The following is a 107240-nucleotide window of genomic DNA, read 5'->3' as shown; positions in this document are numbered from 1 at the left end:
CAGTCCCTCTCCAGCTCTCCTGGAGCCCCTTTAGGCCCTGCAAGGGGCTCTGAGCTCTCCCTGAATTCTTCTTTCAAATCCTTGTTTTCAAAGAGTGACATTGTCTCTGGAGAGGATTAAAGTGACAGGTTAGAAGTAAAAAAACAGGCAAATATGCTTTCCCTTTAACCAAACCTTCTTACTTCTCTGAATATTTGCCCAATTCTTGAGACTCTGCCTTGGGGTTTGCAGCACTTGGAAATTAATTACTAGTAATTAATTACTATGCTGCTTTGTCACAGGTCATCAAACTACTATCAAAATACCAGGAATGTATCCACTTTTGTGGGAATTCTGATTACATAAATAGCCAAGTAAGAAATTATATTTTCTCTTTTATCACCAAAATGCACGCACCCTCAACAAATCAACTCTTCAACCTGACCTTGGTGGCAGAGTTTCCTTGGGATGAACATGAGGAGGATGAAGAACTGATTTTGGAGCTCCTTTCTAGAAATGTTAATGATCTCAGATAACTGAATGCACACAGGATTTAACAGCTGCCTGGTGATCTTCTTAACTGCAGTGATCATACAAGAAATTCTACCTCAAATGCACACCAGGAGCTGAATATATCACCTCTGTCACTGAGACCGAGTCTTCAGGGGTCTCAATGGATATTTCTGTTCTTTACTGGCATTTTCCCATCACTCACCTGCTGCAGTTTGATGGCTGTGTGCTAGAGGAGAAGTATTTTCTCCATCTCCTGTCACATCTTTTATCTGGGTATAGGATTCTGGCATTACTCTCTGAATACTAAACACAAACCCATTGCAGCTGCACTCAGAGCTTACAGTGAACCTGGATATTTTAACCTTCACCATTTCCAATCTGAGACACAAAGAACATTCTCAGGATGACTAACCATGACAGTAAGAGCAGGAATTTCTCACCAGGATGTATTTTCTCAAGGTGTACATACTTATTCTTTAATAAAATGTTGTCACCCTGTTGAGTAACAGTGACTTTAAAAGCTCCCAGCCACCTTACACCACAATTCAAGACAGGAAGGAAATGCAACATCCATTGAATCTGCAAAGGACTCAAGAAAGAACCAATTGTAAACCCCACGGAGAAATTTAACTGGAGTGCAATTCATTCACATACATGGACAAGGTTTGTCACCACGATGGAAATGTCTTAATTTTAAAGCTTATGGGAAGTAGCAATCATTTACCAAATAATTTCTTATAGCAGATTTTTTTTTTGATTCAATTGTGCACCCAGCTACATTCTCTTGAAGATTATCACCCCTTCCTGGTGCCAGTCAGTCACCTGCCTGTGGTATCATGGGCATTTTCCAAACATAAATAATACTTACATGTGGGTTTTGTTTTTGTTTTTTCCATTTTATCTGCCCCTGCTTATAGTAAGAGTGGGAAGAACAAAATCTGATCTCACTGGAAAAGAAGATTTAATTTATATTTTCAATCTTAATGTATGATTTCATAAGTAAAAGCAAAGTAACATTTTCAGGAATTCACAAAATAATCTAAATGTGTCATCATTTGTCTCAGCATTGAAAACAGTATTTGCATATAGAAAAAAAAGCCTGACTAATACAAAACCCTACATGAAAGCCCATAAATGTATATTTGAAAAATCAGAATAAGGTGATTATGCACAAAATAAACCAGTATGGCATAAGTTCAACAGCCTCATCAAGCATTGTTGAAAAATAATGTTATAAAAAAGATAAAAATCATGATGAATTTATCTGAAATCAAAAGCCTCATACAGCAATTTGTCTTGCAAGGAAAGTGTCAACCTCTCCTACTCAGTCCTGTCAAACAGGATGTACACCCAGCAGGCCTCCAGGTACACTTTCAGAGGCAGTTGTAGTCTGCTTCAGTTTTGTCACCTTCTCTTTCACAAGTTTGCCACTTCTTTCCTCTATTTTTAGCAGTTTGTGAATGAAGAAAACTGGCTTAGTAGCCCAATTCTTAGCTATTCAGGAAGACATCCTTAATAGCATTTAAGTAAAAAATCCTTCATACCATTGCCAGCTGTTTGTTCCTATGAAATTTTCCCTGATTTGTTCTATTCCTTCTCTTTAGAGGAATTATCAGAGCAGCTGGCAGTGGTGGGTTGAATTTATTACTGACATTTGCACCTTTAACCCAACACTGAAGCAATGTCTTCACTAAAAGCTTTGCTTTGTTAAGCAAAAGCTTCTGCTTGAGCACCTGGCTGGCACTCAGCCTCCCCAGTGTCCAACAGGTAATGCTCAAAAGGCACACCTGCATTACCTGTGCACAGGTGGGCTGCAGAGGTGGGTCCATGCCAATCTCCTGAAGTTCACACATACCAAGCACAACTCCTGCACCCAGGTCAGGGCAATTCCAAGCACAAACACAGGACGGGCTGGGAATGGATCAGGAGCAGCCCTGGGGAGGACTTAGGGCTGTTGTTGGGCAAGAAACTCAACCTGCTCTGGCCACAGGCACCAGCCCCTGTGCTGGGCTGAGCCCCCAGCGTGGGCAGCAGGGGAGGGGGGATTCTGCCCCTCTGCCCCTGTGCTCAGGTGAGACCCCACCTGCAGAGCTGCCCCAGCCCTGGGGAACAACAGCAGGAGGACGTGGAGCTGCTGGAGCCAGTCCAGAGGAGGCCACGGAGCTGCTCCAAGGGCTGGAGCCCCTCTGCTCTGGAGCCAGGCTGGGAGAGCTGGGGGTGCTCACCTGGAGAAGAGAAGGCTCCAGGGAGAGCTCAGAGCCCCTTGCAGGGCCTAAAGGGGCTCCAGGAGAGCTGGAGAGGGACTGGGGACAAGGCCTGGAGGGACAGGACACAGGGAATGGCTCCCAGTGCCAGAGGGCAGGGCTGGATGGGATATTGGGAAGGAATTGTTGGCTGGGAGGGTGGGCAGGCCCTGGCACAGGGTGCCCAGAGCAGCTGGGGCTGCCCCTGGATCCCTGGCAGTGCCCAAGGCCAGGCTGGACGGGGCTTGGAGCAGCCTGGGATGGTGGGGGGTGTCCCTGCCCAGGGGTATGGAACAAGTTGAGCTTTAAGATCTCTTCCAACCAAAACCATTCCATGATTCTAAATTTTTCCAATGGTAAGAAGTCTTTCAAAATAAAAGGCAACTCCAGACTCTCCTAGACTCTTTGTGTGCTGCAAATACAAATTTAATTGTAATTATTTCTTTGATGATGGTAGTTAAGCCAGAGAGATTTTAAGCCTTTTATCATGAGCAGACATGATTGTCTCCATGATGCTCCATATCAGATGCTTTCAATACTGTGGAATATTTCTGAATAGGTTATAGTTCACACCACTTTCTCCACCCTTAGCATCCCTTCTCTGTGCAGTTCTGAGGATTAGCTGCTGCTAAACTTCTATTCATGCCCCATTTCCAGCCTCAGCAAAGGACAGTAACTGCTGAGTAACTTCAGATGCTCAGCTGGTCCCACAGACAAACAGACCTGTCACAGCCTCTCTAAGAGTGAGGAGTAACTACTGGCTCCCTGCTGTGAGTACTCTGGGATAGAAGTAGACATTGGGAAAAACTCCAGTAAAGACAACTCTGAATTACCACACTGTGATCACGTGCATGATCTTCCCAGGCCATATGAAAAATTTGACAATTCTTGTGCTCAGACACTTTCAAAGCCATAACTCAGAGAAGACATGAAGTACAGTGTCCAAAGATGAGCGAACACTTGGAGCAAAAGGTTTTTAGAGACATCAACTTGAACAGTCAAAACCAATTGTGAAATAAGTTTTGGGAATATTTGAAGAAATAACACTTGAGGTTTGATTGTGCTCTACTTAAGCTGTTGGATATTTCTGAAGTGTTAACTTTATTTCCCTGTTAACTGTAACATCAGCCTAACTTTCAAGAAAAATGTGACAGAAAATCTTTGTGAAATGATTTGACTTCATAACATAGATGGTAACTTTAACCTGGGAACTTATGGCAAAGCTGAACTACACAGTTCAAGCCGGGTACTCCCAAGAGCTCATTTACTGCTGTGAGCTGACTTCAAGCATATTCTTATATCACAGTTTTTATTTCAGAAATGTTTCTGAAAGAGCTTTTGCTTGATGTACACCCTCCTAAAACATAAACAGGCTCTGTGGTGTTGATAGCCCTACAAATGTGTCCCACCTCCCGAGGCTCCCTGGATTCGTGTGGCACCTGCTCCTGTGAGCCCCAGCGCAGACACCACAGAGCCCACACTGATGTGCTTTGCATCCTGCAGAGCTGCTGTTTCCTCAGCCTCCTGCCCTGCTCAACGAGGCCTTTCTTGTTGCACTTTTGTCATTCTAAGTGCCCCTTGTATGACAGGGGAATATATTCATTTCCCTTTCAATGAAAGTACTGTTTTTCTATTAAACATTGTGTTCTCTGAATATAAATGGAAAAATTTCTTAAACATTCAGATTAAAAACAAAAGAACAGCCTTTGGAGTCACATTCAAACCTGTAATGTATAAAAAGCTCACAAGCATGGGCATTTTGATGGGTTTCTCCTTCCCTGCCTCACATTGCTGGTGTCCCTAAAGCAGGGCTCTGTGACCTCCTGTGCAAGAGCCAGCTCACACACTGAGTCAGGATTCTGGCTTTTATCAGCATTCTGCAGAACTAGGTGCCAGGCCCCTCACAACTCTGGCACACCTGGAAAACAAGCACAGCCTCATATACAAAAAGGTAACACAGAAAAATTACACTGAAATGGGCCATTGGTCACTCACATTTCCATCACATAATTCTTAATGTCCTAATGCATCTGATGTCTTAATCCAGCTCATTACACCCTTATTCATACAGAAAAAATTCCCTGAGGGGCTGTTTTTTATCATTATAATAACCTAAGATAATTTCAGGCTGTATTTTCATCCTATCAGCTACCACCAAGTTAATCTTTAGCCTTACACTTAATTACAGTTTGTGCATGAATCTGTTTGAACAATTATCAACAAAATAGGGATTTCTGGTGTTCTGTTCCTGAGGGCTTTTCCTGGTTTAGGGGAAATCTGGGAGAAAAACCTCTGAATGGGGTCCCTCCAGAAAGCAAATTCAAGAGGCCCCTCCCCCAACTGGTTTGGGAAAAATATTTCCTTGGAGCAAAGTAGAAAAACCTGTTTATTTAACAGAAATGGAATAACATTAAACAATAAAACATCTCACTGTTTGATGAGATGGCAAATCCAGAAAACGTCCTTTTTGTGGGGTGTAGCTCGGTTCACTCAGGTTCTTATCGGTCCCTCTGGCTCTGGAAAGTGCCGAGGCCCAGGCCCTGATGGGCCACAGGCCTGAGCTCCTGGGGTTTGTCTGGGTTTTCAGCCCAGAGTAGGTTTGAACAGATACAAGAAAAAGGAAAAAAAAAACAGTCCAGGGAACTCTCTGTCTCAGCTATGCAACAGCAAAGGAGGTCTCCATCCTGCTGCCTGTCTGTGCTGCAGACACCACAGTCCAGGAGCAGGATGGGGGGGAATGAGGGCTCTTTCTGAACACAAACTGCGGCTTCTTCTTCCCCTCTCTTCACTCTCAGAGCCAGTTTTAATGGTGCAGAACTTAATATGTAAGATAAACAAGGTGACTGGAGATACAAGCATCACAAAGTCACCCCAGGACAGAGCTCCATTGCTCTGCACTCTGTTCTTATGGTGTCAAGTTGCTGTGAACTTTCTGTGAATTTTTCAAACTTCATCTGACATCACTACTGCAAGAGTTCACACAGAACCCATTCATTTTAAGCTTCTTGTACAACCTGACCAGTCTTGGCTGCAAGACCTGTATGTGGCATGGACATAGTGGGTCCCTTCCCAGTCAGCATATCCCAGGAATCTGTGATTCCCCATGTTGAAATGTACCTGTGTCATCAGCTCTTTGCTGCCTGCAGAGCACACCTGAGGTAGCTGGTTTAGATCCAGGTGACAACATCATTGGCACATGCACTTGCTTGGATGCACTGACCTTACCAAGTATGAAGAACTAAAGACCCTTTTGCCCCAACCTGTTTATCATTTAAGTTTTCAGTAAGGGACAGACTGAGCACTACAAGTGTAGAGCAAAGTTCAAAGAGGCCAGGCAGTTACTGGTCCATCATGTACCTTCTCTGAAAAATGTGCAGTTTTACATGCAGTAACTCCTGGGTTAAACACTTGTGAGATTTTGTAGCTCTTTGCAAACAGCCCTTTGAGGAATAGAACTCTTTTGTCCCACCACAACCACCACACTGTCACTCAGGTGGAAAATGAGGACAGTCACACGAGTCAGGGGAAAATCCTCCCTCAAGTTTTTCTCTCTTTTGGCTGAGCTCCACACACCCCTCCAAGGGCTGGCCCTGGTTCCAGGCATCAATGGACACATCAGTAACTAGCTGCTGGACTGAAGGCTTCCCAGAATATGTATTTCCATGTTTTCATACAAATTAAGTTAGGAAAGAGATGTTTAGCACATCAGTATATATTGCTTCTTAAAACAAAAGGAGGTTATTTAACAAAAATCATAAGAATTTAGGTGAAAAAAGAAAAGCTGTGTAACTGTAAGTTCTAAAACAGCACATGATCATTCCATGAAACTACATTTATCATAGAAATATTTTCATTTTACCTGGAGAAGAAAGCTTTTCTCATTACTAAAAATAAATCTCAGAGGAAAAGAGAAATGTGAGCCAGTTTTTAGCACTTCTTGCTTCCTCAACAGGACAAATACAGCAATTTTAGTTACAAATATATTGCTCACTGTCTCCTGTTTTTTCAATATATACACATTGAGGAAGGTATTTTTAGAGTCCCTCAAAGAATGTACCTATTGAAACCTTCCCCTCCCTGCTTACCCCACATCAAAAGCAGTGATGAAGTCAGATAAAATACATCACACTTTAAAAAGGTGAAATGCTAATTCTGTAACAGTTTCATTTCTTAAATTCAGGGCTACAGGAATATCGCCTGTTCTAGCATAATTTCAAGAAATTAATGAAGACTTACAGTTCACAGTTCATCTCATCATATTCTTTCAACAAATAAATATGGAAAGATATTGCTTACGCACTCAAGGTACTTAAAAATTCTGATGGAGACATGATTATCACAGAATGACAGAGTCATGGGATGATTTGAATTGCAAGGGACCTTAAAGTCCATCCAGTTCCCGGTGGGCAGGGTGACCTTCCACTAGACCAGGTTGCTCCAAGTCCTGTCCAGCAGATGTTCTGCAGAACATGGATTAAACACAGCCTATTTATGAGAACTGAATTTCTGACAAGAAGCAGATGTTTGAGTAAGAGGGTTGCAACTTCACACTGAATTTTTTTTTTTTTTCTCTTCATATAGAGAGAAGCTTCTCCAGAAAGAGCCTCTGGGCAGGAAGCTCATCCCCTTTGCAACTGAAGGAAGTTGTTTGAAGTGTCTAATTTGAGAACCAACTACCTGTACCACAAAAACTTTCAGATAAAACATAGAATACAGAAGCCATGGACACTGGATTCCAGCAGTAGTGGCTCACAGATGTTTGTTGTTCATAACTAATTATCCTGTATACAAAATTCCAACAGAAAAACAGAAAAAAGAGGAATTAAGACAACTGTAGTGAAAAAATAGTTGTTTTTATTTGATTGACATGGCAGACAGCAGACAATTAATAAATGCAATTTCTTATTCTGCCTCAAATATTGCATAATTCTTTCTAGAAAAATACCTAAGGACATCTTTGTGCTGTTAGAAGGGAATGGGTGGGGAGCAGGAACAGGAAGAGGGTAATTGTGCTTACTACAGAGGAGCAGGGAAACAGGAGGAATCACTGAGAGCAACTCTGAGCAAGAAGGTAGGTTTAATTCACTCCCATAAGAGGTACATTCCCTTTCCAAACAGTTTCCAGTTTGAGTTAACCCAAAGTTAAATTATGTTGCAAACTTCTAAAAAATAAGATATACCACCTCATTAAAACTTAGACAATTCAATGTTCTTGCCAGCATGACAGGTACCAATTCAAAATAGGTAATTTTGTAATGAGGGGGAAAAAAAAATGATTTTTAAATTTTGATTCTCTAGAAATAATGAGGTCTGGAACACTGGTAAAAAAGAAATACATAATCTCACCATTTAAAGGAAGCAGGTGAGGTGCTGAAGTCTAGAAGCTCTTCTGACATTTACTAGAGAGTCAAAGATGATTCATTAACTCATTATCACTCATTAACTCTGGCAATGCCTAGAGATATTTATTAAGGACTGAAACCCACTGTATTACTGAAAAGTGCTCAGGTTTTGAAAATCCCTCAGAAATGGAGGTCAGAGATCAATCCCATGCACACCAACTCCTTTAGTCACTTCAGTCAAGGGTGGGGATTGTCTCGCTCTGCTCTGCACTGGGGCAGCCTCACCTCCAGTGCTGGGGGCACTTGGGGCACCACAAGATCAGGAGGATCCAAAGCTGTTGGAGAGTGCCCAGAGGAGGGACACGGAGCTGGGGAAGGCTCTGAGGAGCAGCTGAGGGCACTTGGCTCGTTCAGCTGGAGCAGAGGAGACTGAGGGGAGGCTCCTCGGGGGCTGCAGCTCCTCCCGAGGGGAGGCGGAGGGGCAGGGGCTGAGCTCTGCTCTGGGACAGGGCCAGGAGCCCAGGAAGGGCTGGAGCTGTGCCAGGGCTTGGGATGGATCTCAGGGCAAGGTTCTTCCCCCCGAGGCTGCTGGCACTGCCCAGGCTCCCCAGGGAATGGGCCCGGCCCCAAGGCTGCCAGAGCTCCAGGAGCGTTTGGACAGCGCTCTCAGGGATGCTCAGGATGGGCTTGTTGGGGGGTCTGGGCAGGGCCAGGAGTGGGAATGATCCTTGCTGGTCCCTTCCAGCTCAGGAGATCCTGTGGCTCTATGACTCAGGTACCCTGACACCTGATATGGAGCCAGAAGCTTCACACAGGCTGCAGTGCCAAGGCAAAGCAAAGCCCTGGCACCCTGTCTGTTGGCCACCAGCCTGAAAACATCAGTCACCAACAACATCTGTGTGTTCACAGAGGTCTGGGAGCCACAGACACCTGACAGACACCTCGCTGGGGCCACTGCATTCCACTGCCTACACAGGGAATCAAGACTCAATGACACAGTGTTGTAGTAGACACAGATAATGACACCTGTTTCTTCTTCCACCATCGCCCCATCTTTATTGTACACAGCTTATATTTCTAGGGTTATCAGAAGACATCATGTTTAATTCCAATTGGTTAGGAACTCAGCTCACTGGTTCGTAATTGTGAGTGTACGTGTCAATCAAAACTTTTCTCTCTAACAATGCTTACATACTTTTTCTACTGAGTCTCATGGAACAGATCCCTTGTTATTACAGGTAAACTTGTTTTTCTCTCTAAGAACAGTTTTTTATGTTAACGAACTTTTCATTCTTAAGATACTTTTGCATGGGAACTTATAAAGCTAGCTGGTAGCTATACTTAGCCAAAGTAACAAGGTCTGAACCATGATTTTACAGGGCCTTTCTTTTTGTAAGGTTTTACCTATATGTGACAACACAGGAGTCAGTGTGAAAAATGAGGTTCACATTTTTTTATATAAAATTAAAAAATTTAATACAAAGACAATTAGGAGACAGAAATAAAGCAAAATGAACAAATACAGCCGGGTGCCTCAGCATTCAGCCAAGAGCACACCTTACTAACATAGGATTGTCCCTTAAAAACACAAATCTCTTGCATATCCATAAATGCTTATGTATGATTCAAACATTCCTCGTAAGTTTTAGATGTTCCTTTGTTTAGCTTCAACTCCCCCCCCTCCCCCCCAACAGATCAATCTTGGCCCTGTTGAGTCTCACACTCCCTGATAACAGAGGTTCAATAAATTCCTCCCTTGGAGCTCCAGTCACTGCTGTCTTCATCTGGATAAAATAATCTAAGAATGCAGGGGGGTTTCTGACTATCTTTTCAGTCTCTGGGTTATATGAACAAAAGCAGTCTTTATTTTAATACCATGCTACAGCCTAAAAAAATAATTTTATATATATATATATATATATAAAAAACACCATTATTTCTAAGTTTTATCAATAACAGAAATAAAAGAAACTATATTAATACAGAAAAGTTTTCCAACATTATACATATAATATTCATTTCAGTATTTGCAAAAAGCCAATAATATATGTATCTGTAACAGTCAGGAAACTGCAGCAATGCCCACACAGAGGAGAAAATCATACAGTGGTGATAAAGTGACTGTGTGAAGTCTGTCACAGAGGTACTACCTGGCAATAAGCACACTGTTGAAGGTTAGGTTTTTTCCTTTTATTTTTCTTTATCTCAGGGAATTTTCTCTCATTTGTTGCCTGATGGTTAGTGACAATACTTTAGAGGCAAAAGATGTACTGGGAGAAGGAGAAGGGGGACAGGTGCAGTTTGCTACCATCCCTTAGCTGAGGGGCTTTGGAAAGGCAGAGACCCTGCAAGATGTGGGGGCTGAAGAGCTGGGCTCAGCTCCTTGCTCGCTCTCAGGACTAGGGGTGAGCTGTGGCTGTGGGGACAATTCTCTGCCACCGTAGAGTTCTCTTCCTGCTTTCTCCGTACTGTGGGTGAGTTTCTGCTCACAAGAGCAGCTGTTGAACTGGGACCTTTCCAACACCCGACCTCACTGGGAAGGGGACCCTGAACCCCTCGCCCTCAGGAAGGAGCGTCCCTGGCTGCTTGTGGGAGCCTGCTTGCCTCTGCCCAGCCCGGCCGCTTTTACACTGCTTCGGGCCCTTCAGCCACACTTGGCCTCAACACCCCACGGCCGTCTGGATATCCCACAGCTCCTGGCATGGCTCTGGAGTTTTGCTACACTTTGTTTGCCCCTCTGGGTGTGCCTGCCTCTGCTGTTCCAGCCTGCTGCGGTCCATTCAGCTTCCCAAGTGCTGCTGAGACCGCGCTGAAGGTTTGCAAAGGAAGTGGCTTCTCTCTCTCACCCGCCATTGCTGTGTGGAGAGGCGGCCGAGCTCGCGCCACAGCGCCCCCTGCAGCCGCAGGGGAATCATCGCACCTGCCCTGCCCGGCCGGGAGCCAACAGCGCCCCTGCTGGCTGTGAGCGGAACTGCACCAACAGGGAAAGTGGCCGCGAGAAGGCCGGGACCGGGTCTGAGGTTCTGGCTGGGACCGGGTCTGAGGTTCTGGCTGGGACCGGGTCTGAGGTTCTGGCCGGGACCGGGTCTGAGGTTCTGGCTGGGACCGGGTCTGAGGTTCTGGCTGGGACCGGGTCTGAGGTTCTGGCTGGGACCGGGTCTGAGGTTCTGGCTGGGACCGGGTCTGAGGTTCTGGCCGGGACCGGGTCTGAGGTTCTGGCCGGGACCGGGTCTGAGGTTGTGGCTGGGACTGGGTCTGAAGTTCTGTTTGCCTTGTTATACACTTATACATATTGTTAAAAAACTGTTGCTCCTTTTCCCATATCTTTGCCTGAAAACATCATAATGTCAAAGTTATAATAATTTGGAGAGAAGGGGGTCGCATTTTCCATTTCAAGCGAGGTCCCTGTCTTCCTTGGCAAACATCTGTCTTTCAAACCAAGACACACATTCAGGTCTGTCCAGCAGGATATCCTGTCTAAAATGGTGCCTATTAGCAAATACTGAGGAAGGAGGCAGCACAGAATCCCCCCTCACAAGTCACTCTGCTTCAACTGTCAGCTCCCAAGAATAACGCAAGCCTGTCATAATTTGTCCTTTGGTAAAGCTCAGAACATCTCTGAAGTACTTGCTCAGCCTGCTATATTTTTCTTGTTTAACTTTCTGTAGGTGCAACAGCCTCCAGCATCCCACGGATACAGTGCCTATTCCCAGGATCCTCGCCTCCTCCATCTGCGTTGAAGCCATCTCCTCACAGCCTCATTGGTAACCCAAGCTCGTGGAGTACACGAAGAGAGAGCAAACAATCAGTTCCTATTCAGTGACTTTGTGCCACTTCAGATCCAGTATTTGCTTTAAATCATCTCTCCAGGTGGAAGAGTTCCAGCCTGCTCCATTCTTGCAATTGCAGCTCTGCTCTGCTTTTGATTATCAAAAATTTTTTTTGTTATTGTCACCAGCCCGAGGCCCTCCCCACTTCCTACATATCTTCTCCAAGAATCACAGAACTGGTGAGGCTGGAAAAGACACCCTAAGACCATTAAGTCCAACCATCTACCCAGCACCACCACCAAGCTCACCACTAATCCATGTGCTCAGGTGCCACATCCACAAAGTTTTTAACCACTCCAGCGATGGAGACCCTTCCACCTCTGGCCTGGACAGCCTTTGCCAGGGCCTGACAACCCTTTGTGAAGAAATGTCTTGAAGACAAGAGGAATAAAACTGCATGCCATCTGTATCCTGAGCACAGGTGAATCACTATCATTACACTAAATAGCAGCATAATGTTCTCTGTCTTCTATTTTTGTTCTTAATGTCTGACTTTATATAAGCTAATGCTCTGCAACATCATAAACTTCAATATTTTGTTCCTGAGTGGTGATGGCCAACATAGCTTCTCATCTTGTGGAAAAGCCAGGAAAGTTTCCCCCAGGCTTTACTTCTGTATGTTAACTATTCAGTCAGACATGATGGCTTCCTGTAACTCCTCACATCTGCCCTACAGAACTATGGATTGTGTCACCTCCCTTGCTCATCTATTTTTCAGATAATGAATATACTGACCCAGACCTCACTATGTAGTTTAAAACACTGTCACTCATACCACATCATGTCACCAGCATCACTTCCTATAATCTGGCAGAAATAGCTCCTCACACAAGAGGGAGAATTCAACAGAAAACCTACCAGAAACAACCCAGATATCTTAATTTCCAACCAAATCATTCAGAATTTCACTGTGATTCTAACAGACATTAATGCACAGAACCAATTGTGTGCTGGATCTCAGCCACAGCCAAGAAATTAAGATTCAATTAAATTAAAGAGCTGTAAGTGTGTTATACATGTATTCCAAGAACAAAATATGTACAATTCTGTTTTCCTATTGGTCCTTGAAAACTATGGGAGTTGCAGTCTTCAGTCCTAGAAGGGATTTCTCCCTGTATGAACCACACAATTTATTCCAAAAGGTACTCTGGTGGCCCCATGGTTCTCACCCTTCTCTACACTACACCAGGCACAGACAGCATTTCAAACAACATTTCCTAGCTTAGAATCCTTACTGACAATCTTGATTAGGAGCAAGAATAACAAAAGGCCGTTATGTTTGGCACATCAGGTCTACAGCCTTGGGTATCAGTGGCATTAAACATGGACCAGGTAAAGAATTGCCACTGTGGGCAAGGAGGGCTTACCATTGAGAAGTGTGCCTATTATGGAAACTGGATAATGGTCCTGTTCTTCCCTTGTCCTCTGCAGAACAACTCCTGACTGCTGTGACCATAGAGCATCCAACAAAGTTACGAGCATTTTCTGTCACAGCACAAGTATCTCTACCTTTGACCAGAGCTCCTTGACAGCTCACAGGACTCCTTCCTCCTCCAAACATCCCATCCCACACTTAGTAGTAATTTGGTACTTGTCCAAAGAGGTAAATCTTTTGGGTTAAGACAAATATCTAACCTGTATTCCTTTTATTTTACTTCTTGTTATAACTCCACTTTGTGATCTTCATGACAAAAGATGAAGTAGGTCATTAGAAGATATGTCAAATTAGCTCAGAGAAATTAGCCTGGGGAAAAGGAGGCTCAAGGGAGGACCTTGTGGCTCTCCACAACTCCCTGACAGGAGGGTGCAGCCAGGTGGGGTCAGGCTGTGTTCCCAGGGAACAAGGGACAGGAGGAGAGGAACAACTTCCACTTGTTCCAGAGGAGGTTCATGTTGGATATAAGGGGGAAATTCTGCCTGGAAAGGGCTGTCAAGCCCTGACAAGGCTGTGCAATGCATCAGTAGAGTCACAATCCCTGGAAATGTCTGAAAAACGTGAATGTGGTACTTAGGGACACAGACTTGATGATGTTAAAAGTCTTTTCCAACCTAAACTATTCTGTGATTCTAGGAAATGCTAATGACAGAGTGGGTTGGAGATGTCACAGCACCATGTGTACTGGTCAGTCTAGGCAGTATTTTACTCTCCCAAAACTTCACAAACTGCCAATTTTTTCTTCAAGATGTCAAATCTGAAGAAAAAAAATCTACTTCTTTATCAGAGCTCCTGACCTACATCCAGTGCAGACAAACCTCAAGCTTTCAGAAAGAGAACAAAATATTGATGTATCCTTATAGACTAAAAACAGCTGATGAATTTATTCATCCTTTGCCAAAGCAGTGATATTCCTATGAAACTGATCAAAAACATTCTATGAGGTCCATTGTCTGCTGAAGTGTTCTCAGTACATAGATTAAAAGAGCAAATCAAAGCAACTCCCTAGTTAAGCAAACTCTCAACCAGCCCACTAGTTCAAAACCACCAGTCTGAACAAAAGGTCTGTTTTTTTCCTTGGAAAACATTAGCAATGTATGTCTGCAACAAATCACATGAGGTGTAAAGACAGTGACTCACTTCATTATCTTCAAAGTATGAGAACAAAATATTCTGCTGAGACAAAAGTCCCTGAGAAATGCTAATACCTGCTGCACTTTGCTCTCTGGTGGCAGCAAGGAACAATAAAACAATTCCAGTAAACCTCCACAAAAACAGAACTGCAGAGATTATCAGATTTTAGTCTGGATTTCTGTGTTACAAGAACATGCTCATCTTATGAACTCCAGAACGGCTCCCATTGAGGAACAGGCCTGCAAATTATACCAAAAGTCTCAAAACGAAATATGTGCAGAGCTGAAGAGTAAACATGCTGCAGTAAAAGTTCTGGTAGCCAGAGGAAAGGAACCCCGTGGGACAGGATGATAGTTTCTGTGGATAATCACAAGGGTTAGTTCAATACATTCCAAAGCTGACACTTCTACTACAAGCAATAAAAACCTGGAAAATCTTCGTAACTTGACACTATGCCATTCCAGGAAATTTCTAATTGAATTCACACAGATCCCTTACCACCCACAAGCCACATCCCTTCCTTCTTGAAGCTGCCTGAGTACTTATGTTGGACAGGTCTGTTTTATCTGCTCTATCAGGCAGCCACAGGTGACAGGAACCAATTTCTCCTAAAATGATCAAAAATCCTGACTCTAACCCAGGAAATAAACATAGGTGATGAAAGCTCAGAAACACAGCCATGATGTCACAAAGCCCCTGCCCAAGGACACAGTGCTGCTGGTGAGGCATTCCTGTCAGGAGTCCCAGAGAATTATTTGGAATAACCTAGAAGCTGAGATTTATTAATGCTGATGCACTATTACTTCCAGAGTTAAACGAGGAGAAATATGCAGCAGTAAAATTCAAACTGCATTAAACTATGGTGTAGCAAAGGAAGTTACAAAATGGGGTTTTCTTTTCATTATTCCATCATCCAAAATCTACATTGGAAGGCCAGGATGAACTGTGAAGGCATGGAGAGCACTGAAGTTAAAGACAACTAACAGTCTTTTCAAATCACACAAATCAGAGATTTGAAAGCCACACAAATCATAGAGAATCTCAGTCTTTACTGTCTTGACTGTGTAATTGTCATACAAGAAACACTGAGGGGATGGAGTGTGTCCAGACAGGAGAATGGAGCTGGAGCAGGGTCTGGAGCCCCAGGAGCAGCTAAGGCTCCTGGGAAAGGGGCTCAGCCTGGAGAAAAGGAGGCTTGGGGGGCCCTTCTGGCTCTGCACAACTCCCTGACAGGAAGGTGCAGCCAAGGATTTGGCTCTGCTTCCCGGGAATAAGGGACAGGACAAGAAGAAACAGCCCCAAGCTGTGCCAGGAAAGGTTTAGGTTGGACATCAGGAAGAATTTCTGAAGAGTGGTGAAGGGTTAGAACAGGCTGCCCAGGGCAGTGGTGGAGACACCAACCCTGGAAGTGGTCAAAAAATGAGTTGACATGGCACTTGGGGATATGGTTTAGTGGGCTTGGAGGAGATTAGCTTAAAGACTGGACTTGATAGTTCTGAAGGTCTTTTACAGTGCTAATGATTCTATGATAAGCAGATACCATCTGATATCCAGTAATACCATTACTGATTGCTAACTAAAACTGCCCTAGGTGTTAATCCATGTTCCCTTCCTGAATGTTTGCTGTTAGGACAGGCTGGGGAATAAGTTCCTCTGCTGCCAGGCAGGACCACAGCCTGGCCCAATAACCTAGACTAGACAGGGCCAGAAAGGACAGTTCACCTGGGCCAGCAGCCACAGATGCTTACATGTAAATTTTCTCTCTGGTAGAGCTCACTCCACATATTAATTAGGCTTAAACTATACATGACTGAGTGCTTAAAAAAAAACAACAAAAAACAACCAAGAAACCAACAAGTCAAAAAGGTTGTATTTAACTGAGCCAGCTTCCAGGTAGATAATGTAGAGATATACCAGTTTAGCATCACCCTGCAGCAAGGCAGTTTGTAAAGACATACTAATACCAATTAATCCATGATACAACGGTGAGACCACAACTGATTAGACATGGAACTAAGATAAAGTCACACAAATCAGACAGAAAATTCCAAGCAAATAAACAAATGGCTCTTGAATTCCTGACTAGATGGTAATAAAATACAAACTTTTGGTTACATCTTGCATTGCAACACAAGACAGTCTTTAAACCTCAACAGCTTTCCATCCACCCCAGACACAGGATTCTGTCATGTGAAAAGAAATCTGGGTCTACATCATGGTCCTGACTTCAGTTTATTATCAGATTCAGCTCTTCAAATAAATCAAACCTTGAAGTGCAGGTATCTTCTAATGAGCAGAGTAACACCTTCAAAAAATAAAGCAATGTAGAGATGAAGATCTTGTCGTTTTATAAAGAGAAATTATTTAGTCACATTTGCTTTTTACCCTTTTTATGCAGCACTGTTATTAAAAGCTATTTTAAAGGTTTATCTAATATCTAGGTAAGTAGCAAAGATACAAATATCAAATGCATGAGTTTAAACTATAAAGCAAGGAAAAAATATTCTTTATTGCTCTCAGGCAGATCCTGAGGCATTGTGATGTCACAGGAGAGAGTCTTTCTTCAGCAGCCCAGTGCTCACCTGGTTGGAAGTGCATTGCACCTTTTCTCACACCACATCCTCCAGGCAGTAGCAGCGACACTGACATCCAGTGCTGAACTCTGACTGAAACATGAGAGGTCATGTTGGGACACAGCAGACCAATAGTACAGGACAATTAATTACCATATAATTGTCCCATAAGACAGGTTACAGTTACCCACATCACAGACAGCTCAGCAAGCTGCAGAGGAAGGATGGGAAGGGCCTGTCAGCATCAACACTGGAATGTGACACCATCTGAAGGCCATGCTGGAGGTGCCTGGGGCCTTTTGGAATCAGTCTGGGCCACAGCTAGGTGCTCACACATGACAATGGCAGCTGATATGCCTCAGTTCCAACTGGGGATGAATTTTCCCCAGGAGTTCCAGTGCTTTACAGCATCCCCAAGCTGTTCTTGTGAGGGATTTTTGAGAGAATGTGCTTGGCTTCTGTCACGGAATCTTGCAAAATTTTGCCAGAGGAAAAGGTTTTTCCCCCAGCAGGTGGTCAGGCACAGACCACCAGGCTCCCCAGGGAATGGTCACAGGCCCAAGGCTGCCAGAGCTCAAAGAGTATTTGGATAACAATCCCCAGGGGGGGTTTGTTGAGGTGTCCTGTGCAAGGCTGGGAGTTGGACTTGATGATCCTTTTGGTCCCTTCCTACTCAGGAGATTCTATGAATCTATGATACTATGAAATAATATATTCAAACGAGGTTTATTTTGCAAGCCATTTAAAGCAGATAAATCAATTAAGGCTTGCTCAGCCTTTGAATACAAATTAATGATGTCAGATGGAGGTGGTGCTGCCCAACTGACTTGAGAACGCTGAGGATTTTAGAACACTTAGTCCAGATATGAAATCCCTCACACACTGAGGCAAGGGCTCTTGGCCTCCAGGAATTCCCTTGGGCATCCCAACCCACAGGAAGAGTCCTCAACTGCAGACCTACTGTTTGAAGGAGGACTGACCCTACTGACAGCCCTGACAGGGATCCAGCATAGCCCAGTGAGATCTGACCCATGGTCAGGTATGGTCATACTCACCCTCTGTGGTGGGCTGCTGCCCAGCACAGCCACTCTGAAATGTGATGGGGTCCAGCCTGCATAGAGCAGTCAGTGATCCATTCCTGAAGCCATGCCACAGCTCAGGCCAATTGCAGGCACCTGCTGGGGGAGCACCTGCACAGATGCTGAGGACATGCATCTCCTGACTGCTCTAACACCTAGCTCATGACTGGATGACTGGAATTTCTGAAGTTAACCCCTTTGAGGGGTACAACCAATGTGGGTCGTGTGAGCAGACATCTTTCAGACACCTCACCTATTCAGAAAAGTGTTCAACATGTAAACACAAAGCATACTGTTGGAAACAGGAAGAAAATATCCCAACCATCAGCAGTACCACCGGAAAGCCACACACATGTAAAACAGCAACCAGCACAGCCACACACCACCCATACACCACTGACTGACACAACATCCTCCTGCTGTTGTTCCCCAGGGCTGGGGCAGCTCTGCAGGTGGGGTCTCACCTGAGCACAGGGGCAGAGGGGCAGAATCCCCCCTCCCCTGCTGCCCACGCTGGGGGCTCAGCCCAGCACAGGGGGGTTCCTGGGCTCAGTGCCCGTGGCCGGGGCAGGTTGAGCCTCTCACCCACCAACAGCCCAAGTCCTTCTCACCGAGGGATGCTTCTGATCCATTCTCTGGGTTTGTGCTTGGAATGCTTGATCTCAAGACGAACAAACCACTCTCCAATAACATTATTAAAGTACACATCAGGCTCTTTAGAACTGTCTACTGCTAGTTCATGCTTACCACACATAGTACCATACGTAGTACGTTTTGTCAAACATTCAAAAGTACCCAAAAAACAGGTGCTTTCCCCAAGCTGTTGGGGAAACAAAAAAGTGAATTAATCAAGGTGTTTACTGCACATTTTACTACTGCTTAATACCTTCCTGGAAAAGGGGGACTGGAAAATGATGACAAATGTAATTAATATTGTCTAATTGACAGTCTGACAAAGTGTTTTTCACACCAACAGTTCATTGGACAGATACAACTATGCTACAAATTCATTCACAACCAGAATAAAACCACACACAACCACAAGCTTCATAAATTATAAGCTTGGAATAAAGATGACTTCTGACAACCAGGAAAGCTTCTGGCTTGCTTCCTTATATTTTGCTGGATTTTTGCTAAATCTTTTAGCTGCTGATAAAATTTAAAGGAGATGATTTCAGAAACTAGGCTAATAGATGGTGGTTGCTGCACAACAAACATGGAGGGGGGAACATCTGCAGAGGTCATTGATACATAAAGGAAAAGAAAAACCAAAGAAAGAGTGAGGGAAAAATCAGCTTCAATAACAGCTTATATTAACTGTACATTTAAATTGAATTAAAACCTTTCCACATCTATCCACAAATGATTAAGTGTGGCTGGTTTAACTAGAGCAGCTCAGTGCAGAGAAACCTTAGCTGACGATGTGCTGCTGGCCGCAGTGCTGCTTCAGAGCTCACACGGCCACACCTGGCATTTTCTGCATTGACCTCAGAAAATCCAGAAGTTCTCCTACAAATCACTGGGAATCTAAATGGGAATGATCTTTCTGCAGCACAACGAGAGACAAACATGCTCCAGGTGACATAATTCACCTCACAAGTGAAATGACAGCAGAGGCAGAACAAGAACAGCAGCTACAGGTAACCTGAGGGAAGGTGACTCCCATGGGAGTGAAGCTGCTCTCGACAACCTGTACCAGAGCCTCACCACCCTCACAGGGAACAATTTCTTCCCAGTATCCCATCTAACCCTGCCCTCTGGCAGTGGGAAGCCATTCCCTCTTGTCCTGGTGCACCAGGCCCTTGTCCAAAATCCTTCTCCAGCTCTCTTGGAGCCACTTTAGGCACTGGAGGGGTATCTGAGGTGTCCTCTAGGCTGAGCATGCCCAACTGTCACATACTGAACAAGGGTGGGAGGTCAGGGCAGCAGCAGCTGCCCAGGACACTCAGCACCAGAAGCCGCAGAGCCCTATGCCCTGGGGCCAGCAGCCTGTGCAGGGCGGGATGAAGAATGCCCAAAACCCTCCCCGACCCAGCCTGCCGCCGCCATTTCACCCCTCAGAGCGCGGAGGGGGCGGGGCCTGTCACGACCCCGCCCAGGCCCCGTCCCCTCTCGCGTCCCCGGCGCTCCCGGCCGCCATTTCAGAGCCGCGCGGGGCCAGCGGGTTGGGACATCTGGCAGCGGCCGAACGGCACCTCCGGGGGAACTGCGTTGCCTCCGGGGCCTCGCAGAGATCATAAAGCGGCCGGAGCCTGGGACCCCAGGGGCTGCGGAGCCGGCGCTGACCACTGCGAGTGTGTCCGAGGACGGCCGCTCCCAGCTGTGAACCGGGAGAGCGCACCCGAGGTCTGGCCGCTCCTGGAGCCTCCCTGCTGTTCTCTTGTGGCGTCTGCGCCGTTAGGAAGCTCTGCGTCCATCCGTCCATCTCCCTTCTGTAACCCGGACTGCCCAGCTGAGGGCACTTGGCTCGTTCAGCTGGAGCAGAGGAGACTGAGGGGAGGCTCCTCGGGGGCTGCAGCTCCTCCCGAGGGGAGGCGGAGGGGCAGGGGCTGAGCTCTGCTCTGGGACAGGGCCAGGAGCCCAGGAAGGGCTGGAGCTGTGCCAGGGCTTGGGATGGATCTCAGGGCAAGGTTCTTCCCCCCGAGGCTGCTGGCACTGCCCAGGCTCCCCAGGGAATGGGCCCGGCCCCAAGGCTGCCAGAGCTCCAGGAGCGTTTGGACAGCGCTCTCAGGGATGCTCAGGGTGGGGATGTTGGGGGGTCTGGGCAGGGCCAGGAGTTGGGATCAGCGATCCTATGGGTTCCTTCCAATCCAGGACACTGTGATTTTATGATTCCATCTTTATTCACAGCCAGATACAAACATTTGTCTTTGTGCTGCTGCTTCCATCTGTCGATTCCCACTGCACGTGTCTCTCCTATGTCAGAACCACTTTCACCAAGGGCTTCCTGGGTTACCCTCTTTGACTGAGCCTTTTTCATTTTTCAAGGTATCCCAGGAAATGGCATGACAAACCTGTGGCATTCATGTTGCATCATTTTGAGACGATTTCAGACATGACATCTGGCTTTATGTTGCTGAAATTCCACATTCTATTGAAACCTTCGGGCTGATGTTTTCATATTGAATAGAAACACCATCAGTGTTTCTGTTCAATATGAATATTTTCTGTAATAGACCATAAGTACATTTAGTAAAAAGGGATAATTCCTGTAAAAGCCGACACAGTGTTTCACAGGACAACACCTTTTAATTGCCAGCACATCTTAAGTAAGTGTTTATGGTGATAGATGAAATTATGAGTTTGCAAATATATTGTCAAATGATAAAGGCATCAACACTTCAGTGTTGTGCTCATGGCCTCAATTTTTGAAGATTTGAGACCTACCTCATGTTCAAGAATGGGATTGTTAATTAAAACCTGGATGATACATGGAAAACATCGAATGTACAGTAAAAGAAAGTTGCCACTGATGTGAATGACAATATTGTGATTTTGGGGCTGGCAGGATGAGCAAATAACAGATGCACAAACGTCTTTAATGTTTTATGAGTCCTTGAAGGATATTTCCAAACCTGTCAGGCTTGGAATTTTCATGTGAGGATTCCCCATCTGGCATTGTGAGCTATTGTAGAGAGGAGAAGAAAATGACAATATTTTTAACATCGCTCTTAATCTAATATCCTCATTGGACTCTTCATGCAGCTGAACACTGGGATCTCTGTCACACTGTGCCTATTGGATATTGCAGAGGCTGTGCTGTCCCTGACTGTCACATGTGGACGATCAGGACATAGCAGGTTTCTGGGCAGCTAAACCAGAAAACATCAGTGCAATCACGTTGGGAATTTACCAGACAAGGTTTTGCTAGAGGTACATCAGGATAGGCAAAGAAAATATATTTGTACTTTCGTTGTGTAATTTGCCACATATTCCAGTAGACACAGTATTTCCACATGTGTGCACTGAAATGCCAAAGAACCCAAATTCCTGTCTTGCTGCAATTCCCATCCTTCAGGTGAGATCTCACTCTTCTAGACTTGAGAAAGGAGCTAGAGAAGGAGAAATTTGATTTTCAGGTGTGTCACTCAACTAAGTAAAACTCAAATCATGAGTTGTCTGTTAATGAAAAGGAACATCATGTATTGTAATGCAGAAGTATTCTGATTTTTTTCTCCCCTGAAGTTGAGTACCTTAACGCAGGATTTACAGACCTGAAGCTTAGATGTCACACACTAAGCATGCTGCTTTGTACCAGGGTATTGCAGAGCACTGTTGGCAATGACAAAAAGACTTCTTTTTCTGCAGAAAAGGGAATTTTACTCTCACAGATTACTCCTGTGCAGTGGAAATAGGTGCAGATACAAATGGATGCCCTTGGCTATGAAAAGTGAAAACGGAAGAGGGAAAACACTTGCACAGCTGGTCCCTTCAGGGCGCTGCACAATTTCCCTCAGCACAGGGAGGTGCTGGCCACCAGCTTCTTTGACAGATCATCATTTGCATCTCATTTACACAGGAAGCGTTAATCTTTTAACCAGTCACCAGCGTTCCGGTGGGTTGTGCCCGGGGAGATTCCCTGTGCCCGGGTTTCGGCTGACACTGGCCCTCAGACGAGGCTCGGCTCGGCTGCCGCGAGCTCTGCCCGCAGCCGTTGGCCCCAGGGCTGCCGTGCTCCATCTTCCACCCGAGCCTGGCTCCCTGCACAGGGCACCACTCGCGTTGCTTCTCCAAGAGCCCGGACGGCCACAGGAGGCACGTTCTCCTCCGGGCTCCTTTCCACAAGAGCAGCCGGACCTGCGGCCGGAGCGCACCCGCCGTTCCCGAAGCCCCGAACCGTCGCGGGGAGATTTCTGTGGTTCCGCGGAGCGGCCCCGGCCCCGGCCCCACTCCCGCCCAGCTCCGCTCCCCTCCCCCTGGCGCGCGGTATGCTCCGCCCCCGGCCGGAACTTGACGGACGGGCGGAGGAGCCAATAGCTCGCCCGGCACGTGCGCGCGGCAGCCAATGGGTGTCGGCGGGCGGTGCGGGGGCGGGGCCGTGGCGCTGGAGCGGCTCGTTGTGCGCTGCGGACCGATCGCCTCCCGCTGCCCGGGCCCGGCCGCCGCCGCCGCAGGTGAGGCCGCGCGCGGGGCTGCGGGGCCGCGCTCGGGCAGCCTCGGCGGCGCCCGCGGGGCTGGCGTGGGAGGAAGCGGGCGATGGGGCCCGGGCGGCGGGGCCGAGGCCTGGGCCTGGCGGGGTAGCCTGGGCCTGTGGGGGGAGGGGCAGCGCGGGCCCGGGGCGGCGGGGTCGCGGCCTGCGGGGCCCGCGGGGGCCGGATGGGGCACGGGCGGGGAGCGGGTCCCAAAACCACCGCGCTTGCGGCGGGAAGGCCGCGGGTCGCGGGGCCGCGATGTGCTGCGGGTCCCCGCCGCTTCTCAGGGCCTTTCTCCGTCCGATTAATGGCCTCATCTTTCATGTTTATTTTGTCCGTGTCTGTGCGGACACAGCTTTTAAATCTCCCACGTTGGTTTGGACTGGTGCGTCCTCGTTAACTGGCGGTACCCGAGGGTCCGTGCCAGCGAGGTCAGTGCCGGTTGGCATCAGTGCTGGCAGCGGGTCCGGTGATGGTGTGGTGAGTGCTTGGGGCAGCAGGAATCATGGCTAAAGCAGCAGTCGCTGTTGTTTGTACTCGTGGGAGCAATTGGAAGCTGAGCTTTTGCTCTGTTTTAGCGGTTGGAAGAGGCAGGACTGTCCTAGGGGCCGTTTCACGGCAGTACCTGAGGGCTGGGGTGGGACAGTCGTGGGGAGGCGAGTGCTCTTGCCGGATTCTGCACTCCTGGAAGTGAAGGAGCGTTTGTTTGGCTTAGAGTTGTATCCCAGACTTGCTGGGAAAGGAAGCACCATTTGTTGCATGAGGACTTGCACTGGGATCCTGTGATCACTTAATGAGGCATTTGTGGAAAACAAAAGAGGAAAGAGTAATTCCTTTTGTTAACACCTGTTGTTATATTTGATCACTTCTTGAGATCTTTGTATTTTTGTTCAGTTTGCTCCCTGATTGTGGGTGTTGACTGCTCACATTGCTCGGCTCTCACCTCTTTACAAGCTGTTGTTTCCCTGTACTCATGTTTTAACCACGTTTTTTTTTCTGGAGCTGTGTGAACAGTTCTGCGACTTGTGTATTCCCCATTATAACTAGGACGATGCACATTTTCCATAGTCATTATCAAACCTGTAGAGTTGATGTGATTTCTTAGATTCCTGTTGAGTCCTGGGTTATGTTTGTGTGTGCGATGAATAATAAAATCAAGAGTCCTGAACCTGTAAGTCTGTGTTGCGTGAGATATTAGTGTCCTGGTTTTTGCTCTGAAGCAGAGTATGTAAAATTCTTCCAGTGGTTTCTGTGATTCAAGGTGTTCATCTGTCTGGAGGTACAGCTGTGATTGCAGTGGCTCTCCCCTGGCCTGATTGGAATATGAACAGGAGTATCTTAAGCTGGTGTGATTGTTATATGTTGTACAGTGGGTTTATAGCTCTGCTGTGGGTGGTTCTGCAGGACCAGATGAAATCCTTAGGGAGTTGTCTTGTGCTGTACCAAGTTTGTGAAAACAGCAGCAGCAGTAAGCATAGTCTGAATGGAAATGGGAATGTTGTGTGTAGCAGCTTACTTACCTGTATTTGTTGAACAGTGTCTGGTGCTGACATGAACTTAATGTGAAATGTGCTGTATGCTCTGAATTCAAACACTATTTTATTTCTGTTTCTTGCATGCTCTATCACTTTTTTTTTTTTCCTGAAAAAGCCCTCCTTGTCTTGATGTGAGATATGGCATTTTCTTTTCAGCTTTTGTATCAGCCTGCTTTCTCTCCTGAAGCTTGGGCCTCTATCTTGTTTCTTGCTTATTTGTTGTGAGCTCTCTGAATTGATTCCCAAAGTTATTGGCTGTCACTCTGACCACATGTGGATAAGCTGCCTGTGAAGTTGGTAGACTTAGTCATCAACTTTAGAAAGCTCAAACTTGCTATGTTTTCAGACTTCAAGAAGTTTAGAGAAGCTGTTCTTTCTGCACTTCCAGGTACTTTAGAAGCAGCCTTGAAGGCAGTGGCAGGAAAGTCCTGCTAGTTTAAGCATTTAGGGAGAATGACAGAGTTCAGCAAAGGAGAGGTGGTGAATTTTGACTTGTGCTGAAAATGATCAGGAGACTTCTCCTGTCTGATGTGCAGTTCTGTATTCGGGCACCTGCAAGCTCCAAACTGCTGGCCTAAATGATCCATTTGATTATACAACCTCGTTATATGTAGGTGATGTATGCAAAAATAGATTTTAATTTTTTTAATTTTTTTTCTGAGGGGATAAGGTGGAAATAAGCTGTACTGGGAAGGCAGAGACATTCTTCATGTGTGGGTTTGATGCCTTTGGATCTTTTTTTTTTGTTTGTTTTGTTTTTAATATTAGTAGCCGTGGCATAGTCCTACAAAGGTATAATTTTCTTATCTCCTACTGCTTCCGTGGCCTCCATGTGGGAGCACAGCAGCAAAACAGTGTCTCACCAGGCCCTCAGAGATGAATTTGCAGCTAGTTGTTTTGTGCTAGTGAACAAGTCAGATGCTGTCTTTTCCTCCTGTAATTCACTTGCCTTCCTGCCCCATCAGGGTGAAAGTATCTAAAGATGGGTCAGTGTTATCCAAGGTTGGATGAATGTGTGGAGCACCTGTTGTCAGAGAGTGTCTGGAATCTACAGTTCTTAAGTCCACTTCTCATCTGCCCTCTCCCTCAGAAAGGAATCATTCCCTCACAACACAGTTGTCTCCAGATGTCTTTTGTGTTGGTGAAAAAATTGCCAAAGGCAATTTATGGTCAGTCTGACACTGTCTAGAAAAAGGAAGATAATAAACTCTTTCCTTTTTTTAATATCTGCTTATCAGAAGTCTGTTTCTTTTAAAATACCAGTGCAAAGGTGAGATAGTCCAGGCTGCACAAAGTTCTTCACTGTTTCTTTGCTACATAAAATTTGGTGGTGTTAATTGGCAGCATCTTTGACCCAGTGGCAAACAACTGTGGAATCACAGAAACCCAGAATGGCTGGAGTAGGGAGGGACCTTGGAGACCATCTTGTTCCACCCCCTGTCACAGGCAGGGACACTTTCCACTGTCCCAGTGTGCTCCAAGCCCCGTCCAGCCTGGCCTTGGACACTTCCAGGGATCCAGGGGCAGCCCCAGCTGCTCTGGGCACCCTGTGCCAGGGCCTGCCCACCCTCCCAGCCAACAATTCCTTCCCAATATCCCATCCAGCCCTGCCCTCTGGCACTGGGAGCCATTCCCTGTGTCCTGTCCCTCCAGGCCTTGTCCCCAGTCCCTCTCCAGCTCTCCTGGAGCCCCTTTAGGCCCTGCAAGGGGCTCTGAGCTCTCCCTGGAGCCTTCTCTTCTCCAGGTGAGCCCCCCCAGCTCTCCCAGCCTGGCTCCAGGGCAGAGGGGCTCCAGCCCTTGGAGCAGCTCCGTGGCCTCCTCTGGACTGGCTCCAGCAGCTCCACGTCTTTCTTGTGCTTTTAAATGTATTGTGCTGCTTGGATGGTGTTGATGTGAAACTCTGAGCAGAGCCTGGTATCCTCTATCTGTCAGGGCTGGCTGTTAACCTGGGAAGATTGGGAAATCTGGATCTGGCAGCAGATGTTCAGTGTCTCAGCCACAGGTGTCTGACTGCCCTTGTTCCTACTGCTGGAGCTGAGAGGGGCCCCGATCCCTGCCATGTGTTGGACCAGCAGTGATGGTAATTATGGCCAGCCTGTATCTCATTTCTGACAACATCCCAATGATGATTAATTTTGTTCCTAGGAATTGAGTGTAGTTCATCAGTCTGCTAAAGTAAGGTCATTGCTCTGAAGAATGCAGCTTATTTTTTGGCCTTTTTTGTCTCTGAATGGTAATACAAGCATTGACAAAAACACCTTGATGATATTATTATATGGACATGAATAAAAACAACTAAGGGGGATATTTAAAAACCTTCCAGACAAATCTGATTGCTAAGGAACATCTAAAACTGCTTTGCTGAAATATTAAAATTATGACAGTTGAGATTTGTTAGACCAAAAATGTGCTTAAAACTAAGTTAATGCCCAGTGTTTATAAAACAACATTTAAAAAAAAAAGGGCTTAAAATATGCTGTACTGAAATCAGTGATTCAGCATATGGAAATAGAATTTGTGGAAATGTAGCAGCAGATTTTAGTAATGGCAGCTTCTGGTGCTGAGCTATTTTTACTGGCAAAGTGTTGGAATCTTAGGTGCAGTCAAGCTGAGAAGAGCAAGGGTTGTGTCCTCGTTTCAGGTGTGCAAAGGGGAAAATAATCAAAGAGATGAGATCTGTTACTTCTGGAAAACCCAGAGGGTTGGCAAGTAGAAAGGGTTTGTTTGGTTGCCAAATTTACAAACAGAATTTACATATCAGTGTGAAAGGATCATATATGTACAGCATCTGTAGCAACATTAGAGTTTCTGGGTAAAAGAATCTTCCTGTCTAAAGACAGATGTTTTTTTAGTGACCTTCAATAGCATGTGTCAGCAGTGAGTTAGTTTCATTTTTATGGGGAGAGAGAGGAGAGGTAAAATGCCAGTTGAATCAAACTGATTATTTAATTTAAAGTTTTCCTATTTGCTGATTTAAGATACTGTGGCTGCAGAGCAGAGGAATTCAGATGAGCCAGAGAATATTGACCTGATTGATTGCTCTGGGACAGTAGGAGAACTAGGGTTACTAGCTGGGAGAAAGAATTGTGACACCTCTTCTGCCTTTAAATTTTTGTGTGCATCCAACCATCATGTTCATAGTTCAGGAAAATGGCTTTTCCAGTGGAACTTAGGGTTCATTCTCATGAAACACAGCTGCCACTCAGCCTAAGCAAGGAAAGGTGAGACCAAGACTCTTGGATTGTGGTCACAGACTCTTGGAAACAGCATCAGGCACCTCTCAACCATGGCACACTCCCTCATACGTGATTTGGTTTTATTCATAAGAAAAGCATTACCCTCTGCCCTCACAAATGTGCAACAAAATGATCTGTTGGAAGACTCAGACATGTTGCTTGGATCTGAGTTGAGGCTTTGAAGTGTGTGACCTGTACTCGCTGGGATGACCTTTGATTCTCACCTTAATGCTATTTTCCCTCATACACTGTATAAATTCACTGTTCTTGAATTTAAGAGACAATCTGGATTTTGTGATTTCTCCCTCCCCCTCAAATGGCTTTTGATGTTTGGTCAAGATTTAATGGGAATTTGAGGGAATAGTGCATGAATATATGGAGAATCAAATAGCAGTGCAAGCCCTGTACCGTCCTTGTCCTGGTGTCTGTCTGTGTTCATGGACAGGTCTGTCTGTGTGCTTATGTGCTCCTGGGTGCAATATGCAGAGCTGTTGGGGACATGAAAAGTTTGTATAAAGAATAAAAGGTGTTTTTTTGTAGATTATGGGGAAAGGCTCTGTGATGTAGAGAGGTCTGGATTAAGTAATTGAGAGAGATGTGTTCTGACTGTGGAGTGCTAGGAAACTTTTTCTTGGGAGGCAGGTAAGCCTAGGGGAGGGTTTTCTGCTGGTGTGGGTATTGAAGTGAAACCTATTCTGTTCTTCACAATGATTTCAGAAAAGAAAATATGTTGCTTTTTCTTCTGCCAGTGTTTGTCCTTCTGTGTTGTGCTTAAACTCTTACTTCTCAATCCTGGCATTACAGCTGCCTGCAAAGCAAGTTTTTGTGTGACAACACTGTGTTGAATAGTTCTTGAAAACTGTTTTCCTGAAACTGTTTAAATTCATGGAGGCTTTTCAGACCCTTCTACAGGTGTGACATTGGTTTTGGCATGTGTTGCAGCTTGGACATCTCAGCACCTCTGCACCTGCCTTCTGGATTGGTTTGGCACTTGCCTGAATGCAGTAGTGTCCTTTTTGTTCTGTTTCAGGTGTGGTCTCCAAGAAACAGCTCAGCAGCTTAAGACAAGATTGTTGTCTCAGTCAGCCTTGGCTCTGGGTGGTAGGCATGTCAACAGATATCTGTGTGCTGGAGAAACAGAAGGGCTCTAATAGTCTTGAGGTTCTACTTGAAGCACCCCATTTAGATTCTTAAATACACAGGTAGAGCTAAAGAACAAACATATGAGACTGATGTGTGAGTTGACGACACAGCTCACAAGCAGAATTCCCCAGCATCACTGGTTTCAGAATTCCTGTTCCTTTACCAATTACAGCACCAACAAGGAGATTTCACCAGTTCAGGGACTCTGCCAGGAACTGTCCACTGAAGCCCTTCCTGTATAGTGTCCTGGCTGATGCTGACTTGCACTTCACTGCAAAGAAAGATGGAGATTTTGGGTGACTGGTTGGGTCAGCAGCCTCAGTTCTGCTGTGGTCTAAGGACCATGCTGTGCTCACTGTGGCCCATTCCCAGTGCTCCAGTCAAGGTGCCACAGAGCTCATTGGTCCAGGAAGAATTTCCCATCTTAAGTTCTGATCCATCATCCATCCTACCTGAAGAGCCGCCTCCATCTCTGGGGACCCCAGTGCAAGAAAGACATGGACCTGTTGGAATGAAGCCAGAGGATGCCATGGAGATGCTCTGAAGGCTGAAGCCCCTTTGGTCTGGAGCCAGGCTGGGAGAGCTGGGGGTGCTCACCTGGAGAAGAGAAGGCTCCAGGGAGAGCTCAGAGCCCCTTGCAGGGCCTAAAGGGGCTCCAGGAGAGCTGGAGAGGGACTGGGGACAAGGCCTGGAGTGCCAGAACAAGGGAGATGGCTTCCCAGTGCCAGAGGGCAGGGCTGGATGGGATAGTGGGAAGGAATTGTTGGCTGGGAGGGTGGGGCTGGCACAGGGTGCCCAGAGCAGCTGTGGCTGCCCCTGGATCCCTGGAAATGTCCAAGGTTGGGCTGGATGGGGCTTGGAGCAGCCTGGGATAGTGGAAGTTGTACCTGCCTGTGGTAGGGGGTGGAATTAAATGGTCTCTAAGGTTTCTTCCAACCCAGCTATCCTGGGATTCTGCGAGCACCTGTTTAGATGTCTTCGTACTAATTTGTGACACCAGCAGTGGTTTGGTGCCTTTTTAGTCCTGTGAACAAGGTGAAGGTAGACAGAACCTCTTGCCTGATGTTGAAGACAGATAGTTCTTCTTGCCAGTGTTCTCGTTTCACATGATCTCCACAGATCCATACAGGTCTTCCTTCTTAGAAAACTGCAAATCTTGCAGTGAAATAATTAATAGCAATGTTTCTAGAATTCTGAATGAAGATACAGAGTGTCATTCGGAAAAAACTTTGATTGGTCTGTTGCCAGAACCATTAAACCTGTGGGATCTGGTGTGCTTTTGTGAGGTGATTGTCATGGTCAGTGCAAGATTTCTGCACATAATGCCCATGAGAGCTTTTCAATCCATTCCTGAGAGTGCTGGCCTGGCTGAGAGTGCCTGAGCAGTCATTGGCACAGGTGATGAAGTGTTGGGCTGCGTGGATTTGAGCACCTCCAGAATTAGTGGAAGATTCAGGCACAGCACACCTGGTTCCTGTTGTTGCTCTGTGCACTCTTGGCATTGTAAGTTTTAAGCATGTTACCCAAGGAAGAAGGTGGCTGCTGCCCTTTGAAACAAGTTTCTGCAGCATTTGGTTATTTTTTTAAAAATTGTCATTTTAGGAAGTGCAGTGCAGTGGAACCTAGTCTTAAAAGTTTTAGGTTTTGGGGGCATAAAAATGAAGCCCTGTTTTGGAAAGGTTGCAAACTACCAGTCTCTTTTCAGTCAGCTTTCCTAAGTGGAGCTGTTGGGCCTTCTTGCCATCACTGACCTATCCTCTGGGAATATAAATGCGTTCAGTCTTTTGATTTATGTCATTGTGGATTGGCAAACGTCAGTTAATGAAGTTCTAGATGTGAATTAACACATCTAGAACTGGGCAGTGCTGTCTAGAACTGTCTAGGCCTGGTTCTCAAATCTGTAATATTTACTGATAGAAATGGATTGTTATCTCTTTGGTAAAGAAAGATCAGGACATTCTCTCAGCATATTTCAGTAAGAGCAGAATAAAAACTTGTTTTCCAGTGTAGCATTGCTTGATTCATCCATCCTATCTTATAGCTGCTTTTCATTTTGTAAATCTTTTCAGTATGCAGAGGTTACAATTCTTCAGGGGCTCTTTTTAACTTTGCTGGCATGAGAACTTTTCACTTGTTCAGGAATACACCTGGTGGAGGTGGGCAGTGGGAGCGTGACCTGCAGGTTGTTCTGGGTGGGGCTTCTTCAACTCTGACAGACTTGGGGCCATGACCATTTCCCTGGGGAGCCTCTTCCAGAACCTTTTCATAATGCCCAACCTAAACCTCCCCTGACACATTGAGAAGATCCTCGACAGAACATCAGCATCAGGCTGGGCACAGACTGGAAGGGGCACAGCCCAGGGGGGCTTTGTCCAGGGTCTCTCCCCAGGGGCACCAGCTCAAGCTGTTCTGTGTCACTGTACCACAAAGGAACTGGAGTCTGGGACTGTGCTATGGGAAACCTGGGGCCGAGCCGGTGAGAGGAGCTGGTCTGACTGGGAGAGTGTGGGGTGTGCAGGGAGTCACACGGGGCCTGTGGGGTCACTGGAGCCACTGGTGCAAAGGGGCTTTGATCCCAGCAGTACCAGTCTGGGGAGCTGCCAGCGGGACCACCAGAGTGGCATCAGAGCAGTTGAATGTGGGAGTTTCCTTAACACCTCACCAGCAGAGGAAGTGGTTCCCCACTGACTTCCAGGCTTGCTGGACAAGGTTAGTCCTGCAGCAGATTGTGTAAGTGCTCAGCAAGAGATTAGAGAAGGAAAGAAGCATCTTCTCTCTCAGTGCTCCTTTAGCTCTTAACTGTGCCTTTATTGCTCCTGCATGCTTTGTTCCTGGTATCCCATGGAAACGTTTGACAGGCCTGTGTGCAAGGGCTTCTAATTTTTACTTTCTAAAAGCCTGAAGAAGAGCAGGTGTCAGCTGCCTTTCCACCTTCTAATGGCTCTGAATCAGCACTGCCCAGGCACAGGAGTATCTGGAGGTGTAGACTGTGAGTACTGCAGACAGGTTAGAGGATGTGGAACAATGATGGAAAGTCAGTAGCCATGTGCCAAACTCTTGTAAATTCTGCTTTATGCCAAATATAAGTGTGGTAACTTGCCATCATGGTGTGCTGGGAAGGTTTCTCTGCTTGGTATCTGACTGTGGTGCCTCCTCTTCAGGCAGCAGATACACCCTGGAGAATTAAAAAAAAATGCCAAAACACCAATCCTTAAGTGTCTGTTATTGAAATCATTACAATATATAGCAATTTCCTAATCTCAGCAGGAAGGATTTCTATCATAAATAAATTACAATAAAGGGCATATTTGGTTAAAATGAAAGAAATTTTAACTTTTTACTCTTAAAAGTGGAAAAATCTCAATGTTTCTTCCTTTGCTTACTAAATATTCTAGTTGTGCTGTACAACTTGCACTCATCAACATATTGATGTGTTCTGCTAGTAGGGCTTGAATTTTGCAAAGGGCAAAGGCAAGCAAAATTGCCTTCTATTCAGATAATTCTGAAAATGCATGTTACGTGGGTTTGTAACTCTAGACACAGTGACCAGAGGCAGTTCAGCTGTTTGAGTGTTGTTTACCAGAACAGGAAACTTCTCTGAGATTGTGGTCAGAGCCAGGAGGGAATGTGTATTTAATGACAGAATTTGCAGTACAACTGAGATGACCTGGCAGCTTAAAAGTTGTCTGCTGCAGGGAGTCTCTTCTCCTGCTTCCAGCTTTGCAATGCCTCCCCCTGCTCTCCTATCCTGTGGCATTAACTGGTGCTTATCTTGCTGCAAGGAAAGCAGATTAAAACTGCTGACACAACAAAAAGAGCTTCCCTCCTGTGTGGTTTTCCATTGCTTTCACAGTACAGATTGGTTATCCTGTGAGCAGAGGGTGCTGGAATGGGCTTGTGTTGACACTTGAAACACAAAAATGGGGGTAGAACCTGATCTGTGGGTAAAGGGGAGCAAGAGCTGCCAGCTCTTAATGCTTCAACATATTGAAAAGATAAAGATTAATTTAAAATCCATACTGTGTTAAATCTCAAATTAGCATAAGTCTTCTCATGGTTTATTCTATAGTGATGTGCTCAGGTATTTGTTTAAAAATTTGATCTTCACTGTCAGACATGAATTAACAGCAGCTGCTGGTAAAAGGCCTGGAAGTCCCTTCATGCAGGGAGCATATTCTTTCTATACTGAGGATTTCTGGTTTCTGTTTCTGACTTCTTCCATTGTTCAACTCCTGGCTGTTAGCAGCGGTGCAGTCCCTGGAAAGGCTTATTATTTAGCAGATCCAGATCTGTAGATCCTGTTGCAGAAACAGGGTTTAGATATCCCAATTTTGACTGTTTCGAAGTAGTTTAAGTGCTTGAAGAACTAGAGTTCTAGCAAGCCATGAGCAGCTTGAGTCTGGTGTGAGTTTTAGTCAAGTAGGTCAAATAAAACACCAGGATTCAGTCCCTGATGGTGGACTGAGGCAGAGAGTATCTTCCTGTGATAGGAATTCTGGATGTTTTCTCAAGGCTTTCTTTAAAAAGCTGCACAAATAGAAACTCTGTTGAATACTCAATGTGCCCCCAAGTCAGTGTGCAGCACAGACTCACCAGTTTTGTACACACAGTTAAGCAGCACCAAAGGCAGCATTAAACCATTACAGGCCTTGAGGTGTAGGGTATACAACGTTTACAGGGGAAAGTTTTCAGAGAATTAATAGTCCCCAGTTGAAACACTGAACTGTGTCAGATCTTGTGGCTTCTTGTCTGCATGTCTGAAAGAGTTCTGGGCATAAAGTTGGAATTCAGGTTGAGGTGGCAGTTTGGTTGTGGCTGGTCAAGTACCTGGACATGGGGGACCTGATTTTTACCTTGGTTTTTGGGAATACTTTGGTGTTTACACAAATGTCTTCAAAATCTATCTTGATGCTTTTTGTTAATGTAAAAGACTAGAAATCCTGAGGAGCTCTTTAATGGTACATAGTTCTGTAAAATGAACTGTTTGTGCTTTTGAAAGAATGAATTGTTCTGGAATTTTCAACAAACAGCATTTTGTTTTCTGAGCTGGAAAAAAAGCATTGCTGAAGCACTGGCTTGTTCCCAGTTTTTTAAATAAACATTCAAACTTATTTCAGGTGGAGGAAGTTTGGTTTATGGAAATGTGAAGCTCTAAATCTCACTGCGTATTTTTTCACTTTGCAGATATATTGTAAAATGTCCAATGGTTATGAAGATCACATGGCTGAAGACTGCAGGGATGATATTGGTAGGACAAATTTAATTGTGAACTACCTCCCTCAGAATATGACACAGGATGAATTACGGAGTCTGTTCAGCAGCATCGGCGAAGTGGAATCTGCAAAACTTATTCGAGACAAAGTTGCAGGTATGATTTAGTATTTCAGAAATTGTCACTCTGTGTTAGACTGCTCCAGCAAATACTTGATTGAATACAACTTAATGTAGAAATACTAAATATTTGTGTAATCAATCTACTGACAAGTTTGCCTGGAACATCAGTAGTGCCAGGATTGGGTATTAGGAGGAAGGAATGCTCAAGTCTAAAATGACTATTGTGTCATTAAGAATTCTAAAAAGTACAGTTCCAAAATTTGAACATTAATAGACAGGTCTAAAACCAGTTTAGATTTAGTCCCCAGCTGATTAATTCTTCCTATAGTCTGGGTGGTTTTGACTCCACCAGAGCTTTGAATATACAAACAAACCTTTTGTTCTGATTTTGATCAGTAAAATAAAGGTGTGCTGAGGTTCTGAAGTAGCTGTAGGTCTTATCACTGTTGGGGAATTTAACTTGTAAGTTTCTTAAAAAGGATTGGTAATAATAGCAGCTTTAAAATATGAGAAGAATGAATTGTTCTGACTTGTGAAACTTAATGTTTCCTTGAAGCAAAGCAAATGCTGACAGACCAACTGTTTCCATATCTGTTTAGTTGCAGGAGGTTTTAGCTGCTCTCTGAAGAAGTTTTAGTCCTTGCATTGTTAAAATACTTAATTTACAAGTTTTGGTTATTTTTGTTCAGAATTTGCAGAATCTTGGATTCAGTGAGAGCACTTGGTTGTTTCTGGAGGGGGAAAAAAAAAAGTGCTGTTAATTAGCTGTGCACTGGTGTTTGCTCCCAGCCTGCAGCTCACTGCTTATGGAATTCTCTGCTGCACATGCTCAGTGTCTGTTTCAGAATCCAGCAATACTGATCGTTATCTAATTCATAAAAGAACAGGCCTGAGACTGCCCCCCAGTCTGTAAAAGCTGCCTGGGAGCTGATGGAATCCATGAGAGATCTTCGTGCGTCATCTTTAGTGCTTTATTTGCTTGAGAATACCCATGAGAACTGAAGAATTAAAAACTTCAGAATTTCACTTCTGAGTAGCCTCTCCTATTTCCATGTCTCTGGCTTTCCTGCTATCTTACAGATTAAATATCTCATGATGTCTGTCTGAGTCTGTACTTAAGGGATGTATATGTTCAGTCATGATAAAATTACATAAATACATGATTTCTTTGAATGTTTTGGTAGGTGAGTGTTTGTCCCAGATGTTGCCCTGTGCTTTGCAGCACTTAGAAGTGGAGGCTTACTCTGAAGGCTGGTTTTGCAAGGAGTAAGATTCCTTGTTTAGTGATAGCAACTCATAGCTGACCTACACTTTAGACTGTAAAATAAGCACAGAATCACCTGCGTGGGAGGGAAGGATATTTTCAATGGGAAGAGACTTCAGTGCCTGAAGTTGAGAGCCTGCTCCACACTATTACCTGTACACTCTGGTAAAGTTTGGTTAACTTTAACTAGGAATTGACAGTGCTGGGTAATTTAAAGTCCAAAACACACACTTGTGTGCTCAAGGTTGTTCTTAACCTCAAGAATCAAAAGTAAAATTGCTGTTATTGTTGCAGAGAGTCCTTGAGTGCCTGTGGACAGAACACTGGCTTTTCTCTAAAGTGGTTGCAGGTGCTGGATTCTGTATTGCTGCTGTGGTCACACCTCTGAATTTTGTTGCTACCTAATTTTTCATTTGCTTGCAACACTATTAGGAGCCGTTATCAGTCGTCTCCATGCTTACTGATAATTCTGGAATATCAGTGCTGAAGAACTGGCTCCTTCTGAGCATTTTTTCTTCCTCTTGCTTTTGTTTCTGCCCCTCAATGTTCACATTACATTCTCTGTTCTCAAACAGATGAGTGTGCAGCAGTCCCTGAACAGAAAAATCCTATGGCACAGTTCTTCTTTTCTTGTGCCTTCACTTGGCATTTCTCTGACCCTGTGGCAGACAGCAGGAAACTGGAGCTGCAGAAAAACCTGTTCAGCTCCCTGACCTTGGTTTCTGGTCAGATAAGTCATAATATTGGCATGTGTGATAGAGCAGGTTGAGTGGCCTGGACAGGAGGGAGGGCACCTTTTTGCTTTTGTTGGAATTATACTTTTTGGATCAGTTTAATTCTTTTCAATGAAGTCTTAGCTTTTGGTGCTCCTGTAATGTTTTAATAATCAGAGTGTTTTGTCTTTGAAATTCCCTTTATTGTTTGTGTTTGCAGAATTAAAATCAATGTTTAGTTGATAATGCTTGCTTTTTTGTAAAACATTGAATAACATACATTTCTTCTCAATTTGTTGTCTGTTAATGAAACATGGGGCAGAAAATACTTCTGCCTGGAATGTGGTTTTTCATGACTTACTGAACTAGCATAAGAAGCTTTCTGGAGGCCAATTACTGGCATTCAAGAATTGATTTGAAAGCCAAAGCTTGGGTTCGTTTGAGTAAAGTATTTTATTATGATCATTACATATGTTGCTGAGTTTTGCTTCAAGTTCAGCAGAGTATTGAATAATCTGTGTTCCATGTGTTAGGTTGTGGTTATAAAATATAAAGAAAATCCTTGAAGCCTCCAGACTGCTGATCCCTTTATCTCACTACTGATGAGCATTACAGGAAGTTGAAAGTAGCAGCGAACTACAGTATCAGTTCACATTCCTTACCAGGAGCTTTTGGCTTTGTGTACATATGGGTTATAACCATTGATAAAGGTGTCACTGTGTGTCTGGTTTGTTGTTTGAGATGTGACAGCTTTTTTTTCTCCTTTTTTTTCTTTTTTTTTCAGTACCTGTACACAAAAACTTGTGCACAGTAGATGAACATGAGAAGGATGCAGGGCTCCTCCTGATCATATTGGAGGAATAGACTTCTGGGCTTTGCATTTCCCAGTTGCTGTAGTGCATTCCTCAGCACTTCCAGACATGGCTTTGCTTGACTTGTCATGAGTGACTCAGTACTGGGGGTCAGAAGGCAAATACTGGGTTGTTGCAATGTGGCTCACTGTACTTGTGTTTATGGCATGTCTTGGACATCCAGGATTTTCATATGATAATTACAGAATTCATTGGACACTGTTCTTTCTGTCAGGTCTTAATCAAACAGCAGCCACGCCTTGGGGCTTTGAACCCTAAGGAAATGTTAGAAGGCTGATTCCCAATATAGTATGGCACAGTGTCCAACCTGCAATGTAACTTTTTGCTGGGTCATCTCCTGGCCTGTCATGATGATTGCTGATCATTGCCATTGGTCTGATTCCATCAATGAAATCCTCTCGTCCTGTGGCTCTGGCTCATGAGGCTGAAAGCAAGAAGTCTGGGGTTGGTCCAGTTGACCTGCACCAATCAGACAGTAGCCCTGCAGCACTGACTGCCAACACAGCACTGCCAGACTTGTACTCTGCACTCACTCCCTCAGTGGGATGTGTATGGTGTTAAATGTCCATGCCTTGGAGCAACTGCCTTGTGCTAGAGATGATCCAACAGAAGTAATCTGTCTTGTACTGTATTTTGCATGGGGCTGTTTTGACTTTGCTGCAACATCCAGGTTCTGGGGTCTGGGTAAACATTTCTCCTTCAGTACCTGCTAATGCAGGAATGCAGGCCTGTGGGCCCCTCTGGGCTTATTCAGTTTCTTGCAGCACAGATGCTTCTGCTCAATAGCTCTAAATTTTCTAAATTTTTTCATCTTTAACCTGCTGTCCATGCAGCTGTACACAGGCTGTTAGTCCTTCTGGACCAAATGCTGAAGCTGAAATTAGTTGGTCAAGAGTATTCTAGTTTCTCTGTCTTCCCTTACTCTGCTGAAGTATTGGTACTTTCAAATGTGACTGTCCTAAAGCTCTGAAAAGCTTGAGTTAAATTTTTTTGTGGAATTACTAAAAACAAAAAGCTGCCAAACTCACGTGCAATGGTGGCAGCACATAGTAATATTCAAAATAATATTCCTGCTTATTGGAATAATTGTGTGAGCTGTGGGGTGCTCCCACCAGTGATACTGTATGTAACTGTCCTCAGAGTGCAAGGGAAAACAATTCAGCAAAATTACCACAAAGCTGTGTTGGAGGAGTTTAAACTGGATATTAGGAAGAGTTTCTTCCCCCAGAGGGTACTGGGGCACTGCCCAGGCTCCCCAGGGAATGGTCTTGGCCCTAAGGCTGCCAGAGCTCCAGGAGCATTCAGACAATGCTTTCAGGGGTGCTCAGGGTGGGGTTCTTGGGGTGTCTGTGCAGGGCGAGGAGTTGGAAGGGCCCCACAAGGACCATCAGTCCAACTCAGAATATTCTAGGGTTCTATTCTAGGATCTTATGAACCATTTTCCCCATGTGTTTATGGTCTCAGACGTCTGTGGGATCTATTTGTTGTTCCTGACACCGTATCCCTGCTCTGAGTCCCTGGTGACAGGTTGCTGTGTACACCTCGCTCTGTGCGGGTTCCTTCTGACAGTGATTGATTTTGTAAAGGAGGCATCCAACTTCCTGAGGGTTCCTTCCCTCACACCTTTGTACTGCCTGAGCAGGGAATGTTTTCACTCTGGTACTCATGACTTTCTGCTCTAGTAAGTGTAGGATATGATCCTTCACACTGTTCCAAAGGCTGTCTGTACCTGTCAGCTCCCCACACACGGCTCCCCCTGTGCAGAGGCTGGGAGGAAGATGTGGGCTTCCTCTGCACTCTGCATTTGCTTGTGTCAGTGTGAGTTCTGATGGAACTTAGCAAAGGTCAGACTCTCTGATCAGCAACTGTTGAGGGAAAAGGGAATCTCTCCACTGCTGCTGGAAAGCATGGAGCAGAAAGGACAAGGGTGACTTGTTAAGGTTGTATGCAGGAATTTGGGGTCCTTCTCAAACATTGCTATTGTGATGTCTCACACTTTGCAGACATGCCGGGGACACCTTACTTACAGGACCAGAAGAGGTCACTTTCAGGTAGTTGCAATTCTTCAGGAATGGACATAAAGCTTTACCCTTTCCCTGCCTTTTTCTTTTCATGTATTCTCTGGAAGACTCACTCAGAAATTATGCAGCTAAAAAAGAAATGAATGTCCTTGTCCATGTGAGCTTTTCAAGCAGAAAGGGGAGGAGGATTTTACTGCCCAGCTGTCAGGTGCTGTAGGGTGGAGAGTAGCTAGCTCAAGTTCATGTGACAGGGCAACTACTTGTTTCACCAATGCAGTGAACTCAGTCTAGAAAGGTAATTCTGAAGTGTTCTTGTTTGTGGAAAATACTTAAGTATTCTCTTTGGCTGAAATAGATTCCTTTTGCATGCAAAACACCCATGAAATTGTTTATGCAGTTTTGCTGTTAACTGTGGAATTGGAATGCATCATTACCTCTGGAGTTTTTTTCTAGCTCTTTAATCACATTGGGTGGTATGTGATTTCTTTAAATGTGCATTCAAGAATGCCTTGTGGCAATGGTTAACTTAATGAGAAGTGCAAATGGTTTGCAGACAAACTGCCCTTATACTGAAAATATGAACATCAGCTTTGCCAGCTCCATTTAATTCCCTTTGTCATAAAGGTGGCCATATAAACTGCCTTGGAGGTAGTAACTGAGTTCTCTCAAGGGTATAGGAATACAGTTAACCTAAATCAAGAGAATCCTGAAATATCCTGAGTTAGAAGGGACCTATAACAATCATCAGTGCAGCCCCTGGCCCTGCCCAGACCCCCCAACATTCCCACCCTGAGAGCGCTGTCCAAACGCTCCTGGAGCTCTGGCAGCCTTGGGGCCGGGCCCATTCCCTGGGGAGCCTGGGCAGTGCCAGCAGCCTCGGGGGGAAGAACCTTGCCCTGAGATCCATCCCAAGCCCTGGCACAGCTCCAGCCCTTCCTGGGCTCCTGTCCCTGTCCCAGAGCAGAGCTCAGCCCCTGCCCCTCCGCCTCCCCTCGGGAGGAGCTGCAGCCCCCGAGGAGCCTCCCCTCAGTCTCCTCTGCTCCAGCTGAACGAGCCAAGTGCCCTCAGCTGCTCCTCAGAGCCTTCTCCTCCAGACCCTCACCCATCTTTCTAACCCTAAAGGCTGCCTGGGTTCTTTCAGAGGGATCAGAGCACAGCCCGTAGAAGCAACAGCTGTAGCAGCAGTTCTTGTGCTCTGATTCTAAATATTCAGGGCATATCTGGGATTGTCAGTGGATTTCTGGTACCCCTCTTCTGACCCAGAGTGCTGGCTGCTGTCAGGATGGGATGGCAGCAGGACAGCTGGACTTGGGGCAGGTTGCTCTGAGCTTTGTCAGGTGTACTTGACCAAAATGAGATTGGAGTTTTTGTTTTGGTTGATCCCTTCTTGAAGACAGGACTTGTTTAGCTGCCCCTTAGGCCAGGCCTATGTACCAGTCTGGTCCAGAGCAGAGCTTCATGAGCACTGTGAGCAGGCAGGGCAGGGCAGGGACTGGGCATTCTGCTGTGTTCAGCCCATGTGCACTCAGGGCTGCTGCTGATGTGCTTGAACCAGCAGTCTGATGTGGTCTCCAGCAGTCGTGGCAGCACCTGTTCCTGGAACAGCAGAGGCCTTGGCCAGAGAAAAGCTGCCTTGACTGAAAAGGATGGTGGGACTGTGCAGGAGGTGCCTGGGGCCTCTCACTCAGGCTGGGCAGATGGGTTCTTAGTGCTGCAAGTGAGGAGGACCTGTGTCACCAGGTGAAGGGCCTGTGGGTGTGTTGAAAACCAGTCCTTGAGTCTGGGGATCATCAGCACCAGGTGCAGCTGGAGGGGAGTCCCTAGTGAAGTACCCAAAGGTTTGACATCAGGGCCAAATCTGTTAGAAATGTTGGTCACTGAGCTGGCTGATGGTTCTGATGGCACAGTTGGTGTGTGTGCAGTGATGCCAGCCTGGGAACAGTGGCTGGTCACCAGGTCATGGTGCTGCCACTCAGAGGGACCCTGAGAGTGTTCTCTGAAAACTTTGAAGCAGGGCTGGCACAACAGGCAGTGACTCCTTGCTGTTTTGGGGTCATGGGTGTCCTTCCACTCTGTCTGGATACACTGAGAGGGTTAAATATATCCCTCCTTACCACACAAAAGTCATAAAGCCAGACCATTCCATGGCTCTGCTTCCTTTGCTTTTTTTTTCCCTTCATCAAGCTGCACAAATGAGCCATGTAGCACCATCTTTGGTTGTGTTCTAATATTTTTCAGCATGTTTTTAGGGGAAAGTATTGTTCCACATCTTATATTACTTTCATTCTCTTCCAATGAAGAAGTTGTGTTTCTGCCATGTAAAAGTTGGGTTCAGCTCAGCCTGTGATCAGGATGACTGAGCACTTGCTGAGGTTTTTGTACTGTAGTGTTTGCAGGTAAAGTGTTGTTATTTGAAAGTTAAAATTTCTTCCTCAAGAGAAGGAAGAAGTGATTTTTTGAGCCCTCAGCATCTTGAACAGTCAGATTTTTGTTCCAACAACAGGTGAACAAATTCTGTCCTGTTTAAAGAAATGAGATCTTGCAGTAAGTGGCAGGCATTTTCCTCCCAGACTCCCTCCAAAAAACCAGTCTGTGGTATTTCTGCACAGTTTTGGGCTTGGTGCTGTGTTCCCTTTACAAATTCTTTTCACTTCACAGAATCTCAGATGCCGGCAGTTCATCTGGAAAAGGAGTCCTGGAGCAAATGAAATTAAATCTCAATAGAGAAATGCTCTGGAGCTGAGAAAAAGGGAAAAAATAAAAAAGAGAACATATAGAAATTATAATTATACAAAGAGGCTTTGTGAAATAAAATTAATTACTAAAAAACTTCTACCCTTTTATTTTCAGGATTTAACGCTGTTATTCTTATGGTTGAATTTTTGCAATATTGTGGAGATGGTGAGATCCCTGTGAGCTCTCTGACCCAGGGTTGACAACAGACATGTCAAGTTAGCTTTGTAGCTTTTGTTTTTTTCCCAGAGAGGTGTCTGTTTGAGTTGCTTGTATTCATCTGTTTCAAGGCAAATACCACTGATTTTACATAAGAAGAGGAGGCAGCTTTATTTGTAATTTGTAATGTTTTGCTGAGTTGTTTGAAGGTCAGGCTTTGGAAACCAGCTAAATGTGCTTTTGCCCTTAAAACTTCTATAAATGAGACTCCATTGTTTGGTTGTGAAGAGAAAGAGAGTTGTGTCCTAAAGCCAGGGGAAGCAGTGGGGACACATTCTGGTCTGGAAAGACATTATCAATATAATTAGGTATTTTCTTTGTTTCCTTGCTAATTCCTTTCTGTTGCCATCAAGTGTCTGTTCAGTAAGATGTGCTGGTTTGAAGTCTCGAGCAGAAGTGGGAATTGGCTCAGTGAGCAGTCTGGGCCTTAGTCACAGGAACTGCAGCAAAGCTGGTTTCAGGTCCTGTAGAAGGAAGGTCCTGAGCTGCTGCATAAAGGGTGAAACATGGAAATGCTTAAAATATAAACCTAAACTTTCAGTTTTGCACTCTGTGTAGGTGGAGCAAGGTGCAGTAATTGCTGGTGTTTGTGTGACTGACCCAGCCCTACAAAAGCACAGGTGCTTCCCAGGGATCTCTCCAGGTTAGGCACAGCCCTGTTTGGGCTGTTTGGCTGTGCTGAGCTTTGCCCCCAGCCTGACACAGACACAGAACTGTGTGGAGTTTCTGGTGCTGTCTTGGTGGTTCAGGGACTAAATGATAGATTTGGCAGCATTTATGACTTAACTGGAGATAAGGCAGATGAAAGTATTTCAGAATGATTAATTGTTGCTTTGACAAATTCTTTGGGTAAACAAAAAAAATACTTGCTTCAATTTCCCAAAATCTGCATAGGAGAGGCCAGAATATTTTTGGTAGGCAAAATAAAAGTGAAATTTACAATTAACTGCTTCAGTACCTGCACTGAAGCTCCTGTACTCAGTTCTGTCTCCAGTAGTGTGTTTTCTGGAACTCACTGTGGTCACCATAGCACAAATGGTTGTGTCAGAGACACAGCAGCTGTTCAGTGTTACTGCTGGGGTGGATGAGAGGACATTGCTGAATTGTGGGCTAGGGGATTGAGTAAGAGAAAATTTTTGGTTCAAGCTATCTGTATTATCTTCAGCTTCATGTGTTTCCAGAGTAGCTGAGATACATCATCTATACCGTTAATGAAGGATTGAGTGCAAGGCTGGAGCTCCTCTGCTCTGGAGCCAGGCTGGGAGAGCTGGGGGTGCTCACCTGGAGAAGAGAAGGCTCCAGGGAGAGCTCAGAGCCCCTTGCAGGGCCTAAAGGGGCTCCAGGAGAGCTGGAGAGGGACTGGGGACAAGGCCTGGAGGGACAGGACACAGGGAATGGCTCCCAGTGCCAGAGGGCAGGGCTGGATGGGATATTGGGAAGGAATTGTTGGCTGGGAGGGTGGGTATGGATGCTAAATATGAACAAAAGCAGGGAGCACACCGTCTGTAGAAAAGCAGGCCACATAACTTTTTCAGTCTCACCTGAGAAAGTGACCTGGGCAGTCATAAGGAGGAATTAGAACAATCCTCAGAGATAGAAGAAGACAGCCTTGCAGCTGCTGTTTGTCAGATTCTTGTTTTCTTCCAAGAGAAGGTTGAGGGGTGGTGTGCCCCACTGACCAGTGATGGTGATGTGTTAGTTCACTGACCAATAAGAGTTTTACCTTTCTGTACTTTGGCATATTGGTCTATAAAAGAAGATCTGAGGTAATAAACCTCACTCTCCTGTTCAATTCACAAGAGAGTCCGTGCTTCTCGCTCTTCCCAATAGAGTGACAGGAGGGGAGGCCCTGGCACAGGGTGCCCTGAGCTGCTGTGGCTGCCCCTGGATCCCTGGAAGAGTCCAAGGCTGGGTTGTATGGGGCTTGGAATAGCCTGGGATAGTGGAAGGTGTCTCTGCCTTGGTCATGGGGTTGAATGAAATTGTCTCTAAGGTCCCAAACCATTCCATGATTCCATAATTTCCTGTATTTTAAAAAACATGGTATGAATTATATGCTAGAATTTATTCTGTTTATTACTATTACTGTCTATATTGTGATGCTGGAATTTGATCAGCATAGACATGGAATGGAAAATCATGCTATTAACTGTTAGTTTTGAAAATTGGCCATTAAATACTTCAGGTGTTTGTTCCCATCCAAAAATGTGTTTTGACAGAAGTCCTTCATGATGCTGCTTTCTTTTTGATGTAATGACACCTTGCAGTATGAAAACAAAACCTGCTAAGGATGTAACAAATAGCAGGTGCTATTACTGTGCTAATACTGCACAGTCAAGTATTCTGTCTTCTGGCTGTACAGGTTCAAGCTATCTGTATTAGCTTCAGCTTTATGTGTTTCCAGAGTAGCTGAGATACATCATCTATACCATTAATGAAGGATTGAGTGCAAGGCTGGAGCCCCTCTGCTCTGGATGCTGTTATCCTTCTCCCTTGGGGCACTGCTGGCTCATGCTCCACACCCTGATTCCCAGCTCATTTTCTATAGAACAGTCTCCAGCCAGTAAGTGTCCAGTCTGTTGTTGCTAGGGTGTCTTCCTCCCCATGATCAGGACTCTGTGTCTGTCCTTGCTGCATTCCACAAGGTGCTGTTGGCCTGTCCCCTGTAGCAGCCTGACCCTTCAGTATTTGACAGGTTCCTCCCAACCTGGTGATATCTCCAGTCTTGGTGAGAGCACATTCCCATCACCTCCTCTACAACATGGATAATGAGGTAAACTTCAGGTTCCAGTAGAGACCCTGCAAAATCTGCTAGTTCCAGGCATACAGCTAGAGTGTGTGTGAGGGGTGTGTGTGTGTGTTTTTGTGTCCTTTTGAGGATGGATGTGGTGTTTACCTTCCTTGCAATTTCCTAATCATTCAAAGATGAAACAGTTTTGGCAGGGACATGAACCTGATGCCTCATCACCATTACAGAGAGCCTATTTCATCCCCACCATGGGTTTGTCTGGGGGCACTTCACTCAACCAGTCAGTCCCTGGCTCAGTGTTCATCCACTGGCCTTTCTCTGGGAGCTCTTTCCAAAGTGCAGAGTTCCTGTTAAGACTCTGCTGATGAAGTGAGGCTCAGAAAGCATCCTGTGCCCCTCTGCTCAGATCACACGTTAAATCTGCTGCCATTCTTCCAGCCTTGTGCTGCTGGGACAACAATGGAACATTTTCTTGTTACCCTTGATATTATTCTTTAGTTTCATTCCATTGTTTTCAAGAACTGCATTTGAGCTCTGCCATTCCTCAGACACAGGGGACAGTGTTTCCAAATTCCTGCTTTTGTAGCTGTCACTTCTTCTGTCTCCTGTGCTCTCTGTTTCCCTTGGAGCTCTGCCATGGCTCAGCCAGGCTGCTCTGCTCACACATCTGTGTGTTTTCCTGGCTGTTAGGAAGCAGGATGCTGTGTGTGTGCTGTGACTCACTCAGCAGTTAGGGTGCACTCTTTGGATCACCTGCTCTGCCAGTCCTACCTTGCTGCACTTCTGCATTGTCATAAAACTTTTCGGGAAGTTTGATGCAGGATGGTTGTGTTATTTTCTGGGCTAATGTGATTCTGTAGCCCTGGTTATACAACAGTGTAACTGCTGAGGAAGCCCACACAAAGCACATCTGAGCACTTCAATGTGTTCTTATCCTCAGAAACTGTAGCCACTGCTTTGAATTCTGCTGATGCCTGCTATTTGACTTGGTACATGTCAATGCATTCACACATATTTAGGCTCTCTAGTTATCACTCATAGCACAGTTTGTAAAGCCAAACAAAAAATTCAAACCCAGCTCACATCCTCCAAAAACTGATTCCCAGTTCAGAAAACAAGTTCTAAACTAAGTTGCCATCATGCTGAAGTGCACTGACATAACAGGAGCCAGGTTTGATTTTGGGGTTTCTTATGGAGGACAGGATGGGGAGGATCTGAGTTAGCTGCTGTCAGTGAAATGCACTGGTGTGTATCAGACTCCTCAGTGAAGCTAGAATTGTCAGCAGTGGGCTGGGAATAAGGAAGGAGCTGGTGACTGAAGCAGTGTGTCTTGGGAGCTGGAAAAGGAAGCAGGGACATGGACAGAAACCCAAGTGATGCACGGAAAGAAAACCTCTCTCCTGAAAGGGCCTTTTATTATTGAAACAAAACTCGATTCTTTCTGTTGAAGGACTGTAGTATTTTGCTTAAAACTAGGTTTTGTAGTTACTTGGTTAATTATTCGTCCAGATAAGGACCTATTTGTTGCTCTTTTTTAGCTTTGTCTCTTGAGTTAATTTTTATATATGTATATGCAAGCTTTTAAAAATATTTTTTAATTTCTGTCCACTAAAACGTTTTGAAAAGTGTTACAGCACCAATTTTCTTTGCACTGCAGGTTTCTATAGCAGGCTGGGAACGTCAGGAGAAAGCAAAAAAACTTCTCTCCTTGCCTGGGGTAAACACTTGACAGCAGTCATAATGCTGTGTAAATGCCAATTCCTTATATATTTCGTGGCATCCCTAGCAGATAGGTAGATTGTACTGTTTTGGAGTAAAATTCTAAAGCAAAGACCATTCCTGTGCAGGCATCTTGAGGTGGAAAATGTCTCCTGCAGTGACAGGATTGTTCTGTGTTGGCCCAGCCCGGGTAGAGATGAATGCTGGGCACTGAGTGGGAGGAGATGTCTGAGACTGATGCTATTGCGTATTTTAGAGCAAGTTAAGTTAATAAATGCCATCAGTTTTGCATGGGTTGGGTTTTTCTAGCACTTGAGCACTATACAGTCATGTTATACTACTGTAGTTTAAAGGTGGTAAGTGCAGACACAGTCACTGTGGGGGGGTACTTCGGGGACAGACACTTGGAATGGGGAAATGTGTGAAAGATCCAGGAGAGAACTTGTACAGGAACAAGTGGACACACAATATGTACACCTCTGTCCCACTGTAAAAGGAGAGTGTTGGCTGGATGCTGTTGAATGTGCTTTCAGTCAGAGTACCTGGTACAAAAATCAGAACTGCTTCTGTTGTGGGCTTGCATGTGTGTTAGGGCACACTTTCTGATTCCAGGGACTGGACCCCACTCACCTGGTGCCTTTTGCTCCTGGGTGTCCATGAGTGCTGCAACTGTATTTAATTGACTTAAAGTTCCTTGTCATTGATCTCAAATGGTGCCTAAATACATAACCTATGTGATGCTTTGGGAAGAAACAAAGTAGTGTGGGCAGCAGGGGAGAGGGGAATTCTGTCCCTCTGCTGCACTCTGGTGAGACCCCATCTGCAGAACTGTCTCCAGCCCTGGAGACCCCAGCACAAGAAAGACATGGACCTGCTGGAATGACTCCAGGGAAGGCCATGGAGATGATCTGAAGGCTGGAGCCCCTCTGCTCTGGAGCCAGGCTGGGAGAGCTGGGGGTGCTCACCTGGAGAAGAGAAGGCTCCAGGGAGAGCTCAGAGCCCCTGGCAGGGCCTAAAGGGGCTCCAGGAGAGCTGGAGAGGGACTGGGGACAAGGCCTGGAGTGCCAGAACAAGGGAGATGGCTTCCCAGTGCCAGAGGGCAAGATTAGATGGGATATTGGGAAGGAATGTGTTGGCTGGGAGGGTGGGGAGGCCCTGGCACAGCTGTGGCTGCTCCTGGATCCCTGGCAGTGCCCAAGGCCGTTTGTATGGGGCTTGGAGCAGCCTGAAATAGTGGAAGGTGTCTCTGTCTTGGGCACGGCGTTGAATGAAATTGTCTCTAAGGTGCTACCAAACCCAAACCGTTCCATGATCTACAATGCTATGCCTGCTATGTTCTCTGGGAACTTGTTATAAGGAAAGGATACTCAGTGTACTGAAGACAGCATAATAAATTTATGTGAATGGAATCCTGCTCTTCTTCACCTGGCAGGAGAGTAGTCCCCCAGTCCTCCCCAGTGCAGCATCCATCCGGGTAGTGACAGTCCTGACTGCCAGGTGTCACTCTGGGTCACACTTGGAGGGATTAGTCTTGTTTGGAGTATATTTCCCTGGTCTTTAAGGGCCAATTTCCATAAGTTTTAGTAGGACCTGGTTCTGTTTGGTAGTTTGCTGGAGTATTCATGTTTATGTGACTTTTGGGACAGACTGAAAACAGTTGTTGCTCTGAGCCTTCGGAGCAGGCTGGACCTGTGAGGGATGTTGGATCCTTCCCATCCTTGGAAAAGTTATTGCCAATTGTCCACCTTGTATTTTTTCCCTCTTAAACTTACTTTGGTTTTCTTAGTCTGGAGAAATAAGGTAGGGTCCAGGTGTTCAACATTTTTCTAATTGTTCAATTACTCATTTCTTAAAGAGGTAAATAGTCTTGGTAAGTGGGTGTGAACCAACCACATTTGATCTGACTGACCATCTTTGACTAATAAAAAAAAATACTATAAAGAAATCACAAAAGTCATGCTGGGTATGTGTTAGAAACATTGATGAGGATTTTGCAGATGTTATCTGTAGGTCTCCAGTGGATGGAATTAAATCCTACTTGGCTGGCACAGAGGTTTGCTGTTAGTTGTGTGATATGTCTCGTGTCATGAGAGGCTGACTGGAGCTGCTTTAACTCCACGTCTCTTAGGGAACAGGGTGTTGTTTCTGTGCGAGACTTGAACACAGGGGATCTGGATTCTCTGAGAGTTTTAGCAGACAGCAGGAATTACCTGTGGGTGTTTATACAAAGGGTGTATTAGACAACAGGCTCTGACATTGTCTGGGTTCAGCTGAGTTACTGCTGGATTAGGTTTCACAAGCAGGCAGTCAAAGGCAGACGCTGTGCCAGGAGCTGGTGCAGTTCTGCATTTGTTGGCATGAAAACACTGAGGGTTATTTTGGGCTTTCCTTCCATTCCCTTGTGGATTTTATGCTTGCAATCTCCATGTCTCAGCAGACTGGGCATCCTTTTTTTCAGTATCTGAAGTTAATGTGAAATTCTCTTGCAGCCCTTTTCTTCATTTCCTCTGACATTTGTGCCAGGATATCATCATTTGACACCTGTGTCTGTATTTGGTGTTCTGAAATGTCTGGAAAGCATAAGGAAACTTTTGTCAGCCAATACCATTGCAGAGCCAAGCAGTGTGATTAAAAAAGGGCAATTTCACCACAGAATCCTTTACCATTACAATTTGCTTTGTCTTCTAGTGTCCTTAAGCCTAACAATAGAACTTAATAACTTAAAAGTAGTATATTGTTAGAGGAAAACAGCACATTTTCCTGTGCATGCTTACAGTCTCATAGATCTGACAGAGACGAGAAGTTAGCTGAAAAATGTGTGTCTTGGGTTGAATTGCAGTTGTTTTATTGCTCTGAAAATAGTCTTGAAACTATTTTAGTTATTTTTAGACCTACATTGACAAGAGCCTATAATTGTTGGGAAATTACAACCCAAAATGATCTTAGTATGTAATGTTGTAATGGATAGTAGCAATTGCAGAGATTGCAGATAGAAACAGAACAAGTGTCTAGATATATATCCTTTTCCTTAAATATTTTAAGGATTTTTATTATTAATATCAAATTCTTCCTGTAAGAATTAAGAGTAAACTTAAATAAAGTGTACATGAATTATCTACCTTAAAGAAAATTTTTCAGTCTTCACTATGGCTGCTTGTTTGCTGTATTTATGAAGGATTGGAAACTTCTTTTTCCCCTCTTGTCCTTAGGGTTGGGGGTTGGAATAGCCAAAGAAATCACAAGACTCTTCATTTCATACTTGACAGTTCATCTGTTGATGTTTTCTGACTTTCTGCTCTCTATCTACAAGACTTTGTACTGATGAACTTGGTTAAGTGATTGCCTTTCTCCCACATCACACTGTATTGGGAATGGTGAGGTAGTAATGACACAGACTCTCTTGTGGGTTGAACAGCAGAGCAAGGTTTATTACCCCAGATCTTCTTTCATAGACAAGTACACGAAGGTCTGGAAAGGTAAAACCCTTATTGGTCAGTAAACTAAGACATCACCATCATCAGTCAGTCGGGTACACCACCCCTTGACCTTCTCTTTCAGGAAAACAAGAAACTCACAACACCTGCCTGGCTGTCTTCTATCTCGAAGGATTATTTTGATTCCTCTTTATGATTTCTCAGGCTAGTCTGACAAAGTTATGTGACTTGCTTTTCCACAGACACTGTGCTCCCTGCTTGCTGCATTTAGCATCCACACTCCCACACCTATGGAGTTTGCAAGACTGTTCAGAGTTGGTGTTTTAGTTCTAAGTTTCTTGCTGTTGATGGGTGCTCTGTCCAACACCCTCTGTCTAGGAATGCAGGGGGATGTCCAGAGTGGAAGTAAATGACCTCTGAGTTACTCATGATGTGTGCCAGCCTTGGGAAACCATTGACTTACTGAAATATTTGCTGTGTGGATTGTGTATGTTGAGTTCACTTCTTGTTTGCATTTCCTTTCATTTTAATAATGATAATGTTCTTTTGTTAGGATTAATTTCAAAAAATGTTCTTCTGTTTAGGACACAGCTTAGGCTACGGCTTTGTGAACTACGTAACTGCAAAAGATGCTGAAAGAGCAATAAACACACTGAATGGCCTCAGACTTCAGTCAAAAACTATCAAGGTAGGAGCTCTTCAGTCTTCTGTGAAAACAGCATTGTAATAAACTTCAGTCTGATGGTAGAGTCTGTGTGCTGCAGCAAGCATGAGTCTGGGAGGAGAGCAGTGAAGTGTTTTGAAACAGCTTAGAATTTGAAGATTCCCTTTCTTTATATTCCCACCATTTGTACAGCAAGAGAGGGACCATTATAGATGGTTGCCAGGCTTTTTAACTCATGCACATCTTGGATACTTCATAATATTTATTGTAAATCTTGTTAATACACATGCACTTCTTTCCTTATCCAAAACAACAGCCCGTGTTCTGTGTGTATGATTCACTCCTGCCTAGATGATCTATGCAGCTTTCTCCAGTATCAGAAACTCTGACAGAAAACTGCACTCTACTCATGCCATCTTTTTATGAAGCTTTGGAAAATACACTGGCAGGACAAGTTCCTGATGTGAGCTGTGGCAGGTCCAGTGGCTGAGTCAGAACTTGAGAATCTTGACGTGGCAAAAGTGTTTGCCAGGATTGTTGGTATTGGTCTTCTGCCGTCTCCTTACAGCAATGCTTATTTAGTTATTTCTTGGATAAACCCAAAATGAATGGAGTTATGTAGGGACATTCCCTTTTTCCTGGTGTTTGGTTGATTTTCCCTTATTGTCTCCTGGTTCCATTTTTTTGAACTCCAATAAAAATGCATGTGTTGGTAATGGGGGAGTTAATTAAGTTGGCTCATGACAATAAATTGATCTTCCCTGTTAATACCCCAAACATGTATTTTTATTTCTTTTAAAGGTTTCCTATGCCCGCCCAAGTTCTGAAGTTATCAAGGATGCTAATTTATATATCAGTGGCCTGCCCCGGTCAATGACACAGAAGGATGTAGAAGATATGTTTTCCCGCTTTGGGCGCATCATCAACTCACGTGTGCTTGTGGATCAAACCACAGGTGAGTTCTGGGGCCTTGGCTGTGGAAAACTGGAGTGTATGGCATGTGTTTGGTGTTTTTCTGAGACTGGCAGTACCTAAACTTAAGTAAATTAGACTTCCACCAACTAGTCATGGCATCTAGTGCCAACCAGTGATAGAATTTTAATGGGATATCCATGTTCAGTGATTTTTTTTAAACGCAGAATGACCCGTGCTGTCTTTTTGTGAGCTTACAGCCCAAACCTCAGACCATATTAAAATAAGATTATTGTCATTTTTATCAGCTACTAATTTGCCAAATCTACTTTCTTGCATTGACACTTGCTGGTGCTGCAATGCACTGTGTTTCTGGGCTACATGTGTAACCTGGAGTGCTGACCTTACCTTGAATTTACACACATGCAGCTCTTACCCACAGGTCAATTCCAAGCCATAGTTACAGATTTAAAGCAAAACAAAAATGTATTTTGTCTTTTGTACCAGCCTGGAACTCACTCAATTTTCTTGTATTTTAAACCATTTGAGATGTCTTACAGGCCTCTGTGGTTACTGCTAAGCAAAGGAATGAATTTCATGCACTTAGTACTGCCTTGAAAGTTCTAAAGGTATTTTGTGTACTAAAAAAGAGAAAGGGGAGAAGTTATCTAGTTAGGCACTTGGCTCAGAGGAGACCAAAGTTAAGGTTTTCTTTATGATGTTAATTCTGACTCTGTGGTACAGTGTGTTTTCAGAGTTTTAATTTCTTACCCCATTATTTCAGACAACATAAGTAACTGGCTTATCCTGTCACCCAGGTGTTCTGTGGTTTTACTGGTAGTCCATATGTCATGTATTAATGTGGAGAGAGCTTTTACAAATACACTTTTTGATTGATTATGCATCTGCTGTACTGGAATAGAAGACAATCTAATTCCAGCAATTCCACATTTAACATTTATAACTGGGGTGTACATTCATACACATCAGCCTAGAAGCAGCTTTCCTGCTCTAGTTCAGAGTGGGCCACCAGCAGCTCCTGGTGAGCTCAGTCTGAGTGCAGGCTGAGGTCTGCAGGGCTGTGCCCCCATCAGAGCCAGCTCCTGGTGCAGGCACCACTTGCAGGGGTTTGGTCAGATCGTGCTGCAAACAAAGCTGTGCATCAGAGAAACCTGAGGTGACTTGGTGAGATCTGGGGACTGACATGGAAGACACTCCATGTTTGGTAAGGAAAATTCCATCCTGTCTTTCTGGAAGAAAATTACTTGTTTTGCCCAGCTCTGATACCTGCATAGTCCTGTCTCTAGAGCTGATCATCTAGGATGCAGCTGTAATGAGAAGCAAGAAAAAGACTTGTGGAGCACAGTGAACTTAGTAATGTAAGTGTCCAAACTAGTCATCCCTCTCTGGCAGTCCATGGGGTCTGGAGAGCATCTGGATTTGACAGAGCTGTAAAATGAGGTGACAGAAGTCATATAAATAAAACCTCCACAAGAATAATACAGTTTTCATGGGTGTGCTGAGGCCTGATGCTGTATAATTCAGCTCAGAACACACCGTCCGCTTTCCAATAGCCTAATAATGCATTGACTGAAGAGTGGCTTCTGTTACATCTCACAGTATGCCTGCAGAGCTTGGGCTTCCCATCCCACCAGGAATGTAGCTGTGCCTTGGCTTTAAGCCTACCTTTCATATCTTCATCTACTGCCTCTAAAGACGTGCTTTAATTTGTACTTAGCTGTACCTTCTCACAGAGGTGGTACTCCAGCTTTTGAAAATTATTCTGTTTAAAAATACACTTTCTACAATATTTGTGTTTGGAATGAATGCTTTGAAAAGCACTAGGATGAGCATCACGAAAAAGGGAGTCACAGTAAGCTGAGCTCTAGTATAGGCCTTGCTGAGTTGGGCCTTCCTAGGGTGGGACATACCCTTCCTGCTGGCACGAGAGGCTGATCTCAGTGGTACCCGAGCATTATGTGCTGACAGCTCCACTCTGGTCAGCCCATTTGTTGTTATTTACCAAAATGTAAACACACCTTGCTTGTTTCAGGCCCAGGTTTTGACATGTTGCATTTTGTTCTGTGGAACAGAGAAAATGATCCTCAACAACCGTGTGATTTATGAAAAGCTTAACTTCTGTATCTGGCTTTGAAGATGGTCCTGGGTGGATGTAAAGAAAACATGAAAGTGTCTGATACAACCCTTTCTGAAACAGAGCTAATGAAGTCCTACATTTAGTCTGGCCACCATACTTGCTTTGGAATGGCAATTAAACAAAATGTGCCCTTTTAGCTTCACTGTGATAAACCATATTTTCAGCCTGAGGTCAAGTCAGAGATGAGAAGCAAGGGGAGGAGAGCTCACCAAGGCATAACATACCTCAGTCAGATGGATCACAGCATCCAGGGGCTGGGACTAGGAAAAAAATATGCAAATTTTTAATAGCTGTGATACTGGTTCAGTACAGCTACCAAGAGGTAATTCTTCATTGATTTTAATGAATAAAATAATCTACATGCCAGCTGGAAATAATGTATGTGGTGCAGGTGAAATTGTGATCTCTCCATTAAAAAATGTGAGAGTCCTTTATTACAGTCAGACATTTGTTCCCTCATCTCTGAACCTGAGTGTGTTTCTAGCATGGAAAAATGAAAACATTTGCAAAAATCTATCAATTCTGTGTTGGCAGATGGTTTTTAGTGATAACATAATCAAAATAATAAACTAAGAGGTTTGGGTTTGTTTTTAACTGGAATTAATTGGTTTTTTGACTTAATGTAAAATGTTGAGGAGTTTTTTGTGAATGTAAATGTAAGTTGGTGATGAGTATCATGGAATTCTACCACATATTATTTTAAGTGTATAGTCACTGTGGTTGTTATAGCTGAAACGAGTATGTTAATTTGTCTTTGGTTTCTTAATTTTGTGCTTTATTCTCTAGCTGCTGAAGAAATATAAATATAGAGAACTTGAAAGCTGTGACCAAAAGAAATACTGAATTTTTTGGGTTTTGTTTTCAAAGTTATTTTGAGTTTATCCTGAACTTCAATTTTTTTTTATTTTTGTTTTTTTTATTGGTTTGGTTACAAGGTTTGTCCAGAGGGGTCGCATTTATCCGGTTTGACAAAAGGTCAGAAGCAGAAGAGGCAATTACAAATTTCAATGGTCACAAACCCCCAGGTTCCTCCGAGCCCATTACAGTGAAGTTTGCAGCCAACCCTAACCAGAACAAAAATGTGGCACTGTTGTCGCAGCTGTGTCATTCACCAGCTAGACGGTTTGGAGGGCCAGTGCATCACCAGGCGCAGAGATTCAGGTAGGTTAGGAAGAATAAATGCATTTAAGGCTGTGCTCCTGTTCCTGTGTCTGTCTGGGGAGCTGTGCCCCAGCAGCTCGGCAGTGGTACCTTCATTGCAGCATGTGTGAATGAATACATAGTGCACTATGTGTCCTCAGTGTTATGTAAAGAAACTGTTGCATTAAAATATGATTAAAGAAAAATCTCACTTGTAAAATTTATATTGAAGTTAGTATGTAAAGGTACCTGCACTCTGGTGTCTGTTTCCACTACTGGGTTACAGTGAGGGGCCAGCAGCAGCAGGTTCCAGGTGCCTGTTGGTAGGTGCCTGTCTCAACAGATCCCCATTCTGTGGTCTATATATCTGAGCACAGATAGAATTTGGCAACTTAATTAAAGCTCTGAATGGTTGGTTCCAGCAGGGAAGTGTTACATCAAGAGAGGAAAACCTTATCTCTGACGAGAAGGTTCTGTGGGATTCCTGCCTGCATTGCAACCTGTGCAGGGTTCTGCTTTCCCTTGAGGCCTCTCAGATTTACTGATGAGATTATTGAGTAGTTGCAGCATCCTGTCTGCTTCCAGGGCTATGGAAGACGTTTGCTTTGCCATAGAAAATTGCTTTTGTTGCTTTGAATATGAATTGTTTGAATTGGAAATGTCTTGGGTATTCATGGAGGAAGCTGATGGTTGGAGGGGACTCTGGAAAATGCAGTTTTTTGCAAAGAAGCAACAGGCTTTGAGATGATATATGTTTCTGAGGGTAGTGGTTCCCTGTTGAGAGTTTACTCCTTTTTTTTGTTTGTTGTATTTTTCTCCTGTGAAGGATCCAATGAGCTCAGTAAAATTGAACTAAAATCTCAGCCACCTTTTAGTTGTGCTGCTTTTCCAGTGTTGCTGTCTCCTGTCTGCAGTGCTCAGCATTTTGAGCACAGCTCTGTGTAATGGGTCTCCAGAGAAAATTCATACTTTTGTAGTCAGCTGTGGTTTTATTCTGAGAGTGGTTGAACAGTTTGCCCAAGGAGACAGTGAATTTTCTGTCTTTTGAGATGCTGAAACCTGGCTGGAATTGATACCAAAAGGATTAATCTAATTTCTACTGTGCCAGTGTAGTTTCAGCTGGAAATGGGGTATGCAGGATCTGCTTTCTCAGTAAGGATGGTTGGAAGATAAGGGGAAGACATCTGGCTTAGAAATGCAGCCACAGCCAAAACAAGGACTGAACCTGGGAAATTAGGGAGAGTTTTATGGTAATGAGCAAAACATACAGGTGATGACTGTGTATAAGCAGCATGCTTGTAGAAGATCATGTGCATGCAAGGTGGAGTTATCCCCTGTGCAACCAGGCCTGTAATGAATAATGCCCTTCTGAGCACTATATTGGTGTTAAGGAGTTTTATTGGAGTGGTTTTGGTGAGTTTTAGTGACAGGATGAGCCTGAGCAACTTGCTGGAGCAGGTGCCTCACTTCAAGCAGGGGGGTTTCTTAGAGGATTTCCAGAGGTCCCTGCCAGCCTCAGTTGTTCTCCAGTTCTCTTCAGCTATAGTCTAGGGAAGTTTAGCTCAGGCAGCTCTTGGCAGTCACCCAGATCTCCACAGCACACTGTCTGAGCCATGCTGAGGAATGAAATTCTGCATTGCTTGTGTTTAGGTGAATTATTTTAAAAATTAACACATCTGCCCTTTGTCTCAGCCAGGGCTTCACTGTGTCCTGATCCTTATAAAATATTTTTCATTCTTAACATTCTTAATTGGACATTTTCATCATTGTCCTTCCCCCTAAAATTTATGCCATGATCAAAATGCATCAGAATAAGCAGTGCAAATAATATTCCCATCCATCATTAAGAGACCAAATACCTTTAATTCAGTCCTGTAATAATCACTCAGGAACAATAAAAATTATTAATGTATTTATGTCAAGAATTGCTGGTGAAACTAAATTCTAATAACCAGTTTGTTCATTATTCTATTGTTGCACCATTTAGAGCAGCATTAATGTCAATTGTGTGCATTTCATAGAATCACAGACTGGGTTGGAAGGGACCTTAAAGCTCATCTCTTCCCACTCCTGCCATGGGAAGGGACACCTTCCACTGTCCCAGGGTGCTCCAAGCCCTGTGCAACCTGGCCTTCCACGGATGGGGCAGCCACACCCAGTGTTTCTGTAGGCTTGAGATGTCACAGTGGGGATTGAGATGAAGAAAATGTTCTGTCTCTGTTCCATTCCTGCTGCCATGGGAGCTTGTCCTGCTGGATGTCTGTGCCCAGTGCTCGTTTGTCAGCCTACTTTGGCTGGCTGCTGTGACAGACCTGCTGGTGGGGAAAGAGCTGAAGATTTTGAGGTTCCACAGCCTGGCAAAGGTAGGAATAGAGCAGTTGTGGGTCAGGCTGTGCTTTCAGGAAGATGCTGTAGTTGACTTGCAGGCACAAGCTCTTCATCTCTGCCTGGTCACAGACTTTTGAGAACTCCAACACTTTCTACAAAGCTTCCTTCCCTCAATCACTCGTGCAGACACGTCTGTACATGTATGTCTGCATGCACCATGGAGTCATGGAATGATTAAGGTTGGAGAAGACCTCCAACATCATCTAGTCTGTCTCACAACCCTTTCTATTTTTCTTCCCATCTTTAGAGTTAGCTGCAAGTTTTTCTTGTGAGTTTGTCTTCCTTGAAGGATGCTGAAGTGAAGGAGTTGTGATTAACTCATGCTGTAGATAAGCTCAGGAACCTGGGTTTGGGCTGAGTTTTTTTGTTTTGGTAGTGAACAAGACATGATGACTGGATAATCAGATTCCACAGAGCCTGCAGTCTGTATAAATTAAAGTTGTGATCTCTGCTCCACAGAGGTTGAATACTTATCCTGATATTTTGATTGCATTTCATCTTGTTTCATCATAATCCCTGTAAAATCCAGGATTAAATCTTTAGTATCTAATTCGTAATTATTAATTTCCTACAGATATTTCTCCAACCCTTTGTATAATGTTCTTTTAATCCTTTTGAGTTCCTGTGGTGTTTGTGGCTCACATCAATCTTAGTGCTGTGTCCCACTGGATTCCTGGGCTAATTCAAAGGCCCCCAGAGGGTCTTCTTCCATCCAGAGGGAATGATGCCACAGGATGGGATCATGGAGGACAGATAAAACATCTGGGGCAGGGGTTTCTTTACAGTGTAAGATTTGTTTCCTTAAAGAGAATAGGAGATCTCCAGGTGCTGAACTGTGATGAAATGGAGGGTTTAGCTCCTGAAGCATGAGGAGACTGCCTAGGGCCCCTGGAAGTCCTGTGCTTTTGCAGCTCACTAGAGCTTTATAGTAGAACAACATTCTTTCAAATATCAGTTATTGCCAGTTCAGCTGATTTAGCTTTCTGACTTGTTCAGGGTTGGAGCCAGTTCCCAGTTCCTGTAATGGGCATAACTACTGGTATCAGCCCCTGAGTTCTGCCCTGAAGGGGAGGGAGCCATTTCTGACAGTTCTTTGATCCAAGGGGAAGTGCAAGAAGACTGTTTAACCCTGTCAGTGATATGGTTGCTCAGACAGCTCCTGTACATCTGCTTGGTTTCACTCCAGTGAAATTGTTAAAATTTTTAGTTTTTTGACCAATTTGTAATTTGGATGCAAGCTGTATGTATTGACTAGAAACCATTTCATCCAAAGTACTATTTCACCAGTTCTGGAGGAATACAGGAGTGAAACCACAATTGCTTCTGTTCTTCTTATGTGGTTGTTTGATCCAACACCCTGATTTATTTCAGGCTTAGAGCTTGTGTCACGCAGTTCTCAACAAGATTTGTGTTGACCACAGCAGATAATTTCTGTCTGTAACTGAGACAGCAGAAAAAGTTGCTTGTCAGAAGGACATCATCAGTGTACCTGAGCTCCTGCTCTTTGTGGAATTATTAAAAAATAAAAACTGCCAAGCTCAAGGGCAATGACAACACAAGCAGGTATTAAAACTAGTGTTCCTGCTTATTGGCATCCCACCTGTGTCACAGTACAGTATGTAATTGTCCTTAGAATGCAGGGAAAAGAGTTCAGCAAAACCAGCACAAAGCTTTGTTAGGGGAGGTTTAGGTTGGATCTCAGCTCTTCCCCCCGAGGCTGCTGGCACTGCCCAGGCTCCCCAGGGAATGGGCCCGGCCCCAAGGCTGCCAGAGCTCCAGGAGCGTTTGGACAGCGCTCTCAGGGATGCTCAGGGTGGGCTTGTTGGGGGGTCTGGGCAGGGCCAGGGGCTGCACTTGATCCTTGTGGGTCCCTTCCAGCTCAGGAGTTTCTGTGATTCTATGAAAAGTATTTATAGGACTTCTATAGACCTAAGGATAAATTGCTTTCATTTAGGAGTGTCATTTCTGAGATTGCATCCTCCCATGGGTTAAACTCATCCCAAGATCTGTAAAAACGAAGCAGTCTGTCTGTCTAATGGCAGAGGGAGCAAAAGGTCATTAATAGAAGTGAGAAGCTTATAAAGTGAAGAAGAGTCATGATTGAAAATACACTGTTGTTGATATTTAATGCCCCAAGATGTTGGAAGTATTAGGTTAGCATGGCTTGAAAGAACCATCCACAAATAACACTGACTACAATATCTTCAGGAGGGTTGAAAAAGCAGTTTGGAGGAGACAGTATAAAAATAATTATAACAGAAATGAGGACACTAGTTGTAAGTGTGCTGAGATTGTTCAAATTACAATATTAAAGGAATTTTAAAACCACTTCCTCTGAAACATCCTGTATCTCTGTTTGCCTTAGTGTTTGCCCTAGTAGGACGTTCTTTTAAATATCCTTAATAAGTATAACTTCCTAAAGGTCATCTTAAATTGGCGTGGCCACAAAAATCTGTCCTGGCAGGACAGAGATCTGTGTCAGCTGCTCCAGGTCCTGCTCATGCAGGCTGTTACCCTGAACTGACAGAGATCTGGGGTCCCTCTTGTGCAGAGTGGGAACAGAGATGCATCAGATTGGCTGAATAGTATTTCCTACAGGGTTTGTTGGTTTGGTTTTTTTTCCTATTCTTTTAGGTTTGTTGTTTTTTTGTTGGTTTTTTTTTTCCCTGTTTTCTTTGGTTTGGGTTTTTAATAAACCTGTAACATTTTTGTGAGTCAAAGCAGGAAGAGAGGACAATCTGTTTGAAGATAAATATATCCAAAGAGCAGGGGTACTTGCTATTTTAAATTATTTTGTCTGTAACAAGCATTTAGATTTGTTGTTTTCTTGCATTTAACACCAGTTGCTCTTCTTCAACTGATTGCAGTCCTTGATGTGGTGTTACCTGGGCTCATGGGCAGAGCCTTTGAAGCAGGCAGGGGCAGAGCTATAATGACTGCTGGAACCAACGTCAGGCAATTCTGAGCTCAGTGGTTTAAGCAGGGACTTGGGACTGGTGATCTGTTGAGATGAAAACTTGACAGATATTAAGATAAATTCATCCTACCAGACCATTACTCACTTGGAAAGAAGCTACAGAACTGGAGGTGTCTGTCAGAACAAGTAAGTGTATCAAGCATGCAAGCGCAGGAATGTTTTTGTACAAAGCCAAAAGAAATAGCAGATGTGTCACCTCATCATCAGATCACATGGATTGGTATGTTTCATTCACCTTGTGGTACTTTTAACTGCTTTTTCAGTTTGGCTATAGAACAAGGCTTTCCAAACTTGGATTTTCGTGGGGCTGGCTGTTAGTGAGTCGGTGCAGCTCAGGAGTGCCCCACTGTGCTCCGGGAGCCCCTGGGCTGCAGAGCAGCAGTGAGGGAGGGATGGAGTGACACTTGTTCTGGGTACAGGAGAGTCCAGGAGCTCAGGTGTCCAAGGCAGTGAGCTCTGAGCACCAGAGAGCCTGGGGGAGATGGGCACTGACTGGTTCTTGTGTGTGAGTGCAGAGTGTGTGTGCGTGTGTGCGTGCACTGCCACCCCTCTGCTCCCCTCCCTCCCTGTACACTTCCTCCAGCCCTCCCTCCTCGGAAAAGGCAGCAGCAGCTCCTTGATGCAGTGCAAGAGTCAGAGGGGAAGCATTTGGCACTTACTGCAGCATTCACTGCCCAGACATCCCTTCCCTGTTTCCTCCAGGTCAGCAGAGAATCAGGATCTGCCACCGCCCTGCTCTTGGCAGAGAGCAGCTCGTGTACCGCTTTTAAGGGGTTTGCAAATCACCAGTGGTACACCTCAATTTGGGAACCCCTGGTATAGTATCATTATATTTCTATGATCACATGACCTCATATTTTTAAATAATAAATAAGTACAAGGGTAAAGTGAGTTTTTGACCTTAACTTTCACATTTTCTGGCCTTTGAGTGCTTAGCTGTGCAGCCCTAACATTGCACTAAAATATTGAGAAGCTTTGATTTTCTGGAGTGTACACCAGAAATAGAATAAAGGGGAATTAGAAATGTGGGTTATAGAGAAAATAAATTAATACAAAGCAAGACATAAACAGGAGAAGATTTTTGCATTTTGTTATGCATGAATCCTGCCGAGGTATTGTGAAGGAGGCAGGATTCAGGAAGAGTGTGTAGGTGATTTTAAAAATCCAGTTCAGTAAAGTCAGATCTTAAGTTTTCCTGGAAAAATTAATAAAACAATCAGTACACACTGGAATAATAAAACTGCACTGAGCCTGCTCATGTTGGGAGTGTTTGCCTGTACCTGCTGCCTTTGGGTGGAAAGGGAGTAGGTTTTGTTATGTTTTACAAAAGAAGAAATTAAGACATACAATCTCTACTCCTAAGAACACAGCACACTCATCCCTGCCCCAGCAAACCCAAAGAAACTCTTTGACTTAAGAGTTTCCCAACATATTCTTTTTGAAGCAAGAAAAAGAGCATGGGGTGAAAAAAAATCTCCTCCTGTGAAATAAGTGGGAGATGTCTGGGGCCTCTGGGAAGGTGCTGCCTGTGCCCCCAACTCGAGCAGTTCTGCAGCAATGCCCTGGACACTCTGAGCAGCCTGGCTGAGTTCAGAGATCCATACAAGTACCCTGGGAAGGTGATAATGTAATTTTGCCTTGCCTGTTCCTTGTTTATTTCTAAGGATAGTTCCCTGTTGATAAAGCAGTTGGAATACTTACCTTTTTTTTCCTGGCAGCTGTCAATTTGATTGTCAATTTGAATGGGGAAACATTTATGTGGCGGTTTTGATGTGCCATGTATAAAATATTCATTCTCAGTTGCTTCCCATTCAAGTTACTTTGCTTAATTGAATTGAACTTTTACATGAAATATTGTGCTTTTTATTTGCTAGGTTCTCTCCTATGGGTGTAGATCACATGAGTGGGCTTTCTGGTGTAAATGTTCCAGGAAACGCATCTTCTGGCTGGTGTATCTTCATCTACAACCTTGGTCAAGATGCTGATGAGGGAATCCTCTGGCAGATGTTTGGCCCCTTTGGTGCGGTTACCAATGTGAAAGTTATTCGAGATTTCAACACCAACAAGTGCAAAGGTTTTGGTTTTGTGACCATGACAAACTATGAAGAAGCTGCAATGGCCATAGCAAGTCTTAATGGCTACCGCCTGGGGGACAAAATCTTACAGGTTTCCTTCAAAACCAACAAGTCCCACAAATAACTTGCTCGTGCTTTTTGTATGGAATAGATAATGGAGTGACAGAAGTTGAAACATTTTTGTTAGTGTAAAACTCATTTTGCGCCAATTTTCACAAGTGTTTGTCTTAGTCTAAATGAGAAGTGAAAAGGTTTTATATTCTGGGATGCAACTGACATGTTCAAATGTTTGAAATCCCACAATGTTAGACCAATTTTAAGTTCCTTTAAGTTATTTCATTTAAAACATGTTAAAAATCCCCTGAAATCTTAAGTAGATTGCATTAACTAGACCCTCTGGATGGTGGTAAAATTGAAGCATGCTTTCACTTATGAGACTAACATTTGTTTCATTGAATGTTGTCTGCAAAAACTGGAATTTTTTGAAAAATATCAGGCTGAATTCATTGATTTTCTTTGGTTTTATGTTGTTCTTCCTACCCATCCCCCTGTCCTTTTGTTCCCCCCCAGTTTCAGTAGTATGGAAGAAAAGTTGAGAAATACTAATGTTTTAGTTGACAGTGACTTGTTTGATCAATTAATATTCATTACTCTCTGTCTAGTTGAGGATCAAGCTTTTTAAAGTCAAGGTCTTGTAAGTAGTAGCATGCCAGCCTAACTTTAACACCATTGAGGAGGTAAGTTGCACACTGAGCAGTGGCCAAGCTGTCCAATTCACAGGTTTTAGAAATGTGACCTTTAAAGCCCACTTTGAGAGGAATGGACCAAAGAGTTTCAAAGAAACTCCGGGAAGATTTCAGAGTCAAAATGAAACTCAAAAAAAGCGAGTGTGAATATATGTTGCTACTTTATCAGACTGAATCTCTTCTGTCCAAATATTTAATGCATGGTGCACTACTTACTGGTACATTATAATGCAGCAAGATACTTACTCATTTTCCAAGATCATTGTAGTTGGAATTCCTTTGGCAGTTCTATTTTGTAAAGAAAAAACAGTTATAAACATTTGAGCATTGTATTTCTCGCATCCCTTCTAATGAGTGCTAGTTTTTCTATTTTAATAGGATTTTGTTTTGACAACTAGCTTTACTTATTGAACACTCAGCAGAAAAGTACTTACAACTTGCAAGTTAGATATTAACCAAAAAACCCCTTTGATTTGTAGATTTAAAGATTAATCCCCCAGGTTTTCTGCAGACTGCCTTGAAACTCTGAGTTGTTCTGTTTCTGTTAATTTTCTTTTGCTTTTTTGTGTTTTTTGTTTGTTTTTACTTTTGCATTTAAGAACATTAAATTTGATTTTGTTTTGCTCAAATTTTGTTTTGTTTTTTATTTTCTGTTGTTTTTTTTGCTAAGTATTGCACAAAGTGTCCAGCTTTCAGAGTGTTGTTTTAAGGAACTGTAGCTCTTCTTTAAGAGAATTTTAATTTACTGCTTTGACAGATGAGTAAAAGAAAAAGAGTTTTTGGAACAAGCACCACAATAAATCCATCACATAGAAATGATGTGTCACAGACTGATGTAACCCTCAGGTGTGCTTGGGTAGGAGACTGGGATGGTTGGCCCTGCCTGTACAGGTGTGTGAGCTGCTGTGCACAACTAGAGACTTGGCTCTGGTGTATATGTAGGTTAGACCAGGTGTGGAAACGAGGTCTGTGGCAGTTTAATGCAGTGTGTCTTTGTTTTGCCTGAATCTCTACGAGCCCCAGAGTTCATTTCCAAACTCCAGAGACCAGTCCATGCTGCCTGCTCATCTCCCTCCATCCCCAGTTGACCCTGCCTTGTGCTTGCCACCGTTTGTCCTCTCCTTGTCATCCCCTTGCCATGGGATCTGCACAGCCCAATGGCTCCCTCACCCTCCACATGCAGCTGAGCTGCTGCCCAGCTCCAGGGAAGATCTGTAGGGGGACCTGATCTGATGTTCCTTGACCTGCCCAGGGCATATCTAAACCCTACACGTAGGCCTTGGCCCAGTGAGCAGCCTCCTGCTGAGTTTGAGCTTATGTGCAGTAAATGCAGGTGGGATTTTTCCTGTTAAAACATCCAACCTTGCCTCTCCTGCCAGGCCCTCCCCATCTCTTGAGAAACTCGGTGCTTGGTGAAACAGTGACTGTGACACAGCAGCCAGCCCACTCCCACCCCTCAAAGCTGTTCTTGGCTGTCAGAGTTTTCCTTCCACCAATTCGTCACCATCCATTTATCAAGTCAATGATTATTTCTTTTCTGCATACAAGGAGAGCTTGGGAAGCATTCTGGGGGTTCTCCCAAGTTAAAGCTGTGTAGTACAGAGAATTTCTCTTACCCATCACCGTTGAACCCTGCACTGTCCTGTTCCACAGGAGTGGGCTGTAGTCATTCCCAGTTCCAGTCATTCTCTCTTGCTTTATTCCATTTAAGATAAATTTGCTACTAAACTAAATGGGAATCTCTGTTTGTCACAATATTTACCTGTGGGTTCAGACCTCCAGTGAGTGACCCCTAAACACAAGTCTGTATCAGTACTGGTTCCAAGCACACTGGCCATGGCAGCTGCACATTGCTCTGCTGCCACTTCTGAATAAAACCCCTTCTCTTGGATGCTTTCTGGCATCACTCTTCCTTGCTTTTTCCACTGCTTCCCTATTTCTCTAATTCTTTGCCAAATAAGAAGGAAATGCAGGATATGGTTTTGTACCGCTACAACAGTCTCTTTTAGCAAAGGTCTGATTCTATCTTTCTTTGATAGTTGCTGTGATAATAATTTTCAGGCAGTTGGTATGAGCAAAGCACTGCTGCTCAAGTCAGGAAAAGAGGAAAAACTCCTGCTAAGAGCCAGAGCTGATACCAGAAGTAGTGTATGATCTGTGCTATTCTAACAGTCAATAAAACCTTGGTGTAAATAGCTGAAGTCCAGAAAAAATTGTGTATGTATTTTTGATGCTTTTGATCCTAAACAGCAGCTTGTGCATCCTCCTAGTAAAGACCAAAAGGCAGCTTCAGGGGTGGAAACTAAATTCTAACAAGACATTTGCCAGGAATTTTTCTACCCAAAAGGTAGGAGCAACTGGTTTCCTCCTCACACTCTGCTTTGAAGCTCTCACTTGAACAGACCTGTTTCAAGAGAGGTTTTGGCCTCTAATTCTCAAAGAGTGCTCTGCTGTTTCATCCATCAGTTTGATGGAATCCAGGTGTTTCTGCCAGGTGATGCTTCTGTCAGTCAGTGCTTACAGGATCTCTGTGGAACCAAAGGGCTGTCTCAAAGCAGAGGTCTCATTGTTGATGAGATACAGTGGTCTCACTGAGGTAGAGAGTTCTGGAAAGTCCTCATTGCTGGATTAGGTGTGATGATCAGATTTTGGAGACCTGGATTTTTTGGTCTGTACTGGAGGTGTGCTACAGGAACAGCTGAGAAGGGAGTGTTTTGGGGTCCTTTAGACTAGGTTAAGAGTCTCTTGGGAATCCCCAGGTGTAGCTTCTGAAGGAGCAGGTGTAATTGGTGCTGAAAACACAGTTATCCATGCTGCTGTCACAGGGTTTCATGTATAGGTGCTGAGGGGAGTTATTGCATTTACTTCTCAGATGTCCACATGAATGGACATGCAGAAGAACACTGGCCATAAGCCTCATCATCTGTAAACCTCCTGTTAACCATTAGCAGATAGGGAAATCCCACATAAGTATGGAAGAGGAATCTCAGATGTTGCTGTATGTGCTTGGAATGAGCTGGCAAAGGCACATGCAGATCCTTCAGGTGAGGGGATGGCAACACCAGAAATCCAGACATGAGCAAAATCAGAGCAGTGTTCAGTTCTCAGTCATTCCCTGTAAGATGGTATCTGTGCACTGAAGTGTTGGATTTGTTTTATTTTTATTTTTCAAGCTGCATTATCATAAAGTTTGGTTTACTTGGGCTGCTCCACCCTCCTGTCAGAGACTGGCCAGTGCAGTTACTGTTGCCTCCTGAGCCCTCCTGTGCCAGTCCCTGCATCTGTTCTGGCTTTGGGGCTGGGAAAGGCTTGAGGACCCCGCTCTTAGGGTGAGGGGAGAAGTCACCATTGCCACAGTGGTGTGTGTGGCCACACAGCTTTTCCTTCCCTTTGCTTGGATATGGTTTTTGTACATCTGGATCATGTGAGCATGAAAAACACTGAAAATCCAGACATGAGTCACTGGAGCAGGATAAATTGTCACTGCAGTGAACACTGGTTGGTCAATGTGTGGTCATTTGCCCTTGTCCAAATGACCAAAGGGTGTTTGCATGGAGAGGACACCTATTTTTGTAGGGGGATTGAATGTTGTAGTAATGTTATTTATACAAAGCAGTTAAAAATCTTTTTAAAAAAGGTTTTAAAAAAAGTCCTGGTATCATTTATAGAAAGAATATCCAGCAGTCAAAAGAAAATTATGAACTAACTGTAAAGGTGATCCATTATTTTAAGGCTGAGTTTGGAAAATGAATAGTTATTAAGGTCCTTCAACATTTGTTACAATTCTTATGTTGCTTTAATGTTCTGGGTAAGGTCAATAAAGTAGAAATTCTTCAAATATTTCAGGAGAGATTTTTTTTTTTTTTCAGTGCATTTTAAACAGCAATAACTCAAGTTCCTTTTTGGATAGTTTATCATTACATGTCTGCTCTAAAAAAAAACACTTAGAGAATGTCCCCATGTTTACTTTTCTAACACAATATACAGATCATATGATAAAATAAACTGTTTATTCACAGTAGCTCCTCTGGTAGCTCTGCCCTGCAGAAGGTTAGAGTTTGTGGCAGGTTTTTAACAGATGGCTTTTGTGAGCTGCTGGTAACCTGCTTCAGTCACATAAGTACAGAGCAGTTTGTCTGGATGCTGCTTCTGTCAGAAGATCCCTGTATTTTTTATTTCCATAATGAAGAAATGTGTCCTTTATAACTCTGTCAATGAAGCACCTTATTGTTACATTTCTACATTTAGGCATCTACAAATAGCTTTAGAGGGAAGGGACCAAATTCACCATAAGGAAACACCAACCCCTTGAGCTCCCTGAGTGGAGCTGCACTTGTGTTTTGGCTTTTTTTCATTTTGTTTTTATTTTCCAAGAGCTGTATTTGTCACCTGAGGTAATTTAATCTCTATTTGGAAGCAGGAGAGTCTTTTTGTGCCTTTGGCAAGTTCCTCTAACGTAGCTCTGCACTTCTCAAGATTGGCTGCTCAGCACAGTAGATTGGATAAATCCAGAGCTCAAGAGGCCAGTGGTTGTTTTCTGATTATTATTTTTATTATTACTGAGTTTCTCCTTACTAATGTTAAAAATGTGGAGTTGATAAAAAGGGTCTCTTTCCCTCCCCCTCACTTGGAAGAGGCGGTACCTCCATGGCCACCAGTGGATTGAAAATCACCGTTAATTTCTAAGCGTCACTCGTAGGTTGATCAGGTATGGCATCATTTCAGTGGTTGCTGTTTGTAGTAGTCTCATGTAGTCAAACAAAACCAAACTCAAAGTGCTGCTTTCTCATCCTGCCTGATTTAAAACCAGTCAAAGTCTTTATGATCTCTAGAGCCTGACACACCACCCCATGAGTGGGTTTGATGTTGAACTCTGGCGATTCCTTCTAGATCACACTCAATCAAACAGCAACAAAGATATTTTTCTGTTGAGTGGAATTTTCAGCACTGAAATTCTCTTTCGTTGCTAATGACAGGAAAACAGTAATGGTAGAACTGCCACCTGAAACCTTGGAAAATTGATTCTGTGTTCATATTTTAGAATCTCAATATTCTCCTACTGTTGTTCCTTATTTCTAAACATTTTTGGGCAAGTTTTTAGTGGTATGGCTGAACTTTTTCACTTGGTCATTGAGAAGAAAATAACTTGAGACATTTGAAACATAAATTGGGATAAACCTTGATTTGATGAGTAATTTGAATTAATACTGTGCTTCTAGTATTTTTATTGATTTCCTTTAACTTATGTAATCTTTTGTTTATAAATTAATCTGTTTGTGGGACAGAAGGTTTTATCAATTGCTTTCCATACTGTACAGTATATGGTTACACATTTTGTATATTTAGTGTGTTTTTAAGTTATTGATTTGTTTTATATCAAATAATTTATTTTTCAGGTACCATTTTCATTTAAACTTTGTTTTTACATGGGTTTACTTTAAATAAAGTATGACACTGCTTTCCAAATGTCTAAAATGAAGTTGAATCCCATTGTGTTATTTTGAGATGATTTATGTAAATTAACTTATCTTAGAAATAACTGCAAAAATGTACCAAGTTCATACTTTGGTTGTGCTTCAATTCAAGTGCTTGGAAATTCTCTGCAATGATTTTTGAGCAGTTTGAAAAAATGGAATTTTCATATTGAAACAGTTCAAAGATTTGTTGATGAAGCAGTAGCTTTGTAGAATCCTGTGGATGGAGTTATGAACATTGTTTTCTATATGAATTTTCAAAATTAAATGAAACAACTCATAGATATTTTACACTGGTGTTAAGACTTAAATGACATTATCTATGTTAATAGTGCAAAGGAGTTTTGTACTTTGCCACATGTTCATGGCTGGTTTTGTTGAGCACTTGTTTGGAACATACTCGGGATGCTTTTACTTGAGCCCTGGTGAAGGGTGATGTACTTCAAATAGAATTAGGCTTTTACTTAATTGTTCATATTTTGTCTTTTTTTCCCTGCAGGAATTGGATTATTATTGTGCAGTTTGGAATTTGACATATTTTCAGAAGAATCTGAACTGTGTTCAGGAATGGGCCAATCAAGGTTCCTCCACTAAAGTTGTGGCCTTGTTAGAAAGATGGAATTAAAAGAAGGGGCTTAGTTTCCTTTTTATTTTTCAGGAAAAATGTTGTTGTCTTTATGTTACATTTTTCTCAATGATTAAACCAAACCCAAAGTCCAGCTATACTGTTACTCAGCTACTTCAGGGAGCTCCTGGGGAAATTGCCTTAAGTTGGCCCATTGGAGGTTTAGATTGGATGAAGATTTTCTGCAAATTGCACCAGGGTTGCCAAGCAGTGATGGTTGCAGAAGTGTTCAAAGAAGGTGGCTGTGGCACAGAGGGGGGTCATGGGCTAGTGGTGAACATTGTGGTGTTGCCAGGTTGATGGTTGGACTTGATTGCCTTAGAGGGCTTTTCCAGCCTGACAACTGTGATTCCATGAGAAGGGACCAGACCATCAGTGCAGGTCAGGCTCCCTGGTTCCTTGGATGAGGCTGGGGCAGGACCAACACTCCCAGGTGAAACCCTGGGGGAGGTTCTGTAAGGGCTGATTTTCAGAAATGCTTCTGAAACCTTTTGGTTGAAGGAGCACATATAATCCTGCTGGCTCAGCACAGACTGTGTTCCAGTCTTAGTCCTTTCTTCACCAACACACCTTTGGTTTTGGTTTTGGTAAACTCAAATCTGTCCTGCATTTTGGCAGGTGCCTCCTGGCCTTCAGTCACAGAAATAATCCCTCTGAGAGCTGGGCTAATTGTTGTACCTTTGAGATGTTGCCTGTTGTTTTTCTCTCAAAGGCTTACTGTGAAAAGTGATGTAAAGTGAGAGATATAGTGTTTCATGTATGATGTCATGGAAAGTATGGAAATGCTGCCTCACTTCAGGATCTCTTCCAACTCAGGAGTTTTTAGATTTCCAGTAATTTTTTCTGCAATGGAAATTTCTCAGTTCAGCACTGTTCACCATATGGAGTTACTCATTGACCTAAATTGGTAAAGAGCAGAAGTGAGAATTTCTGTTCCTACCATTATATCAATGGATTGTTGAATGTGCAGCATCTGAGGTATTCAGGAATGCTTCATCAGGATTTAGACCTTACTTAGGTTTTCCTTTGCATGAGCTGGAACACCTCCATTCTTGCTCCCTCCACAGTTTATCCCACATGGTTCACTTTCCTTATGTTCATTTGACCTCTATTGTATTTTCCATGTTTTCTTCTATGAAAAATCATGAGGGGGGAAAAAAAAATTCAGTTCCAAAAAGCTTAATAACAGACATAGCCAAGTGAAGTTCTAGCCCCTCAAAAATGGGTCTTTTTTGAAAAGCAAACAAAAAAACTGAGTGTAGATCCATTAATGCCTAGACAGGGACTCTGGTTTTTGCAGAATTCCTGACAGACTCCCTGGCTTTTGACTATTCCCCCTCCTTGCTCTGCTGTTGTGATATCCTGATTCCAAATTTTATCCCCTTCATTTCCAGAACAGTGAAAGAGGGAGGGCAGCAAAAAGGTGTTAAACTGATATGTCAGAGAAAGATGTCTGTATTTCCTATCCTTAAAAAAAAATGGAAAGAATATGACTGTAAAAAATGTCCTGGGTCATGCTAACAGTGCACTTGCTCCGGATTCTGTCCCAGCAGTGGCAGTGAGCAGCTATTTAAGGAAGGCCTGGCTGCCATCCCCCTCCCTTCATTCCCCTTGTGCTTCCCCAGTTTGGAAGTAGCTCAGTGTCAGAGGGGCGCTGCCTGTTCCCCAAATACCTCCTCTTCTTTAGAGTCCTGATTTTTGAAATTGCCTTTCTTTGTCCTAAACTGTCCTCTCCTTCCATCCTGTACTGACAGCAGGAAGGGGAAGTGCTACATTTGGGAGTGGTTTTACACATGTGTGTTATCTGTGCAGCTGAATGAAGGCAAATAAATCACAATGCTTTGCTCTTTGCACTGTGACACACTTTCTTTTTTGTGGGTTTTTTTGGAAGTGTTTATGTATAGAAACAGTGATGAGCAAAATGGGACTCTGATTCTTAGTTTGTCAGAACTTGAACTAGCATCTTACTAGCAAATAATATTTCATTGTAACAAAACTAATTTCAACCAAATTTGTTAAATTTAAACAGTTAAAATACAAATTTGCTTTATTTGAATTTTAAGTGTGATTTATAACTTTCTAAAGGTTGACATTTCCAGAATGGATTGATTTCTCCCTGCAGGGCTGGAGCTCCATGCTTATAAAAGAGCATGTGCTCAAACTAGAGCTTACAAAGAACTGAGTTGAATAAAAATAAGTTTGAGGCTTCCTGTGTTCTCAGAGTAGGGATCCGAGGAGCTGTTAAACCTACTTTAACAAACCTCTTAAACCTGCTGTTTGAATGTGTTGGAACAGATTCTGCCCCAAGAGAAGGCTCGTAGAGGAGAGCAGAGCAGGAGTGGTTTGGCTTGGGAGCAGAATTGGGGCAGTGTAAGCAGTGCTGAGCTGCTTCCTGCCATGGGCTCCAGCTCTGGTGTCACAGGAGGAGGAGGCACTGGCAGGACTCCAAGGCTGTCTTGCAGCCCATGAACAGCTGTGGTAAGTAGCTCATGCTTCTCAGTCCTGCCACAAAGGGGTTTGGTCTTGGTCTAACCAGACTTGCAGAGTTTGTGATGGAACACTTTTATGACCATATATCCTGCTTTACCATTCTGTCCAAGCTTGTTCCTTGTGCTTTACATCTTTCAAAAGACACAGAGTGCGTATACATTTGTATGTGTGTGTACACACACATGTAATACCTGTGTGTAATAGAACATGTAGACTGTATTTATACATTGTTTAGAGTACCTACACGTACCTGTCAGTTGTGTGTTACTGTGTCTCTGCTGTATGGGTGCTATATATAGCACATGTAGAATGGCACTTCTGGCCTGTCTCACATCCTGTGCAGTGCAGGGGTACTTCATGCAGAGATGTATGTCCTTAAAAAAAATCAAGATTATGTGCAGCCTTCTAAGGCATTGGTCAGAACTGTTCAGTGATGTGAGGAGCGAGCTGTGGAGGTTTAAGAAAACTAATGTCCATATTGTGAAGAATTTAACATCCATATTTTTCAAACTCTAGAAAACTGCCACATCTGTATATTGTGTCTTTTTCAGCAGTGGTCCTGTACTGTACCATATCACTGCTGCTCAGGGAGCATCTCCTGTTCCCTTCTCCCTGTGAGATGCAGTGCTGTCACTCCATGGGAGTAAATGACTTCAGAAATCAGTGATTTTGTTTTAAGCCATCTTTATTCTGTATTTTCCTCCTTTCTGTTTTTATTTATTCCATGGTCCTTAATGTTGTAATCTTTTCTTACTGCAGGAATGGAGGAAGGAAGACAATTCAGCTGCAAGAAGGACTGTGGTTCTAGAGAAATGGCAGTGACTGACTGTGCATACCACGGCACACGGCATGATAGCCTGGGGTGCCTGGCCAGGCCCCTCTCTCCATCACTGGATTCCCAGAGGGACATCAGGGCAGCTCATGCTTGTTTAGATAAAACGTAGCAAAGCTTTATTCCAGTGTGTTATAGCTGCTTTTCTGAACAACACAGAGTTCAGGTTTAAGGTTTGACTCACTGTGATGTCTGTGCCTTGTTCAATCACTCAGGTAGCTCATAAAGATTTGCACCAGGTGTTTTATTCCAGTGGTGCCTCCAACACTCTAATAGTTTCTGAAGAACATTCTGGCTGCCCTGATTTGCATCTTACCTTACTTAAACACAGTGATGCTCAAAGGCAGAACAAGAGCTGTAAGATGGAAACTGGTTGAGAAGCTTTGTGCTTCCCTCCTGATCTTGGTGCTCTGTGCTCAGCTGGGCATGTGTGAGCCTCGTGTCCTGTTGGGGACCTTGAAGAACAAATGTTTGCAATGAAATATTTGCCCTGATTTTGGAATAATGGGAATAATGAGAGCGGATTGTATCCAAGAAGGAATAAAACAAGGAGAGGACAGACTTGTTGAATTGGTGAGATTGAGGCAGCCTGGTGTAATTTGTGAAACATGACAGGAAGGATCCCTGTGGGAGCATTGGGGTCAGCGTGGGATAGGGAATTGGTTGATAGGAACTGTGTCAGCCCTTTGCTCAGTGAGGACCATGCAGAAGTCCTGACAAAAGGTTTGCTTAGTTTGCTCCACAAATGAAAGGAGGGAAAGAGGTGTGATGTCCTAATATGGACAAGGATGAAATGGTTTTGCTCAGAAATACTTTGGTGGTTTTTAGCTTTATGTGCTGCAGCTGGGTGGCAGTGGGGCCTGTGGGGCAGTGCTGCTGACTGAGGTGTCAGTTGAGTTCTGTCTATCTCCTGTTCCTTATTGGACATAGAAGAGGAATTCCTTGCAATAGGTGCATTTTCATCCTGTGTGAAAGCTTAATAGGTTATTAAAATAATAATATTATAATTTTATAATTATATATAATTATCTATTATATACTATTAATAATAATAATTAATAGGTTATTAAAATAATAATATTATAATTTTATAATTATATATAATTATCTATTATATACTATTAATAATAATAATTAATAGGTTATTAAAATAATGTTACATTCATAAATGTTTTTGTATTAGAAGATTTTATATATTGAGGTCCTAAAGAAAACCCCATTATGATAATAATAATCATCATCAAATGTGTTTGAAGATGTAAATAATCTCCAAAGGTGAGCTCTGGATATGTTTTAGGTGCTGGTCCAGCACCTTGTACCAACCCTCCACTGTCATCTTACTTGTGCTGATCAAGCTGTTGGTAGGCATTTATATAATTAAAAGAAAGACAAGTCTTGCCAGTGGTTTCTTTAAACCTGGATCAGTTGTTGGATATGATTCCCCTGTAGTCCCCATTCCAGCCATGCTAAAGAGGCAATTAAAGGGTGGGATCATTCTGCATAATGCAGCATTTCTATCAAAAAAGTGCACTGGATTGTGCTTGGGGTCAGCTGGGGGCTCAAGAAAACTGTAGAAATGAATTATCCTGGGAAGACAGCTGGACTACAGAGTGGATTATGGATGTGAAGGACAGTCCTTGGAGTCACTTCTTAAGTCAAAACTGCTGGTATGATCATCAGTCCATGTACCTAGTGAAAGCCAAAGAGCCTGGACTGGCAAAAATTCAACCAGGTCCAAATCAGAGTAAATGTAGTGGAGGACTGATGAGAAACCAAAGGTACTTGTGAGAGGTCAGGAAGGAAAGGAGCTGTTTGTAAGCTGTGAAGTCAGGAAGGAAGCAGCTCTGTGTTCAGCCAAAGGGAGGATGTGGCGTTGTGGCTACCAAAGGTTGGGCAGTGGAAGTGAAGGACCTGCAAGGGAATGGCCATGCTCAAACCAGGAAAGATGTGATCTTAAACAGAAGTGCATTGCCAGCACAAGAGTTCTGGTAGGAAGTACATTCACTTGCCCCTCCTGGCAGTGTCTCATGTGTGGAAAATTGCAAATCACAGACAAATGTGTATTAGAGTTGTATGGCATGGGCTGGTACAACCCTGTTAAACTGGTGTCTGTGCTGCACCATGTGTTTCCATAGACAGGACACTTATCCCTGCAAAGTGCTGAAACAGGGAATGAAGGCTATGGCAACTTCTTCCAAGGGGCTCTGAACTGAGGAGGCTCCATCCCACCAAGACATGATCTAAAACACTACCCTAAAGCCATATGCTTCGAATTTTGAATAACAGAATTTAAAGATACAGAGCTAAATGAAAATGTTTGAATACATTTTGCCACAGAATAATTAATTTGGTGGGTTACTTTAAGAATAGTAAGTAAATAGATTTTTAAAATTCAGTAACTCCCATTTACCTGGACTTGTAAAGCATTTGATATGGTGTTGGATACCACTAAATAAACTTTGGTAGTTACAAATACAGGAAGTTTAGGGTGGGAGTTGCTTTGAAGAAGGAAGGCATCATGGAAAGGTTAGCACGAGGTTTTCAGCTGGTATTGCTGATTTCCCAGATCTTTGGGATGCATTTTCAGTATTTATCTATGTTGAAGTATCACATATGTGCTATGGCATCCTCTGCTGGAAATTGTGGAGAGATGCTGTAGCTCTTTCCTGACTTCCCCATTCCCACTCTCCTGTATGAGGAGAGGTTTTGGAAGGACAGAAGTACTGTAAATGCTCTTGGCCCAGAGCATAGGTCAGGCATGATGCAGAGGAGTGCACAGACACGTTCAGGAGCCAGCTGTGCAGAGCTAGGGCAGGGATAACAGGGATGTGGGACACAGCTGTGAGAGGGAGCTTTGGGTACAAATTGTTCAGGGCCTGAGGCAGTAGGAGAGTCCTGTAGGCTCTGTAGTCCTGTGCTTTGTAGCATCTTGTGAAACATCTTGTCTCTTCAGAAGACCTTCTTGCTGGGGTCCATTTATGTCTCTGTGTGCCACTGGTCCGTATCCTTTGGCTGGGAGATGCACAATGCTGGGAGTGAGGAAATCCTTCCAGGACAGGATTTGACAATCAAATGTCAGTATTGTCACTGGTTTGTTTCTGAAAATGCAGTGGAAGGCTGTTCGTGAGAAATTCAAAATCTCGATGCATCTGTTGTTCAGGAGTTGGTCACACAGGTGATATAGGCTCAGAATGGGCATATAGTGAATTATTTTTCCCAAGGAAGCTGGTGTACAGAAGTTTTTGGATGTCCCATTCCTAGGTACAGCATGTGGCACTCCTGTTGAGCTCTTTTTGCTTGTGTGGAAATAGATGGAGAGGACCAAACCTTGTGATAATGTGTTTGTGCTGAACTGAACCATCTTGCCTCGCTTATTCTGACAGGGAGCCAGCTGAGCAAATTAGGTGGTTTTCCTCATGGGGGTGGGAGATGAGGGAAGTGAGCATGTCACATAGGGTAATGATGCAGTGATGAGAATGAATTGTTCACACCAGAAACCTGCTGTTGACAACTTCATCCAGGTCAAGATGTTTCTCAGGTAAAGTCGGTACAGGCACTGCAGTAATGATGGATGTGGCTGTTTGCTGTCCAGAGCCAGCCAAGGAGTTGTGGGGGTTGTCACTGAGTCAATATCCTCAAAGCTATCTTTGCAATCCTGGGTTAAAGCAGTGTGTTCCTGATGGTTTCAGGTGAAATCCAACTGGAGGGTGGTTTGGTGAGGAGAGCAGAGCTTACCCTGCTGTGTGTGGCTGCCAGAAGCATCAGGGCTGTACAGCCGGGGTGGCCCTATGAGCTGTGCACCCAGGAGGGCTTTCCCTCTGCACTGCACTCATTGCCACAGCTGTGTTGGTTCAGGTACCCAGCCCTGGCTTCTTCCTTACAAAACAGGGTGTTGTTACGAGGCCATCTGCTCTGGGCACCAGGATGTGGTGGTCTTTGTCCCCAGCCTGACTCAGAGTAGGTGGAATCGTGTGGCTGTTGGCGCTGGCAGCAGTGGATGTTCCTCGTGGGTGCTTTTTCTTTTGGCTGTATTTGAGTGCTTTGAGGGTGCAATGGACAGTGGGAGAGGAGTCCTGATTGCTCACATCTGCCCATTTGCAGAGTTCTTGTGTCTCTGGTTGTTTTATATTTGCCAGTTTTATATCTGCCAATGTCCCAGGAGAGCTGCTGGGGGGTGCGTGGTGTTCACCCTTAGCAGTGGGACTCACCAGATTCTTTATGGTCTGTGGTGCTTGACTGTCCCTGCTGAGGCTTACCTTGGCTCCTGCTCACTGAGCTCATGCCTTTGCTGGATCATGAGGGAAAGGTAGGTTTTATGATTGTGGGTTCAAAAGGTGAAATAATTCAGGTCCACAGGTGAACCCAGAGCTTGAGCAGTTCCCTGCGTGTTTGGTTTGCACCTGGTTGGAAAGGTGAGAGGGTGAATTAGAACAGAGTTCTACTTTGGTAACTAGTTGTGAGCAAGTGGGTAATTGCTGCTTGGGAAGGATACATCTGAGTGTTTCATTTCCTACTTCAGGCTTTATGTCTAGGAAATGCAGATTAGTGCTCAGGTTAGAGGGAAGCATGGTGGGGAAGACCAGCTCATAATTCTGAGTAGCAGCTGAGTGAATGCCACATCCTGTGGGGAAGAATCACTTGATACATGAGCAGTAAAAACCAACTATTAAAGATCAGGATTGGCATTTTGTTGGCATTAGGAGAACTGTGAGGAAGTTAGGCTGGCTTGAGCTGTGATACCACCAACAGATGTCTGTCTGCCAGGCTGTAAGTGCAGAGCATGTGCTTTGTCTGTCTCTGGTGATTGCAGCCTGTCAAAGTAAGTAAGTGCTTAGGGTAGAGAAAGCAAGACAGAAATGGAGTGAAATGTCTAGAGAAAGCAGTGTTCTGAAGTTGGGGTCATGATGCTGCTCAATGTTTTAGCACCAGAATCTGGTTTAAAATCCTGCTCTGCAGATGGTTGAAGACTCCAGGAATATTGAAAAGGAAAGAAGGAGAATGGCCAAATACCCATTTTGTTCTGTTTCAAGGAAGGACAGTGAGTAGAAGATCTCTGAAGTGAAATGGCCAGGTAAGTGGAGCAGCAAGTTTTGGGTTGGGTGTAATGTTTCAGCCTTACTGTTCTTTCCTGTCTTGTGTTGGGCTGTGGTTTGCCTAAATCCATGGCTCAGACTGAAAACTAAAACTGGCCTTTTAGAGTTTGAAGGTTCAGAATTCTAAAAATAGGTTTTTTGCTCAGACATGTAATTTAGGGTGGGATTCATCCTACTGCTCAAACTATTAGTCTTAGCACCCAGTCTAAACCTGTCAGTAAGAGCCTTCTGAAGACATCTGCTCAGAAAGCCTGGGATGTAATGCTCAGAAAGGTGCCTGGCTCTTGCTACAGGGCACTTCATATGTGTAATTTAAACGAGGCACAGAGCTTCTAGAAAGGAAAGGTAAGTGCACATTTCACACCTGGATACCAGGATCTCTGCACCAGCAAAAGTTGGGCTATTCATGACGTGGATTTTGGAGCATCTTACACAGGGATGCTACAGTTTCCTCTCCACACTGAATCCTGGAAAGTTTGCATCTGGAGAATGTCCAACACAGTGGGTGGAGCACGCTGCAGAACTGTCCAGGTTGGTGGAGGCCCAAGGTAACGGGTCCGTGGGGCCCCTGTGCACCCTGTGCTGTGTGTGCATGGCTGGGGGCTGATGGCATCTGTGGGGTGCTGTAGGGGACTAAACACCAGCCCTAAAGGCCCAGCAAAGGTGCTGATACAATTTTTAGGGAGCCTGCAAGAGACCCAGAGGGGGACTTGAGACAAGGGCCCAGAGTGTCAGGACAAGGGACAATGGCTTTCCACTGCCAGAGGGCAGGGTTAGATGGGGTATTAGGAAGAAATTGTTGGCTGTGAGGTGGGCAGGCCCTGGCACAAGGTGCCCAGAGAAGGTGTGGCTGCCCCTGGATCCTTGGAAGTGTTCCAGGCCGGGTTGGAGGGGGCTTGGAGTGCCCTGGGATAGTGGTCCCCCTGCCCTGTGGCAAGGGTTGGCATGAGATTCTCTGCATGTGAACACTGAATGACAATTTATGAGCTAGATCTGAACTGTTGATCAGTTTGCAAGTGGTCCCTCAGCACTGATGTGCCTTGCTGTGCTCTCGTAGCGCTGCATTCTGAGCAGGACCTGTCCTGACCTGGGCTGTGATGTGTGTAATCCATGGCTGATGGGCTGAGCTGCACCTGCCTGCAGGAAGGACTGAAATAATTCATTCACATTTTCTAGAAAGTTTATTATCACATCAGACAAGATTAGGAATTCCTAAGGAAACAAATGTGCACAGTGAATTGGAAAGGCAGAAAACACATCCCCATGGAGGCATTCACTCCCTAGAGGAGCATTTAGTAGAGGTTACATGCTGTGATTGTCAAATAAAACCCAGCTTATTTGCTTATTTGAGCTATATCTGTTCAGAGCTGCTTTGAAAACCTGGTTTTACAGAGAAACCTGGGATTGTAATAGATTTAAAGAATTATCTTTAAAAACATTTCATGGAAGGAAATTTTCAAAATCATTCTAAAAAACTTGCAGACTAATTTTGAAGTCAGTAGTACTTTAAATTAAAAGTGAGTTTTGGGTTGGTTTTCACATCTGTTGTTTGGATTGTATTTTGCCACATGCTACAGCATTGAATTATTTTGTTACTCTTTTCAGTTTTAGTAAAACACAAACTGAGGCACATTGTGATCCAAAGGAACAATGGCAGCAGTGCTCTGCTGACAGTTCCCTTCCAACTCCATTTATATGTCCTAAAAAGGTGTGAAAATGATATAAAAGAGAAAGTCCCTGATCAAAACTCAACATTTTATAAATTCAGGTATGTAAAAATAACTGGTGCTCTGGAAGACAACTGATGCACAGAAAAGAACCAATCTGGAGGATCAAGTCAACTTGTAGGAACAAGCCAGTGTCTTCTGAGTAAAGTGTATGCTCAAGTCATTCAGTTCAATGAAAATTCATTTATGGTCAGTCACATCCTCAAATTCTCAAATACCATTGTGGAAATGTCATTCCCCAGTCAAGGCTCATGTGGCCAGCAGGTGGGTTTTCTGCCCATGTCTGGGAGGTGCCCCAAAGCCAAGGGCTGCTTCAGCTTTTCCTTTTGCTTAATAACCACAGACCCCATAAATACCTTTCACATGGATTTTAGTTCACCAAAGTAGATTTCCTTGAGGATTTTTTCAGTAAAATAACACTTGTATAACCACCAAATTCCTTCACCCAGTTGCTCTCCAAATTTATTGCAATATTAAGTGCAGCAGCCATAACCCAGGGATCACCTATATTACCAGAGCAGCTGAGATTTTTGTTTGTAAGGAAAACAAAGATTTTGAAGGAAGAAATACAGCATTTGAGCATGTGTGCTTTCTGTACACCAGATTTCTGTGCTGTAGGATATGTGCCTTGCACTGCCTGTACTTCTCCAATTGCGTGGAAATAACATAGAGTTAGATTTTCAGTCCTAGAACAGAGAGAGGCGCCTCTTTTTCTTACAGGTGCCTGGGAAAATAGTTTAAAATACTTTGAAGGTGCAGTGTATCTGTCAGTAGAATTAATTATGGAACCACAGAATATACTGTGTCCAAAGGGATCATCACTCCAGCCCCTGGCCCTACACAGATACCCCAGCAATTTCACCCTGAGATGAAATGAGATGCTCATCCCTGAGAGCTCTGTCCAAACGCTCCTGGAGCTCCGGCAGCCTTGGGGCTGGGCCCATTCCCTGGGGAGCCTGGGCAGTTCCCCAGATCCCTTTTTTTAATCTTTTTTGAGGCTGAATAGATGGGTTTCAGTTTGTCACGTGGAACTTCACCTCTCTCCCATCCTGGTCTCCTGAATACAGCTGGTACAGAATAAAACTCCTCCCAAGTGATGCCCAGTGACTTTGGCCAGACTCTGCTACTTTCTCGTTTTCTAGAAATCTCCTATTCCTCACCCCTGATGAGTTTGTGTTGCTCTCTACAAAAGCCTTGCTGACATTCTGGGGTTCCATGAGTGCCACCAGCTCTCAGGGCTGGCACAGGGAGGCTGCTGTTCCCCCCTGAGCAGCAGATCAACATTGCTGTCAGTGTTTCCCCAGCAGCAGGGTACTGAAAATGCAGGTGGGGCTAGGATGGAGCTGTCCCAAGGGCATGGTCTGCAACAGTGGGAGCCTCACTAGCTGGGCCATCCTGTAAATCTTCATTTACTTTTCCACAATTTCCACCCTGTTGAAGGTGTTCAAGTGCCTGTTCTTTGTCTGTGTGCAGTGCTGAAGATGGATTGTCCTTGCTGCCTTTGGGCTTTCCCCTTCAATAACCCTTCCCTCTATACCAGACCACAAAGAGATTTTCAGAAGCACTTGAATTATTTTTTCCCCTTGTTTTATCCTGTTAGAGGGTCACAGTGATGACAACCCAATTTTGAGGTTGCTGGACTCAAAGCTCTCCCTTGCTGTATTTGTCACAAGGACAAGGCTATGTGGACTCCAGCATGACACTTTACCTTACTAGCATCAAAATACTTCCTGCTGATTTCCAAAATCAAAACATCTCTGCTAATGTGAATCTCACCAGATAGTAAGAGGTGTTACCAACACTTTGAAGGCCAGGTTGAACAGGGCTTGGAGCAACCTGGTCTAATGGAAGGTGTCCCTGCCATGGGAGATGAGCTTTGAGTTCCTTTCCAATCCATCCATTCTGATAAAGCCCAGGGGCAAGTTGTACAGGGTGCAATTGGCTTCACCAGCTCTAGATTTATTACTGAGATATAGTATTCTGTGTTTACAATAATATTTTTTTCTTTGCTGCAGTGAGCTTGAGGATGTGTTATTTAAATTGTTTTAGTATGACTTGCAGTTTCCAGGGCATGGGATAAAGTGGTCTGGTCTGCAGCAGCCAGAGCCCAGTGATGAGAGTGACTGCCCAGAGGCTCATCCTGCAGCCCCAGCACTCAAGAACCTTTTGCCATGGGCATTCCATCCTGCCTTTTGTTGCAGGGTTAATGGTGTGCTGTAATATCCAGAGCTCATTGATGAGAGGAGAACAAATGTGAGAGTGGGGCTTGTCTCTGCTGCCTGTGCTGGTGTCTGTGCTGGTCAGCCTGGACTCACCTGGGGCATCCAGTGAGGGATGGAGGTGCTCCCATGCACCAGTGACTGACCAGAAAGGTCTCAAAAATCTTGCCTGTTTTAATTAGTCTGCTGGTGCAGGTGCATTGGAGGTGTCTGTCCAGCTGTGTCTGCAGGATGTGGGGAACTTGCAGACAGATACTCGGATCCTTGGCCAGAGCTGGGGCTGCCTGGAGCCTCCCCAGTGTCTCCCAGGGGGTTTTGGGTGCCTGAGCTCACTCCTGGTATAGAGATACAACCGCAAAACCCTTCAGAGCCAGTGATGCTGAACCAGTGTGTGATGTATCAAGGTGATCATACATGATATGGGAAGGAGGGAGGGATGTCTGGGGAAGCTGCAGAGATTGATTTGAAGTGTGATTATTTGGGGTTTGCAAATGATGTAAGTGCTCCTTGAAGACCAATTGGGCTGTAATGTTTAAGAAGGTAATAATTAACCTCACCAAGGAGAAAGGGTGAAAAGGCCAAAGTTAGCAGCCTAGGAGCTGCTAACTCCTAAGTCTCAAGCTTACATTGCCCAGGATTCTAATTATGTGAAGGCTTTTGCTTGAAGTTAATAGAAGACAATTTTTGTGCTAAAGCTGGTTTATGATATTTAATAGTTTCTGCTTTTCATTTGGCAAAACTGGAATTAATATTTTTTCTAAATTAATTTTTTTTACAGCCTCTGACTTCAGCTTGAAAGAATTCTGCACATAAAATGTTTTCTTTATGTGCAGTTGGAGAACAGTTCAGTGATGTGAGTGGGGGTCTGAGCTGTGTTATGATTTCCAATTCTGTGGCAGGGAAGATCAAGAGAAAAGGGATGAGATGACATTTTGAAATACAAATTAATTCAGTTACATGAATTGTTGGTATAAAAGGCTTTTGTGTAGAAGGCTACCCTGGGAAGCCTGGATTTTAAGGCTGTAATTGGAATTTGAGCTTGGAGACAGATCCTTAACTGGGAAAATCAACACAGTTGCAACTGGGCCTCGTTAATTAGTTTTCTGTAATAAGACAGCTGCAGAAACAGGTGTACAGTTTGTCTTTCCTTCCTTCCTTCCTTCCAGCCAGTGGATCCCACTGTCCCCACGAGAGTGCAACAGCTCAGCCGTCCTGTCTGTAACCTGACAGCTGGGAAATCCCATTATGTCCAACTTGAATTTTGAGCTCTAGGCAGAAATTCGCGTAATCTTAGTGTTTAGATGAGAACCCAGTAGTAAAATAAAAAGCAACGATTAAAAAAATAATCTCTATAAGGAAAACAAAAGCTTCTGGAGCACAGCCTGGCCTCCAGGGAAGAGCTGCTGGCCAGAGGGTTCAGTGATATGTCTCACCCCTGCTGCATTCTCACCAATTCCAGTCTGCAAACACCTGCTCACCTCCCTAGCTTTCAAAAATAGGTGAGCTTGGAAAAATGGGAGTTAACAATCCTTCAAACCCAGCCATTTAAGACAGGGCAGCGAGCTCCCAGCTGTGTCCTCAGGCGCAGGGAGGAGCTGGCTCCCTGCCCCAGCAGCAGAGCCATGCTCTTTGGGTGCCTGCTGGGAGTCCTATGGTCTTCAAAGGATAAGAGGATTTTCCCACTTCTTGTGCCAAGTAAGGCCTTTTAACTTGCAGAGCATCCATATGCGACGCTCACTATGTCAGTGTTTAGCACCAAGATGCCATTCCTGGGAGCAGGAATGCTGTTATCTACACCTGGCAGATGTTGTAGTGAACTTCTGTCTGATCCAAAAGGCTTTCTTCAATCACTTCAATCCCATTGTCTTTGGGATGCGGGTGTGGGGTCTCTGCAGAAGGAAACTTGTCTGTGTTGCTCACTCGGTCTTCCTGCAAAAAGAAAAGAGCACAGTGAGTAGTGAGTAGGTGCCTTGTGCCTGTCCTGCCATGTCCCACACCCCCCTTCCTTCCCACCATGCTGCACATACTGGGGGGGGCTTTGGGGCAAAGTCCTTCTCGCAGACGTGTGCTATGATGCCAGCAGCCAGCGCATCACCGAGGACATTGGTCATGGTTCGTAGTCGGTCCCTGTGGAGAGACAGCACCAGGATGTAGGGGGTGGTCACAGCTGGTGTTTCTGGGGTGTTGATAGCTTTGAAACATGTTAGCCCCCATTCTGAATGTGCCTCCCACTGGTGTAGCCAAGTGCTGTGTTGGTTTTGCAGATGCAGAGAGAAAACAGTCCCTATGTGAGCCCTGTGCTGGGGCAGCATCTGTCTCACCCTGCCTGTGTGAGCAGTGCAGGGACCTGCCAGTGGCACCTCCCAAAATGGGATGGGCACTGTTGTGCTAAGTGCAGGAGATCTGCCCCAGGAAGTCATAAGACTCCTTGAGATGCCTCTCAAGGAAAAATCCTGTAGATCCAGCCTCTGCTTCTCTCTTGTCTGCCCAGGCACCTCTCACTCACCTCTCATTAGTACAAGGTGCCAGCAGTGCTGGGTACCCGGTGATGCTGAAAGGTTGAACTGGTGGTGTGTTAACCTTCCTTTGTGGGGTAAAGAGAAAAGCAGCCATGATACTTGACACTGTTCTCACTTCTTCCTGGGGGGCTGGGAAGTACAAACCAGCCACCCACGTGTCCTCAGCATTTGCTCTCTCTGCTTTCTCACCTAATGACTCGCTTTGTTTTTATCTTAGTACTTTAGAATGGCACATTTCACAAGCTCAGTGTTTATTTGTCTCTGACAAATGTAATCCAGCATCAGTTTGTGTCTTAAGAGCAATCTGGTTTCATCTGTGAAGATGAAGATACATCAGCGTGAATTGACACTGGAGAGCACTTACAGAGCCCAGTCGACGGCGATGATGAGGGTGATGTCCTCGGTGGGCAGCCCCACAGAGGTGAGGACAATGACCATGGTGACGAGCCCAGACTGCGGGATCCCAGCGGCCCCAATGCTGGCTGCCGAGGCTGTGATGCTGCAAAGAGAAGGTGGCTGTGCAATTCAATCTAGCATCTTTGCATGGCAGAGTAAGTTATTGCTGTGTGGAAGGACTGGATTGGATCTGACTTCCTCTACCTTCCTGTTCCCGGGTGCTATCACAAATTCCCCTGCACACAGCAACAGGTGCCCTGGCTCTGTGCTCCTCTCTGTCTTCAGGGTAGGGACTTCCTCCTTAGTAGTGAAAAATATTTGCAAATGTACTTAATTATGATTTAGTTACATGCTTTATTTCCCTGCTTATAAAATGAGAATATCCCATTCCTGAAGGGGAATAAATGACATCTGCACAAATCCTGTGCTCAGCCCTATAGTGCTGACGTGCTTCAGCCACATGTCTGTGCAGCTAGGCTTTTCCCTACAGGCAAAGTCCTTGACTTGCAGCAGATTCTGGGGTGCAGAGCCAGCCCAGCTTTCCCTGGCACACAGTATAGGGACTGGGACATGCTGCACCCTCTTCTGCTCCTCAACTTCCCAGCAAAGGTCACTCTGTGCATTAACAAGATCTCTGCAAACGGGAAAAATGCAAGAGGTTGTCCTAATGTCTATAAATAGGAATAGAGAGAAATAATCTGGCTGCTGCAGAGAAACTTTTACCTTATAGTTATAATTTGTCCCAAATCCAGTTCATACTCATTGACCTGGGCAATAAAGATGGCAGCGACGGCCTCGTAGAGCGCTGTGCCGTCCATGTTGATGGTGGCCCCGACAGGGAGCACGAATCGTGCCACGCGTCTGTCGATGCCGTTGTTCTCCAGGAGACACTTGAGGGTGATGGGCAGGGTGGCTGAGCTGCAGGACAAGAAATGAGCAGTAATTGCTGTTTGTGTTGAGTTTTATAAGTTGGAGTCAGTGTGATGGGACAGAAATACCAGCCCTCCTGAGGATGGGTGCCTCAATGTTGCACAAATTGTCGTCGCAATGAAATTTGGCTCTCGCCACCTGGGGAATAGACATCATCAGCAAAGTGAGCTGCAGGCTGAGAAAGAAAATGTCAGAATGTCATTTCAGTGGCTGAAGTCATCACTTTAACCACCTGTGTGCCATGGCTGCAGCTCTGTTGAACATCTCTGTTGAACATTAATGTGCCCACATTAATCCTGCAGCACCTCCTGGAGCATGTGACTGTGTGTACTAGCACTGGCTGTGTTGGGGTCTAGCCAGACCCCTGTGTCCTCACCTGTCTCCTCCATGTGGGATGCCTGCCTCAACTTATGCACCTCTGACCTCTCTCTGTTGTTTCTGTCTAGCATGAAGACAACAACTGTCCCACAGGAACGGGGATGAGGAATGGAGGAAGAAGAACAGGTTGAAGAAAGGAAACCACAGAAAATAAGTCAATGGGATTTGAACAGACTCTGGGAGGCAGAGACTGCATTTGGGAACGGCCCTGGATGCAGTGTGTTGGCCCCAGCCCTGGGCACAGAACATGGGGCTGGGACAAGGAGCAGGGTATTCTTTCTGTGACAGATCTCCCTCCCTTAGCTGGCTGCAGAGCAGAGGGAGGAGAAGCCTGATGGAGAAAGAGCTGGAGATCCAAGTTCAGGGGAGACCAGGTCATTAAGAGTTGCAGAAGCAACAGTTACAGCAGTGGGCACTGGAGAAGGGAGGCACAGTCCAGGGGGTTTTATTTGGATTACATGAAGAAGCAACAGAGAGGCCAGAAAAACCCTTTGCCTGGTCAAATGTGCTCCAGGAAAATGTTGGAATTTGTGTGTCTTCTGGAAAGGGTGGTAGTTAATAGTGTGAAGTTTTTTTCATTGTTATAATATATTTGTATTTAAATTAAAATAGAATAGACAGATAAAATCTAAAATTATTAAAATCTTTTCAAAGTAGGGAAGATTTTTTTGTGGCTGAACTTGGGATACACTGTAGTTGATTTTAGATTGTCAGTAAAGTGTTCAGAAGAGCTTTTAATATTTTCAATTAAACTCCAGGATCATAACCCCATGCAGTTTATAAAGCACCTACAATAGTCCTGGTTTGAATTCATGGAAAGAAAACTGCAGCAGTTGAATGAAGTGTGCACACACACACAAAAATATTGCTGGTTTGCTTTGGGAAAGCCCTGGGAGAGGGTGAGTGGAAGAGCACCATGAGCTGCCCAGGTCTACCAACCAGGGCAGGACCAAGTGTCTGCTTCCTCCTAAAACCAGGAGCATTCTCATTTCAAATAGTGCTGGAGCATAGTTTTCCTTTGAGTTACACCTCTCCTCCCAGAGCTCAGCCATGTCTCCCTTGCTAAACCAGATCCCTGCTCTGCGGTATCTGCAGCTTCCAGCCATGTTTTCCTACCTGGAGGATGTAGCTAAGGCGATCAGCAAGGCTTGCAGTATCCCCTGAATGAAAGCAAAGGGGTTTTTCTTTGTGATGAGGACAAAAAGCAGAGGTAAGAGGATGATTCCATGGAAGGCAAGCCCTGACACCACTGTAATGACATACAGTCCCAGTTTCTGTCCTATAACCGACGGATCTTCCATCTCCAAGATCTTTCCAGCTATGAGAAATACAATGCCAAAGGGGAAGTACCTGCAAAGAATAAGCACAAAAAAAATATGAGGATGCAGCAATCACTGTAGCACTACAGACAGACATGGCAGTGTTTGGTACTGTGCAGTGCAATCACACGAAAACAAGTTCAGTGCTCACAACAGACACTTGCAGACATGTGAGCAGCATTGCCATTAGATAGCAGGAAAGAAAATCAATCCATCAAAACCAGATTTACCAAACAGCCATTGAGACAATTTTCATAACTGCTTCGTTCAGACACTGGCACACGTTAACCAGCGGGGCTCCTCGTTCACCCATTTTTCCTAGGAGAAGTCCTGCAAGCAAGCACAGCAGGTTACATGACTTGGGAGCCATGGGAGCAGCACCTGACAAGCCAAGTGTCTTGAGGGTCTGGTGGCCACAGAATGGGGGTCACCAGGCAAAACCTGATTTAGCACTGGTTGCTGAGTGCTCTTACAAGTTATGGCCATTCTCTGTTCTAAGCAAACGCAAGCATCTGGCCTTTTCTCACAAAGCCCCACCAGACCCAAATCCAGGATTTAGACTTTGCCTTGCACAGAAAACAGATAAACTTCACTGCTGCTCAATGCTGGAAGACTCATTTCCTGTGATGGATAAACTGTGGATTAGCTGGATTAGGTGGATATCTGGATTGCTATTTGGTAATGCAAGAATAATGAACTCTGGAAATTCTGGAATTTTTTAAGGATAAGGTGTGGTAGGGCTTTCTGTCACTGAGGATGTGATGCTGTGCTGCATCCCTGCCCTGCTGTGGAGTGAAAGGGGCCCTGGCTGCCCCAGTGACTGAGCAGTGTTCTGGTCTCTGGTCCCTGGTCCCATGCCTGGTTCCCTTGTGGGGTGAGTGTTCAGTGTTGGTGGCTCACAGGCTGTGCCATGGTGGTGACAACACATGTGGCTGTACAGTAACATGTCAGGAAGGACTGAGTGAGTTGCTTAGACACAGGCATTAAGCCTTCTCTCCTATGTCTGTTTTCTTCTTTGATGTTGCATTAACCTAATACAGCCTAATTTTCTGTTGAAGGAATACTAGAGCAGAAATACAGGTTATGGTTTGAATGGTTAGAAGGGTTATGGTGCTGTCCTGTGTCAGTGTTAACCCCATTGCTTTCATTGGCTGGGAGGCTTTCTAGGAACCATCAAGCAAAGGGAAAAGGAACATTTGAGTATTTTCCCATCTTGTTTCCAGCTTGGTGTGAGTCCTTCTTTCCATGTTGGCAAAAATTAATTTTGAAGCACTATGCAGGTGTCTGTTTTATCTTGGAAAAGAATATAAGCAGGATCTTGTGCTTCTTATCCCTCTTCAGTATCAGGGTTGAGGACTCCAAGAGGCCTTTGGTTGGTGGTTGGATCTCTTGCCTTGCTCAAAAGAGAGTTGAGGTGGGGTCACATTTGCCAGAACTTTCAGAAATGAGACAAGGTTTGGCATGTTTAAGTCCCAGCTCTGTAGATATTCATCCAGTATTTGGTGGCCACAACAGCTACTTTGGAAGAAAGTTATGTCTTTTCAGGTCTTACAGAGCTGATTTGGGAGACATGGCCTAAGTAAATGGACAGATTCCTGCAAGGATCTTGAGTGCTCTGTCCTCTTGTGGGTTTCAAAAGCAACAGAGAGGCCCTCAGTGACAATGAAGAACTGTCAGAGCTGGGGTAGCTGTGTGGAGTCACCCCTCATAGCAAAGTCACTCTGGGTACGTAGTGGCTGCTGTGTGGACACCTTGGTCTCAGCCCCACAACCTGCCTAGTTTTGGTGTTGAAGAAAAATGCACTTTGCTGAGAGCTCAACCAGCTTCCACCTGCCCCCCTCACCTTGCTGCATGGAGGAGATCCCCGTTTCCCAAGGCATGGGGCTGTGGTGCCCTGTCTGTCCCTCTCCTGTTTTCTGCCAGGCAAACCAAATTCAGTTTGCCTGGCAGAAATTCATGCCTCTCCTCATAAGGAAAGCATCCTATGGCTGTATGAATGTCCTATATCAAGTTGCCCATGCCTGGAGCAGGTGATGCACTGTGGCTTTGTGCAGCTCTAATCCTGGGCAAAACATGGGAAGTGCAGGTGGTGGCTGTGGCTGGCTCAGATGATCTCCCACTGCCTCCTGACTCAGGCTGATCCCACTCCCACGCTGGAGGGGTTGGGAAATGCCATCTTAGAAGAGAAAAGCCGCTTCTTGTTGCAGGTTTGGCTGGGCTGGAGGGGAGCACGTGTCCTGTGGGCAGGAGCTCAGCACCTTTCCTGGGTGTCCAAGGTGTGCAGAGGGTGTTGGCTGCTGGGACAAGAGATTGCCAGAGACATCTTCTGGCTGTAGGGATCTGTCAGTGGGTCTGGCTCTGCCCAGTCTCGCTGTGGCCAACTCCTCTGAGGTCTCTCATTTAGAGCCGCTGCTCGAGGTGGCTCTGACTGCAGGCAGCGCACTCCGGTGCTGTGCTGGCTGTGCTGCCTCCACACCTCAAATCTTCTAATTGGCTTTTTGGTTCCTTATACACAAAGTTCAAGCTCCTTGCCCTCACCTCTTAATCTACACATAATCCTGCCACCATACTCATCTCACTGCCTCCTACTCTTTTTCCTTCCTGATCCCTCCCTCCTCCCTTTCTGCCTCAGCTTTGTACCCGTGTCCTGTTACGCTTTGAGCCAACTTCATGATCCTTCTTTCAGTGACTTTCTCCCCTTTAAACCTCCTCTCTTGCACATGTCTCTCCACAACCTCTGCTTCTTCTTCCCAAAATTGCTGCCAAGCACCTTTTCCACATAGAACTGCAAGCTGTTCAATGCAGGATGCTGCCCTAGCTCCTTCAGAAAGTCCTGTTGGAAATTCTCATGTATTTATAAAATCATCAAGTCTGACCCCGCTTTCAAATCCTGCCTGCTCAGGGGCTGAATACTCAGCATGAAGGATTTGTGTCATTGTGGTGAGCTGCAGGCAGCTTCTGCAAAATTACTCCTCGCTTCAGACTTTACTAAAAGGACTCCCCAGCTTATGTAATGGTTTGAAAACCCTCAGGATCTGCACATGAGTTGGGAAGGAAATACAAGGTAAAATCAGCCTTCCTCGTGCCTACAGCTTAAGTGAGCTCCATCACGGGAGGTGCTGACAGGGGTCTTGGTAAGAGCTCTATGCTGGGTCCAGCTCCCAGGGGCTGGGGCAATTAAAGCTAAAGGAACCTTGTCCCACATCTTTTGCTCTGTAAAGCATGGTGACCCAGGGCTGTCCCTGGGCCCATGGAGGAGCAGGTACCTATGGTTGCTGAGAAGATGACAATCCCCAGGACATTCATCTCATTGCTGGTCCCAGCCAGGGTCCTGTAGGTCATCTCAGGTGATGGTGTCAGCTCAAGGAACACAGGCCGATGGATTTCAGGGTTTTTGTCATCAGGTGCAAAGTAAATAAAATTAACAGGTTTTCCTGGGATCTTTGGAAAACCAGGTGACTTCACCACTGGGACAAGAACAGTTCGATACTGGAACAGAAGCAAAGGAGGAAGGTTAGTGTGCTGCTGGCATGAGCTCCATCCTGCTCTCAACATGGAGCCCAAGCCAGTGTTCCTGGAGGTTAAAGGTTTGGGTTCCAGGCAGTAAAAGGCAGGTGGAAACAAGGAGTGAGAGTCAGGCAAGGGGAGCTGTGGCTGTTGGCTGCAGATGGTCCTCAGCCAAGGCTGCAGAGGAGACTCGTGGTGTTGGTGACCTGGGTCCCTGTGGGATGCCAGCACAGGCATCTTCATGTCCTTCCTTCATCCTTCCTCATGTGAGCTATACCAATTCTATTGCAATGAGTTTGATTGTTTTCCCTGTCCCTCCACCCTACCTGGCCACTCCTTGGTCTGTCCCCTTTGACCACTTTACCTTTCCTCAAGTGTCCCTTTGTGTCCCTTTCCCTGCCTGCTGCCTGCCCACTCCGCTGCCGCCCCTCCCCAGGGATGAAGCCTCTGCACAGGAGCGAGATCTCAGAAAGGGATGTGTGCTGCTTCTGTACAGGAGCAGGCAGAGGGCAGGCACGGGGGTTCCTGTGAGCCTCCCCCCCTCCCCAGAACCCTCCTGCCTTCGAGTGCCCACCCTGGGTCAGTGTGGGGGAATGCAGAGGAAGGGGAAGTTCAGGGAAGGGAAGTGAAGGGAAGAGCCTTCTGTCCAGGCTGTGGGTGAGCAAAGAGGCAGCCCCCGTGTGGAGCTGCACACAGAGGGGTCAGGTGAACTCACCTGCTGGAATGAAGCTTCAACCAGATTAGAAGGAAACATGTTTCTGTAAAAGACCAATGATACAGGGTTAAAGTGTGTTGTGAGAGCATAGGGAGCATCCTGGGAAGCATTTCTGGTGGGTACAATGTCCAGAAGAGGACATGAAAGCCAACAACCTTAGACAGCTGTGCAAGCTGTGAGCAAAGCCTGGAAGGTGAATGCAAAGCAGGACTGAGAACCATGTGTAAATGGGATTGGTGAGCCTGGGGTGGATATCTGCAGCCCTCTGCTCAGAGCCTGGTCCAGTCAATCCAGTACTCCCAGCAGTGAAGATTCTCCCCCAGCCCCTGGGTATGTGCTGCAGCCCCTCCCCAGGTAACCCCATCTACTGCTTTAACCCAGCCCTGGGCCAGCTCCAGGCTTGGCATTTCCCAGCTGGGGCTACAGAGGTGAATCCAAGCCTTGCAGGGAACATGACTCTGATCTCTGCTGCAGTGCATCTCTTTGCTGACTGCTTTGGGAGAGCAGTGGCAGTGACAGAGTAGCCAGAGAGAGATGGGGGGACATGAACCCCATGTTGCTGAACATGAAGGTAACAGCACCTGGCCAGTGGTTCTCATGTTTCCCTTGAGATCTCAGGGTCTTATAGGAACTCAGAACCTTCTGGGAAGATTTTGTTATCACAACCTTGCCTCTTGCTGAATTCCTGTGACACACCTGATTAAATCCAGTAATGCATCGGCGGAGCTGAGCACCACTTTCCCCACAGAGTAGTTGTCCTTCTGGGCAGCTGCACCAGGATGGATGCTGACCACGAGGATGATCCCCACAGTCACTGCCATGAAGGTTGTCCAAAGGTAGTAGGTGATGGTGATCACCCCCATCTTCCCACAGGCCTTGGAGTCCATGGTGGCCAGCCCAGACATGAGGCTGCAGCACAGAACAGAGTGGTCACTGTCTGCTCCCCAGACTGCACAAGATGCACCTGATGGGCAAAATCTCCAAGGTGAGAGGGGTTTCCATAAGTTTTTTAAACCAAAGCCCAAGGGCATCACTGAGCTCTGGCACATTCCTGTGCCAGCACCCACAGGATCTCACACCCAGGATGAATTTGTGACAATCCAAGCTGACCTGTGAAAGGCAGGAGACACCTCCAAGCCCCTTCTCAAGATCTGGCTGTATTTTCTATTAAGGGTTAAGAAGTTTATATTCTTAGTGTATTTTTATGTTGAATAAGTGATGCTTCTCCTTTTTTGTGAGGTACTGTTCTCTTCTATCTCCATCACCTCGTGCCACTGCTGCGTGTCACTGTGAGGAGCAAAGGAAGGTATCAGCAAGGTTCATAAAATCCTGGTGGGGATGGACCCCATGCCCCCAGGAGAGATCTGCAGGTTCAGATTTCATGCATACATAAGCCTTCCTAAGAAGTAACCCATAAGCTACTTCTCAGCAAAACTGGGCTAAAAATAGAGAGGGCATTACAGGCTGCCCAGCAGGGAGAGCAGTGCAGATGGTGGGGACAAGTTGGGTGCAGGACCAGGTTTGCTGAGAACACTCACTTAGGAGGAACTGCTGACATTCTCAAGGACAGAGAGGGCCCACAGACAGACCCTGACAAATGCGAGGATTGGGCAATCCCCAACCATGTGAGGCTTAACAAGGGCAAGTGTCAGATCCTGCCCTGGGATGGGGCAGCCCTGGATGCAGGGACAGACTGGGAATGAGAGGCTGGAGAGCAGCGCCCTGGCAAGGGACCTGGGGGTCCTGGTTGGTGGCAAGTTGGATCTGAGTCACCAGTGAGTCCTGGCAGCCCAAAGGGCCACCAGGCCCAGGGAGGGATTGTCCCGCTCTGCTCTGCACTGGGGCAGCCTCACCTCCAGTGCTGGGGGCACTTGGGGCACCACAAGATCAGGAGGATCCAAAGCTGTTGGAGAGTGCCCAGAGGAGGGACACGGAGCTGGGGAAGGCTCTGAGGAGCAGCTGAGGGCACTTGGCTCGTTCAGCTGGAGCAGAGGAGACTGAGGGGAGGCTCCTCGGGGGCTGCAGCTCCTCCCGAGGGGAGGCGGAGGGGCAGGGGCTGAGCTCTGCTCTGGGACAGGGCCAGGAGCCCAGGAAGGGCTGGAGCTGTGCCAGGGCTTGGGATGGATCTCAGGGCAAGGTTCTTCCCCCCGAGGCTGCTGGCACTGCCCAGGCTCCCCAGGGAATGGGCCCAGGGAATGGGCCCGGCCCCAAGGCTGCCAGAGCTCCAGGAGCGTTTGGACAGCGCTCTCAGGGATGCTCAGGGTGGGCTTGTTGGGGGGTCTGGGCAGGGCCAGGACTGGGACTCAGTGATCCTTGTGGGTCTCCTCCAACTCAAGATATTCCAGGATTCTATGAAATGTGACTGTTTGGGGGTGGCAGTGTGCCCCACATGCATACAAACGCACACTAAGTCCTTGCAGAACCCTGCCAAGCCCTGAGGCAGGACATAGTAGAAGGGCTGCAAGGGTCAGTGCCAAGCTTGGGGATACACAGGGTGGCTGAGGTGGTGGTCAGCCCACAGATCCCAATTAGCAGCAGCACATCCAGGAGGAGAAGGGCCTTGGAAACTCAAGAGAGTCCACAAAAACAACACTGACCTAAGCGTGCTTTCCAGCTTGGGGCTTGGGGATCTCCAGACCTCCATCCTCAGAGTACACCCAGTCCCCTCTGGGATGATGTGTAGAGGGAAGACACCACTTCACTATCATTCAGTAATTATAGAAAAATCTCTGGTTCAATCCAACACGAAAGAAAACTCCCAGGAGGCCTCTGCAGACCCTGCACCCACAGACAGGAGAGTGATCAGAGGACACCACTTAGCAACTGAGCTGCAGGGAAGGCTGAGACCAAAGGGAAACCCTCAAACACCTCAGGGAGGGATGTGAGATACAGACTTCTCTACAAGGACTGGTACTGAACACATCAAGTGTGGCCAGGATAGAGACTACACTGCTATCAGAAATGAGCCAGAGGCAAATGGGACAAGAAGCAAACTGACAAACAATAGAGAAATGACACATCCTCGAGGGAAGAAGGACTTGATCATTTGTGTGTCTAATGAGCACATACAACATACTGTTTGCAATATGTTAATCCATATAAGGTTTTCAAGACCTTGCTTAGACCTCAGTGGGACTGCTGGCTCTGTTCCTTATTTCTAGGTCTCTATGAGCCAAAATAATTGGGATTTGCAAACACAGACACAGCACTGGGGAATGCTGATGTTTTTTACCTGACCTTTCTCAAATCCCTCTAAGGGAATCTGCTTTGATGTTAAACAGCTCATCACAAGTGCCCACAGATGGTCTTGGCATCACCAGCTGCCCAAAAGAAGGGAAACACCTCATCCAGTGCAGGTGTCTGACCTGGGTGCAAGTACCTGCCAAATTCAGATGAGGATTTGTCCCAGACTATCGCTGGGAAATCATGGGGTTTGATGAACACCAAGCCAGGGCATGCTGCTTGACTGCCAGCTGCTTGGAGCCAGGGTTATTCTCATCCCATGCAGTTTTGGGGTTATCTCCTCAATGCAGGGGTCACAGGGTGATCTTTTCAATGTGATGGAAAGATGGTGCTTTAGAGCAGAAGGTGATACATTACCTGGAGGTGATCAAGGGCAGGATCAGCATCTTCAGCATCCTCATGAGGAGCTCTCCAGGAAAGGAAAAATACTGCTTCTCCTGCACGTAGAGCAGAGCATGTGTCAGGTAAATGATTATGGGTGAAGGGCTCAAACTTGATCCATCTGCCTTTATCCCAATCAGATCCAGCTCTGAGCGTTGTTCTGAACTGGCAGTCGCTTCTTGAGGCACTCAATGATGCCATTTCTCTGCTGTCCCTTACTGGGAGTTGGCTCAGGGATGGGGAATACTGGGCACATGGCAAACCTGGCTGTAAACAAGGGAGAGGCATGTGGGACTGGTCCCCTCCCAAAAATATCCCTGGTTCTGTAGGCTTCTAGGAAAGAGTCCACATGGCTCTACCATTGGCTCCTCTCGAAAGTCATTGCATTCATTATCAGGGAGCAGAGGCTTGGCTGCATCTACTTTGGGGTAAAAGTTCCCCAAAGCTGTTGGCAGCAACAAAAAGTGGGAATATCTCATGGCTGCAGGTGGAAAAGACAAGCTCAGGGAGAGCCCAGGTGTCTGGCCCATCCATGGGACAATCTTGGTGCCATGGCATCTCTCCACCCCCTACACCCCTCACATGGACATGAAGAAAGGCTGCAGAGACATCCCCCCAAAGTCTGAATTCCACAGCCATGACCAAGGGGAGAGTGAGGGGTCTGTGGGACCAGCAGCTTGGCCAGTATCCGTCCATCCGTCCATCCGTCCATCCATCCATCCATCCATCCATCATCCATCCATCCATCCATCCATCTGTCCATCCATCCATCATCCACCCATCATCCATCCATCATCCATCCATCCATCCGTCCATCCATCCGTCCATCCATCTGTCCATCCATCCATCATCCATCATCCACCATCCATCCACCATCCATCCATCATCCATCCATCCATCCCTGATCCCCTTATTTCACTGTGCCGCTGTAGAGGTGTCAGGGAGTGATCTGAGTTGACCCTAAGACAAGAAGGTACTTTTGGTTACTCCAGAGTAGCCACCACCACATGCTGGGGCTTTGAGGGGTGCCAAGGCAGCTATTCAGTTGCTCCCCTGTGCTGTCCCTGTAATGTCCCAGTGTGTGGCTTGGATGTGGCTGATGTCCCAGGAAGCTCAGGCAGAGTGGAGCTGCAATGGGCCCAGCTGGGTGCAAGGGTAATGCCAGATCCAAACAGAATCTCTTTGCCAGTGGGTCTCTCAGCTTTGTTACACTTCCCCATTCAGGAAATGGGAGGAAAGCAGGGATTGGCCACCTCTCCAGCTGTCCTCCAGATTTTGTGACAAAAGTCTGTAGTGGGGACAGTCTCTAGTGGCTACCAGGCCCATAGCAGAGCTGTGGCAATAGGGCAGGATGGGGCTGAAGCAGAGGATGGATAAACTTTATGCATGGCAAGAGGAGGGGCTGGAGCCCCAGGACTCTGCGAGCCTCATGCCCAGCGTGGGTGGCTGCTGGGCTCTCACGGGTGTGTGCACTGGGATGCTGGGAGATTACACCCAGCTTCAATTAAGTAACGAGATCATCCCTGCTGCGCTGATGCTGAAGGGCCTAATTGAAATGACAAGACTTTGCTAAATCCCAGTGGGCAACACAGGGATGTTCCAGCATCAGCTGAGCTCTCCTGGAGCAGCATTCCCATTCCTGGGCTCAGCAGCCTGGCTGAGGATCAGGGCTGAACTGTGCCCCAGCTGCCTGAAGTCAGAGGATCTCAACTTGGTGTCATTTCACAATGCAATGCTCCTGCAAAGTGCTGAGCTAATGTGCCTTTCTCATGTGTTTTCTCCAATGCATTTGTCTCCAAGGCTTCTCAAAGGAAGGTGACTCTTCTACTCCAGGCTCCCCATCAGCCTTCTATTTATTTGCTGGGTCCTCTCCAGAGCATGAAAATGTGCTTTGATTGCACACAGCTGAGGAGGACCCCATCCCTCAAACCCATCTTCTGGACCCCATCCCTCAGATCCCAATGCTGCTAGTGGTGTTGGAGGAGCCTGTTTACTGAGCATCTAGCCCCTGAGTAAACATTGCCCCCTTTCCCATCCTCATCCCACCTTGAGGCTCCTGCAGCCCCATGAGGTCCAACCCATAGCTCCCTACTCCCATTGGAGGGAGGCAGGATTTGTCCTACAGCTTGGGCATTTGTTGACACCTTCTTGGTCAAAAAAAAAGAAGAAGAAAATAAAATAATAAAAGCCAGGACAGAAACCTGCCTTAAGGTGGTTTTCTTGGGCAGGAGCCTTTGCTTTTGGGGCTGTGCCCATCTGGGACCCTTAGTGGCACCAGGGCTTGCTCCCTGCCCCACTCCATCCCTCTCACTCCCATCACCATCCCAGCCAGGCTTACCAGGTCTGTCAGCTCGAGTGCCCGCAGCAGGAACCCCAGGAGGCATCCAGTGACAACCGACAGCATCGAGAGAGTCAAGAGGCCATTTTTGTACCAGAAAGCCCGTACCCACTTCCAGAGGCGCAGAAGGGCCGTGGACAGTGAGTGCAGCACAGCTCTTCTGACCCACTCCCACATGGTCGTCCTCAGCCGCCCAGATGATGCCCCTGGGAGCAGCTCCCAGCCCCACTCATGGCCATGGGCCCCACGGCACCGATGGACCCCTGCTCTGTGCCAGGAGCTGAGTGTGCTGGTGGCTAATCCCCAGAACCAAAAGCTTCAGGGATATTTGGGAGCCTTTCCCATAATGGAAAGTGACGTCTTCAACTGGTTAATCTGGGCTTGGCATCCTGCCGGTGAGGTGCTGAACCCTCCCAGTTTAACCCTCCAGCCCCTGGGATGGGGGCCAGTGTGCAGAATGAGAGCAGGGACTCAGCCTCAGAACTTCTCCGTGTTTCTGATCCAAAAGGATTTGGGTCCTGCCACCAGATCTGGGTCCTGCATTAGATTTGTGCTCCCCACCACCTGATCCTGCCCCCTCTGTGGGGGCTTCATGAAGGCAGGGTCTGCAAAGGGAAACTTTCCCAGTGAATGAGAGAATTTTCCATAGCATCTGCAGACACAGCCCAAGGCACCAACAGATGATACTGAATGTTCCCACACAAATATCTGCCTGAACAGATCCAACCTCCTGCCAGCTCTCCAGGGAAGCTGCCCCAAGGCCATGAGATGCTGATGGAGCACCTGGTCCATAATTCATTATATTTGAGCATATTTCTCTGTCCAGATTGCCTCTGGCTCAGGCCAGGAGTGTCACTGGAGCCAGAGTGTGGTGCAGAATGAAAAGACAGGTGGTCCCAGGCTGAAGATGCTCTGGGAATGGAAAATACGGAAACCTTAATGGGCCTGATTTTACCCCTCTCTCCCTACCCAAAAAAGAAAAAAAAGTCCATGAAACCCTCTTGAACCACTGCTATATTTTACATGGACAAAACAGAGCTACAGTGATGGTGTGACTTGAGGATCTGGGGCCATCTGCCCCGTGGGACAGGATCTGTGCAGCTCCATGTGCTGAGCAGCCATAGCACTGCTCTGGCAGGGACACGGTGGCTTTGCAGTCTGTCTCAGAGGAGGCAGAGCACCTTCACAAAAGGAGCCTGGTGTCTGGTGCTGTTCATGTTTCAGCCCTTGGGGCTCTCTGGTGCTGTCTTGTGCCTTTGGCCTTAGCATGGTTGGCTCAGCCTGCCAGAATTAGAGAAAGTGTGTGCTTGTGAGTAGAGCTGAAACACAGTTGTCGCTATTCAGCTCCGTCTTAAGAGCCAACTGCCAGCCAGGGATGGAGTTTGTATGTCAGAAAAGAGCAACTGTTGGGAAAAGAGAAGTCTGAGTTGTCTGGGGGATCAGGGACACCTCAAAGGACATTGAGGGGGCCCTGGGGCTGGCAGCAAGTGGAGGGAGAAAGCTGAAAACAGGTACAGAGAAGTCCAAACAATTTGGAACAGAGGAACTTGAAGACTTTTAAGGAACTGTGAGTAAGTAAAGGATACCTCAGGGAGAGGAAGAGGAATCACTCAAAGGGAAGGAAGAGGCAAGGCAGCAAAACAGCAAAGGGTCAGGAGGAGGGGAATCTTGGTGCTGGTGTGATGGTCCCTGTGGCCAGTGAAAGGGTATGGCAGCAGTTCTGTGCACCTACCATAAATCTCAACGTCATCATAGATGTCAGTGTCCCTGCAAGGACAAAGATGGGTGCTGTAGGCAGTGTGATCTCCCATGTCCCACTGCCTTCCAACCCCCAGGGTAAGGGCCAGCTCCTGCTGCCATATCTGTCTCATCTCCTGCTGACCTGTCTGTGGACTCTGGTGTCCACCTGCAGCCCCATTTCCACCTCCCAGTGCTGTGCTCTCCCTGCATGGCTGGGACCATCTGGAGTGGGGTTAAGATGACTCTGGCCCCTCTCAGGATGGTGGCCTTGTCCCAGACTGCCAGGAGCTGCAGACCCAACCATGCAAAGGGGCTGCACCCTGTGACACCGCTGCATCCTGTGCCAGCAGCAGCCTCTGAGCAGTGTCTGGGCAGATCCCACATGAGGGACCACACCCTGGGGAGTGCTTCAAGTGCCCCAGTGACAGAACCTCTCCTCACACAGGGGAACCAGCTGGTGTTAGGCTCATGGTCATAGCATGAGCTGGGTAGTTTTGAGTCATCAGCCAGGACTAGTTTGGCACTGGCCACTCATGGGGAAGTTGTTGCAACTCATGGAGTGGAGATGGATGGGCTCAAAAGGGTACTCACAGAGGCAGCATCACAGCCCGGGGCACGTAGCCATCTGCAACAGAGTGAAGAAAAACATGTCAGGTTGTGCTGGGAATCAGGGCATGAGCGGGAATCACCCCAGCACCTGCCCCTGCTCAGGGTTTAGTAACACCTCATGTTCCCAGAAAGAGCTGGGACAAGGAGAAATCCAGCTCTGGGCAGCCAAGCTGGACCCTTCAGAGGAACTTGCTCTGGGCAGTGTCAGGATGGAGCCTTCCAGGCTGAGTGGCAGCTGACAGGGAAGAGCCTGATCTCTTCCTCTCTGCTTGAGGGATCTGCAGCCCATTCCTCCCAAGCAACTCTCAGTGCAGACACAGCTTGTGGCGTTGGAGCCCATGGCAAAGCCTGGTGTGCCAGGCTGGCAGTCAGGAGGCTTCAAGGACTGAAAAAGCCTTTAGCAGAGGGAAAGGACAAGCTCAGCTCACAGCAGAAATGCTGCTGCAGAGTGGAAGCAAGAGCATGACATTTGTGCAGAGGAAAGTGGGAACCTTCTCAGGGTAGCAGGGTAGCTGTCACATCTGTCTAACAGGTGGAGGAGATCTGGCAGGAGGTCTGGCAGGGGGTGTTTTTATGAAGAAGCTTCTTCTCAAAACTGCTGTGCTCCCTGCTGTGGGCAAACCCCATCCCCCTCCAGACTTACACCTCCTCTGGCTGTTCCGGCAGAGGATTTGCTTCTGATTTGTAAACTGAATGACATCAAGGATTTCTCCCCGTCTCAGTGGCAGGTTCTTTGGACCACCCCTCTTCTCTGTTGCTGCAGGGTCAACCATCATCTGGGTCAGGACACTGATGGTGCCTTCGAACTGAAACACAAACAGCAGCGCCCATGGGGAGTCAAGTCAGGCAGATCGCTGACTGTTCTCCCTCCTTGAAAAAAAGCAGATTCCTCTCTGGCCAAATGGTCTGTGGGACTGGTCTGATCTGGGGAAATGGGGCAGGTGTGACCTGGGGGAACAAGGCAGGGTGTGATCTGGGTATCACTGGCCCCTGTGGAGCACAGCTCCTTTCTACCATTGCACTGCACCCTTCCCAGGAAGGGAAAAAGAGCTCAGAGGGAAAAGTGATCACTTGCTGCTGCTCACCTTAAATTTCTTCTGAAACTCCCTGTCCATCTTCTCTTCCTTCTTGCATGTCTTGAGTGTCATGGTCTTCATCTTCTGAGAGACCTGGGGTTCTCTACAGTCATTGAAAGCCAGGGGAAGATTCAGATGACCCCATGATCTACTCCCTCCTTCTCCTCCTACTCCCCTTCTCCCTGCTGGCTGCTCCCCATTGCATTTCTCTGCACCAGCTCTGGGGCTATGGGTGCTCTCAGGGCCAGGTGTACAGCCTCCAGCTTGTGCTCTTCACCACAGACATTCCTATTCCAAGCCCAGTAGAGACCACTAAAGCAACAGCTTAGAGTAGCAAGGAGCCCTGGCCATTTTAGGACCCTTAGAAAGAGTTAAAAAAAAACATTACCTCTGTGTAGCTGCCAGCAAGGTAACCCAGTTAGAGGCTTGGCCAGCATTTCCACCTGTAAAACCAAACCCCAGGAGAGGTGCTGCCATGAGGCTGCTGTGAGGTGTAAACACCTGCCAAAATAGGATACAAAGAGCAGCAAAAGCTTTCTCCTCCTGGGACCAAATCCTGAGTTTGGCCCCAAGTCTCAGGGATCAGGGTATCCTGTGCCCATTTGCAAGGGGAACCCACTGCCCTCCTGTGTGGGGGAGCAGCAAGGCTTAGCACAGGCCATGCCACTGCCCATGGCTCACTGGGGCCTCACAGCTCTCTGAGCTGCAGGTCTTACCCCAAACAGCATCCAAGCCCCTCCTGTACTCACCTCCTCTGGGGCAAGGATATACTGGCAGTGGGGACACAGAAGGCAGAAGGAGGCCTGGGCTTCTCCTGGCAAGCCCAACAGGTTCAACATCATCGTATATCTCATCTTCATCCCTGTGAGAGGCAGAACAAGGTTAGGAAGTGCTGCTGCAATGACGGTGCTGAGGGCTGAGGGCAGAATCAGGGCTGCCAGGAGGAGGTGGGGAACAAGCAGGTGGGCTGGCCATGGACCATCCCTGGCTCTGGGGCAGAGCTGGACAGCAGCTCCGTGCCCTGTGCTAGCAGCTCCTCACACAGCTGGATGGGGACAGGCAGCAGGGTGCAATGTGAGATAACGTAGCCCCAGGGGATGGCCCAACTTCACACTGCTTGCACACCCTGGGCTCCAACAGCAGGCAGGAAAACCCAAATATCCTCTTTCTGTCGTGTCTTGTGCTCTTCCCAGTGGCTTGGCACAGCTTGGAAGTGCAGCCTCAGTCCTTACCCTATGCCACTCGGAGCATCCTGCGGTGGGAACCTTGTGGGCACTGATGCAGCATAGCCTGATTGCAGATGACCTGTGAAAAACAGCAGAACAGGAGGGAGCAGAGAGGGATTATTTCATATTTTCTCCTCAGCTCTGTCAGCCACCCTGAGGTCAGAGCCACTCTGGGCTGGATTTAGTGCAGGGGAAGGTGGGGAGATAAAACTTAACACACATCTTTATAGAACAAGGAGCTTTTACTCCATAGCCCATCTAGGGATTTTCTTCCAGCACACTGGTGCACAGATCATCAGGTTCCTCACTGAGGACCTTGAATATGCATTTTTCCATTTGTATATTTCTAATATTACTTTCTTCCTGGACAAATGATGGAAGGAGAGGGGAAGAGGACAAAAGAGGTATCATGAACAGGTGGAAAACCCCTAAATTTCAGATATGTACCAGAGTCAGGGCAAGTCTTGGATATCTCCATGCACTCAGGAGCATCATATTGCTGCCCCCTTTAGGATTGCCAGCATGACCACCCCCCTGCTAACAAGAAATTATTTATATCACAAGCCTTGTATCCAGCCTGGTCAACCAGACCAACCAACAATGGGCACAACATCAAATCTCTGCTGGTTTATGGTACCAAATAATACACAATCAGATACTTGGTCCTAAAAATAGTAAGATTGCCCTAAAAATTAACAAAAATTATCAAATCAAGACAAGGTGTAACTGTAGATGGTGCAGCTTGCCTCAGGACCCATGAGACAAATATATACTTGTAGCCAGTCATGGGAGAATCTCCCAGCACAACAGTGTGGCCAGCCCTGATAACAGCTTTTAATTATAACACAGACCAGCTCGATTTTTCAGTTCTCTTAAGAAGAGGAAGTCTACTCCCATAGTTAGAGAAACTGAGCAAGAAATGGTATTTGAAACAGCTTTCATCACCTGAAGTGTGGATTAGCAGAACAGCAGCTGTGAGAAACCACCACAGCAGCCTAGATCTGGAAGGCCACTGTAGACTGTGGCAGGGCAATGTCTGACTGGCACCTCCCCACCTGCTCTTGCCCATCACCCCCAGGCCTGCCCCATGGCACCTCAGGGAAGAGTCTGGCCCCATTTTCTCCCTGTTGGGTAGCTGTGGGCAGTGAGAGCTCCCCTTCCTCCCTTTTCTCCCAGCTGAACAAGCCTGGGTCTCAGCATTTCTTTCTCCATGTGCTCCAGTCCCCAACCATCTTGGACTCACTCCAGTTTGGCAATATCTCTCATGTTACTTACTGCAACCTTACTTCCTACAGATACTCCAGAGGTGGAAACTTGTGCCTAGCCAGGGACAGGGCACTTTGTTTTTTTTGCCCTCCTTGTCTCTCATTCTCATCCTCATGCTATTGCCTATAAAAGCCCCTTTGGTAATGCAAGCCTCCACCTCTCCATCAGCCCTCCCAGTATTTCCATCTCCCAAGAGCTGCAGGCCCTAACTGGGTTGATTTTTCTTCCTGAATGAGCAGCACCCTTCCCTGCAGGACTTTCATGTGCCTGGCCATACCCAGCTGAGCACTCCTTGGTGGTTCTGTGGCAGGATGGATGGATGTCCCAGGATGTGCAGCTGCTCTGAACTTTGCCAAATCCACATCAGGAGGGCGTCGGGGCTTGCTTGGCTTCACTCCCAGTTCCCTGACATGTGGCAAAGGCTTCCTCTGAGGCACCCACTCTGTCCTTTGGGGGCTTCCCACAGGGAGCAGAGGGGCTGCAACAGCTGTGCCTTTGGCAACAACTGCTGGAGCCCCCTTGTCTTTGTCAGGTGGCCATGTCTGCTGGGCTGGCTTCCTGCGGGGAGGATCAGAGCTGGCTTCCACCTTCTTGTTCAACACATCTCCTCCTGGCTTTGCAGGCACTGGCTGGAAGTTGGCATCTTGAGCCATTCCCTGCTTCCGACACACCGTTTGTGCCAGGCTCTCACAGGCAGAATGAGATGAAGGCTGTCCCAAACTCTGACCCATACTGTGAGATGGAGAGGCCTTGCAGAAGCCCACCCTCCTGCTCCACAGAGGCTCCTGAGGAGGATCACCCTTGGCAGGGGTCTGTCTTGGTTCTGGTCCATGAGAGGCTGCAGGGCGACTCTCTGGCCAGCCACCCTCTTCAGGAGGTTCTTTCCTGTTCTGTTGGAACTTTGCTCGAAGGTGCTTCACCACAGCATCTCTCCCCTCCAGATGCATCTGTACCCATTAAGAAAAACAGTTCCAGTTAAAATACCATGGAGGAAAATAAGTCAAAATTCTCCCTGGAGAATGTGGTATTCCTTCAACATGGTCTCACACTAAATTTTCTCCATGAAACCAGGTCTTTGCTCAAAAAGGTTCTGAAACATTTCTGAGAAAACAACATGGGGCTGCACCAAACTGGGACCAGGTTACCCCACCACAGGGGCACCCAGGAGACCTTTCATGGAGTCTTTTGGTCTGATCCACCCTCTGTCCACTACCAGGGACCATCAGATCAGAGGGATTGGGTGGTAGTAGCAAAGCTCCTGAGGGCAGAATCTGAGATCCAGAGATTTCCCAGGGCTCAGATGGGAGCAACCTGCCTTACCCTGGTCCTGTTTCCCATGATGAGTTGGTGGGGGAGACCACACAGGGCCATTGGATCCCCCCCTGGAGGAAAAGCTGGGATGGCACTGCTAAGACTCATCCTACCATAGCCTGAGTGCAGAAAACAGAAGGCCAAGAGGCAGCAGACTGCCCTACTTTTCTGACACGTGTGTTTCCTGTGTGGTTCACACTGTGCACACATGAATTGGGACACATCTGCTCCAGTACAGGCTGCCTTTAGCTTCCTTAGTGACCAAAATTCACCTTTTTCTAGAGTCTCCAGAGAAAAGCTGCCAGGAGAAGGCTGTGAATGGCTCTCAGAAGAAGATTGCCAGCTTGTAGGTATGGCACAAAGCTACAGGATGGGGCTACATTTTTCCTAAGTTTCTCAGGTGGACTTTGTGAGAGGAAGGGATCAGCTTACCCTCCCCATCTTTCTTCCACACCTCTCATTCTCATCCTCATCTCACCGCTGTGTCCCCAGACCACAGCGTCCCTTGGCACCAGAGCTGGCTGTTTCGCTGGAGCTGTATGCTTTGACTTTGGAGCTCTTCTCCTTCTGGGATTTCAGTTTTGGTTTATGATTGCATAATTTTTATTTTCACAAGGGAAGGGCTGATACAAGGGAGAGAAGCTGATACAATGGTTTTAGACATAACTTATCAAATGTATATATACAGACTTACAAAAGTGCAAGCTCCCCAGGCAAACACCCCAATTTTCCTGGTAAACCCTCAAATGCAGCACTTGGCACAGCAGTGCTGAAGCAGCATAAATTTGCCACTTCCTGTATACCAGCAGTGGGGCTTTCACTCCAATTTGTGAAAAAAACAACATTTTCCAGATTCCCAAACATGCCATTGGGATTTTTAATACCTGTAAGATTTGGTGGTTTGTAATGATCAGTTTTGGGCTAGTTCCATGAGCTGAGACTTGCTCAGAGTCCTTGGATATACAGCACTGCCATCACTGTGATTAGTTCCAGGTTTTCCAATCCATTTTTGTGCTGGTGGGGGCTCTTCTGGTCTCGGTGGGAGTGTGGCCTCCTCCTTTCATAGACATTTATATTCAGCCCAAGTTCACCCAGCAAACCTTCCTCTGAGACTGGTCAGAGACCTTTGAAACTCTGTCCAGCTCAGATGTACAGGAAGATTTTGACTTTCAGGAGGAGTGACGGTGTTGGCCAGATCCAACCCCTCACAAGGACATCCCCAAAACCCTTCCAAGCAGGACATATGGCTCCCAGAGTCCCGTACCCATGTCCACTACAGCCAGGTCTGGTTCTTACTCACCATCTTCCATTAGTGGATGCTTTCCTGTGTGCTCACCTCCTTGTTAAAGACCACCCGAAGTGTTCTGGACAAGTCTGTCTGAGGCTCCCTCCCTTGAAACCAGAAGCTCTTTCCTAAAGGCTGGTGAGGAACTCTGTGCAACACCAGGAAGCTGCTTTTGCCTGATGGTGAGACCGCACAAGGAGGAGGAGAAAGAGGAGGAGGAGCAGCTCTCAATACACCACCAGTTTGGCTTTGCTGCTGTTTGACGCTTGCAGCCCTCCAAGTCCTGCTGGGCATAAGAGCTGTGTCCAAAGGAGAGCCCCAGTTTTGGGAACTGACTGCAGGATGCCAGGGGGTGGAACCAGGAGGGTGGGAAATGTTCTTGTCCAGTGGTGGCCCAGGATTCCTCTGCAGGTCAGGTCTCAAAGCTGCAGGTGACTTGCAGATGGGAGGGTGCAGAGGGTGCACAACTGAGCTCTGTGGGAGCACAGAAAACTGGGTGAGGGCTATGGCTTCCTGGAGTATCCAAAACTGCAGGACATGAGCTCCACTGAAGAGCCTAGTTCCTCTGGGAAGCAAGGGGAAGCTCTGCAGAGCAGGGTGCTGTGTCAGGCCATCACAGTATCTAACTGTCCCGATGTCACTGTTTACTGCCTCTGAATGGTCTGACAGGTCGAGTCAAGGGGTGCTCTGGTCTGCTGGTTGGTGCTGGTGTCCCTGCTCCAAGACTGGCATGGCCCTGCAGCCCTTTGGGAAGGTGTCTCACCAGCAGTGCCCGAGGCGGCTCCTGCCTGCAGATGGGTTAAGGATAAGACAGAGTTTGAGGACATGGGGGAGGGCAGGCCATGGGCAACAAGCTGGCACCTGTTGGCCAAGGGAGGCGGTCCTGGGGCTTCTGTGGGAGGTGGTGGGTGCCCAAGGGGGGCACTGGAGGACTTGATCCCACCAGCTGGAGATGGGATGGAGAGGGTGTGCTGCGAGGTCCCACACTGGACCCACAGCTCAGGGGAGCTGACTCTGGGGCACAGGAGGGGAAGACAGCAGTGACAGCCACCTCCCACCTGCCCCACTGCCCCTGCAACGGGGAGGGCATGTCCCTATCTGTGGGGAGAGGGAGGCCCGGGAGCCGTGCTGGGGCACGGGGGTGGCGCGGAGGCACTGAGGGCCATCTTTGGGGAGGACAGGGGGATGTGTTACGCTGTGTTAGGGGACGTGGTGAAGGGGAAGATGGGGGGGCATGTTTGGCGATGGG

At 45.8% G+C, this 107240-nt stretch overlaps 3 protein-coding genes and 1 long non-coding RNA gene across 7 annotated transcripts; 2 read left to right on the top strand and 2 right to left on the bottom strand.

The window, feature by feature from the left end:
• Positions 1 to 20243: 20243 nt before the first annotated feature.
• Positions 20244 to 21665, top strand: LOC117245573. The gene is made up of 2 exons (XR_004500372.1): positions 20244 to 20474; positions 21117 to 21665. It is a non-coding gene; the product is annotated as an uncharacterized LOC117245573 (long non-coding RNA).
• A 1470-nt stretch (positions 21666 to 23135) lies between these two features.
• On the top strand, positions 23136 to 69230 carry ELAVL1 (ELAV like RNA binding protein 1). Of its 2 annotated transcripts, XM_015651769.1 has the most exons (7): positions 23136 to 23242; positions 34359 to 34542; positions 50817 to 50920; positions 51698 to 51851; positions 54902 to 55127; positions 61174 to 61287; positions 62346 to 69230. In XM_015651769.1, the coding sequence occupies exons 2-7, from the start codon at positions 34371 to 34373 to the stop codon at positions 62668 to 62670; spliced, it is 1095 nt and encodes a 364-aa protein (XP_015507255.1). In that variant the 5' UTR covers positions 23136 to 23242; positions 34359 to 34370; the 3' UTR covers positions 62671 to 69230. The 2 variants fall into 2 exon arrangements, with proteins under 2 accessions (XP_015507255.1, XP_015507254.1); XM_015651768.2 differs by lacking the exon at positions 61174 to 61287 and having other exon boundaries at positions 23137 to 23242.
• Positions 69231 to 83543: 14313 nt separating this feature from the next.
• On the bottom strand, positions 83544 to 92421 carry LOC107215541 (excitatory amino acid transporter 5-like). Its single transcript, XM_019009124.2, has 9 exons — positions 92213 to 92421; positions 91517 to 91559; positions 90561 to 90783; positions 87525 to 87624; positions 87092 to 87325; positions 85391 to 85585; positions 84636 to 84770; positions 83780 to 83879; positions 83544 to 83681 (listed from the first exon to the last, which is right to left on the bottom strand). Exons 1-9 carry the CDS (start codon positions 92419 to 92421, stop codon positions 83544 to 83546), a joined length of 1377 nt encoding a protein of 458 aa, XP_018864669.2.
• Positions 92422 to 98474: 6053 nt separating this feature from the next.
• PRAM1 (PML-RARA regulated adaptor molecule 1) lies at positions 98475 to 107011 on the bottom strand. Of its 3 annotated transcripts, none has more exons than XM_015651766.3 (10): positions 106007 to 107008; positions 103673 to 104342; positions 102136 to 102208; positions 101653 to 101765; positions 101292 to 101346; positions 100913 to 101006; positions 100471 to 100633; positions 99810 to 99843; positions 99211 to 99245; positions 98475 to 98759 (listed from the first exon to the last, which is right to left on the bottom strand). In XM_015651766.3, exons 1-10 carry the CDS (start codon positions 106007 to 106009, stop codon positions 98755 to 98757), a joined length of 1245 nt encoding a protein of 414 aa, XP_015507252.1. In that variant the 5' UTR covers positions 106010 to 107008; the 3' UTR covers positions 98475 to 98754. The 3 variants fall into 3 exon arrangements, with proteins under 3 accessions (XP_015507252.1, XP_033376057.1, XP_033376058.1); XM_033520166.1 differs by having other exon boundaries at positions 106043 to 107008; XM_033520167.1 differs by lacking the exon at positions 99810 to 99843 and having other exon boundaries at positions 100473 to 100633; positions 106043 to 107011.
• Positions 107012 to 107240: the final 229 nt, after the last annotated feature.

This window comes from Parus major, chromosome 28 (assembly GCF_001522545.3).
Source record: "Parus major isolate Abel chromosome 28, Parus_major1.1, whole genome shotgun sequence".
Taxonomy (NCBI): Eukaryota; Metazoa; Chordata; class Aves; order Passeriformes; family Paridae; genus Parus; species Parus major.
The sequence above is the reverse complement of the archived record's forward strand: the minus strand, read 5'-3'. Positions and strand labels throughout refer to the sequence as shown.

What these genes read in the sequence shown, in the direction of transcription:
- ELAVL1 (XM_015651769.1), top strand. Translation starts at nt 34,371, where the DNA reads ATGTCCAATGGTTATGAAGATCACATGGCTGAAGACTGCAGGGATGAT. An exon ending in CACCAGGCGCAGAGATTCAG is followed by an intron (nt 55,128 to 61,173) that starts GTAGGTTAGGAA and finishes TGTTTCCTCCAG; the next exon opens with GTCAGCAGAGAATCAGGATC. An exon ending in CCTCAATTTGGGAACCCCTG is followed by an intron (nt 61,288 to 62,345) that starts GTATAGTATCAT and finishes TTTATTTGCTAG; the next exon opens with GTTCTCTCCTATGGGTGTAG.
- LOC107215541 (XM_019009124.2), bottom strand. Translation starts at nt 92,421, where the DNA reads ATGTCTGGGCTGGCCACCATGGACTCCAAGGCCTGTGGGAAGATGGGG. An exon ending in CATCTTCTCAGCAACCATAG is followed by an intron (nt 87,625 to 90,560) that starts GTACCTGCTCCT and finishes GCTTGCTTGCAG; the next exon opens with GACTTCTCCTAGGAAAAATG. An exon ending in TTGCCCCAAAGCCCCCCCCA is followed by an intron (nt 83,682 to 83,779) that starts GTATGTGCAGCA and finishes TTCTTTTTGCAG; the next exon opens with GAAGACCGAGTGAGCAACAC.
- PRAM1 (XM_033520166.1), bottom strand. Translation starts at nt 106,285, where the DNA reads ATGCCCAGCAGGACTTGGAGGGCTGCAAGCGTCAAACAGCAGCAAAGC. An exon ending in ATATCCTTGCCCCAGAGGAG is followed by an intron (nt 101,347 to 101,652) that starts GTGAGTACAGGA and finishes TTGGTTTTACAG; the next exon opens with GTGGAAATGCTGGCCAAGCC. An exon ending in AGTTTCAGAAGAAATTTAAG is followed by an intron (nt 100,634 to 100,912) that starts GTGAGCAGCAGC and finishes TTTGTGTTTCAG; the next exon opens with TTCGAAGGCACCATCAGTGT.